This window comes from Carassius auratus, unplaced genomic scaffold (genome assembly GCF_003368295.1).
Source record: "Carassius auratus strain Wakin unplaced genomic scaffold, ASM336829v1 scaf_tig00215410, whole genome shotgun sequence".
Taxonomy (NCBI): domain Eukaryota; kingdom Metazoa; phylum Chordata; class Actinopteri; order Cypriniformes; family Cyprinidae; genus Carassius; species Carassius auratus.
The window spans coordinates 128,117-250,012 of NW_020528076.1; the positions used below are offsets into that span (position 1 = coordinate 128,117).

Consider the following 121,896-nt stretch of genomic DNA (forward strand, 5'->3'; position numbering starts at 1 on the left):
ATTTATCAAGCTGCCCATCCAGATGTTCTCAAGGTCAGGCTGTAGCACACAAAAGGCTACATACTGGCACAGCGCTAGGGGAAATGCTGCATAATATTACAGTTTAAGAAAAACACTCATCTGCGGAAGGGGATTGGAAGCTCATACTGATTTCTTTTTGTGAGACAGAATCTCTTCTTTGTGCAGGAGGAATTGCATTGAAACTTAGGAGACGTCCCTTCAATGAAAAGATTGTCAGGCTGATCACAGAGAAAATGTTTAGAGCAGAGACAAGTGCAGTACTCACTATCTATGATTTACAGTTTCAGTGAAAACTAAATTACAGCTACAATACTGCTGTGTCATCACAGAGCATTTGCTACAGTTAACATATATTTCCATTGTCTTGCCATACATAGCATATATTGTGTACAGAAAATACATACACAAAGTCTAAAGATTGACAAGGGGCAGGATAATCTACACTTAGCACCAATGCTGTAGCTGTGAATGTTTTTTTTCTTTTTTTTTCTGCATTGATAAATACCAATGGTTGGGCAATATAATAATAAAATAAAGTGTAATAAAATGAGAGAAAGAGCAATGTACTAAATTGCAATTAAATTAAATTCAGAACAGGAAATAATTCAATTCAAAATAGGAATGAAAATATAGAAACTCAATCTGAACCATATTCAATACTGTTAAACAAATGCTATCAAAATTTATCACCTGTATAATATAATGAGTAAATCAGAGCATTATAGCAAAGTTAATATATTTAATACTAAATACTAAACTAAATTAAAAGTTCATTTAAATAATATACTGTATTATTGTGTGTAAATTATTGCATGTATTTTAAATAGTTTGGATTATTAAAACTATACTGAACTAAATTGGTTATACATTTATTTCAATAAATTATTCATATTTATTATTAATTAATTAATTAATTTCTAGTAAATATCATAAACAATTGCAAGGAAAAAGCGAGTAAAATTTTTAGAAAATATGAAATGCTGAAGTAGAAAAACTAATATAGTTTAGTGTACAGATTTTAATTGTACAGATACAGCAGTCATATAAATTTGTTCAATTTACTTTATTTAATTCAAACCACAGTTCTGCATCCTGCATGCTTCTTCAGTTTCCTGAAGTAGCAATAAAGATTGTAACACATATTGTACTAGTAATCTCAAAGGACAAAGGCTGCATTCAAGCTTTACATGTGTTTGTACATCTACCTAAGAAATAAATCATGAATAAAGGTGACATACTCTTATAAGCAGACATCACTTGAGGGGACACACGATTGGTAAGTGTTTACAACGTGCTTGAGACTTCTGTCATGGTTTTCTTTCCTACACCGTTCTTCTCATCAGATTGAAATTGTATCTGTACAGGGCATTGAAACACAGGATGAGATCTCTTCAGAGGATTATACAACCTTATCTTCCTAATCAGCTGAAAAAGAGTTGGAGATGGTTTGATCTATGAAAGAATCATCTGGGCGAGCAGCCTGTTTTCAAGTAGTTGTGATCACCTTATAATCCTTTTATATGAATTTAGAACAGCTTGGAGGATTTAATGACTGCATTCATCGCCGCTGGCTGTCAATACTTCATGTGAGATGCACGGCAGAGTGACAAATCCATGCAAATTGGCGTGATTGTTCAAAAATGGTCCAAGAAAATAATACATGTGTAAACATTTTCTCTAAAAGAAAGTGTGAAAGTCCTCTGTGTCATGGTAGAATAAGCAGTCCTCAGTTTGATATGTGACCTGTCATATTAGCTCAGGGAGCCAAGTATGGACACATCAATCAGGTCAAAAGCTCCAAGTAAATCACTTTCTACCCAAGGCCCTGGTTACTGCTAAAGCACAGATTTGTCAGGAGGTTGTGTGAATGCTTTTTAATATGATCACTAGTAGAATCTTACTAGAGTATCGGCAGGTGTTTAATTTAATTTGATGTGTAGCCTAGTACTAGTAAAAAAGGAAATATTTTACTTAAATTGTGACCCTTTACAATCACTGAGTTGTCAGCGTGAGTTTACTTGTTAACACATTGTTGTAACGAGAAAATTTGCGACTATGTAGAACAGTCAGTTAGTGCAAGCTGAATGAAAACTCCAGCGTTTTGAACATAATGAGTGGACGCACCACTGACAACACCTCTGACTGGTCATTGTGTTAAGCAGACAAGTATGTGATTAGCTACAAAGTTCAATGCTGGTAAACACATTGCTATTACTCTTAAAGGGATAGTTCACCCAAAAATTAAATTATGTCATTAACAGTGTTTGGAATAACGGCGTTTAAAAGAATGGCGTTAGGTAACGATGTTATTTTTTCAGTAACGGGGTAATCTAACTAATTACTTTTCCCGTGGTTACAACGCCGTTACCATTACTGAAAGTTAAATGCGGTGCGTTACTATGCATTGATTTAATAAACTATGCAATCCAAACGCACCCCTGGCTCACACAGCGAGTGTGAAGGTGGGTTAATAACGAGATAAGCGATTATGATTGGCTAAGGCAGAGTCATGTGTTTCATGGTAGCCATTCATTGTGGTCAAAGGCAAGAACGTGCATGTAATGTGTACATGTAATGTGTGACACACGAATCTACAAAGCTAGTGGCCAAAAACACTTTTCTTACAAAAGATAATACTTGAAGTGTAGGATAAAACTCTTGCTGTCTTTTGACGTGCAATAAATATCGAAAGTTATGTACGAACACCTGTCTGTTCTACTCATTTCAACTGACTTGTGAAAACTGCTAAAAATATAGCATATAGCAACTTTTTTTTTTTTTTACAGTAACGCAAATAGTTACTTTCCCTGGTACTTTCCCCTCAGTTACTTTTTGTAACAAGTAGTGAGTAACTATAACTAATTACTTTTTTAAAGTAACGTTCCCAACAGTGGTCATTAATGAATCACCCTCATTTCGTTCCAAACCCGTAAGACCTCCGTTCATCTTCGGAACACAGTTTGACTAGAGTATACCGTACATACATTTTCAAAGGAGGGACAGAAAGTTCTCAGACTAAATCTAAAATATCTTAAACTGTGTTCCGAAGATGAATGGAGGTCTTACGGGTTTGGAACGACATGATGGTGAATCATAAATTACATCATTTGTGGGTGGACTAACCCTTTAACAGATATCACACAAATATGCAGGGGAGCATTTGAAACAGTCAGCTGTTATATTCATCATGAGAAGTGAGTAAAACTAACTTACTTTATAAGGTAAGCTTTTAACATTATAGCAATATACACATTATTTCCTATTCCTATTTCCTAATATAGATATTGCTATGCAAATAGTATCTTATTGTCTTTAGAAATGTCCCATGTGGCTAAAATTGCTACATTTAAGAAGCAAATTTTTAAAGCAAATAGGCCTAGACATAATTTGATTTTCAATATAAATGATTGAATTAAGTAAATGATTAATATATTAAATTGAATCTGACATAACCAAAACAGCAAAAGCCAGTTTATTAATCAATATAGCAATTAGCTTTTATAAGTGAAGCAGAATAGCCTCAGCCAATGTAATTAGAGAGCATTGCATGATTTCCCTTCATGTGGCATGATTTCTATTCAATCATTTACTCGTCTGACACAATAATGTCTTGAATTATCTCGGTGGCTTTTTGTAGCAAATATTTGTATGAGATTAAGTGTGATCAATTTGATGTGATTGACAGCTTAATATTTGTGAAACCTTGAAGTCGTAAGTTGATTTAAAAGGTGAATACATTAAACGGAAACTAATACAGTGGGGAGTAGATTAAATGTTGGTCATTATAAGGGTTGTATTTGTCTTTTTCTGCTTTGGAAGTGAGTGCATGACCAAAAAAATAAAATAAAATAAAAAAACAAACAAGACAATAGTGGGTCCAATCTGGATGCACTTGTCCCACTTGACAGGAGTCGGTTTGTTTAGTGTCCACATGCAGGTACGTTGATTTGATGCAGAGTTGAAAGCTCAGGTGTCAAAAGGAACCACCTTGTTTGTTTTGATGTAGTGCTTGAAGTGAAGTCATCCATCAACCCCTCTGACAGAGGATGAAATAGGGTCCATGTCATCAAGATCCCCTGGAGTCTCTCTACTGCCCCTTTGGGCCGAGGCAACAGGTACAGGAATGATAACATCAGTCTCAATGTCCGGCAGATCCAGTTAAAAGATCTAGATAATTTCTGACCATGACTTTAAAGTTTTCATGGTGAAGAAAGTTTATTAAGACAGCCTTGTGCCTCTATATAGTCATACACACTTTGTCAGCTCTCTAGATGAATGTTATAATTGGCAGTTGAAATGTTGCATGCTTCATTATTAATATTGTACCATTGGTTTTTGTGGAAGGCTGTTCGAAGGGAAAACATATTCCCTTAGGACTTCCCATGAACTGGGTGTGTTGCCACATGAGCAATTTGAAAACTCTATTTTTTGTTGACCGTCTACCAGAGGACGAACATCAAATGTGCGATAATGAAACCCCTAGAAAGGGAAAAGCTGCTCTCCGTTTTAATAGGCCCATCCATCGGACTGCTCTTTTTGTGTGTGTGTGTGTGTGTGGCCATTAGCGATGATGAACAGAAAACACAAGCTGGTAAAACAGCATTCGTCTTTTAGCAGTTTTGCTTTATTTGCTCATAGATGCTGTTAATATCTTAAAAATCAATGCCGTTTTCTGTCTGTACTTGGTGCCTTTCATCTATACTGAATCAAAGTGAATCTCAAAGCTTGTAATAGAATTCTTTCAGGGGTTTTTTGTTTGTGTTCCCTTATAGATGGTTCATTTAATATGAGTTACATATTTTTCCCGGTTTTCAGATATTCATAGAGCAGCTCCTCTCTACACAAGGTCATCATTTCAACACTCATTACCTGTTGTTCTCCTTGTGCACACACTATCTACCAGGTTTCACAGACATTTGCTGTAGCCGCATATATTCTTTAAATTAGTTCCCCTTCTTGACTCACTCATGTATGCTGTACTGACTTTGTGGCACTTTTACTTGTTTATTTTTCCAGGAGGGTTGTAAGAGTGTGGCCATTATCCATAAAACTTGAATGTATCAGGGTAAATTCCCCAGGACAGCTGTGGATGATGCTCGACTCGGAGTCAGAGCCGTCATTATAAATAATCTCAAAATTGCCCAGCACCTGTCACAGCTCACTGAATGCAAAACTTCCTAGAGGGATAATGATACCCTTGGAAACAGATAAGTGTGCCATGCGTAATCACAGGCTCATGGGTCCTGTAAGGCTCAAAAGTTTATTCTGGGAGGCATAAGGGAAAAAGAAAAGAAAAATGGAGGTAGGCTGTGACAGAAGCCAGGTATGAAACCAAGAGTGTTTCTTTTCCAACACTGCCAAAGGCTGGAGTCTGAATTCAGCGGTCAGACAGATGTGTGCCGTGCATTTAGAGTGCTAAAGATGCTGTAAAATGCATGAGAGGGGTAAAACACTGAGGTTGAGCTCCCCTGTTTGCACAACATCACAGCTCGGTAATGCCTCTGCTCTGTGGGCAAGAGGGCAATGGCCCTTAACCCTTTCATCGTCTCAATAAATGTGGGGTTGAAAGATCCCTGGGCTGTTTTAACAGCTTTATTCCTGGACCTGGCCTCGATGAGCATGAGAAGAATTATGGCAGTTGGCTGGCTTGATTCACATTAATATTTCATTCCTCACTTTTATCTCATTCCGACAATATGAGAGATACTGTAGGGCTTTGGATCCTGACTTTAGAGAGAAGCTAGTGTACCTTGCTAAGCCTTGAGCTGAGAGCAGAGTTGAAAGACCGGTGTGGAAATGGAAGAAGAGATCGATAATAGCCTCAGTTTGTTGGCGACCCCGCTGAGTATTTTTCATATACATTTGATTCACAGGTTATGCCTCTGTTATGCAGATGTGAGTATTCTGCAAACTGTTTATATTCTGTTTAAAATATAAACTGTTTAAAATGTTTATTTAATGTTTGTGTTTATTTAGTGTTTTAGTGCCTGTTATTTTGATTTTGCATTGAACATCCGAACATGGCACCGAAACTTGCAAGAGCAACAAAGATTTAGATTTATTTACATTGGAATTAATTATATTTGGAGATAATTTAATGTGACATGTACAGATCTCCAAAAGGCTTGTTTTTATAGTTTGAGTGTTTGGGTTTTAGCCATCGCTTTAATTTTGATGGTTTCAACCTCTTGGCAAACAATAACCCGCCACACGAAACACACTGTGGTGGACAAAAACCCACGTTGTTGCAAGTAAATCTGCATTTAAGGTATTCTTGGTCTATTTTTGTGTAAAATTTTTGAGGATGAGAGCATCTACCTAATATGACTCACTCTTTCAAGAGAAAGATGTATTTGCACTAAAAACTACCAACAACAAAAGTGTTTTCTTCTCGGTTTTAATGTTAAGCATATTAAATTTTCTGTCATACTGTACCTATGCATGATTACATTGTTGGTTATTTTTATTGAATTATTTCATTTTCATTTCCATTTAGATCATGACTGATCAGAATAGATATTTCTGGGTCAATAAGAAGAGAACTATAAACTGTCTATAAATGACAGGAATGCTACGAAAATAAATAAATAAATGGGGGCGATTATATCATTGGTGAAATATGTACAGAATTATAGGAAAATGCTGTTATTCAAAATCAAAGTTCAATGCCCCCAGAGATTTCTGAGACCTAATATTTAACTTAATATAGTATACACATTTATCTGTGAAACCCATGTTTATTCTCCAAGGATGGCAGTGATCATAAGAGTAAGACTATAAGAGCTGATTTTCTCTGTGAGTTGTTTGTCTTTCACATAGAAAGGTTTTTTTTTGTTTGTTTGTTTTTGACAGGAAAATCATTTGAACCTTTGAACCTTGTGACCTGCCCGCTCATGATGTTTGGACTGCCAAGTGTGCAGTCAAATCTTGATTTTGGCCACTGTGTAAAATCCAGACTTTGTATGTACATGATATTCTGGTAATACTTTACAATAAGGTCTCCTGGGTTAACAGTAGATTAATGGTGACCGTGATTTCACCAAGTACACCATGTTCCAGACAGGGAGAGCCTCCAAGCAAGACTCAGGAAGCCATGGCAGATCTGAGAGCTCAACACAGGGAACACTATTTAAACACATGACACAATGGCACACACACATCTGGAACCAAATTAACTAAACAGGGAACACCTGGAACTAATATAACTGAGGACAGGAACAGGAAACATGACCAAATAAGGACAAACCGGAACAAACCTGTGACAAGTGTAAAGTGCTACCAATATTCTTTAGAACTGCTAAATTGGCAGCTATGAAAATCAAATGAAATTTTATATATAGTACAAAAAAAAAAAACAGTAGTTGACCACTGTGCCATACAAAACGACAAAGAATACATATCTAAAAAGGAGACCAAAAAAAGAATAAAAAGACTGCAAAGAAAATTACTTTTTGTTTACTTCAAAAACGCCAATCAGTTCACCTAAGTTCTTCAAAGAGTGTTTTATATAAGGGACAAAATCTCACATTTTGCCACCAAAAGTACCTGAAACACATGTGGGGGCCCAATAAAATAACCTCAGTTTTTCTCTCATTAATGAAATTAAAAAAAAATAAATAAATGAAAGAAAAACAAGACCTGATATCAGACAAGCTGATATCATTTTTCTTTAAGGGCAAGTAAATTTGTCTTCAGCGTAAAAGTGAAATGACCTGTACCCAAAGGAAGCATATATGAGAACAAAACAGGGGCCAGAATGGAGTCCTGAGGGACAGAAGAAAACCCATCAAGGCAAACAGAAAAACTTCATCATTCACAACCATTCTTATAAGACTTCACATATACACATACTCTTAAGAACACAACTCTCACAAGTCGTGAGATAAGAATTCAGAAAAATGATTATGCCTTTGTCACTATCAAACATTCACATTGTCCTTTGATTGTGATTCTTGTATTGTCTGCAGTATGTTTTTGCAGATTGATGTCAGATTGGCAGAACTGCTGTCTCAGTTACTATACTTTTGTCCCAACATACAGTACTGTATGTTACACTAGAGTTATGGCATGTTTAATGTACAGATAAGATTGTACTGATTTAAATTTTGGGAATATATCATTAATCAAACTGAAACTAGAATTAAATTGTGGCTTTTTAATGTGTTTTAGTCCATTTTGAAGTCATACAAATATATTTTATTTCTTCAGTTTTTGTTGTTCAAGGAAGTAGCAAAAGTCTATTTTTTGAGTGTTGTTAAACTATTCACCTTTTTAAGATTCAGACACTTGAATCTTTACAAAACCCATGACACATCTTAAGAGGGGAGATTTAACATTGTGACCTAGATATTTTACGAAATCATAGACTTTTCAAGTCAGGTCACAGACGAGAGAGGAAAGTCCATCATGAGGGATTATGGCTGCATAATATATTTACAGATTACTATTCTGTCTCAAATGCTGAAGCAAGGCAGTGCATGGAAATTCTTCAAATGTTATGCCAGTAATGACTTGAACATTTTTCCTAGCTCATCTCTTTACCAGTTCAGCTCAGAGAGATAAATGGAAATATTACTGAATGAAAAATAAAATCACACACAGGGTTTATTAGGGAAGAAAATTACTACATATCTTAATGGAACATTTTAAAGTATAAAATGTGATCAGTTATATAAATTCTGACAAAGACAGCTGGTTAATAGAACGGTTCTCAGACATTTATTTTCAGTATAGTCTAAATGGACTCTTGCAACAGAATTAGAGTTAAATCTCCACCTCCAACATCACCCCCCCCCCCCCCCCCCTTAAAAAAAAAAAAGGTGTGACCAATTGCCTGTCTATTTGATACATGTAGTCCTAGCATCGTAAAACTCTTCACAGAACACAGTGGACAGCAAAGCCACGTGAGAAAGCCTATACTTCAACAGTCCACCTGTAGTAAGGAGGGCCAATGCATCAAAATGGAAAACCAGAAAATAGGTTTGTTTCCTAGCAGCAGGGTTCAATCTCCACCTTTCTTTCTACATTAAAAATAAAGCCCTTGAGCTGCTGTTCTTTGCTTTTGAGTTTACTTTGTGCAAACACTGTGTGGAATAAGAGTAGAAAGCAGAGTATAATAAAACACATAATTTTTTTCAACTTGATCTGTTTTGCCAATTAATTATTTGTCTTTACCAGCAGTATAGAAATATGAATAAAGACAGAAGTACTGGTTATTAGTTTGTTTTCTTGACTGTGGACACTTGAATATTTTAGAGGTTGATATATATGTTATTATTATATTAAAATTAATAACAACGACAATAATAATTCTTGGGGTTGTTTTTGTTATACATTATGAAAGTCAAATTTGTTCAAACAATTATAGGCTACTTTTATAAATGCCTGTTTTAGATAAATGCTATTGTTTTAGCATAGCCTCAGACCTATTTAAAGTATTACAAGTGAAATAATCATAAACTTTCATTATTTATTGTTTCATTTATATACAATATTACCAAAATGATGAAAGTCCCTCAGTTCTGGCATCATTTACATCATGATCAACATTTTCTCATAGATAAAATTTGATTTAAAGGTTATGCAATCTGTCATTGAATAGCATATTCAAGATGGAATACGAGGCATAATCAAGATAATTAAGACTTGTGAATATTTTTATTGTGTTTCATGTTCTGAGTTATTTGGTTTTATAATATTTAAATTGTATTTATGATACATAAAATTCTAGATATAAAATAAGTCTTGTAAGACGAATAAATCTGTTCATTTTATTCTAGAAATGTTTATTCCAGTTATGTCCACCACATCATTCTATTAAACGAAATACATCATTTGGTATGTGATTTAAATTGAGTTTATTTCCATAGTTGAAGAAACACACTTTTGTGATCGCATTTCTGCCTTGCCTCTCAAAACACGATTAGAAGCACATCGAATTTGTTATGCTCTTACAGTGATTAGGTTCAGTCTTGGCTAAATGCTTCATTACACTGGGGATTTTCTGAGCTTGCCTCAATTATGTAGTACATATATTAAGACGCTTAATATATGTGCCACAGTTTTTATTAGATTAGACTGAATGATAATGGAAGTGCTAATGCGGTAACATGAATGTTCTTAAGATGCAAAGGTTAGGTCCAGGACGATTTCTTAATCGTCTTCAAATGTCAAGAGGCAAAGCCTGGGTGCAAATGCAGATCCCAACATTAGCATGCAGCTCTTCAAAACACCAGCACTTAACAGTTCACAGTGAATGCAGTCAAGTCAAGTCAAGCCGTAGAAATCAAACTTTCTTTGAAAACAGTATGCCCATGGCAAGAGCCAAAATGACAACAAAGGGTGAATTATTCAAACTGATATTTATCGTGGCACTCTAAAGCACAACAAAGACAGACGAACTACATATGACAAAGGATGAAAGGATTCCTGTCAATAAACAGAAAGAACGAAGAACGATTCCTGCACAGCCAAAATTTCATTCCTGTGACATTCTGGACTGTTTTTAACCACAATACGTTTTATTATTTGTGTAATAAATGTTTTAAAATAAGTCTCTTTTGCTGCCAAGGTTGCAATTACTTAACTTAATAAGAACAGTAAATATTAATTTTATGAAATATCACTACAATTTAAATTGTTTTCTATTTCAATACATTTTAAAAATGCAATTTATTCCTGTGTTGGCAAATCTGAATTTTCAGCAGCCATCACTCCAGTATTTAGTACCACAGGATCTTTCAGAAATCATTCTAATGTACAGATTTGGGGCTCAAGAAGGATTTGAAATTGTAATGTTTTATTCATCTGTAGCATTATAAATGTCTTAACTGTCACTTCTGATTATTTGAATGTATTATGAATCCGACACCACCTGAAAGTGACACCAGTTTATGGAATCTGAATGTTGTTTGAATGTGGTACAAAAGTGACATTTCAGTGGTGCAGAATTTCTTTATGACAGTGTGTTGGATATATTTAGAATGGTGTGTTTGTTGACGACAAACAGGCAAATGAGTCATACTTTCTCTTAGAATTCCCAAATAAACCTCTGACTGAGTCTGCATCACTCTGTGGGTTGAAGACCATATGGATTATTGTTCATAGCTGAAGCTGCCAGGCACATTTGTATGTGACTTTAATTAAGAATTCCAAGCATGTTACATAATCCATCAGCCCAGAGGTGAGGTGAGGAATGAGTCACTGCCTCCAAGATTGTTTCTATTAATAATTAATTAATCACAAATCTGTGATCGTGTGTCCTCTTGTTGGCATTATGAAACATGCTCATTACTGAACCCTCATTCTTTTGTTCCAACTGTCATGATGACATAATAATTTGTTTGCTCTAAAACAACCCCATCTTCAGCAGGTTTCAAAAGTCCAAATATTTGTGACATTTGTCATGTGACTTATTTTTACAGACAGTCAGAAGCTCTATGGATCACCATCACCTCAAATCATTCGGAAGAACATAATCATCAGGTTTTACAGCATGCATCTCGAGGGCTGTTGTTTTTAGAGCAACAATGAGGAAAAACCAAAAACTAAGACAGTGTGAAATTTATATTCCCTTTTCATTTCAGCTACTTACTCAAATTATGATTAGAATGTGCATTACCATTTAAAACTCTCTATGCTTTCCAAGGCTGTACGTATTTGTTCAACAATACAGAAAAAAAAATAATAATATTGTAAAATGTTATTACAATTTAAAATAACTGTTTTCTATTTTAGTACCATTTATTCCCGTGATGGGAAAGCAGAATTTTCAGCAGCCATTATTCCTGTGTTTAGTGTCACACGATCCTTCAGAATCAATTTAATACTGTATGCTAATTTGGTGTTTTAGAAACATTTGAAACAGTTATACAACTTTTTTTTTTTATTTTATTTTTTTTGTATGAATAGAAAATTCAAAAGAACTGAATTTATTTGAAAAAAATAATTATGTTGTAACATTATAAATGTTTTTAATCTCACATTTGATCAATGTAATGCATCCTTTCTAAATAAAGTTATTATTATTTATTTATTTTTACCCATTTTTTAATGGTTTTGAAATTTCTAAAGAAAAATAGAAGCATTTTCAGGTGGAATCATAATTTTGGACTCACTTTTTGAGGCAGAACCTTATTGGCATGCTCTGCCAGCAATTGTAATCGATTAATATCATCCACTGGCCACTCCCTCAACAGATTTAATGGAATGTTTGTTTATTTATTGAGTACAGTAAGTCCCTTAGTTGCAGTTTCTCTGAGAGGCTGGGAAATGTGAAACACTAGTCCTATCTCTCCTATCTAGTCCTATCTCAGCTTCTGGCACCATATCTATAAGATATGTGAGCTCTTTCAAAATGCAAACCTTGATAAGTCATAATCAGGAGGACCCAGGAGCAGAAAGGATGCCTGATCTACAGTTCTCAATAGTACAATTATTAGACATTAACCTTCCAGACAGTGTTACAGCTCACAAGCTCAATTTCTCTCTGCCTCTTAATGCAAAGTCATCTGACAATCTGAAGTGGTTTATAAAATAAACTCATTTTATGTCAGAGATTAAAACTGCAGTTGTTGATAGTAATGAACAGCTTGTTATTAGCTGTCATGAGTATATGAAGAGAGTTCTGCTGTGAACTGAATTGTTTTTTGATGTCCACTATGCTCTGACACAGTCTCATTAAATCTGACAACAGTATACAGTATGCTACAAATCAAATAAATACATTTGTATAAAATATATATTATAAATAGAAAGTAGCTGTTTATGAGCGTATTTTCACATATAAGCTAAATAAATAAATACAATTCTAAAGGGATATTTTGGAATAATTAAACAATATTAATATATAACAAAACATTTCTGCATGTCAGTAATACAAAACAAGGTGCCATTCAGCTGAAGGTTCATTTGATTTGTAGTTGATGCACTTTCATTCTAGAAAGATTACAAGCTGGGATTCTTTTTGAATCAACATTGAATTGACTCAAGCTTAATAACAATGTTATTGTCTTCTCTAAAGCTGCTTAAAGCTACATTGATCTTTGGTTATTGATGAGCTTTATCGTCATTAAACAGAACTGAACTGAATAATGACACTATTGTCTTTTTTAAGCTACAGGACAAGTTTTCTCACTTATAATCAGTCTTTCCATTGATTGTTATTTTCCTATTTCTTCCGCTTTTAATAAAAAAGTACTAAATAAAGATGACTTGACTTGACAAACCTACCTCACAACAGGTACGCAATATAATAAATATATGAATTATGCAATTTTAAGAATTTCATAGCCAACAAGATTACTAAATATTTACAATTACCAGTATTTCAATGAACAGGACTTATACTTACTTTCAGGGCCCTTGTAGTTGAATTATATTTACAAAAGTTGAGTAAAAAAAAAAAAAAGTTTCCTTTTTGAGTGGAAAAAAAAATATATACATAGGGAAATGCCAGTGATACATGTAAGCCAAGACAAGCACGGCTCAGCAGGCCCACTGTAATAACTCACCTTTGACCGAGAGAAGGAGCACGGCTTGACTAAACAGCCTTTTATCCCTTCCTCTCTTTTAATTCCATCATTTCCTCTGTGCCCTGATAACCTGACAAGTCTTGTAAATCAAAAGTCAGAAGTTCAAATGCCATGTCATTAATTTCCTGACTGAGGAAACTGTATACATCTATAAAGTATGGCTTGATCTCTCTCATTCTTTCTCAGCATGAACATATGCACATCCTTGAATATTTTTGCTGAGTTTATTGCATTTGAACAGGTGGCTTCCAAGCCTGTATGCTTACATTGTAAATGTATACCCATTATCTGTTCAGATCTTGTATACTTGTTATATGTTCTAATGTATTTCAATAATTATTTCATTATTACAGACGGACAGACAGACAGACAGACAGACAGACAGATAGATAGATAGATAGATAGATAGATAGATAGATAGATAGATAGATAGATAGATAGATAGATAGATAGATAGATAGATAGATAGATAGATAGATAGAATTACTTTTTCTGTTATTAACATATTGGGCAAAAAAGGTTGCATAATCTCATTGTATCTCTTTTTGAAAACATCAGTTCATTCCTCTGTCAAGTTGATATGCGAATTATGTTGTATATAACGTACGCTAAAAGTGGGTGGAGTGCACTAACCAATCACTCAGTCATGTTATGAGATTGAAAAAGGCTTTAGTGTTCCTCCACTCACTAGGGTCTCTGGGTTTCTCGAAAGTCCTTGTGTGGGTTTAAAAGCACTTTTGAGCAAATAGACTGTAATGCTTTATCATTTTCAAATGCTGTGATTGGTGGACAGTAATGTTGACCCTAATGCTTCCTTTTTAGATCATCAACACTACAATGTTATTACAATGTGTAACTCTATCACAGAAGAGGATTTTCATCGTGTTCCACATTCGATAAAGTTTCTGCTTCGAAAATAGATTTCAGTCAGTGCCAGTCACGTTTGGCTGGTGCTTTCAAATGCAGTTTATTAATTTGGTCACACTTTATTTTAGGGTCCAATTCTCGCTATTAACTAACCATTAACTATGACCTTTGCCTCAATTAACTCCTTATTTGCTGCTCATTAATAGTTTATAAGGTAGTTGTTAAGTTTATGGTATTGGGTAGGATTAGGGATGTCATGCGTTATTTTTACTTTATAAGCAATAATAAACAGCCAATATGTTAATAATAGACATGCTAATAAGCAGCTAGTTATTGGTGTGAATTGGACCCTATACTAAAGTGTTACCATTAATTTTTTTTAGGATTTTTGGTCATGCTTTCCTGCTCAGCACACTCAGTGACTCCTTTAAATTAAATCATATATCCAGGACCGGTAAAAGTGCTGCGAACATAATTGTGGAACCTCTGAATATATAATTATGTTGATACAGCTTTTTCTGTTGAGTTACTGCGGATCCAGTAGCCACAGGAGTCTGAGTTTTCTTTACAGACCTGACCCACACAGCAACCTTTTTACCGCCCAAGGGGGCTATCAGAGTTCTTACATGGTTTCTTGGCTTTTTAAGGCTACTTCCTCTGAAATCCTTTCATACTGCATTGAAGGTCTGCATATGTAAGTGTTTTCCTTTTAATATTGCCTCTATGCAACTATGGAACCTGATGTCCTAATGAAGCTCATGTCTATAGAGTACAGACTCATTTTTCATGACATTTTGTTATTCACATGCATGTTCGAACTAATGACTTTCACTGAATAATTGTAGATGGTGAAGGGGATTAATCAAAAAGCTTGCCTAAGTTAATAAACAATGACAAATTAACTTATGGGGATTATTTGAGGAAAAGAGATTCCTATGAAAGGGATGGTTCACCCAAAAATAAAAATTACGTCTTGATTTACTCACCCATCCTAGGTGTACATCACTTTCTTCTTTAGATTTAATACAATTGGAGTTAATTTAAAAATATTAAAGTGCATCCATCCATTATAAAAAGTGCTTTAAGGTGGGGACTGTTTAATAAAGGCTTTCTGAAGCAAACAAATGAGTTTGTGTAAAAAAAAAATATCCGTATGAAACACTTTTTTTGGCTTCAAAATTTCGACCTTCATTTACTGCCATAATAAACCTCAGCAGAGCCAGATCATTTTTAATTCAACTCTGATTAGGCCTAGAATGGCTTGAGGGTGAGTACATTATGGGGTAATTTTCATTTTTGGGTGAACTATTCCTTTAAAATACTAGAAATCGCAATAATCATTAATTAAACAAGCATTTATTTTACATATGTAGATTTTCCATATATTAATGACTTAATTCTCTTAACATTGGTGTTGTTATTGCAATTCATTAATTCAGAGGAAAGAGCTGCTATAGAAAGTTTCCTGAAGTGTGATAATACTAAATAAATTTCCACCGGTTCCCAAGGAAAAAATTAAGTGCAGTGTTCTAATTAAAGCAGAATTAGAAACATATTGATAGGATTAATAGTTTTGTCTGAGTAATTTGTAAAAATAGGAAATTGCTTCTTCAGCTTTATATTATATCAGCTTTATATTATATATTAGCATATATTATCATCAGATAGACCAGTGATTCTCAACCATGGTGCTGGGGCCCAGTAGGGGCCTCAGAAATGATTGGAAATATGAACAAATGTTGTAATAACAAAATGTTAACAACAAAAATTTTAGTTCATCGCCTAAACAGCTGTTGCTTTTTTTTCTCTCTTCAAAATCCAGGGGTCCTAGAAATATGAGGTTGCTTAAATTTGCTATTTCTAGACTTTGACATTTTTAGAATGAACATACATATGCATGTATTTACATTTTTAGCCAAACTCTGAAGTATTTTATAGCAAGAAATTCTGTTTGGTAGAAATGATTAGTAAAAAATATTTGTCCAAATCTTTATCCCTATCCATATAATAGCTGGCCTTTAAATATTGTTGTGGACAATGGATCAAACAGTTGAGAACCATTGACATGGACTACATCATGGTCTATTAATATGTGAGAGCCAGGGTTCTTCTTTATCTTCCTCGAGGTACTTTTAGAAGTGGAATTAATTAGTTAGACATAAGCACGCTCTCCCTTACCAAAACATGCTCTTTTAAGTTTTGAGTCAGCAGTTGTGTCTACCTAATAAATAATTCATCACTTTTGCAGGGAAATATGGTCTTTTTTGATTACAAAACACTCTGCTTTGCCTCGTCAGTCTATCATCAATGAGCAGAGAGCACAAAGGCCATTCAAATTGCAAACATGATTTGCAAATAGCCTCAAATAGAAATCCATCAGTTTTGGGTTTTTATGTACGCAAACACACATGCACACAAGCTTAAATAAACATCATACAGCCCTTCAAGGGTATCTGCTTTCACTAATCCATCTGATATAACAGATGCTCCAAAACTAGTGGGGAATCTACCAATTCAATACTTTACAACATCTGATCAGCCTCTAGGCTCAAATGATCACAGATGGGCTGTTTTAGTGACCTAGAATGCTCTTCAACATTTTGGATAATATTCACTGCAATATAGACCTTCAAGATCCAGGTCATTGATTAAAAATCTTCCCCATGAGGACTAAAAAGGCATTCAGTTAGTCACTTAATGCAGAACTGAGTCTGAAAACATTCGTTTTGATTACTCTCCAGAGTTCTGTACAGATGCCAAACGAGATCCGTAACGAATTCATCTCCCCTCTGCAGGGCTCAGTGAGAGTCAGGTCATGACCTCCATCTCATCTCAACAATTAACACATGCAAAGAAGCATTTTGTTTGTGTTTGTCTTGATGCGCTGTAAATGCATTATTCACCCCATCTAAGGTGTAACTGGTTGAACAGATTTGAACGTTACCAAGGTTACACGACTCATTAGGAATTCATGCTGCACCTCTGCAGAATTCAAACTGTTAAATTGATTGTCCACTATGATCACGAACATTGATACAATGATAAACATGCTTTAATAAAGTATCTTAATGCATTATTGCTATGTCATAGTCAGGAAGTGTGATAAAGGTTTATCGATATGCAAATAACACAAACACAAAAATAATTAAATAAACATTTTTGAAGAATCATTGCACAGCTCTTGGCATACAAACAAATGTACATAGTGACCAGTGGCAATCAAGCTCTAGAAGAGGAGAGATTGTTGGTAAATAATGTCCTACTTTTCAGTCTGTTCTTCATACAAAACATTTGTATAGCTTCAGAGAACTTTGGATATTGTCTTTCATTTAAACTATTTTTATGGTGCTTTTTTGGCAACCTCTGGTCACTGTTGTTTAATGGCATCTGCATATCTATTTTTCTTTTAAGAATAATAAATTATTGCTTAAGTTGCTGTAAAATGGAGTGATAATCATTCTACTCACGAAATAGCAAATGTCATAACTCATAATTCATTTCATTTAAAATAATGTATTTTATCGTTGTGATTAGTAGCATCTTTTGTGTCTTGTTATTACAAGTATGTACAGTTATTTGCATCAGTTTGAACAATGTGTTGATTAGTGTGCATTAATGTGGCAAAACCACATAATTTCTGGATTATGTTACCATATAAAAGTCAGAAAGAGCTTTATTGCCAAATACACATGCACACAAAGGATTTGTCTTGGCCAATGGAGCTTCCAGTGTAAAAGAAAGAACAGACATAGTACTTTATGTACTTTCTTCTGTGTTTTAGACTGTGATGTGTTTTTACTAAGTAAATAGTAAATATACAGTAAATATGGATTGTTCAGATGCATTTTAAAAGTGCTGGGTTGGTCTTTGTTCTTGCTCTGCCTTGGTCTTGGTCTTGGCTTGATCTCAAAGCAGTCTGGTCTTGGAGTAGTTGGTCTTGACTAAAACACTAATATATATGTATATGCAAGAGTTTTATTTTTATTTTTTTTAAATAATTTTTTTAGGAAATGTACTTGCATTAATGCATGGTCTGTTGAACTTAAGAAGACTAGCTCAGGAGTACACTATTCAAGTAGAATATGAATAAATGTTCCAGAAAGATCCGCTTGCCAGCACTTGGATCTTGCATTCTTGCAAAGTCATGAGGGTATTATGCTAAGTCTCGGTCCTGGTGCCGTGGAGGCTTGTCTGTGAAACGTAGATGAAAGTTTCCTCCCTCAGATGTTAATAACATCTCAGGATGCGTGTGTCTTACCGACACAAGGTTTTGGTGCATGCCAACTTAAATGTGTATGAAACGTTGGCCAGGATGTCTTAACCTTGGACCCACAGCCTTAGTTAAGTACATGAAGAGGACAGGGAGATCAGTGTCTGCATCTCCTGCATCCCAGGAGATAACACTGGCTTGCTAATACGCTTGGCCAGGAGTGGGGTTTGAGAATTCAATGTATACACCATCCAAAGCTGTGCTGATCTTTTTATGTGTATCTGGGGATACGCTAAAACATCTGCTTTGCAGCTGTTAAGAAAAGCTGGCAGCACCCTTGCGAGTTCCTTGCAAAAAACTCTCTAATCTGCATCCACAGTTAGGAACCCTTAACATTTTAAGGAATGACATCAGCCACAATTTAACACATGCATATTCTAGAACCTCCATCTTTGGTGTAACCCAAATTTTGACTTCTGTCGTGTGTGCATTTGCTACGTGCTCAAAAGTACAGGACAGCCTGTGCTGAAGGCCTCAGCTGAACTTTAGACTTAGAAGACTTCTATACCAATATGGAAATAAGAAAAGTTAAAGATAAAATATTTCCACGAAATGTTTATACTTCTAAAAACAGCATGATTCAGAGACGTTTATATTCCATCACACGTCTGTTATTTGGAGTCATTTGAACCCCCCCCCCCCCCCCCTGTGGGTTCTTAACAAAAGAGAACAAGACGATTAATCTTCTGAGGTAGGACAGTTGGACTTTGAACAAACAATCTGCTGACCTTACGAAATAGGGAACTGAAATTAGGCTACCAGGGCTAGTATGTATTTTCGGAGAAAGATGACGAAGGTTTTGATATCTGTCTGAGACGTGGCTGCAGAGACGTGGCATGAGTTTGATACAGATTTGCAGGACTATAAGAGGAGGCAACTCACCCCCCTTTGTTTAACTCAGACTGAGTTCAGACTAGACCCTTCTAGCTGGACTTAGTCTTTTCTCACCTTTTTCTTCCTATATTCCGGGGCTTACTTGAACTCTTTGATCATTTTACAGGTTTTTATTCATATCAGATACATAGTCTTTATTGTTGCTATTTTGAAATGCAGGTATTTAATATGCTTGTTATGTACTTTGTATTATTTTACTAATATTTTGAATTGCTTTTGCATATTGCAATCAAGGGTATTGCATTAATTTTGAATGAGTAAAATCCACTATATATGGATTGCTTTTAAAACTATATTAATTTTGGATTTGCATTTTCTATATTTGAAATTGATTTTAATACTTAATAATCTGTTTGCAAGGAATGAGTTGTTGTCATACTTCTTATTCTCTTTGAATAAATTTGCATACTAAAAACCACCACACCGTCTGACCAGGATTGAAGTCTCTTTTTTTGCATCAATCTGGGACGTCTGCAAGGCAATTTCTAATATACCTTTATTCTGATTATGGGTTATAAGGATGGAAGACATGGTACAGTATTTTCCTTTATCTGTCTAAAATATCAGTCATCTTTTTGCAGTATTGCAGATAACAGTTATCTGAAGTGCCAGCCTCACATTTGGTCTTGTAGTTTTAAAGGAAAACGCCACCATTTTTTTTTTCATATTCCACTATCTTCTTCCCTCAACTTAGGCGAGTTGATAGGTACCTCTCCCGTCTCATTGTGTGCACTCACTCACTGTATAGTGTGCAGCGCTACTATGCTAGCACTTAGCTTAGCACCATTCATTCCTTAAAATCCGGGAATTAATTTAGAAGCCACCAAACACTTACATATTTTCCCAATTTAAAGAGGGTTACATGAGTAGTTACACGAGTAAGTATGGTGACACAAAATAAAATGTTGCAATTTTCTAAGCGGATAAAAATGAAAACTATAATGTACGGTGGAAGAGAACATTGCAGCACTTATATAAAGAGAGCAAATACAAATCCACTTTTATTTCCTGAAATACAAACTTCCCTGTGACAGTTTTAATGTTATATCCAGCTCATCTTCATTTCCAGATCTAAAGACCATCCAGATCTTACTTTGAAACTTTGATTGAAAACTTTATGGTTAAACTTTTTAAACTCATGAAACTATGTAGCCATGACCTAGATCTTTTTTTTTTCTTTCTTTTTCCCTTTTTTGTGATCTATCTTGTATAATCTTTTCGTTTTAACATTTCCAGAATGACAGAGAGGAGATGACATTTTTGAGACAGAGCAGTAATGTCAGAGTAAGATCAAGATTGGGAAAGCAGCACTGAGTTCAATGCAGCTGGAATTGCTGTATTCTACTTCTGCAGCTCTCTGAACCTACGAGAAATGCAAATGTAAAAGTCACACTCACATAAAGTGATTTAAATCAAAATGTCTTAACTGGTTTAACTTAAGGACACAGTTTTTACTAACTGCAAAATTAGTTATTTTATATAGACTGGATATGAATTGTTAATATTTTTGTTCAGTTCATTTTGCTATGTCCATCTTAATAATAATAAAAAAAAAAAAAAAATATATATATATATATATATATATATATATATATATATATATATATATATATATATATATATATATATATACACAGTATATTGGATTCATAGCTTTTGATGTCAAAAAAAAAAAAATATGAAAAGTGGGTTTTTCTTGTTCTCTCCTCCATTTTACCACATTTTGTTTACATAAAGTTCTTTCTTTATTTCTTTCTTTACAATCATCCATCCATCCAACTAACAGGATGTATTTGCCTGCTCTCTACAACTTTTTTTAGTACAGCCCTGAAACTCAAATTCTTTTATTTCTTGAACCCGTAGTATATTGACATAATACTGGTATCTTGAAAGTTTTGATATCTTCCTTCCTTCTTTTTCTTTTTTTTTTAATCTCAGAATGCATTAAATTAATTGGTTGTAAACAACATTTACTTGCTGAAGCATTAAGAAATGCTGCAGCATTTCTCTTGACAGCTCACATCGAGATCTCTACTGCCAAGCCGATAAAGCCAATGCAGTTTGAAAGACTGAGCTAAAGAGAAATGTGCCAAATTCCTTAAATCCAACATAATATACATACCCTCATACTTGCACATTGAATACATACGTATCCCACTGTGAGCAGACGAGAGATGGTTGGCCATGGTCAGAGCAAGCACATGACAAATATTTTCTCAGTAACACGCTGTTCTCTGAACTACACTGTAGATCAGAACTTGTTTGTTTGTTTAAATGTTAATTTTTGCTTTCTTTACGGATGTATCCTTCCTCTAATTTTTATCCCTGCAGTGCTTTGCTTGGTTCACAGTGTTGACTTTGCAGGGAGAACAGCCGTCTTTGAGCCATAATGCCACGTCTGTCAGACTGATAAACGTGGCGAGCTGCTTAAAGTCCGGCATTGCAAGGAAATGAGACCCCTCAGCGAGACTCTGATCTATATTTCTTCTTTAGAGGCCTTTAATGCCCACAAAGCTCTTTTATCACTCCGTAAGGTTGACCAACTACAAATGACTGGCATTGATTACTCCCTGATTCACACTGGAAATTGTTATGCTTTTAAGCTTGTAAGAATGGATCCCTTGAAGTGAGGTCAATAGAATGGACTGAGAATTCTAATGATGCACATTTCCTATGGTTAAAGTCAGGCCATTTGGAGGGGCAGTGATCATTAATGCTAATGAAATTCTTTGTTTTGATCTCTCATTTTCTAGATGATTTAATTAAGATAGTACACCATAAATAATCACTTTTTAGCATCTAAAACAAGTCTGTTGATTTATCATTAGCATTATAATTTGCAAATGTTATGTGAAACCCTGAATGCCCTATTTTAGCCTGTGACTGAATGTGTTCTGCTGTAATCAATGCTGATTGGCAGTCTCTAGTGGTCATGGGCTAGTGCCCATTTTCTGTCAGTTGCTGCTATGTCTGCTATGTGGCCCCAGAGAAGTAAAATCTAGATAGATATAGCATTGTAATTTCCTAATTTATTCAATAAACAGTCAGACAGAAAACCACTGGAAACTTGACATTGCCTTGTCTCCATTGGGACCCTGTGAGTGAATTGAAACACTTAGTGAATTACAGTTAGAACATGTTGCCAGGTTGGTTGGTGTTATTTTTTTATTATTATTATTTTTATTTTTTAAGAATATGATAGAAAAAAGTTATGTTATGAAATTTATGAAAGAAAAGGTAAGTGCTAGTATTAGTTGGTTAAAGGGTTAGTTCACCCAATAATCAAAATTCTGTAATTAATAACTCACCCTCATGTCGTTCCAAACCCGTGAGACCTCCGTTTATCTTTGGAACACAGTTTAAGATATTTTAGATTTAGTCCGAGAGCTCTCAGTCCCTCCATTGAAGCTGTGTGTACGGTATATTGTCCATGTCCAGAAAGATAAGAAAAACATCATCAAAGTAGTCCATGTGACATCAGAGGGTTAGTTAGAATTTTTTTGAAGCATTTCAAAAATACATTTTGGTCCAAAATTAGCAAAAACTATGACTTTATTCAGCATTGTTTTCTCTTCCGTGTCTGTTGTGAGAGAGAGTTCAAAACAAAGCAGTTTGTGATATCCGGTTCGCGAATGAATCATTTGATGTTACCGGATCTTTTTGAACCAGTTCACCAAATCGAACTGAATCGCTTTAAACGGTTCGTTTACGATATGATACGATATGATATTTTTTTAAATACTGTGTGGTGTTTTTTTTTTTTTTTTTTTTTTTTTTTTACTTGTTGGCAGACACTTGAATTTTGAATATTTCCAACTGATATTCCCTTGATTCTGTATTACTGTTCTCTGTGTATATGCAGTTCATGAATATTTAACATTTGCACCCACTAATCTTCCTTATTAACTAGTGTTGGGAAGTTCTCTGTGCTGTAAATTCAAAGTGTAAAACTGTGTTTTGGGTGATTGTTTCTCAGATTTATTCTGAGTAATAGTGGTTGAACCCATTATAGCCTACAACATTAATGTGCGGGCCCTCATTCCCTACCCTCAATCCTTGTTTCTCTCCTGAAGATGTACTGTAATGTGTGAGAATCCATTAAACAGCTACACTTGATTTTAAACACTTTAAACTCAACTCTGCAGGGAAATGATCTAGAGATGCGGTCAACCCACGGTCAATCTAAATTTCAGATATGCTATATGGTGTCAGATTAATGACTACAGACAGGAATTTACCAGTTACCAGCCACATCAGTAACTTTTCTTAACCGTATTATCTTAATTTAATATTTGAATGTATTATCATGTTCCCACAAGTTAATATGTTATGGCCTCAACATACTGTGACGTTCCCACAACTAACTATGTTACTATGTGACAAAACCAAGTGAACTGAACAGGTCCTTTCCCAGTCTCCGTACATTTTCTCAAAGATCATGCTGTGCTGTCTTTTGGGCAGAGCTGATAATTGGTCGGTGTGGTCGGATTCAAATTTGTAGCCCTGTTTTGCTCTGCTTTTGAGTTGTTTGCCAATTAATGATTTTATACACAATAGAAATGTCAGAGCTTATCCGTTAGTAAAATTGGCACCAGCACTATTGGCACCAGTGTGACCTCTAACAAAACGTAGTTTCCCTAGCAGGAAAAAAGGTTGCAAATGGACCATTTAGTTGCAGTCGGAGCCCTGATAACAGTTTTTTTTTCTTTTTTTTTCAGTCTCAGCATATTTAGTTTTATCTTCACCACAGCTTAACATACTGTATGTGTAGGGTGCAGTTCAGTCTGTTGGTCATTTTTGACTGAGTGTGGGTGCGAAATATCTGAAACAGTTCACAGCAGATCATGGTTTATCATTTTTCACCCACCTCTGTTGTGTGGCAATGAAGGGGCAAAGGTGTGGGCTGTGGCTGCTCTGATGGATGGATCTATCTCTGTCATGTCTCTGGTATAAGTGTGTGCCAAACCGCATGATGATAGAAAACGTGTGATCAGCAAGACGTTAACTGTCTGAAGGGCATAGTCTCTTTGCCCTGTAGGCTGGGTGGTTTCTTCTCAGCTGCAGTGATCAGATTTTCCCTCAGTCTTGATGAGGTTAAATACAGTACATGGTCTGAAGGAACGCTGTGCTACTGGAAGTTTAAGGCAGAGCTTATGTGCCACAGACCCAGTGGGTTTTAAAGTTTCTCACAGCACAGAGTGACTTATGGGAAGAGCAATGTTTCTGTGTCAGGGGAGAGTGGGGTAAGATGTGCCACTTTTTAATTTAAGTTGTCCTGTACAAAAAAAAAAACAATGTAGATAATGCTAAAACTAATAAACATAATTATATGTGAAAATTCCTGCCATCTACTGAAATTAGAATTGTCTATGGCCATGAAAATATAAATACAAATACTAACTAAAATATAGCAAAAAGTTGAATCACGGAGGAATATAAAAATATTTTTTAAGGAAATCAAACACTAATTTATATATTTACAAAATAAATAATAATAATAAAAAAAATGTATATAAACAATACCATTTAAAAGTTTGAAAGAAATTAATAATTTTATTCAGCAAGGTTGCATTGAATGTTGAAGGTTACCCCTCTCTATTCCGTATGATAATTTGAACATTGTGATGATGTCTTGATTTATGTTTACATATAGAAATGTTTGTTTAATGGAGATCTAACATGCTGCTTGTCTTTACTATTTATAAAATGTAAAAGCATGTCTGCATCTATTTGGCATTGCAGGAGTGGACAGTAATGAGTTCTGCTTCACCTCGAGTTCTCGCACACATGCTAAAGAACAGCAGGATCCATCTCTAATGGAACTTTGAAATGAAATTAACTGAAAATAATGCGCATGACATTTTTGCACAGCTGGAGGATTTGAATAATTGAGGCGGTAATAAGACTCCATCAGAGGGCCGGCAGGTGAGGTTCACTTTTTAAGCACTGCCACGGCCTTCAGCAGATGGAGGTTTATTCACTAGAGATGGGCTGGTGCTTTTCAAGAGCAACAGAAGAGCACGATGGGAAAAACTTCAAGGTGCGCACATGTACTCAGAGCCAATAAACTCAATCTGAGAGGTCACTGCATTTGCCTGAGAACTGCTAATAGCCAGGTATAACTTGTCATTATCTGAATGGATTCATGGATAGCTTTTGGTTTCTCAAAGTGTAAGGACTCTGTCTCATTTGAGGAATAAAATGCATTTATTCTTGTTATGACAAAGCTGAATTTTCAGCATCATTACTCCAGGCTTCTGTGTCACATGATCCTTCAGAAATCATTCTACTAGGCTGATTTGGTATGCAAGAAACATTTCTTCTTCTGATCAGTGCTTAAAAAAAGTTCCAAGTTTAAATTTACTTTTCTGTGGCCTAATACATATATGCACACTTACATAATACATGTATATTTCCTGGAATAAGCCCGTTTTATACAGACTGTTGTTCCAGGTTTCATGTGGAAACAATCTATTTCTGAATGTTGTAACATCTTGTCTCTATGGGGGCCGAAAATGGCAAAGACATACGTTCAGACTGGTGATATTTTGCACCGGCAGATGGTTGATGGTGTCTGCTGTGCTTGCTTTCTGTACACCGAACAGCAGGTCACATCTGGCCTAGGCTGTATTCCCAAACTCCAGCAGATGCACATTCACATATACCTGTCAATCACAACAAAGATATACAAGATAAAAGCAGCATTTAGCCACATGGTGGTTTAAATGCTTCTCTGGGTAAAAGAAGGACACTGCAATGTGATTTAAAACATATTGCGGTAGATAAAAAATTACTACAGCTAGTGAAATAGTGGGATTTTGGTGCCTTACATCTGCGCACTGGGTTTTTATACTTTTCCCAAGAGTAAAAAAAATTGAGTTTATGTTGCCAGATTAAAGTAGAAATGGTCATGTTACAGAAGAGACAATACGACTTGTATTTGTAATGTAATACAAAATAGTGCCTTGGCTTATGCTGTTGCTTTGTGTAGTGTGATTTATCATATACACAGTATTTTAATGGTGTGGTTTCTGTGTTAAATGTTAAGGTCCTTGTCCGTCTGAATGGAACAAGTTGTGATATGCTCACTTTACCCTGAAAGTAAGCAGCGCGTCACAGTGCAATGAAGTGGACCCATATTCATTAAATATTATGGGACTGATCTATTTTAATTGCATTTCGCTGCCTGCTTCCAGTATAGACTGGATGAGAAATGTCCAAGTGTCTGAAGTTATGAGATGCTTGCATATTATAGATCATCTAATGGCCCCTCGGGCATGTCGGGACCATCTATAATGTCTATAGGACGAACCAACGCGCAATATAAACTTCACAGTCAATTCTGCTAGCTTTTTTGATCCGATAATTTACAGCTTTCAAATAACCTTTTGTCTGAGAAGTATATCGCAGTTGAGAGACATAAAAAATGTATCCAGGTCATTTTTATTTTTAAATTGTCATTGAGTTGAGTATAGATGCTAAGGGGCTAATTCTGAAGTTGAAAAATTCTCTGACTTGTGTCATCCATGGTATTACAGCTGCTGCTAATCCTACTGAGAGGCGATATAGAGTATGCTGTCTAGCATCTTGTCAGAATGAGAAGTGAGCCACCAGGAGCATTACAGCAGTTAGTCTGTGTGTGTGTGTGTGTGTGTGTGTGTGTGTGTGTGTGTGTGTGTGTGTGTGTGTGTGCATGTGCGTGTGTGTGTGTGTGTGTGTGGAAAGACATTCAGAGTGCCTCTATCTGTCATGCAAGTGATGACGTGTGGAGCTCACACTGGCACACACTATAGTCATTCTGAAGTATGTTGTTCAGTGGCTGTCATTGAGGTAAAGGGGCCAGGACAACATTCATGGTTGAACATTGTATCAAAATAACATTTTACATGAGGTGAAACTGCAGTGACAAATTACAGTTTGGAAAAACATTAGCTTCAAGGTTGTTGTAATCTCATTCTCTTTGTAATTAACTCATGGCAACGCTTTTGGCTATTAGCTGTTGACTCATTGATTGCGACATTCTGCTAAAAAGACATGATTATTCTTTCATGACTGACAATGAAATCAGGTCAAATTTAGTCTTGATCAGATGAGCAATATTTCATATAACTTACAGAAGGGTTCTTCATCACAACAGAGCTTAGTGAATCTATGTTATCAAATACATAAAACATGCACATGTACTGTATTGTTTTCAGAAAAAGTGATGTTTTTTTATAAACTATGCATGTGATTAGTTACAAGTGTATGATGTTTGATAAATAGCTTTCTCTTGCCTGAGTTTTTGTTTATTCTATTCATTGATATGTGGATTGAAATACTTCTGTTATTATGTTCCAACTGTGAGCTAGAATTAATTCATAAATGTATTTTGTGTGTGTGTGTGTATTCTTGGACCATTTACATTTTGTCAACACAGCAACTGATAAGATTGCATACAATCTTACATTCTGCATGATACTAAACAAAGACTAAACAAAGTAGTATTGTATATACATTTTTAATGTGTTGTTTATATGTATTTGCTTTCTACGTGATGTGTATATACCTCAATGCTTTTATTATATTTTATTTTCAAGTTTGGGGTTGGTATGATTGTAAATATTAATGTCATTTATTTAATTAGCATTATTTTGTAATTATTATTTGTGTGTACTGTCACTTTTGATCAATTAAGTCAACAAAAGTGTAAGTGGAGTTTACCAAATATTACCATTGCTTGGTAATATTAAAAACTCTGTTACAAGAGCAACTTTTATTGTACCCAATTAAACTGTAATTTCAGCTTTGCAGTTGTGACATCATCATGGACTATGCCTTCTCATAAGTGTGTCCTTCATTAGATGGAGGTGTCCTCAGTCATTAACAGTAAGGTGTAAGCATGTTGTTGCTATGGTAGTAAACATATAAATTGACAATGACAATATACACAAATTAAGATGCATTTTAAAAAAATTTGGCTCTTGTTCTGTTGGTAGGTAGGCTGCAGAGATGCTCAAGGCCGTGTGTTATTAAAGTATCTTAAATGAAAAGTAAGCCACTTAATAAATAGACTATACTTTACCCCACCTCCACTACAGCTTTCCATCTTTATTCACTCATTTGTGGGAACTCTGCAATTCACCTCAGGTTCAGGAACCTTAATTATGGACAATGAGTCACAACTGTCAACTTTATCCATTTGCTTTATAAACCTATGAATTCATAAAAATCAGCACAGAATACACCAATGGCTTAAGTGAGACAGTATTCAAATCTTGAGGAAGATAATTTTTTTGATAAATAATGTTCCAATGTCAAACAGAAAAGCTTTTACTTGAATGGATTTACTGTGGGGTCAGAAAAATATAATATTTCAAAGACTCTTTCAGCATGAACTATATGTCTGTGGGATAAAATAAAGCTGAATGCTATTTACAGGTTTAGGTACCCTAAAAGTGAAACATTTGTTATCATTTGTACACCCCGATATTGTAAAAAAAAAAAAAAAAAAAAAACCTTACCCCCCTATAGAATACACAAGGAGAAATCAGTCTGAATCAGAAAACTGATTCAGTCAACTCTCAAGGCAAGATGTTCAGGTAATAACAAATTAAATGTAGCTTCTTTTTTCAGTTTAAGTGTTTTTCTCACCTTAATAGTCATTTGGACTGCTTTAATGAACTGTTTAAATAAAATCATAAGGTTTTACAGGAGGGTTAGTAAATGTGTGATTATTTTATGCCACACCATTAATTTAAGTCCTATAACAACTCCAAAAATATTACTGCATTACTTTAACACAAATTAATTTGTGCAACTCTTGGTGTTCTAAAGAATTCAAGGATTGCTTTTCAGTTCAATGATGTAGGACTGCAGTGGTATAAATCCAGTACCCAGAGCTAATTGTGTTGCCAATAGTTGAACTGAGACGAAGGGGTTTCCTTTTGTTTGCACGCCTTACATAATGACCAGTCTTCACCACAAGCAACTCTTGTTCTTTTTAATGACTTCCAAGTTTTCCAGCGATTGTGGGGTTGGTTTCACACCTCATTTTGTTTAACCGTCAAATCTCTAAATTCCACCTTGTTTGGAGGAGTGACGGAGGACAGAGAGATTATGGAGGAGGGTTTTTGTAGGTTGAGCCGCAGCGTTCTGGCCTAGTGTAGGTGCAGAGCTGCTTGTGCCACTCCAATCATACAGGAGCACCTGGTGGATATTTGGCTGTAACTCTTTGTCTGTCTACCCTTTCTTTGTTGGCGTACGTGTGACAAGAATGTAAAAACAAACAAAGTTGTCAAGGAGTGCGGCAAAGTGATATTGAAGGCTGACGTTCACAGAAACTTCGAAAGTGAATAATGGCAAGTGCGTACGTAACTAATGCTCTGAGGCTTGACAGATCACAGCAATAAGAATGATGTTCGGTTTTAACTTACACACTCTCTTTGTTAATGATAATAATCTGATGTGGCAATTTCATAGTCTGAGTTTGGAAAGCTCTTTAAATACTGACACAAATCACAGCTGACAGTCAGAATGTTTCCAGGCAGACAAATAGAGTGTGATGGTCATAGATCTACATCATGTGCATGCTTTCGTATTCTCTTGAATACTCTGTTTTTATGTCTGAATGATTTAGCAAGTCCCGTTATGTGAAAACTAGCAGATTTGAATAATGTCATTTTGATAACATGGCGATGCATTTCTGAGAAGGGAGTCTTCCATGTTGAATAGCGAATGTGGGATGTTTGGCCATTGACAATGGTCTTCTAAATATCTGCTCTCTTTCCGCAGCTTTCCCACTATTCAAGGTTATTTCTTTAGATGGCCTTCAAACACATTTGTTGCCATATGAATATACCATGAAATTTTAACCTCAGGACGTTACCAGGTTGTATAGTGCTGCTTCAAACATATTTTCTGCACTGGTACTTTACAGACGACCCTAGGTGGATGCTTAGGATTTTGTCTGAAAGTTCCCAGAACATTGCTTTGTAGTTTTAGTGTGTTGCTGAGGGGTTGCTTGGACGTGGTTGTTTTGGATGGTTGTTGGATACTAGAGTGTTGTGGAGAATTTGTAAGAGGCTATGGCATTCTTTCAGGTTTTTCTTTTCTTTTCTTTTTTCTTCTTCTTTTTTTTCTTTTTTTTTTTTTTGAGTTTTAGAGTTTTTGAAAAACTGTAAGTAAGAGAAATAGTAATAGCAATGATTTATACCCTCTCTGATATTCATATATGGTTGTCCAGGGTTGTCACATTTCATCCCCAATTGTCTTTCTTTTATTTTTATTGGCAGATGCACATTATCCTCTACTTATTTATGGCAAATGTTTGAAAGAAAAGCATTGAGCATTTGGCTAATTAATTGAAATAATTATGTAATAACTGTAAAATAATAATGTCAGACATAATAATGCATGGCACATTTAGCATAAATAGTGCTTAAATATTAACTTTAAATATTTCAGTGCCTAAAATGGATCTGAAAACTTCACATACGCATATAATCTGAACTCTAAACAGCTTCTCTACTACTCTCTATTAGAAATGTCAGACAGTGAAAAGCTTTATCATAGCAAGCACCACTAATTATTGATTTATCTATCATAAGGAGGAAGTATGCTTCATAAAACCATTTCACACTGTTGATTGCAATTTTCTTTTATTGATTATCAGTCCTAAACTTGAAATTCGGTTTACATACATTTAGCTAACATACGGAAAGATATTATGCTGTGGACATTGTAAATACATACAAGTGATATTTGCTGAAGGGGGAAACTGGTTTGTTAATGATCCATTTTATTGAACTATCCTCGCACTGGCAAGTTTTCCCATTCGCCTTTCGTTCTCTTTCCACCCAGTGAATTTATGGACACTGGCCTGTTTTTAGTAAATGACCCGACGTCGTGGAATAATTTTACTCAGCCCAGAGCGTCATAGTTTTGACTTTAATGTATCTAAGCTGGCTACACTGAGAGAAAGTCTACGCAGTTCCAGTGGTTGATCATGCAACCAGCAGCAAAAAGGCATGACCATATGTCTTCCCCCGGCGTGTGGGAGTGAAGACCAGAGCAGGTGCTTGGCTGCCTTTTCTGGCTGCTGCAGGCCTGAGTGCAAGTCGACGGGAGGGAAAACATGATTACTCAAATAAAGATCCGCTGATAGGGAAGAAAACAAGTCCACTCAAACATCTGCAGCTAGTGCTTAAACCCACAGATTGTCTCAGTACAAATAGGAAAGGAGAAAAATCTAAGCCCTCTTTCTGGGCTGTTATGAGGAAGATTTCATTATAAGGTTTCCAGACCAGTGCTGTGATCAATTTTTAGGAGAAAAACTGATATCAGGAGATTCATTTTGCTCATTACCAGGAAGGAATAAATCAATATGCAGTATGAATTTTACATTATAAATCAATATTCATTATGAATTTTACATTAAGAATTGAATTTAAGTTAGATTTGTGCAACAGTTGAATTGCTGTAAAATGTGTGCTAATTGTTAAATATTAGCTGCCAACATTATTGCAGTCGTGTTAAAAGAAAAAAAAACAGCACTGAAGAAGGCACCACAAAAAAATGCCATTAAAAGGATAGTTAACCACAAAAAAAAAAAAAAAAAAAAAAATATTACATAATTTATTCATCTTCATTTATTTCCAAACCTGTATGACTCAAATGACTTTCATTGCATTTTGTGTTTTTTCTTACTTTTTTTCTACAAAAGAAAGTCATTGAAGTTTGAAACAACATAAGGGTGGATAATGACAACATGTTCATTTTTGGGTGAACTCTCGCTTTATTATAAAGCCATTTTGTAATAAACTGAGACAGTTCTTCATACATCTACATGCAGGCGGAACGTGTGTAAGGCTGAGGAAGACTTTACCTCCCCCTAGCCACGGGGACTTGGGGTAAAAATGCCACTAAATTGGACAAAAATGCCCCTGCACCAACAAATATAATATATATCATCTGTTGCTAACAAACTAAATATAAATAGACAGTGTCGATTGCAGCATTAAATTAAGATCTGCTCACGTTGCACCATTTTCATTTTAGCCGTTTTTACAATATTGCACATTTTAACCAATCACACACAATTCTGGTGAGCTTAGGAATGCAATGGTGAATTTCCTCACCATAAACAACAAAGGGCAGATGTGTGTAGTACAGTACTATGTAGGCCTACAATGTAAGTAAGAGATTCATTTCACAGTGTAAACAGCATCAGTGATTATAACAATAGTTTAGTTTTTTTGAGAGTGCCTAAACACATGATAAATCAATGTTAGTGATAATGTCACTTTAATGTATTTGCTATTTGAATAATCGTAGAAAGGACACGTTATATAATTATAGATTTCCAACATTTTTATTCAATTGTAATCACATTAAATACAAATTCAGTCCCATTAAACATTTTCTTTAGGCTATACAACACTCATGTCTGGTTCTTGCCTAAAAAAGACGGGTTTATGATGTTTAATACATTTGACTGTTTTTAGCCCTACCCTGGAGCTGGTTCACCCTCGGCCTATGTCTACATGTATCCAAAAGGATAAAAGCAACTAAACTTGTGCTATAGAGACACCTTAAATTTACTTGCATTGCCAGTTCTTGCTGCATATGCTTTGTACTGATGTGACATTCTCGTCCAAGTATTAAATCAGGCTAATAGTCTCTCTTTTCCATTTATATGATCTTTTAGAGACGTGACTCAGAGGTCTGACACACCGAGATTTCATTTCCTTGCAACACTTAATGCTACTACAAGTGAAACCCAATTATAATGGATTCTAAAAGAATTGCTGTTATGCAATGAAAATTCATAAACACATTTCTGAAGATTTTTACCCATTTCTGCTTGACACTTTTGTACAGACAGAGCACCATAATGCTTCTTTTGTGAGGTTGAAAGTTTTTCACGTTTTCTAAAGTTTTGCCTGTTGTGTCATTCTGTTAAATATGTATTCATTGTTTTGAAGTTATAACAATTTATAATTTTGACGTATACATATATAGGCTGATGTGTTACGTGGACTGTTGTTTTTTTAAAGGTTTTTTTTATATATATATATATATAGAACAAACTAATTACTTATATATATATATATATTAGTAATTAGTTTGTTCTGAAGTACTGATTCCACAAGTAATATGTAAAAAACCTAGTCTTTTAATTTAAATCTGTGTTTTATTTGTTATGTTGAAATTATATAAACTGGTTTCTCACATACAAATATTCTTTAAAGAAAAAAAAATCTAACATATAATGTATTGAGTGTGTGTTGCTGCTGTAGCTGAATGGTGTTTACTTTTGTTAGATTTGCTGTTTACTGCACCCTGTCACTCCGTCTGTAGTCTAAAGAAGTATGAATGGACGTTAAGAGGTGAGGTCAGAGACAGACATTGGTTAAAGCTCTGTCAGTCCTAAGAGATCTGCATTTGTTTCCTCTGGTAGAGCGAGAGAGGAACTTGAGCCCTCTGTGTTTTCTTGTAACACAGCTCTTTGTTGTTTTCCCTGCTGGAAGAAAGCTCATCTTCTTTTATCAGCTTTGCAAATCATAAGGTCCCCATCCCTTCACCAGCCTCAGATGTGTGAAATCTTTCTCCATTCAGAGCGCAAAAGGGCACCATTAGCTTCTCTTGAAGGTGATGTTATGAGAGTCCAGTAAAATGTCATTATCTAATCAGAAGAACATGCAATAGGCAGCTTTCTGGCGGTTTATATTCCCAAATTACACCATTTTTGTCTTTGTGTTTATAGCTTTGTAGTCTGTTATCAACTTGAAATTGGCATGTGGACACTCAAGAGTGTGCATACTATTTGAGAGAACTTCAACACTATTCAGAAAACACTAGTTTATTAATAATAAACCATTAAAATATCCCCTTGTTATTTTTTTACAGACACATTCCTAGTCATTCATCTTGCCAGTGCTTTGCGGCAAGCTCCATGCTTGATTGTGTACAAAATTAAATAAGAGGTTTCTAAGATGTTTATGTTCGGAGGACAATTGGCAGCAACAGCCATTTTAGGATGAATTTTGATTTGGTAGTTGCTCAAAATTGTTGCCATTCTTTTGATGCCAACTGCCATTAAGATAAATGGGAATTCTAACTGAAAGCTTAATCCAAGCATTAGACATGCTTGGTCTTGATGTTCAAACAGAGCGATGTTTTTAATAGCACCACAGAGTCACACTTTTCACCAGAATATTCATAGGTGGCTCACTGAGTTGTCTTATACTATCACTTTTATCACTTTTAAATTAAACTCCCTATTTAGCTACTCTGTGCTGAAAATCACAGGGGGATTCTTTTTTTCTTTTTGAAACCGTGGATGGAAGTAATTAGCAATGGCTAAGCTTCTTTGAGAGGTGCAGAGCTCCATTACGTTAACCAGCATTTTTCAGTATGTCAGAAAGGACGTATATGAAAGAGAGCCATCTGGTGGGGGCTAAAGATGGACGGTGATTTAAGACATCACATCTACTCGTCATTAAACACCCTCACGGCAAATGTCAAGAGGCATTAGTGTGGGAGCTGGTCATGGTGTATAATGATGAGACCTTTGTGAAATGTATGGAAAGCAGGCTCCGACAGTACAGTGTGGGCTACCTTAATTTACTCCAGGAAGGGGATGGAAAGGTAGAGAGATAGTCGTTGTGTTATAATGACTCCTCATCCATCTTCAGGCAGATCTGAAAATGAGATCATTCGCACTCTAAGTGGGAGTCTACCGCCGCTGCTCTGCTAGTGTGCGGGGTGAAGATCATGGGGATAATCGTTATTTTAGGGCGTTCTGAAGAGAATGAGGGGCTTCTGATATATTGATATCACTCTATCACAACAAAGTAGGAAATGTTTTTCAACCCGTGCTTGAGGACTTTGGATGCTTTGACTGCATCCGGATCAGTGATGCTGTAAATTGCATTCTTATCTCTGATCTGTGTGGCTCGGGCATTCCCTTGATTTTTATTCCCTGAATGAACGGCCGAGTGCTGCTTTTAATCGTAATATAAATGTTATCGTATAAATCGGCGTGCTTTTGGATAATTGGGGAAACTTGATTAATTCATTTGACATTGATGAGCCAGACTTTTAAATGCTGTTGAGCTCAGTTGCTAATATATGGGTCCACTGAGCCACAAAAAATAGGAGACGAATGATAATTATCTTCTGGAGCAATGAAAGCAATAAATCCTACAATGCTTGTTTTTTCTTTTAGGCCACTGCAAGGTGGCTTTGTTTCCTCTCTCTCTCTCTCTTTATTTATTTATTTATTGGCAAATACAAAGTATCAGAAGCTATTCAAGTAAGCATAGAGAAGTAAGACGTTAAGGTCAGTCAGTTTTTACTTTTTATTTTTATTGATTGTCAGGTTTAAGTGAAAGGACACATTCATTTTCATTAAAATTTTAAATGTTCTTTTCAAAAATTATGTACTATATATATTAGGGTCAGATATGGATGGATAGAAATGCATGTATTCAAATACATGCTGTTCCTTTAATCACAATAGCCTGAAAACGTTAATAATTATATATATATATATATATATATATATATATATATATATATATATATATATATATATATATATATATATATATTATTTATTTTTATTTTTTTTACAGTGAACCAACATATTAGATTAATTAAACTTTGATATCACAGAAATACATTACATTTTAAATCATATTTTAATTAAAAAGAGTTTACATAAAAAAAAATACATTGTTCTGACCTTTGGATGGTGGTGTATATATAGATTTCAAAAAATATATATATTTTAATTATAATTAATATATTATAGTATTATAATGAATGTTATTATGAAATATTAGACATTTGCCACACCATGCTGTCAGACTTTTAAATGTAATTTGTGGAAATAGCCTTCAGTTTGCTTTCTGATTTAGTTTATTTCCTGTTGCATATCATTTCATAAATCTCAAGTCAAGTTCTTGCATTTACAAACATTGATGACGTTCATCTGTATTCTCTGGTGGCACTTAATGATGCTTGTGAGGGCACAGTGCTTCTGACCTTTAGGACGGGGGAGCAGATGCTTCCTCCCTTTTGTGAAAAAGGTCACAAATGCTTTGAGGTGAACACCACTGACAAAAGGGTTTAAAAAGTTTAATAGGACCCGCTTTACACATACCTGTATAAGATAGCAGTATCTCGCTATCATTCTGTCTAGCTAGCTAACAATTTGCATCTAATCCCAGGCAATACAAGATTTGTCCACTTCTGAGCTGATGAAGATTTTTTATTTTTTATTTCTGTCATGTGCCACCGTGAGTAATCTCCAAAAGCCTAAACATTACAAAGTCTCATTCAAAAACCTGCCTCAACCTCAAACACAAGATTACAGCTGCATTAATGTTTCTTTAAGCTCCAGGCTGGAACTGATTTATGTAGGATGCCGTGTGCCATATTTCCATGACAGCGTCGGCTCACCAGAAAATTTCACCGACTGGTTGTGTGAACAGGCGTAATGGGAGAGGGAGAAATTGAGTGCTCTATAGATCGCTGATCAGCCTTGTTTCACACACTTCCTGTTTTATTGATTACAATGATTTGTGTGGTTCAAAATGGATATTAAAATCTTTCAAAAAGATTTTATCCAGTTACTGAATTGTTACCCAAGACAGTCAAGATTTTAAGTATTCTCTATCATGATTCACACTGCATAAATAGCATGTATCCAGTGTGTATTTATTTCTGGGCCTATATTATCAAGTTGCTGTAATTATATTAAACTAAAAATTAACATAAAAACCAATAAAACTCACACACACCAAAATTACTAAAACTTTCAAATGAAACAGATACAAATTAATTCAGAATATTTGCAAAAACAATATTAGTATCTCAGATAACACTGACTTGTATTGAACCCATAACATTCTCTCTAAAATTCCAGTAGATCCCCACTGTGAAAAAAATAAAGCCAGTGTCTTCATCGCAATAGCTGGAGCCCTTACCACTTTGATTCTATCTAAATGAGACAAGATGTCCTTTCATGTTGGGATCCTCTCTGGTGGTCAAAACAACCCAATTAAGCCTTTGATTAAAACTAGCATGGACACTAAAGAGAAATTGTTTTTTACAAAAGAAAAACCTTCAGCATATCTCTGCATTTTCCTTTCGTGGAAACCCTAATGAGCAGAGCCAGTCTTGCATACCCACAAGCACTAATTGGCTGAAGAACTGAAAGAAACACCTGTTGGTCATGGGAGGTCATGGCCATCAGAGGCCAAACTCCCGCACAGTCACTCAAACAGTCACAACTCCACACGAGGTCTCATGTGCTTCTGCACTTTTGCCCTTTTCTGGTTGGGTTCTGCAGTGAAGGTAATCACAAAATAAAGGTGTTACCCGATAACTATTTATATATGGCATTTTTGTAAGAAAGGCATCATATGCTTTGATCTAACACGAATGTACTTTATAATTCCCTCTTTCTGAAGAACTTGACAAACAATGTGTGAGTGAGCTGGCAAATCAATTTGAATTTCAAGCGCAGAACTGTATTCAGATTCAATCTCATAAATCTCTGAGATCACGTTTCAGAAAACTTTAAAGTCTTGCCAATGAAGCATCCTTATTGGATGTCTTTACTGAGGAGCCAGCACTACTGCTGTCTGTGTGATGCTTTGATGTTTTTGCCACATGGGGTATGTAGAACAGGGTGGAAATGAAAGCCCTTCGCATCACTGAATTCGCCCCTCAGTCTTCGGATTTAATCCCAATTGCTTCCCAACAATATAGTATCTGCTGGAGTTAAAAGAGAGGATTTTTTTTTTCCCAGCATGGAAAGCCACTGCAAAAACTGTTTCATTTTCCAGCTTATTATACACACACAATCACACTTTTAATTTATTAATTTATTTTTTGTTAATATTTAAGTGTAGCATGTTTTAATTGGGCTGCCTGCATTTAATATTTAAAGAGGTCATATGATGTGATTTCATTTTTTCTTTCTCTTTGTAGTGTTACAAGCTCTTGGTGCATAAAGAAGATCTGTAAACTTGCAAAGACTAAGTCTCAAATCCAAAGAGATATTCTTTATCAAAGTTAAGACTCTGCCACGCCCCCCTAAAACGGCTCATTCAAACGCGCCCTCACATGTCTACGTCACTATGTGGAAAAATTTGCAGAATGCCACTCAAATGTTCATGCAAAGAAAGAAGGCATGGTTTCAGTAACTGCAGTTGGTGTTAAAGCAGCCAAGTCAGGGAGATTCATCTAGGCAAAAGCAAAAGCATTGTATTTGTCTTTCCAAAAGTAGATGCATTTAGGAAACTTTATGATTACTTACAACAGTACAGCAACGCATTTTATGGACGACCGTTTCGAGGTCTATCTGACTTTGATACGACAATCTAGCCCTTCTGAATCAGCTACTGTAAGTACTGTATGTTTTGTTATTAGTTTAAGTATTTGCTCCTGTATGTGATCATCATTAGTTTAAAAACTGTTAGAACAGGTTTTGGGGGAAAATATTTATATGCATTACATTGCATTAATTGCAGTTATTAGTTATTATTAGTAGTAGTAAGGCAAGGCAAGTTTATTTATATAGCACATTTCATACACAATGGAAATGTAAAGTGCAAACAGTGCTCATTCAATAAATGCACAGCTATAATAAATGTTATTATTTTATTTAATCAAAATATTATAATATCACTATAATACAAATGAACTGTGAATTATTATTATTATTATTATTATTATTATTATTATTATTATTATTTTATATAATAACAGTAGAGTTACACTGCTAATATTTATATTTTGATGGAAAAATTGCAAGTCAGCCTTGCAATTTGAATATAAAACATATCACACTAAACCATTTTGCCTTCTTAGACCTTCTTAGAATTTACAAAAAAGACCACTGGCCAACTGGCAGGTCACAATGTTTTATATGCTCACCTACAATTATTTTTACAGTTATTTGGGCATGGTGAGTGTTAATTTGAGGCCCTGTGTGCAGTTGATTGTGATTCAATAATATGAAATCCATTCAAATGTTGAATTGTTTGAGAATCATACTTCTTTTTAATTGGCAGAGGAACTTTACTAAGGTGGTTCATTTCAGATGCTTGATCACTTCTGAAGATGGTATGTGGTTACCTGCCGGGTGTGTGTTGCATCTACACACTTTTATTTGGGTGTCTGAGGGTATTGTTTCTCATTGTGTCGCAGTTCTAATGTTATTGACTGACATGTTTCCATGATCTGGTCAAGATCCAACAGACTTCTGCAAGAAATTCAGGAAAAAAAAAACAGGCTTTCATAATTTCCCCTTGCTAATGGCTAATTCAGGAAAGAAGAATTAGCATCTTTCTGCTATGTGTTTCCCTTAGCTGAGAGTGAGTGGGGTGTGCTGGGAAACAACAGAGAGAACCTTTTCCACTGCAGTAATTCATTATTACTTGTTAGATTACCATCATAAAAACAGTTGTAAACAACTTTGTGAACTTAAAATTTTAATGAAAAAAGAAAAAATGGAAAACATTTAACAAAGGTACAATTTCCCCGTTGCTCATAAAAATAATATTTACCTTATCAGATTCATGCTTGAGATTTCCATGCACTTACACCACCAGATATTAAACATTTTTAACTTCAGAGCCTTAAAGTTGCTTTTAGAATTCAGATTATAGCTATTTGAATATCAGTTATTGTTGTTGTCTTTCTTTTTCATGCACCCTGCATGTCTCTGCCTTTCCCAGAATTCCTTGTTATTCTCAAAAGATCTGAATATGGAAACTTGTGATTTGTTTCGGGTGTGTTTGCCCGCTGAGGGCAAACAAAAGATATATAAATAAGCAGCAGTGTAAGGCTTGCCCCAACCAACCAGTTTAATTGGAACTAAGTAACAAAGCTACCTTTGCTGAAGGTGAATGCTGAATCTTAATTAAATCTCCTGGCTGCAACTGGGCTTTAATTTATCATAATATAAGGAGATCCCATCCACTGGACAAGGCCATTGCCTATGAAATTATAATGCAATGCATAACAGTGTGTGCATTTTACATACAAAATTATTTATATATTTGTTTTCATCACTGAATGTAATTAAAAGAATTCAATACAGCAGGTTTATTATTAGCACAATGTGTGCAGGGAAGAGAAAGATGAGATATTTGCTCCATAGAGGTCAAAACCAAATATGTTTTTGTGAGCTCTAATTTAAATGCTTGGCCACATATCATAAACACGTTAAATGGCTTTCTGGAATACTTAACTCTGATTAGTCAATTGCATCACTGAGCGGTAAATTTTATAATGACTACTAAAATACATGTTTCCAAAAGAATGTATGTGTGTAAAATGTATGTGTATGTGTTATATAATAAACTATTACATGTTCAGAAATAAAGATAAATATTAAATAAATATAAATACATAAATATAGTGTTGTCATGGAATTCAAATTTCAATATTAGATACCAATACCTGTGGAAATCCACGGATCTCTGTACTAATTTTGGTACCAACTAATCAGGACCCACTTTATATTAAGTGGCCTTAACTACTATGTACTTACATTTCAATTAATAATTTAGTACAATGTACTTATTGTGTACATACATGTTTTTACATTTTACTTATATTTAAAAAAAACTACATACATACTACATACTACATACTAAATATATACATAGTATTGTAATAAGCAATTGTCATAATATTCAAAATACATTTACACGCTTGCTGTGCATTATTCCTTTGTGTATCCTATAGAATTAGCAAGCTTTGATACATTATACCCAGCAGATTATTTAATATTGCTGATCACATATTGTTTCCAATGAAATATATCCCGAGGGGCAGATAAAGTAACTGTTTGGGCCATTAATTATCAGTATTGTTTAGTGATTTGAGTCATTTCATTAGTCTTAACACACTTAAGACTGCACAAGATACCTCTCAACCCTGTTCCAAAGGCATCATGGTTTGTTAGATAATTATGTGGGCCCTCAGCACACACATCTGTATTCTGTCTGAGACGCTGTCCTTTTGATTGTATTTCACTTGCTGCAGGTAGAACTGCATCTCCAAGTCCCTTGACAAGAGCACAGACAGGCATCAATGATTCGTATCAAGCCCCCATGGAATATGAGGAGACTATGTCTCTTAATCTCTTTTTGGTTCATTTGGAGAGTTTGCTGCACTCTTCTGTAGAGGTCTTCATGCAACTCTGTAGTGCGATGATCCCCATTAAGAGAAAAAGTACAGGAGGCACTCAAGGATAAGAGGGTGCTTCAGAATTTGATGCCACTTCTCTTTGGTAAGTGACCACACAGCTGAGATTCAGCATTTAAATGAGACCAAAGTCTTGATAGCACAGCTCTATTTTGCTCCCACCATACAAAATATATTAGAATGCAGAGAGTTATGTTGTTTGATAAGGTTTACTCTGTGCAAATGTATTGTCAAGGCTTTAATGTATCACACTGTCAAAATGTATCACACTGTCCATCCCCTTTATTAGGACAGCGATCATCCAACCATCTGTCCAAACCCTGCCGTACGAATTCGGTGCTCGCCGGGCGTGCTTATTCATCGGTGGGGCAAGCAGCCTAGTCTGGCCCGGACATCGCTAAGTTTTCCTCTCATACCACTCACGAGTGCTATGTGCTATTTGGCATCCGCACCCAGAGATGTGGTCTCTGCTCCTTTGGTCGCTCGACGGGAACCCACGGGACTCTCTGAGTGTGTGTTAAACACAATTTCACTGGCTAGAGCTCTATCTACACGACACCTCTATGCCTCCAAATGGTCTGTGTTCTCCACATGGTGCTCAGACCATGGCGTAAACCCGACCTCAGTGATACTGTCATTTTTACAAGAGCTCTTGGAGAAGAGACGATCCCCCTCCACGCACAAGGAATATGTAGTGATTATAGCAATGTCAATTTGTGCGGCAGCTGGTTGGAACTCGTTGTCCACATTTGCTAGATTTTATAATCTAGACGTCCCGGCACCTCATGCTAGGGTACTTTCTGTCGAAAGGTCACCTTTTCGTTCCTCATTCGCATGCTCTTGGCCATTCTTTGCCCAAGACTCAAACTCTGCTCGTATGCACTCGGTCCCCTTGACGTACTGAGGCGATATGAAAACGGGCGACCAAGCTTGGCCAGATGTAACCTCATTAAGTTTATTCTGCTCGTACTTGCTATTGTCATATCTTGGTATCACAGATCAAGTATGATTGTGTTAGTCATCCACCCTTCTTAGCACGGCGTGATTGAACTGGATTCCCATAGCGTCTTTTACGCAGTACGAGTGGAGTATCGAAAGGGAACGTATACTCGGTTATTAACGTAACCTGAAATACGGGAACGAGTACTGCGTTCCTTGCCGCCCTAAAAGGCTGCATCGCTGCAGTCAAAGTAACATGAATATAGCCAGATCCACCGCCCATTTTGGCGGGTTTAGGTGGGCTTCGCTGCCATAGGTTCATGCAGCACCACTGCCAAGCCATTTGTTTGTTTTAATAACACTGCACAAACCAATGGCTGTGCAGTTTCACTGCGTGATTGAATAAGGCTTCAGTTCAGGAGAAGCAGTACTCGTTCCCGTATTTCAGGGAACTGAGGTTACGTTAGTAACCGAGTACATTTTGGTTATTTCAGCCATACACAGACTTGTTGGGATAAATTGAGGCTCCTCACTGATGTTGTGAATCATAGAAAATCTCAGCAGACAAGTTCCCACATCTAGTGGAAAACCTTGCAGGAAGAATAAAAACACTTCTAGCATCAAAAGGACGGCAAGTTCTGTTATTTATGCATTATTTTGGTCATCTAGTTTGGACATGTGCAGTGTTTATAGGTTTTACTAATTGTTGATTTTAAAATATATATAACATTTTTGAGAAAAAAAAATGCTAAAAAGCACTAACTTCATGTTTCATAGTGATTAATGGTAATGTGTATGAAGCCACTTTTTTGTTTTAACAATGTTAAAATTAACAATTACAGAATGGGTTAAGATAATCTCAAATTAGCCTAATTTCACATGAATTTCACTTCAACTCTAATATTAAGGCATGATATTAAGGCATTCACAAAATATTTATTTTAAACTGTAAAAGTATTTAACAATTTATTACCGTTTTGACTGTAATTTTATTAAGTAAATGCAGCATAAGAGACTTCTTTCAAAACATTAAAAAACATAATTATATATGTATTGTTACGGTTTCCTCGATAAGGAACACAGGTGCAACACTACGTCATCCAATCTGCTAATCACATGTAGCTCAGATAGAAACAGTGAATTGCTGAGACATATGTGAAGTGAAACTGGTCCCTCTATAATTTTTTTGCAAGGTCCAACGGTATAATCGTGTTTTAAGTCCACTTCTGGTTTCTCAGGCTCCTGTACATTATGTATGAAATGCTCTGAGTGCAAGGCCCGTATAACATCCATATTTTACATAGGCATGAAGAACCTGTGGAGCAGCTAACTTTAATGGACTGCCGATACGAGGACAGTCTAACAATGGAAGATGGTTGTAGATGTGGGTTAATCTAAGCTCTGAGCTGGTAGTCACCTGCTATTTACTCTGGCAAGACACTTCCATCCATTTCTTGCCATTTGCAACAAATCAAGTTCAGTCGTCAGAGCAGAACCTTCTCCAGCAATGGTCTGTACCCCATTACATTACAGAAAGACATAGTACAATCTATTACTTGAGATGGTGCTATTGTTCAGATGGAATATAGGGTATGGCATGTCTTAAACCATGACAGATCCGCTCAGCCATTAGTGCAGAGTTGCATAATGTACATAGTTTTTTTTTTTTGAATTACATGCATTAAACTCACATCATGCCGGGCTAGTATTTATATTGGATGTTTGTTTGGTAAATCTTCTACAGGATCTCCTTCTCCTACTAATCATCTGAATTGACTTTGAGAAACACTGCCATTGCAGTATCAAAGACTACGTGTCTAAAATGAATGAGCAACTCATCCTGCCTCCACAAGGTGTGTTATGATATATCAGCATTTGGAAGTTATCAACTTAGGGCTGGCCCCTACATCTTGTTTATCGATTCTCCAGCTGCTGAATTAAGTGCTCCATAAATCTGAGAGCCTCTCCCCTACAGTTTCATCTAAGAGGGATCTAGAGAAATAGCCAGGTTATGTGCTGTTATAACTCACCCTAAAAATCCTTCTTTGTGGATGTATTATATGTTTATTTCCTAATTATAAGTGTGAAGACCCAGGAGACAAAGGGAATGTGTCATTAATGATAGGTGATGACCAACTCCTGTTAAAAATAAAAAAATAAATCCCTCCTTACATGTGAATGTTTTAGCTTAAAAATTGTAGGTGTTTGAGATTGCCTCCTACTGTAGATCCGAAACCTTTTACAAAGTGACCCTTAATTACACGTTAGCTTTTGAATTTGAACTTTGAAATTTTTGCCTAATGTAATTTTTATCAAGGTCGAACTTAACAGTATCAGTCTGGATACATTTTGAGCAAGTAATATGATATAAATACAGTTAATAATTGTGTTGAAGGTGGAGAGAGAACAGTACATGCACTCCCCCACCCACAATTCCCACCGGCCTGGGACTCGAACTCACAACCTTTCAATTGGGAGTCCGACTCCATTAGGCCACGACTTCCCACGACTTAACATATTTCTATGTAAATATACATATAGTGTATATACTTTAACCTTCTTGTTGTGTAATGGTCATTATGACATTTTTGACATCTTTTTCCCAAAAATGCTAGTTATTGTTATTACAATAGACTTAAACTTAGTGACCTTGATGAATAAGACCAATATGTTTCTAAGAGAAATACAGAACCTGTGCTGATTGATTGAATGAATGATGACAAAAAGTGAGTCGACAAAAAATATAATGTCATGCTGTACAAAATTCACAACAATCTAATGCAAGATTTGATTATTTATAGGATGTGAAATGATTGTCTGTACAGACATAAATGTTATAGGATCATTACAAAATCTCCTGCAGCTATTCAAAATTTGTAAACATAAGTCATTTTAAAGTCACTGCAATACCTGGTTATAGACTGTAAAAGGATGAGCATCTCGCTCAAGGGCTTGACAGTGTTGACCCTGTGGGCATCTGAATGGACAATGCCCTACCGGATTACTTGCCAATTGTGTCTATTTTTTGCAGTGTGGCACTTCCAAAGCTGTTTAAAAAATGTATGCCTGATTATGGGATAGGATATGTCATTTCATTTCACAGATTAGATGTGATTCCTTGCAAAGTCCTCTGGCAGAAAAAAAGATCAAGTAATTTGCCAAATAACACATTTGAAAAAATGAATTGTATGGAAACCTACATCAATGCACCAGTATATGTGGGTGTGCTCAGTGTGAATGAAGCAATGCAAACAGCAAACTTAACCAAATGAAGGCTGCATGTAAAGATAACAGTGGACAGCAGCTGTTTATTTTCAGCTGTCCAGTCAGGGTGAGAGCAGTTAATCTATTTTGCCAAACATCAATAAACCACATGTTCAGCTAAAATGAGCATTCCCCAGAATGTGGCTTTGAAAAACAGTGGCTATGTTGCCAGACAGCAAATGTAAGTTGGGAGTTACATTATATATTTCAGTGAGTCTCAGGAAAGCAAGCATAACTTTTCTTGGTTGATTTTTCCAGAGATCAGTTTGCCATGCACTATAGTGTCTGAGTATATTAGTGCTGGGGTTCAATTGATAGTGCTTGAAGATAATGTCGGTCCACAACGACATTTGTGTAAGCGTGACATTATACGGGGAAAGAAAATGTATAGTGGTTTCAACAATTTATTCTATGAGCTCTGGTCTGATGATGCACGGTTTGCATGGCATATGCACGGCATATTTTAGATTTTTTCCAAGATAGATTTTTGTACTCATATCATACAACTCCTTGTACAAACAAGTACGATCTGTCTACCGGCAATCTTCTCCAATTTTTATTGATTTTGTTTCTCGTTTTTGTTGTTATGGAAACGACTCACCGCTCGCTTGTCATTGGTCAGCTGTCAAAAAGGCACTTGACATCGGGGTTCCATCACTGTTTTCAGAAAAGTTCAACTTGAAAAGACGCTCTGAGCTGCAGAAAAAGAAGTCGGGTGCTGGCGTTTTAAAAAGTGCTAAGGAATTTTTGGAAAACATGGTTTACTCCATATGATTGTAATATAAAACAGATGCTGACAGCTAAAAAAAAAAAAAAAAACACCCAGTGTGTGTGTATAGCCTAAGTGAGTATATATGTCATTAAAACATAGATTTCAAATAGAGAAAGTGGAGTAATTGCATCTCATTACGTAGAGGCAAATGCATTTAATGCTCAAAAGCAAATCCAGCACATTTATTGAAATTTCATAGCAGTTAAAGACTGTTAAAAATCCATATTTGTCAGCTATACGTGTTATAATATATTATAGTAGTTATAAGTAATATATTATGTGTTATAAATATTCAGTAGGTGGGGTCTTTCTGTACTGACTCACCTACTCACTGCAGAGGAACATTATGTTCCATAAATTATTGCTCTTTGGGACTTTGAATGTTTGACAGTGTTCTTTTTCCCCAGTTTAATTTTTTTTTATAATGTCTAATTAATCTTTTCACAAAGATTTGTCTGTTCCAACCCTGGTTCTTTACATCATTAAATTCATAATATCTATTCATGCAAAGATTATTCAAATTCAGAATTTTTCATACATTCCCTCTGTATTGTATTGCCAGCCAAGGAACATATGCAGCAGTCTGGCAGAATGCAAAAGAGGAGGTTTCAGAAATCGTCTCCTTTGCCGATTTAATTATGCAAATAAATGGGCTTTTCATGTTCAATTTGGTAATGTAATATAAAACTTCAAAGGATCTGATTACACTTTTCACAGCAAAACACCTGTGACTGCTGTTAATTCCAAAATGGATGTTCATTCACATCAATGGCATCTCATTATCCATGCTTATCAGTGGCTTCAAAAGCTAAATTTATTGTACTTAGTCTTTTAAACAGAGTTGTGCATTCATGGCTTTGGCAAAAAGAAAACATATCAGCTATGATAAAATTCTCAGAGGATGATTTCAAATTCAAAAAGGTCTTTAAACAGTGTGTTTAGAGATGACTGAGTCCCTTTTAAATTGATTAGAAAATTTATGATGTGATTCCAAGCATGTAATGCTTTTTAGTGGTTAGATTGGCATGTGTTCTTCCATTATGCTTCGTTCCAAGTCTTTGTGTACTGTTATTTAATTTGTTCTATTGTATACATAGTATATTTCTGCAAATAAAAATAAACTTGTGTATAATCATGGCTGTGACCTCGACTGTTTCAGACTCATTTAAACTCGTCACATCATCCTAATGCAGAATCTGTGTTGTGGCATTTTAATAAAAGACATGCTTGTACAGCATGACATTAAAACCGCACTGACATTTTGGATATTAAACGCTGTGCATGCTGTTTCACATCATATCATACAATTCAAATGTTTTGTTTTGATTTCATAGCTAAATTTCACAGCTGTTCCCGCAGGGAGTCACTGTATTCACAAACCAGTGGTTTGGACTCAGTCATCATTGTAAAAAAACGTTGAACGCTGTTTTTTTGTACCACAAATATCTGATTAATCAGCCTCATATGTTCCTCAATTTATTCCTCAATGCACTGCTGGTGTGCAGTTTATGAAATAAGAATGGTATGAAAAAATCACCTATTTTTATTGCATTCAATTTGGCCTGTTTTCATATTTGTCCATTTGTTAGCTTCTGGAACTGGGCATTATTTGTATCATACTGAAACAATAGAGTTGTTTTAATCTAAAATTTTGTCAATCTAATTTTGAAACTGGTCCAGTTTTCTATTATGATCCATGCGAACCTTCATAACTGAAACTGAGAAGGACCTGTTCTCAGGTCTTCCCGCCAAATTCATTAGATGCCAGGAGGCTGAGTGGACTGACTGAACACAAGCAGACCAGAACCTTGCGGGACTATTAGGCCATGGATTGGAATGATCAGTATGTGATGAGCAGTTGGAAGGGGGTTAGGATTGGGCTGCAGGGAGCCGCTGGCTTCATTACACCGGTTCATCTTCTGTTGTGCGCTCATGTCAGCTCTTTTCCCAGAAGTCCACTCTGCTGTCCGCCCCGTTCCAGCTCCAGCCTCTCTAATCATTTTGCGGGCTGGAACGAGTCTTTCCACTACCATGCATCGGGCACAGTATCTGACAGTTCTGCCTACGTGCGGTTCAGGCCAGGTGCTCCTAGGGTAGTTGAATGTCCCGGCTGATATCAGTTTGAATCATTGGTAGAATGGCCTGGTTACTGGTTACAGAATGAGCAGTTTGGAGAGAGATTGGTTCTCAGATGTGATATTATGAATGATTTTCAGCTATGATCTTTTAGCCTTTGTGGATTGGGTTCAACTCAGGTAAGCACATTATCAGTCACCTGGGAATCTGTGCTCTTTGAGAAGAAGCAAGGAGTTGCTTAAATGTGTTGTGAGGGATTACGCACTCAATGAACACAAAAAGTTCCAATCTAGTTCTGTTTTTCTGGGTGTCAGCTCTCTGTCCCCGACTGAAACCAACTATTTTTAAAGCTGAAGAGTGTCATTTCTGTAGGTATATAGATGCTGGATGGATGGATGCATAGATACAGTAGGTGAGGTTTAGTGTGTAATCGATTTCCATAGAAATAAGACTCTGCTACCTCACTGGCTTGTTTTTCTTTTTCATGTTATGAGTTCTGAGTCACTGTACTCATATGATTTACTCTCTTCTATCCCCAGAGAAAATATGAAAAGGGCATTGAATGTTACCAGAGAGTTCTGGATTCCTTGTGACTGACTTATGGCCATCGTATGGAATATGAATGCAATTGTGTACATCATGCTTGAAACACATTTTTTCACTGTTAATTTATTCTTTATATTTACTTCATATTCATATTACTTCATATTCAGTGCTTTGGAGTGACAAACTAAAAGTAGAGTGCTTCTACCTTAATGACATTTTTATCGTATTTACAAAAAAATAATAACAATAATAAATTAAGTTGTGCGACAGTAGCTCAGCTATTTTCAATAATTTTTCAGCAACTTTTCCGATGTGTTGCGGAGTACCATGAAGAAAAGCTACATTTTTTGTTTAATGCCACATTGCTCAGAATAACTGGGGTAACTATCAAACTTACTCTCCAAGAAAATCTTCTCTTCCTTTCATGTGTCACATTTGGAAGTATGATTCATTTTAGAGAATCAGTTTCTTATATATGAAGCAGTTAGAAAACATGTTGGTAACATGCTGTGAAACAAAATGCTGTTTGAAAACGTTTGTTTGTTAGGTTGTGATACCTAATATATGAGAAGATGATAATAAACAAAACCAGACTGTAAAGTGTTCCCAATCATTCACAGATTCTTTTGAGTAAAGTCACTTTTTATAGCATACTATTTAGTAGAAAAAGTACTGTTCATCATCAATTTTTTGATTATATGGCATGCTGATTTTGTACCAGATGAACAATGCTTTGATTGAAGAATTAAATATAGTTTGATAGTTATATATTAAAAAATATATATTGGTCCACGAAACTGTTCCTTTTAGTAGTTCATTTAAATGACTACTTCTTTGTTCTACTTCAAGCTACAGTTTTTAAGTTGCTTGCCCAGCACTGTTCATAGTACATTTTGCCATTTTCTATTTGCTCAATCTCCTTCTCCCAACTTACTTATTTTTTCAACTCTTTCTCTCTTTATCTCTCTCTGTTATTCTCTCTCTTCATGGAGTTACTGAATCAAGGTTTTTTATTTTGTTATTTTTTTTTTGGGGTGAGCTGGTGAACTCTGAAGTGCTTGTTCTGGTTTGCAACCCCAATGTGAAAAATGTTCCCTGGCTTGGCCTCTCCATGTTGAAGGCCATAGGTAATTGAAAAAATAATTTATTAATATATTTTGATACAAATCAAAACTAACGACCTACCCTTTTAGGAAATTACAGCAGTTGGATGTGGGTGTGCATTAAAGGTCTGGGGCGCACTGCTGAGTGGCATTGCTCAAATAGCAGCTGGTCTGGTGCAGGCTAGCAAGGGCTGTTAATAAAGGCTTGCTGACATGCTTTCCATCACTCCTAATAGAGATATTGTCATAGGCTGCCATTTCCCAGCCCAGCAGCCCCACGAGTGAATGGATGAGGCCTGGCCAATGCCACTATCTATCCTCATCCCAGGTCATGACGCGAACCAGGCACGTGCACAGGTAGGGCTCAACCTGTGCAGAGCACATGCCCTTTTTGCCCTTACACTCTGAAGTGCCCTTTTTTTGGTGGTGTTTTTTTTTTTTTTTTTTAATCAATGCTATTGGTCACCCTTTACGCCTGTCTGTCTGTTTTACCAAATTAAAGTTCTTAAAACAAGCTTGTGTAAATCTTATTCGATCCTCAAGCTGTCAGTAAGCTGATAACTCCGCCCCCTCTATATTCATTGAATCAACTGAAGTTCCACAGCAGCCGCACAGTAGACAACAACTGAGCTGAACAAAGTTTTGCGAAGGGTAAATAAATATCTTGTTGTTTGAATAAGTACTACTAAACACTCTATAAAGGCTCATATTTTATTTATTTGATGTCTGACTGACTGACTGAGAAATGTGGGACGTCGCCTGAGAGAGAGGGCTAGCATTTGCCATCTAGTCATAGCCAATACATAGCCAACACTTAAATAGCCTGTGCATACAGTAGCATTTCATCTTTTATAAAATGCTAATTTGGCCAAATGCATTTTACCACAGGAAAAACTGAGCGCTCCGTCTATATAGCTAAAAAAAACTAGTTTGTAACCTGTAGATAAAAATGTAATGTAATCCCGGCAGCGGCAGGCGCCGTCGCCGTTTTAATGACGGACAGAAAAAAAAATCACATTTGCACACATTCGCTGGTCAAAAAAATATATTGATAAGTAATACAACAACATATAATTTGTTTTTACCATCGGGAAATCATAACAGGTGCGCCCCCGCGCTGTTTCGTACTGGAACTTACACAAAGCGACGAGAGATCCTCGTCACCTAGATAACATATTTCTAAGAAATTTCTTCTTTGATTTATGATTGCTGATACACTTAATTTATTAACATTTAGCCTAATCATGTTATGGTATACTCTCTGTATACTCTCTGTATAAAATGTTATAAAACATGGTTTTACTACAGTAATGTAGTAGTAACTAAAAAAAAAATTTCAGAAGATCACTTAAATCTTTATATTTTATCATGCAGAATGTAATTCATGATTCATGCCAAGGCTTCATTTATTTGATCCAAAATACAGCAAAATCAGTAATATTGTGTTTTACAATTTTAAATAACTGTTTTCTATTTGAATATTTTAAAATGTATTTTATTTTTGTGATCAAAGCTGAATGTTCAGCATCATTACTCCAGTTCAGTACTCTTCAGTGTCACATGATCCTTCAGAAATGCTTTTCACTGCAACTGTACATTTCACACTATTTTTATTTATTTTTTCATTGCTGGCTTATTTTAGGGAAAGTGTAGTGAATAAGAGACATTCAAGAGACCAACATCCCTGGTCCACCACAGTATAACATTTTTGCCAGATACATGGCTCACAGAAGGTTGCTGTTGTATTAGGTTTAAAGAAGCCCTTAAAACCCTGTTTATCTATATTATCTAATATTATTATTATGGATGTTATTAATCGTGAATAAATCTAAAGCTTTTGAGACTATTATTTTGTGTTACTGAATTTGTCATGAAGATGTGACCATTTCTTCCTTTTATGCAGGCTTACTAAATAATCTTAATATAAAAAAAGGGGGGGGGGGTGCCCTTTTTCAGTTTCAGCACATGCCCCTCAAAAGGTCTGTGCACGGCCCTGACGCGAACACTGCGCTGAATATCCACTACAATGTTTCAGTTCCATATCTTTGTGTATCACAGCACAGATCAGATACTAGAACCCGTACTGATTTCTGGTCATTAGCGGTTTCTTTTTGTATTTTCTACCACAGAAATCCGGCCCGATATGACTCCACAGTGAGACCTAGGTGTTGTGTCCTGTGAATCCTGCCTGGAATTGCTGTTTTATGGAGGCAATATTCTCTCTAAATAATAATCAGACTTTTATTGCGTCGTTTATGCTAGGAGCTGGGGGAGTTTCTTGCTCCTTTTCTTTATTGTGCCCCAGTTGCTCCTTTCAACTCTGTTCTCTATAGTCTGAGTAAAATATGTAAGAAAAAAAGCATATATATATGAGCATGTATTTATCATTAGTTACAATTTTACATTATCGCCACACTTTTCTGAATTGTTTCATGACAAAAAAAAAAATAATAATAACAAAAAATAAATAAATAAAAGAAACAATCCCAAATTGGAATAAGGGGTAAAATTGGCTGATTTTTTTTATTTATTTTTTTTTATTTTTTTTATAACATAGCATTTATCTAAGTCTGTATTAATCGTTATTTACCATTTGATCAGTTGAAGCAATATGACAATATACAAGCACTTCCATCCGTTGTGTTTCATGCTAAGAATTTAGAGCTTTACTTTCACCACATCTACAAAAATTAAAAAAAAAAAAAAAAAAAATCTATCTTTGTTGTTTTCTGAAGACATCATCCCAGAAGGGTCCAATTTCGCTCCCTTAAAGAGCAAAATTGGCCACTTCTAAAGTTGTTTGATGTAGACATGCAAAACAATTAGCATTTTTCTGATAATCACTGCCAGGTGCATAAATTCAGCTTTCTTTCAAATTCTGATTATTGCTGTAAGATTGAAATTGCAAAATGTATTTTTAGTTACCCATGTAATTATGTAATGATATGGTTGGTGTATTATTTTTGTTTGTTCCAATTGCTATTCCTAATCCAACTGCAAAATATAAGCTGGGGGTCTTTCATGCACTATTGCTTTATTGTGCCCCAGTTGCTCTTTTCAACTGGGGCTAAAGTTTCTCTTTATCATTGTTTACCATTTGATCAGTTGAAGCAACATGACTCTGTCCCTGCACTTCCTTCCTTTATGTTTCAACAGCCTAGCAGTAAAATCACTAATAATGAGGTGCACACTAAAAAGTTGATGTGGTGAACACATTAACCGAACACTGTTGTGAAAGTCAACACTTTGAAGAACTGCTTCTATTCTGGGATCCCGCTATACAATGTGAAAACTCCATCTCTGTTTTGGAAGCGGTTTACTGACATTCTCGCCTGGCTCGATGTGACATCTGACGGAATAATGAGTTGCTGTTTTCTTGGGAGGTCCAGCTGAGTTCAAGGGCACACGCAATGGTCAGCTATGACTGAGACTGCATCTCTGGCAGAGCCTGTTCCATCTCATTATCTGAAATGACAAGAACCAGCTGTAAGGAATGTGAGCAAATGACTAACGATTAATGTTGAACTTTATTTTCATTTTGTGGACTTCTGTGGAAAGGTCAAGGTTGCTACTTCCTGTCCTTTGCTTATGAAGGCATGGGCTATGAATGCAGAGTGACAAATATTTTACATTTATGTATGTATTAGGAATAACCCCTTGAGATGTAACATCTTGTTTTCGAGGGGGTCCCAAAATACATGGTGTCACATATTAACATAGAACACTAAACCAAACACAAAAAAAGGCACCACAAAAATTGAATTAACTAGCAAATATACAACACGAACAAGCCGACTTAAAACACCTAGCGACGAAAGCTGATGGTGTTGTGCATACATGCACATTTCCAAAAATCAAGCAACTTACATGTGCACAAAGACAAATTAAATAACTCAGCAAGTGGAGACATTAGAATATAAGAAGATTAAATATCCTTGTGGAATAGGCCAGAGAAATTTTCCTGCACTACTAGAATACATACACGTACAGTACATAGAGCAGCTACAAAGAGAGACAAGTTTTGTGACAACTTCCACAATTGATTTATACATCTTCATTTCGCAAAGCCCCGTTTCAGGTTGTCTAGGAAGCAGTGCCATTTATATTCACTTCCTCTTGTCACAAGGTGCTTTATTACTGTTCTTATTTGCATAAATGTATACCATATTTACTCAAACATTTCAACATGGCTAACAAATGGTGGCTGGCCTGCAAGGTTGCCATTCCGCTGCTTTTTGCCCTCTATAGTAATTTAGCAATTCCGCTGCTGTTTGCTGAACTGTCACGGTAAACTTTCTACTGTCCCTGTTTTTTTGTCTTTCTTTCCGATGTCCTCTATGCTCAGGACATGCATATTCAAATAAAACCAAGACTGATTTGTTAATTAAGATTCAGTCAGAATGAATTTGTGCTGCTGGGACAAGAGAGACGGTCGTGCTTACCAATGTGAGCTTGTTTGACTAACAAGCAGTCAGATCTCCATTTTCATCACATTTGCAAAACTGTACTATCATAAGCTGTTGTTTCCAGAAGACACTACCCGTAAAAGGCCAATAAGGGCAAATATACTGGCTGCTTCAAAATGTGTTAGATGAAGACATGCAAAGCAATAAACATTTTCTGCTAATGTATCAGTGCCAGTTGAAAATTATGCTTACTTTCATATTCTAATTTTGATTGTAAAATTTTTATTGCAAAATGTATTTTTAGTAACCCATAAAGATACAAGTTATGTAATTTTTGTTGTTGTTTGCCTGTTTGTTCCCATTAAAATTATATGATAGCAATATATTTATTTGTATTATCTATTTTCCTGCCAGTATGTGTGTGTGTGTGTGTGTGTGTGTGTGTGTGTGTGTGTGTGTGTGTGTGTGTGTGTGTGTGTGTGTGTATCAATCGATATCCATCGACATAATATGTAATAGGAAAGATGTTTTTTTCAAAATATCTACTTTTATGTTCAACAGAAAGAAATTATTACAGGTTTGAAACAATTTAAGGGTGAATAAATGAATTTCATTTTTTGGATGAACTTACCCTTTTAAGTTGTTGAATGTTTTGGTATTAATATTATTGTATAGAATGTTCCACTCTGAATATCTATGTATAACACGTCTTTATATGGCCAGCTGGAGAGCATTATTACAAAGCACATGAATACCACTCAGTTTATTTTAGAAAGTAGAAAACAATGAATCAGAAGAATGAGAGCTCATTATTTGTGAAATGCTGGTCTGGCGTTGCATCAGACACACCCCTGGTGTCTTACTAATTTCACTGTCGACTGACCTGGCTAACCAGATTTTCTGTTTCTCCCCACTGCAACATTCAGCCGAGACAAATATCAGCTGACTGATCAGCCCATTTTCTCGTCCTTAAGATCATTCACAGAGATTTCACAGACAAAGCACATGTGTTTGTCAATATCTACACAAAGCCCTGCACATCATTGGCTAAATGTTCGCTGAGCTTTGAAAATGTCTCTGTTTTCTGAATTCTGCAGATATATGCATCTTAATCATGCCTCATTGCTTTTTGGTGGCTAACGGAGCTGGGCTGGCCGTGGCTGACTGCTATTACATTATCTCAGTAGAAGCGGGTAGGCTGGCCGTGTAGGCAGCGAGGGCAGGGCTTGGCGCTTTGCCAGGCGCATGATAAGGGTGGTTGAATCGACTGGCACAGTTTGGAATCATCAGTTGCCAAAGCTGGTGTTTCCAGGCAGCGCATCCCAACAGGATGCCTCGGAGTAGAGCTGAAACAATCTATTAATATTCAAGAAAGCGAAATGTCAGGGAAATGTACTCCCCCTCCTTACATGCTAACACACATGTACTGTAGGGGTGAACCTGAATTCACTTTTTTAATAGACATTTTCTAATGATACAAAATGAATAAAATAGAATATAAAATGTCATTATATGTTCATTATATGTATGTATGCACACATACATACGTATAATGACCAGATAATGTTTGTATTTTATTATTTATTATGTGTGTTTGCGTATGATATTTTTAAATAATATTTTAATTATTTTGTATCAATTATTGTATAAATATTTTGATCTAATTAACGGCATAGTTTGTCAAAAAAAAAAAAAAATTACTCACTCTTCATGTTGTTACATGTGTAATGTGTAAATTGTTCCATATTGAAATGCTTCACCCGGATATTTCAGCTGACCTCATGTCCTGGACACTGTGAATCTCTTTAGGAATAGAATCACGTTTGTATCTTTGCACTGCCTGATCACTCCATGTATACAAAAAAGCAAAGACAAAAGCTCTGCAATAAATTACACAGTGACAAGGAATCAGCAAATAAATCACCTTGGGGTGGTCTGTGCACAGAAAGTGTGATTCGTTTTACTCTCTAGAGGCAAGAACATTTAAGCAGAAACCTTCAGCACAGTAGGATGAATTGTATCTGTAAAAACATTGTGTGCTGGATTAAAATGTAATGTTTGCATTATCAATAAAGCACAAACAGGGTTTGTGTTATATGTTTCTGATGGCCTTTGCATGACAACATTTATAATCTATAAATGCTCATGATCTCTAAAAAAAAAAAAAAAGTCAGTGCTAATTCAAGTAAGAAATTGCAGAGGGCGTTTCACTCTATAAAGTTTAAGCATATGATTTGATTTAATGGAACGTGACCGTGATGAACATTATGTTCTCCTACATTCAGAATAAAATTTTAGTATACAGTAAACTTCTTACTATATGTACACAATATGCACTGCATAGTGCCTACTATTTATTAAAAAATCCTACATAAATATAGTGCAAATTAACAAATAATTCATATTGTATTAAGAATGCAGCAGAAAACATTCTAAATGTTTGCATGTTACATCTTATATTTATTTTTGTTCTCCCAACAACAGATAACCACACATACTTAAAAAGTAATAAAAAGATAATACATTTATAAATATAATGTAAAATAAATACAAATTTAATTAATATGTGTGTGTGTGTGTGTGTGTGTGTGTGTGTGTGTGTGTGTGTGTGTGTGTGTGTGTGTGTGTGTGTGTGTGTGTGTAAAATCTATTTAATATAGATCATATATAGATGCATTCAGTATTCCATGCAGGTACTGTGGTTATACTGCACATTTCCGCAAATATAATAGGTCATCTGTGTTTCCATGCATACAGAAATGCTTTCTTTAAAAAATAATGTGTAATGCTTTCTTTAAAAAATAATGTCTAGTAGGCCATTCTGAATAGTCCGTGTCTCATAGTTGCACATTTGTTGCACCAATTTTTTGAATGATGATGCACATGTATGTTTCATGTATGTATGCTTTCAGTGTCAAGTTCATGCCCTGGCACTGTGGTACATTCACCGTCTCATATCAGGACTTTTCCTCACTGATACACCATCAGGAAGTGCATTAGACAAACTTTTTCACCTGAGTCTCTTTGTGATGTGCGGTGATCTAATAGCATCTGAATGCAGTTTCGCTGTACTAACTTGGCTGAGGAAGAAGCCTTTTAGACATCAAGTCTAAGACTGAGAGCTCCATGGGCGAGAGAGGTGGATTGGGCCAGAAACATGGGAGCCTGTGATCTCTCAGATGTCTCAAACACTTCAAATTGCTTTGCCCACTTCAGGAGGCCTCTGCTTTCATATATCCCCCCTAGAGTGCAGCGAACAGCTGTTCCTTCCCACTGATATGTTGCTGATAGGTTATTTCACTCCCAGGGACCGTGTTCCGATGAATACGTCTGATTTCTTACATCAGAAAGAAATGCATTGGCCCTCCAGTAGTTTGGTTATGTCGCAGTGATGTTTGTTGTTTATGGTCTAGCTGGAATTAATCAAGCTTAATTAATTGGATTGGCCAGTTGAATAAAGATGAATAATTATGAGCTGCATGGCAAAGAGCAATGAGACCAGACACAAGACAAATTGCTCTGTTATTAACTTTACTCTCATCGCTTGTTATGATCCACATCCACTTGTGTCTCTGAAGGTGTTCTTACATCTCTCTTTTTTTAATTTCAAATAAAACACTTGACTGTAACGCTATATGACTACATAATAGGCTAGTGTTTGTGATGTTTCCAAGGAACTGATTGGGTTACTCTAATTCCTTAACACTCCTATGTTTTTGTAATACGGCAAACAACATGCCTTCATGAATATTAACGCATTTTAAATTTGCTCAAAGCAAAGATGCTGAGTACACAATGACAATATATTCTCAGTAAGCTGAGAATATAGTCATTCAGAAGTTAGAAGTGCATGATTCACATAAAGATTCTTCAAATAAACTAAAGTATTTTTATTGTATTTTGTTTATTTTGTTATTATATATCCTAATTTGTTTATTATTTATTTATAAATTAAAAAAAAATCAGAATTTCCAAGCTTTTGTTTTTCATACAACTTCCAGACTCTAAAAGGACAAAAATACATGCCAAATACCATAGAATATGACATGTGTAGCTAAAGGTGAATTTCTTTTAATTGGTGAGGAAGTTTAGCAAATAATATCTAAAATTTCAGTCTTTTCTTCACTCAAAATTGTTTTTTGTTTTCATAAAACTTTAAGCACAAATCATACTACACTGAGAAAAAAAAAAAAAAAAATTCCCATTAGAAATTGCTAGTACATTTCACAAATATTTACAAGGAAATGACAAGTTGCACCAAATTAAAACGTGAACATTTTTAAGATGAAAGACAATCTAATTTTCTTATAATGTATACTCAGACAATTTTTGTATTATTTACAAGTTAAAAAAATATAATTTTTTATGTTATTTGTGTTTTTCTTTCTCTCCTTTTTTTTTTTTTTTTTTTTTTTGGAGCATGACAGTATAAATCATGATCCACATTTGTTTTATGGACAAAAACAGCTTGTACACTCAACTAAACATTTCGTTTTGTGTTTCACAGTATAAAGAAAACAATACTGGGTCAGAAAGACTGATTTAACAGCACATTAATTCAGCTTACCTTGTTCCCTGATAGCCATGGCCTTACCTGCCCAATGCCAACACCAGTCCTAATATGTACACACTCTCACAAAGGCAGAGAGAATACTGAATAAATAACTCTGAAAAATAAACTGTCTATCTCTCCTGGCTCAGCTGTGTGCTGCCTGGGGGCAGATGATAAATGGAAGCACAAGGCTAAAACATCATCTGGAACCAGAAGTATCAGTGATAAACCAGTCGGGCTGGACCCCAAACAAGATACCTGGAACACCTACCTTGCATGACACCAGAACAACATCTGGGAGGAAGGACGCTTGTGTGTATGACAGAGGGTGATATAAAGAAGGAAACTGCTGATCACGAAAATCTACAATTTACAGAGATCATTTTCATGTAGCCAATCTTTTTTATGCTGTATTCTTACCACATGTTTATTCTTCTTTGCTTTTTCAAATCTGAATTTAAAAAGGGTGCATTATTTTATGAATAATGCATGCATAATTTACTGAGCTAAGTACAGAGTCATATGCTTCAAGGAGGATGAGCTGGCCAAATCTTGCGCTTAGATTTCATGAATCTCAACAGCATATCTGGCAAGACAAAATGATACCTAGACAATCCTTCCGTGCGCAAACATAAATACCCACTCTCTACATTTGCATACTCCCACCCTTAGGCTTTTATTGGCAGTTTTTTTCATTTTATTTTATTCAGTTAACCATGGTGATGTACAAAAAGCCACAATGAGCAAACAATATGCTATTATTAATAAAAGAAAACGTAGTCTTGTATAATGCATATATATATATATATATATATATATATATATATATATATTTTTTTTTTTTTTTTTTTTTTTTTTTTTTCAAGTATCACATTTTATTTGTTTTATAATATTAGTTTTAGTTTTAATAACCCTGTTATGACCAGCTGAAATTGATTTAGTATCTCTGTAAAAAAAATATATACTGTATATATGCATGTGTGCCCAATGGATATACAATTAGTGTCAAGCAGTTTGATTAATTCTGTTTATCTAGGTCAAGATGTTATTCTGAGTGTCTATCACTCTTGTTTCTGTGCACATCATATCAAAATTTTGCCCTTTAACGGATTCATGCATCACATGCCCTGTCAATAGTCTTTCACAATGGCTTGCAATCCATCACCAAAAGAGGTTAAATAATGCACATTTGAATGAGATCAGGTAAGGAGGATGCTCACTATGTGCAAAAACATTTAAATTTGACAATCTCTTAACTCGTTAAGTGTACAGTATATGCCAAATGTTATGAAATTCATTAAACCTTCATGATCTCTTTGGGGTCTGAGATGCTTGACTTTGTCTAATCGATTTAACGTTTCTGAGAAGTGCTGAAGACCTGCTTTGTGATAAAACGGTTAAAGCTTCAGTAAAGTCTGTCTGTTGGGTTTTGATTAGATCAGACGAACTTACTGAATGATTTAATTTTTTTCTTAAATTGATGCGTTCAAGGGCATCCATAAATCCTACTTTTCAGATAATACATATCCCGTAAAAACAGTAAAAAATATATTTATATTTAGACATGGAATGAAAATTATATGTGGTAGAATTGAGTTGAAATCCTCAGCGATGGACTGGATCAAGAAAATGAAGTCACAGTAATGACTTTACTCAGAGTGATGGATGTTGTATCCTTCGATAAGTGACCTTTTCTGAAGAGAATTAGGTTACCCCTTTGCAGTAATGGGAAAAAAAGGAAATGTGACTTTGCCAAAAGATGGACTGACACTATCAAAAAATGCCTGAAAGCTGTGTCTATCTCTCTTTTCTCTTTTGTCAGATCCCCAGTGTGAGCAATCGAGGAGGAAAAGAGGGAACCAAAGAGAACGAAAATGTGCGATTCTTGGCGCTGTCAGTCTTGTGAGATTATCAGGTCTGTGGCTGAGGTCTGTGTTTGCTTGCTGCGGAGTACTTTGTCATGGATTTTCTGTCTTTATCTAAGGGGTGACTGATAAACTGAGTCCTTTTCTCACACCCCATGATGCATTGCCCCGTCACCAATCAGAACTCTCGAAGAGCACTGAAAATACTGACAGATAAAGTCACAATGAAAGACGATAGTACTCAATCTGACATGCTACATTTTTGCTGTTACACTGGATAAAGGTACTGTACGTGAATGTGTGCAATGAGTGCACTGAATGTGATCCCATAAAGAGGTAAGGGTGGTATTTTTTTTATTTATAAGAGAGAGAGAGAACAAGCAGAGCTTAAAAGCTATTTAACCGACATTTATCTATTTGTTATGTATATATAATTTAGTCATTATAGAATTTATTATATTTTGTATTATTATTGTGTTCTCCAATATTAGTTATAATTCACCCTAAAATTTGTATTTTCTCAGCCTCCTGTATTTATTGATTGATTGATTGACCAAAAAAAAAAAAAATTGGGGAAAAACTTTATGCTTCTCTTTACATTACAACAGTGGTTAATAGTGATATATATTCAATGAAGTCCAATATAATTCAAGTTCTTTTTTAGAGATTAACATTTGTAGTGATATTCATTTTCAAATTCAATTTACCCCCAGGCTGACCAAAGTGCTTTACGGAAGAGCAAAAGTATTACACAAATATAGAAAATATACCTGACACAAATTTAAAACCACCCATTTAAAAATGTAACATATCACAGTAGTCAATACGCTAAAGAAAAGAAAAAGGTTTTTAGCAAGGACTTAAAAATAGACACGGAGGGGGCCAGTCTAATCTCTAAAAATGCACGCCGCAAATGCACGCTCCCCTCTATGCTTTAGTCTAACATGAGGGACCACCAGCAAAGCCTAGTCACAGGATCGTAGGCTTCTAGATGGAGTATACAGATGAAGAAGTTCACATAAAAAGACAGGAGCTTTGTTATGAAGGGATCTATAAACAAAGAGGAGAATTTTAAAGTTTATTATCTGACAAATCGGCAACCAGTGAAGGGATCTAAGAATTGGAGTGATGTGTTCATGCTTCCGACAATTTAAAGGGGGGGGTGAAATGCTATTTCATGCATACTGAGTTTTTTACACTGTTAAAGAGTTGGATTCCCATGCTAAACATGGCCAAAGTTTCAAAAATTAAGTTGTACGTTTGAAGTAGTATTTTTGTTCCAAAAAAACCTCTTCTGGAATGTCACAAGTTTCGGAAAGTTTTTTTCGAGTATGGCTCTGTGTGACGTTAGATGGAGCGGAATTTCCTTATATGGGTCCTAAGTGCGCGCTCTTCTGCCGGAAAAGCGCGCGCTCCAGTATAGCAGAGCAGAGAGAGGCTGAGCACAGCCTGATCAGAGCGAGAGCGTCGCGAAAAGTCACAAAAGAAGTGTGTTTTTGGTTGCCAGGGCAAGACAACCCTGCACAGATTACCAAAAGAGAAACAGCATTAAGGGACCAGTGGATGGAGTTTATTTTTACAGAGCATCAACGGAGTTGTGCAAGTGTTTTTGTTTGTTCCCTGCATTTTGGATTGCACGTCGTTTATTTCTTAAGGATAATGCAGTCCCAACGGAAAAGGGTCACGATTGTGTGTTGGAACCACATGCGTTGAGTAAAACTGCTTCAAAAATCTCTGTGTTGTTAACTTAGCTATCAGCGCATAAGCACATCAAGTAAACAACATGCGATGTTGTCATCAAACTGCACTTTCCACATGTACAGCTTAAAAAAAAAAAAAAAAAAAAAAAAACACAACATAAAGTGGAACTTAGTCATTTTCCAAAACCGCTAAGCAAATATATACAGTTTCAGTACATACCACATAGCATACCGCCTTTGCTGATGCTGCTCTTGTTAAATTTCAGCCTCTGGATCTGTGTCACAGCTTCCACATGCTCTCAACTCAAAAGCCTACTGGCGCTCGTGATTCTTTAGCTCCGCCCACACGTCACGCCTCTAGGCGCTCGTGTTTTTCCGGGAAAAATTGGTACAGACTATCTTTCTCTTATAAATATAATAAAAATAAAGACTTTTTGGAGTTATGAAGGATGCAGTACTACTCTATAGGTACTCAAGATTAACAGGATATTGAGTGAAAACGAGCATTTCACCCCCCCTTTAAAAGAAGTCTGGCATTTTGGACAAGCTGAAGTCGCGCAATTTGAGATTTAGATATACCGCAATATATAACGCCATGTTGTGGAGACGCTGTTTCATGGTAAAAATACTTTAGAGGACACTACTAGAAATCAGTTGTTAAGCTGCTACAACACTGTTCCAGAATAGTTCGAGGTGTGCAGCACATTTTCTGTCTCACAGTCTGTAAGTACATTTACATATTTAAAGGATTTGCCACTGATGATTCAAACGTGAGTTTTGAGCAGTGTAGAGTAGAAGTTGTTGTTTGTCGTTTTTCCGATCACAAATGCAGACATGGTTTTATGTTTACATGGCGCAGTGCAATGCAATGCATAAAAAATACAGTATATGTCATTATAATCAGTACTTATGTCCCCCTGGATGCAACAAATGGTTCGTTTGTAATGTATTTTATTGTTTTTGTCTTGTCGCGCTGGGTTTCTGACTGGGACATGAATCACAGTATGGCAAGGGGGGTAACATTTCTGTCACACGCTTGAGGGATTCGGCCAATCACAGTGCACTGGATAGCTGGCCAATCAGAGCACACCTCGCTTTTCAGACGATGAGCTTTGTAAAAAAATGAAGCGTTTCAGAAAGGCGTGGCATAGGGGAGAAACAACAATGTACATTATTACACGTGCAAGTGTTTTTTTTTTTTTTTTTTTTGTAACCATAAACTGCATAAACACATTTAATTACAACAAATTCACAAAATAATGTTCTTTTTAGTGATATCATATTACCCCTTTAAAGTAAATATGTGAATTTAATTGCAAACTAAGTAAATGAAGAGATTAATGTTCCTCCCATATGCTAATTATAGCACTCGTGTATCAAAGGACTGTAAAGATGACAAGTGACCTTCATTCAAAGATCAGAAGATTGGACCTTTCTGGAAGTAAAGCACGGCATTGTGAACAAACAAATAGCAAACTTACAAAACCACTGGCTGGAAAAGCTAATGTAAGGCTTGTTATTTTAGCCATGTGCAGTGACTTGTATTTTTAATGTATAAGACTTGCTCTGGCTTACTTTGCCTTGTGGGTTTCATGAGCTCATGGTGGTAAACATGACTCAAATATTACTTTCATAAATTTCTCACTATTTAATTTTTTTTTTAACAATTTTCAGCTTGCCAGACCTATTTGGGCTTTCCTTTCCTGTACACTCTTTTTGAACATGAACTGCTGTACACAATACTCTATTAAACTCTGAGCCTTTACAGTAAAACGATTTAGGGTCAGGAGTAGGTTCATCTGTATGAAACTTGAACTGCAGCCAGTATCGCTGAGGTATAAAATTACCTGTGTGGTACGATATCAAACATGAAACAGCCCAGTCAGGAGCAATAACAGCTTCTATGTGAATGTCAGTAGTTTAATTCGAAAGCCCCCCCACGGTAAAGCAATGGCAGGTTGTCCAAGCAAGGAAGTCAGGATCCCAGCCAAAACCTCTAATTGCTCAGCTCTCCTGGCTTCGCAGGCTATTTTTGTTGATGTTCTAAAAAATGTATTGACCCCCTTGACAGTGGCCTTTACTCTGAGAAAGGAGGGACACGTGGTATTTAAAATAAATAAATAAAATGAACCAGTGAAAGAAGGGATCAAATCGAGAAAAAAAAAACTAAAAAACATGCTGTTCTCTCATGTGGTATTTTAACATCAGCGTGTCTCCAGTAATGAAAGTGTGGTAACTGCGTGATTACTTCCTTGGCATTTTAAATCTATGCTTAATTGTTCCCTTAGTTGTACATGTATTGTCCCATTAGCATTTGCAGGCGGTGTCCTTGTGCATTCATTCTCACTTAACTTAACGTTTATAGAGATTTGCTTGCTCCTCGTCTCTGTTTAATAGTAGTCAAGTAGTCAAAATTCACATCTCTGAATTCTCAAAGTTTGGTAGATTTAAATGTTTTTGTCACATTTGACGCACTGAAAATCATGAAAAACAAATCAGGATTACAACATTTGAGTGAAATCAGTTAAATATATTAAATCAACATAAAAATTATGATATATTAATATGTAATGATATGTAATATTGAGTTTTTTTAAGAAATTAAAAACTTTATTCAGCAAAGACACATTAAACTGGAAAAAAAAGTTTTAAAATAAATAAATAAATACATCTATTTCAAATAAATGAATCCATCCATCGAAAAATGTTTCAAAAAAATTATTATGCAGCACAACTGTTGCTAACATTGGTAATATTCATAATAATAAAATTCTAATAATAAGAAATGTTTGTTGAGCAACAAATCTCAAGCATATTAGACTGTTTTCCGAAGGATCATGTGATGCTGATGACCACTTCTATAATCCATCCACCTCACAGGTGTGGCATATCAAGATGCTGATTAGACAGCATGATTATTGCACAGGTGTGCCTTTGGCTGGCCACAATAAAAGGCCACTCTAAAATGTGCAGTTTTATCACACAGCACAATGTCACAGATGCTGCAGATTTTGAGAGAGTGTGCAATTGGCATGCTGAGTTCAGGAATGTCCAACAGAGCTATTGCCCGTGAATTGAATCTTCATTTCTCTACCATAAGCAGTCTTCAAAGGTGAGAATTTGGCAGTACATCCAACCAGCCTCACAACCACAGACCACATGTAACCATACCAGCCCAAGACCTCCACATCCAGCATCTTCACCTCCAAGATCATATGAGACCAGCCACCCGAACAGCGGCTGCAACAATCGGTTTGCATAACCAAAGAATTTCTACACAAACTGTAAGAAACCGTCTCAGGGAAGCTCATCTGCATGCTCATCGGGGTCTCGACCTGACTGCAGCTCATATCGTCACCAACTTGAGTGGGCAAATGCTCACATTCGATGGCTTCTGGCACTTTGGAGAGGTGTTCTCTTCACGGTTGAATCATGGTTTTCATTGTACAGGGCAGATGGCAGACAGCGTGTGTGGCGTTGGGTGTTAGGTTTGCTGATGTCAATGTTGTCGATCGAGTGGCCCATGGTGGTGGTGGGGTTATGGTAAGGGCAGGCGTATGTTATGGACAACGAACACAGGTGCATTTTATTGATGGCATTTTGAATGCACAGAGATACCATGACAAGATCCTGAGGTCCACTGTTGTGCCATTCATCACCTCATGTTGCAGCATGATAATGCATGGCCCCATGTTGCAAGGATCTGTACACAGTTGCTGGAAGCTGAAAACATGTGGCTGGCATACTCACCGGCCATGTCACCCATTGAGCCTTTTTTGGATGCTCTGGATCGTCATATACAACAGCATGTTTCAGTTCCTGCCAATATCAAGCAACTTGACACAGCCATTGAAGAGGAGTGGACCAACATTCCATAAGCCATAATCAACAGCCTGATCAACTCTATGCAAAGGAGAAGTGTTGCACTGCATGAGGCAAATGGTGGTAACACCAAATACTGAGTACCAAATACACATTTTAGAGTAGCCTTTTATTGTAGCCAGCCTAAGGCACATTTGAGCAATAATCATGCTGTCTAATCAGCATTTTGATATGCCACACCTGTGAGGTGGATGGATTATAGAAGTGCTCACTAACACAGATTTAGACAGATTTGTGAACAATATTTGAGAGTAATATGACTTTTTTGTACATAGAAAAAGTCTTAGATCTTTAAGTTCAGCTCATGAAAAATGGAGGCAAAAATAAAACGTTTTGCGTTTATAATTTTGTTCAGTGTATATAACATAATATAATATAAAGAAAAATCAGGTCAAAAGAAAGTCATTATAAAGTCCAAACTACTCATTCACTGTTACAAGCTAGATACAAACAGCAAGTGCAAGTTACTTGGGCACCAGTGATCTGGTCTGTCTTGTTTTGAGGAAGTAAGTTTTGGAGGTCTTCCAAACATCCATTCACAAGCCATTCTCAGTGGAAGCCAAGCAAGATGCATCATCTCCTCTGCCGCACACTTTCTGTCCATCAGCACTAGATGGCCAGTACAATTGCCCTGATTGACACACACTGCATGGAGCTTCAATCTTCAGTCTGGCCGACAGGGTCAGGGCCAATGGCATCTCTGTGTCTGTGAGCCGGTCCACTCATATGCTTTAACCTGCCAGATGGACATTAAGGGGCACAGAGAGATTTCTCACTCTGTTTTCAGCTCTGGGTTTACCTGGAGTTTATTAGTCTGTGTCTGCAGGATGTTCTGAGATTGCTTTGTGCCATTCAGTAACCTGAGCACTTTTGCTGATAAAAATCATTCAAAATGTTGATACGAGTAGACTGTTTCCTCTGAAACAAGTCTCATATGTGCTTCCAGTAATGCATTAATTGGGAAACTTTTTTGGATAAATTAATTTTAATGTTATATTTTGTATAGCTTATTGTTTAAAAAAATCCAGATTTTTGAATGCAAAGGACCATTAAATATGACATTTTTTAACTGGTGGTGGTGTTGGTGCAGTGGATAAGACACATGCCTTTGGTGTGAGAGACCCGGGTTTGAATCCACTGTGAGACACCAATGTGTCCCTGAGCAAGACACCTAACCCCTAGTTGCTCCAGAGGCGTGTGACCTCTGACATATATAGCAATTGTAAGTCACTTTGGATAAAATGAATAAATGTAACTGCCGTATACAGTAATTCAAATACTTGGTCAGTGTTTGCTGTAGCAGTTGCAGCGCACTTTAGAAACCCTCCACTATAGATCTGCTACAGGGTAATTTTGTATGTGTTGGATAATTTAATATATGTTATATGTGCAGCAACATGTCTGTGGATATGTTAGCAGTAGCAAGTCTCAGTACTTGCTCTGCCACAGCAGCATAGCAGATCTAGTCCACCAAGACCAACATTAACATTGCCATGTACATTATTACCATCATAAACTCTCAGAGAGTTGTCATGACAGAAAAACTGTAATATTGTGAAATATTACAACAATTTAAAATAGCTGTTTTATATTTGTATATGTTTTACAATGAAATTATTATTGTAAAGGCCATTACAGTGTCACATGATCCTTGATTTGCACCCCTAATTTGTTGCTTAAGAAACATTTTTACATAGCATTATTTTTCATATTATAAATGATGAACACTGATTTAAGTTGAGCTGATTTATATTTGGAGACCATTATACTTTAAAAAAATATTTCTATATTATTATTGATGTATGCTTTAACTTTTTTCAATAGTATTTTCAATGCAAAATTAAAAAATGTAAAAATCTAGTTGTTTATGGCTTGTTCAAGTTGTCATGTGTGGGTGGGCTGAACTTCAAATCTTTCATGTTGGCTAGTCTATTCTCTAATGTATAGCATCGGAACAATATTGGGAGATTTCAGTACAAGACGCTCTGTGGGATGAAATGTTGGATCTCCCCGGGGTTTAACCTTGCAATGTTCTTATTCTTACAGGAATCCTCTAACACCCCACGGCTTCCTAAAATTAGACAGATCATTAATTCACTCTGAGATCACTTCCTCAGAGCCACGCAAGACCAAAAGGCACACTGTTTGGTAAATATTTCAATAACACTTCCACTCAAATCTAATACACCCTATCTCAAATGAATATGCACTATGTAAAATTATGACCGTCTCCTCACAGACCTTAAAGCATCACACGCATTTCGCTTGTCTTTGCAAGGAACAGAAAAGGGGAAAGGGGGTTATCACACTCAAACCTGCACTAAGACACCTTCATTGATTCCTGTTTAAACACCTCTCTAAAGAATCATTACAATTCTGCCCAGCTGACTCTTTTTTAGAGAACTCAATCCAAAGTGAATTATGCGCCGTCTGGAGTACCTGAACCACATTCAGATCAACTGCTATTCTGTGAATACTCCCAAGAAGCCTCCATCAAATCCGCCCTCCAGATATGAAATTAGTAACAGAACCCTACAGCTCATGATTGATCACTCTTATCTACTGTGTTAAAGTGAGTATAAATTGATCCTGTCGTTTTGTGGTAAATATAACGAAGAAAGAAATTCTTAGTGGCTATGTACGGTCATTGATTTTGACCCCTCAAATCAGTTCATCCATCTCATGTTTAAATTATGCCACAGCTGAGAGGAAATGGACAATCTTTGCTGAGTAGACCTCTGTCTGATTTTCTCAATCTAATTACCAGCATGCACCTGAGAAAAAAAAAAAAATCCTTCTGCCACATCAGTTTTTAATAACCAAGAACTGCACAAGCATTAAACTGCCTTGATTAAAATCTCTCCGTTTTAAGAATTGTTGGGAGTTAAAAATCAGCCTGTCAAGATTTATAATGAGTTTAGCTTCTTGCTTTTCTTGCAATCTACTTATTTACTGACTTTGAGAAAAGGAAACTATGTCACAAAGGTTAGTAATTCAGTTGCATATGCTTCTGGCTTTTGAAATGAGCTGGTATATAGGCTTGTCAGGGCAGCTGTAGATCAAATTGAAGTAAGTTATGGTTTGAAGCATTTAGGAATTAAAAGTATGCATTTGGCACTGTACACATGGCGTGGTGTGAATGTGTATGTGTGTGACGATTCTCAACTGAAATAAAATCGAAGCTGTGGAAAGAGTCTCATTTCCGTAAAGGCGACATGGACATCTCTGAAAGTATCAATCCTGAGGGCATTGCCCGGCCCCTGGGCTCCGTCTCAAATCTCTGCACCCCCAACCAATTCATCAGCTCTCCTTTCCCTTCCATTCTAAGATGTCAGTAAGATTTCAGGCCAATACGGGCCTCGAATACAGACCCCCATATTAATTTGCAATAGAGCAGAACCATGCAAAGATCTGTTCTCCAGAAATAACACACATCTCATAGGGCTCTATTAGTTTATTTAGAAGACAAGATGGCTTCCGAAGGGAGGACCTCGGAGCAGGATGTGTACATTCCGTGGGGGATTGCTGGGACAATCTGGGTGAATCATTTCATTTAGAGATGTTGAGGCCATGTCCCAAATGACAGACTGATTCCCTAATACAAAGATCCACACTCTTCTGTGCATCATGGATGACTTTTTATTTTCACGGTGCTGAGACTGTGTGGAAGATAGATAGATAGATAGATAGATAGATAGATAGATAGATAGATAGATAGATAGATAGATAGATAGATAGATAGATAGATAGATAGATAGATAGATAGATAGATAGATAGATAGATAGATAGATAGATAGATAGATAGATTTTATGTTTCTTCTTAGCTTTCTCTCATCAATTGTGTACATTACAGATTTGTCTTGCATCTGATGTTGTCAATGTTAATTGCATTATTTCGGTATCATGTTGTTACCATGATGGTGTGTAGTATTTGTGTGAATGACATTGTGCACCTTCTACAGTATTAGAAATTCCCTCCTCAGCTTGTGGAAAAGCTGCTTGTGATAGGCTTCGATCCATCAAGTGACATTCTTACTGCCTGATTTTGGTGGTTTTCAGTGTAATAAAATGGCAAAAAAAAAAAAGAGATTAGTCTTTCAATAGGTGTATTAACAATATATCAGTTAAAGGAGCATTGCATAGGTTCTGAAATTTCTAACCGTTACTGACACCATTGGCCGTTAGAGGAACTGCAGCCAGTCTCATGCTCGTTCTCAGTGCGCTTTTTATTCAGAATTAATTAATTTATGTTCATTTATTACATTTTCATTTATTTCTGGCCATTAATAAAGGTTTAATGTTTTGAAGAAACATTTACAATATTACCGTGTGGTATGGAAATGTTCAGTGTCCGAGCTGTTTGCTGTCCGTGTTCATTTTCATTCTGATTCAGCCATCCTGTCCTTTGACATTGTAATATGCATTAACTATGCAGTACTAATTATAAAGAATAATTACAAGACAACCACCCCAGTTAATCACACTGGACAATTTTAATTTGTTGTGCTGCTCAATGACAGTATGAAGTGAGCAATTAACTCATTGTTTTGTTCAAGATGGAACATGCAAATTCTTTCATTTGGTACACAGCATCAGGTTTTTTATGCCTTTTGAAGTACTGATTGACAAATCTAAGCTTTGCACTATAAATATTCACCTGAATTATTATCATTATATTTAAAAGTGTCTAAAATCATCTTCTCTCTGGAGAGCTTAACATGACAACCCAGATCATCCCTGCATGTATGTACTTGTCTCTAGGTGTGAGAGTAATTTCAGAAGTGCTAAATACACCTGAATGCATTAGGGAAACCATTGGTAGCTTTTGATTAACTGCTTAGGATGTCTGATGAGAGAGATATTTGTGAAATACCTGTGGATCTGGGGTGTTATTCTATTAATAGCATAAACTCTGTTATTTGTGCCCTCAACAAAGTCTGGCTAGTAGCCGATCAACCTGGGCCTTGAAAGCAGAGGAATCGAATTGACCCAAATAACAGTAAATCCTCTAAGTGGCACAGTTAACTCCTATCAGATGATTAATGGCACTGTGTATTGTTCTTTTCTCAAATGTGAATGTTTGTGAAGTTATCTTTGGAGTAAAATGGGTTTTTAAAAGATTACAACTGATTATGAAAGTAAAATGCAGTACTGCCCCAAATATAAAAAAAATGAATGAAATTATTTGAATCTGAATGTAACTGACTTGAATCTGTTACATTCAAAAATCTTGAATCTTGAACAGACGTGCATTGAGTTTAGGCTGGTAAAACTCAATGTGGATGACATCCTATAGCCAGGCCAACCCGATCTCACAGCAATTCGTGCATTTTTCACAATGTGGCTTATTCGTACGAATACGTACGACCACACTAGAAAAAAATTCATACGATTGTTGCCAAATCTAACCGTCACTGGGGTTTAGACAAATCGTATAAAATCGTACGAGTGAGGTCATACAAATTCGTACGAATAAGCCACCTCGTAAAATACGTACGAATTGGCCGTGAGATAGCGGCCAGGCAGGTACTGTCAGTTCATGGGGCAAAAATGATAACAAAATTATTTCTTGACTTACATGCACGAAAAAAAAAAAAAAATACCAGCAACAACAATTGGCACAATGTCACAAGCTCAATTAAGGCTTAAATTTAAGACTTATGTATTATCATTAATCAATCCAATTATATTCAATCTCTTACATTTAACTATTTAAATATTGTTAATATGTGGAGTCACTGGACTACATTATTGCCAAAAATCATTAGAATATTAAGTAAGATATTTTGTAAATTTCCTATTGTTTATATATCAAAACGTAATTTTTGATAAGTAATATGCATTTCTAAGAACAATTTTAAAGACGCTTTTCTCAATATTTAGATTTTTTTGCTCCCTCAGATTCCAGATATTCAAATGGTTGTATCTCGGCCAAATATTGTCCGATCTTAATAAACCATACATCAATGGAAAGCTTATTTATTCAGCTTAAATAGGATGTATAAATCACACTTAAAACATTTTTGTGATCCAGGGTCACATATTATATTATATTAGCAATATTCTACAACTAGCCATATTTTAACTGTTCATACACTTTTAACAGAATAAATTTAATTTTAACAAATTTAATCTGATTCCAAGCAATGTTAATGAATGCATTCTTTAAAATATAATTATTTTAAAAAGTATTTAAAAAATCACATATGCAAATAATTAATAAACTATGTCATGATTTTTTTTTATATCATCTGTTATGTGTGACTAACAAAACGGTGTCATCCAAATGGGTGGACATTTTAGATGCAAATTGAAATACATAAATCTTAATTATATATATATATATATATATATATATATATATATATATATATATATTGCCATTTGAAAGCGATATACTCATCAATATTAGGTATAGTTCATCTTCGATTATGTGTGCACCCCACAGGCCTATGCAATAAGGCGCACACAAATGGTAATATTACATGAAACTATTAAACATTCACTTTATGTGTTCTATTCTTCCTCCACGTTTCCAAAGAGAGCAAATTGAGGTTTGAAGCAATTCTGGAGGCAAATGAAAAATGAAAAGGTAATTAACTCTGAGATGGAAGTAGCAAGACTGTCACAAGAAAGAAATTGAGGAAGTGAAGGAATCGGGTTTCCAAGCTATTTAAACAAATCCTGCAGCTAGTGCTCAAGAGATCTCTGGGCACAGGGAGCCATTGTCTGGCCCATGACAGGTCTCAATAAAGCCCCCCTAATTTATTTCAAGAGGGCCATTATTCCCCTGCCCTTATAGGTGTTGCTCTATTAAAATGTAGCACATTGCTCCGTGCAGGAAATTTCCAGCATTTCTCATTGCCTGGCTAAATTGAAGACACCCGTTTGAATGACACTGCTGTAAGGAATTACACTGTAAAAATAAATAAATAAATAAAAGTAAACACAGCTGGTGCCTCAACTAAATGATAATGCATGACCCCCTTTATTTACCTTCTTGGTGTTTGCAGAAGAGTTCTCTCTCAGGATATATATTTTCACCAGACGTAGATTGGTAATGCATTTAAATATCTTCCCTTTTGCTCTGTAGGACCATTTTTAATCCGTTCTTGCTCAGACACTAACATTTCCTATTCTGGCCCTTATGTGAACCCACTCAAGCAAAGCGGGGAACTCTGGAACAACATGTCCCTTTGGGATATTAGTTAACAGAACATTTAAATCAGCCTGCTTTTATTCCCCTGTAACTCACGCCATGTCTATAGTCTCCAAATAACCGTGTCACTATCCAGAAGTGGTTTCATTCACAGCATCTGTGTTCAGTACGACAGAGAAAGACACAAACGTCAACTAAAGGTTTCATTTTGGATAGAAAGGGAGATATGGACACCACATCAACTCTCATAACACATTTACAGCACACTATGTGCTGACAGTGCTATTTTTTTTTTTTTTTAAGTTTTATACCTAAAGATATTTATACTACTTTCAAATCTGTTTTAAATGATGTGAACTCACTTGCAATGAAGACTTCAGTCATATCAGTGGCCTAGAAAACACTATGTTATTCTGTTATTTTATTCTACTTAAGGCAGGCTGTCTGCATGGTCACCGAGTTAATAAAAACAAAGTTCAGACAAACTTAACTCAAGCTCTCACAAGTCAACTTGTTTTATTGTGAACTGGTCAACCTTAAAAAAATTAAAAAGACCAGCCGAGCTCAAAGTCTTAATATCTATCAAATGCAATTAATAAATAAATTAAAAAAAAAAAAAAAAAAAAAAAACACTCATTCTGATTCTTAATTCTTGCATTTTAACTAAACGTGATAACTATATGCTAGTTCATATGACAAATAATTGCAAAGGAATGGCAAGTAACATTGAGTTAATAGTAAAATAGTTAATAGTGTAGTTAATAGTAAAATAAATACTAATGTTTATCTATCCATTCATCCACCCATCTATCAAATGCCATTAATAACAGTAAAGTATGAGTAAAACTCATGTTATTTCTTTAATATATCAAGTTTCAAATTCAGTATAATAAAATAATTGCAATATATGTGTTGCTTGCAACATACTCGCATACATTCTTGCAAAAACATTATTATTAAATAATAGTAAAGTTTGCCAGTAATGCCAGCAAACCACCCATTACACCAGAAAATCAGTACTTTCTTCAAAAACAATGATTAGATTCTGGTAATAAATCATGTTCAGCCAGACTTTGGCTATTGCCTATGTCAGATATTATATTTCAGTTTAATGAACTCATATGTACTGTACACTAAGTGCAACACATAAAATACAAGCATCCCCACGCCATAAATTTTAAATTCAGACCCTGCATCAGATCAACTGATTTTGCTGCAGGGCTGGTCGCAATGGTTCAAATATGGAGATAAATAGGAAGGACTGACTCTGTGGTGTGCAATGGAGGCTTATTTGTGAGTGCTCAGTAACCCAGCGTGGAGTGCAGACCCGGCTCGGCTGTGTGATTTCTGAGCTCTGACAGAGCTCTGGAGGAAATTGCACGGGTGGATGGTTCTGTAATTGCACAGGCCCTTCTGCACGTCTTACTCTGTCACAACAGCATGACAGTCTTACTACCGATCTTTCCAACGACTCCGCACTCGGCTCCTCCTGCACTCACGCTGTAATATTCGAAAGATGAAATTAGATCATTTGGGAAAAGTCGTTTGTTTCCACTGTCAGTGTGCTTTTTGTATTTGTTCATGGATTGAATTACTATTGATGCGCAATAATGAATATATGAACAGTGCTCCTTGTGATCCATCATAAAAAATGTCAGTCATGGAAAAAGTGTTATGGATATAACACAGAAACTTTTTTTTTCTTTGAAAAAGCAGGGTAATTGAATGTAATTGTACTGCTAATATGCAGTTTTCACAGTAAGATCTTTTGTTATTTGGCCTGTAATTGTGACGCTTCTAACACTTATCAAATCCTTGAGAGAATACAACATGGTGAACAATATATTAGAGCAAACCCCTAAACAACATCACATGCTTTATATATTATATAGATTGTATATAGAGGGGTGACTGTGTCTTTATCTCAATAACTAGATGATTTGGTCAACAGTCCAATTACACAGATGTGCATAAAAATTACAATCAGTTTTATTACTTTTATCCTCCAAACTAAAAGTTCAATATCATCATATTTTTGCTAGCCTATAGCTGTTGTGTAAATATACACAAACACACACACACACAGCCATAATAATACTCAGTTAAATAAGTATTTTAACATACATTTTAACTTATATTTTAACCAAAAAGTTTTTTGTTTTTTTTTTCTCAGTTATTTCATAAATATTTGGTCAGGGCAAGCTGTAACATATTTTAATCATATAAATGTGACCTTACTTTTAGCAGGTTCATGAATCTATTTGTGTTTCATAATTGTTTAAATTGAAATTAAAAGCCTATCCAACTTATTTTGCAACATAAAAGTAAGTTATTAAAAAGTAAGTTAAGTTCTACATGTGTGAGATTTAAGATTAATAATAGTTAAATAACTACAAGAATAACAACAAGTGCAGTGCATGGTAAGACTATTTGCATTACAAACCAGTGTGTTTACAATTAGTATGAAAAACATCTTTTATAACATGATAACAAAATACCAGTTTGCGATATAAAGCAGCAAATGTCACCGGAAGCTTCACACATTCAAGTTGGCCACATCTCCTCTTACGTTAAAAATAAGGTGGATAATAAGCTGTTTAATGGCGAGTTCCCTTGTGACAATTTACCCCATATAGTTTAGTGCTAATGTTGCATGATGTCACTAAATGTCAACATGCATTGGATAAACTGTATCATTTCTTCATGGGCAATAAAGGTTGAAATTTAAGGTATAAGCATAATGAAAAAATTTACTCAAATAAAACTGCACAGGATTTCTGCTGGAGGCTTATTTGATCATTTGATAGAAGACTATGATGCCTATTCCAATAGCTGTTTAAAGCTTGCTTGTCTTACTCCTAACATCCACTTTTTAATGAAAGGATGGTATTACTCTCACCATTTTAAGTTCTTACAGTGAGTGAGTAAAGATAATTCTTAATAGACCAATGGTGGACCTGTCCTTATTGTGAAGATTGCTTCCCTTTGTAGCGGACCCCTCTGCTGTCGGTCTGTCTCAGAAGTGATGATGAGCTGGAAGGAACTGAAAAAAAAAAAATTTGACTGTGAAGTCAAAATATTGAAGTGAAAAGAAAAAAGACGAGATGTGGCAAGCGTTAAAGTGGAGAAGCACATATCCGTTTTCAATTTTGATGAAGGCACCCACTGCTTAAATTCCCTTTTCTCATTGTCACTGGATCCTTTCAGTTCATGGCACATCAAATCTGCATTTGGAAAGACGGAGCTAATCAATGTGCATTCAACATCTAAGCTTCTGACAAAATAAAATTTCAGCTCAGCAACTTTTTAAAAGAGTCGCTGCTGACATTTTTGCTTTCGTGTGAATTGGACGAATCTTTGAAAGCCGTAGACAGCATGTCTGTTTGTATATTTCGAGTTTCTCTCAGACGTTAAATAAAATGACTACATGGATAATAATAACATCCATCACCGTGCCTGAGAAGCACAGGAGGAGCATTATATAGACAGATCGTCTCATGAGTAAGCTTGCTTGATTAAGATGCCCAAATCAGTTTTCAACACATCCTTCATGCAAATCATTTAAATGGATCCAGGAGACAAGATGTACTCCTTGAGGCTAGACAGAGAGATGAAATAAAATGATTGTTTATTAAATCATGCTGCTCCCCGACAGACATTGTAATAGAAAGAAACAGCCTTACATCAAGAGAGCAGGAAATGTAATTCTTTGTGGACTGACCTCTGCAAAAAGCTCACTGCTTGCCAAAACTAAATCTATGTCATTTTACCATCCCTAATATTTCAATGACTTTAATCATATTTTTTTTCTGAGTGGGGGGGGGGGGTAATTTTAAAATATTTAGTTTTCTGATGGCTGCTTTTAGCTGAATACTAGAAATCAATACTGTTATTCGGCAAAGATCTTACATTTAAAATGTAAGCAAAAGCAACAGTAACAATATTTATAATGTTAAGAATGATTTCTATTTCAAATTAATTCTTTTGAACTTTACCGTATATTCATTAATGAGTCCTGAAAAAAATGTACGTTTCCACAAAAAGTTTTGCAGAACAATGTTTCTTAAGCAGCATATCAGCACATTATAATGGTTTCTTGTTTTACTGTACTTTTGATCAAAAATATGTAGCCTTAGTCAGCTTAAGAGGTTTCTTATGTATTCACAGTGTATATGAACTGTGTGTGTGTTTGTTTGTGTGTGTGTGTGTTTATGTCCTTAATGGTTCCCCTTATAATGCTATTTTATATGTTTAATGGACAGGAAAGTGAAGTAATACAAGAAAATAGTGGGGTAATAGCATCTGCATTTAACATGTTTTTAGCTTTCTATTCTTTGGTTTCCATTCCATTAGAGCACTGCCTTAGAGATAGTCTTCTTACTTGGATCATGTTACTACATATGTTTTTATGATCTTATACAGTGATACATGTTTGAACATCATTAGCATCATACATGACAGGGACTGCCAGAGGGCAACAGTAGAAACATTTACACTCATGTCAGTCGGGTCTAGTTAATGACAGAAACTCAGATAACTGCACAATTTCAATCAAGCAATGAATCCTTTTTTCCTTCTCGTATCAAACAAAATGAAATCACAAAGCTGTTTGGCCCCCGTAAGGACCCTGTTAACACAGCTTTGAGTGTCAGACTGATTTGTTGTCATTTAACATTTTATTCACAGAGACTACAAAGATATCAGTTCAACAAGACTGTCAGAAGGAATACTGTTTTTGTACTCGTGAATGCTAATGCTGAATTCAAACAATTAGCAGCTGTTCACTGTACAGTGTTCAACCTCTTTGTTAACTAAGCTGCCCTGTGGGTAATTAGAACAAACATAACTTCTCTTTATGCCGAGCTGCTCACTGTTTACATCACTGATGTCTGCAGAGTTTACATTATCAGCTCATTAGCCCTGATCACATAGAAGCCAATGTTAAATGCAAATCAAAGATCACACAAAAACAGGTATAATGCTGAACTAACATTTACAGTGGTGGAAAGTTGTAAAGGGAACAACTGGTTGGAGAAATGTTTATGTATTTATTGTAAAGTATGGACGTAGGTCTTATTTTGCATTTAGTATTGAAACATAATCATAACCTTTTCATACTTCAAATTGATTGTTATTATTATTATAAATGTTTCATAAAATAATGCATACATTATACTTTAAGTGGGAATACTATATGAACACTACCATTTAAAACTAATGTTTTTGAAGCATTGTATGCTTACCAAGGCTATTTATGTATTTGATCAAAAATACATTAAAGACAGTAATGATGTGAAATATAATTGCAATACAAAATATTTTATTTTATTCTATTTTATGTTTTCATTCAAAATCTATTTTATTCCTGTGGTGGTAAAGCCAGATTTTTGTTTTTTAAATCATTACTCCGGTCTTTATTGTCACATAACCCTTTAAAAATCATTTTTAATATGCTGATTTTTTTTTTATTATTATTATTATTATTATTATTATTATTGTTATGTTAGGCTATAAATGTCACTTTTAATCGATTAACTGCATCCATCATGTCTCCATAAAAAAAATAATAATAATAATAATAATAATTATAATAATTACTGACGCCAAGTTTTTGAAGAGTATAGTGTTTAATTATGTAATTAAATCATAATCGGCAGTTAGTTGGGTCAGACGTGCTGAACTAGACTCCTTCAAAGTTTCAAGGAGTTTGTAATTCTACCATATGGCAGCAATACGTGCTCTAGAGTGACTTTCATTTTCTCATTTCCACAATATCCTCACCTACCAGAAGCAGATTTGCTAATGACCACAGCCAGCATGTTTGTAGCAGGTAAGAGCTGCTTCCCTCCGTCTCATTTCCTTGTGAAGGTGTAATGTTCACTTGTAAGCTAGCTCAGCATTTACTACGGATGCACATGCCCATCATCATTAACTTTGGCCAACAAGCAGCTGCTTCTTGACATTAGAAACCCCATCTGTTATCCTCCCGATGCATCAGCACAGCAACTCTCCTCACCAGCAGCAGAAACAGTGACAAAAACCCGGGCGGTCGGCAGCCGCAGGAAATCGAAACTCCTCGACCATCTCCCAATAGCTCCTCATTTGCGCTGATGGGGATGCAAGCATTTGACTTAATTGAAGAAAATTGATATAGCTTTCCTACAGGCAAGGCGCGATATTGCTCTGTCGACCATATCTCCTCGGCTCTGTAGGCATCATGCATCACATCAAGACACCAAATGAGCACATTAAACTATAAAAGGTATGACAGTGGATCTCCCAGCAGCCTTTTGTTGCCTTAAATGAATTACTTTTCTATTCTGAGTGAATTTAAGTCTGGCTACTTGTTAAAAAATAGGGCTGCCCTCTTGTTCTTCACACTTTCGGTGTGAAAGATCCTTTACAGTTGACAAAAATATAACGTTTGGGTTTTTTGATATTTAAAAAATAATTAAGCAAGCCCTGCCCATGTGACAAAAAGTAACGCAAAATGTATGTAATGCATTACTTTCCATAAAAAGTGGCACAATGAGTTACTTTTTTTCAAGGAGTAAGACAATATTGTAATGGTCTACTTTAGCCAGTAATTTAGAAAAACATAGCATAAAGCATGTCTTACTTTATTGATGACTGAAATGATTCAACTAAACAATGTCAGAAGGACAGAAATAGCCACATCTACACTTAATGGTTAGCTATTATTCTGTAAGCTATTATTCAGTAAGGTTGGGGAACAAGATAAGCAAGAAAATGAAATTTTCTTTTGAATTCAGGCAAGTGATTAGATGCTTCTGCTTTTTAATGGTTATTTTCTACTCAGGTTAAGTGCATTCCCTCCCTTGAAAAGCAGAATTCAGGGTTGACTCCACATGACATGACAATTTGGTCTTAAAGTGCTTGTTGTCTGTTTGAGTGGATATTATTTCACAGTTGAGGCGATGCAATGTCTCTAATGCAACGCTGATAAAGGCCCTAATAACCAGAATTGAGGAAATAAAAGTGGAGCACTTAAAGCTAAGCTGTCATATAAGCTTCTGCGATTATAATATCCAAGCAGTTTAAAAGAATCTGTGCTTACAATTTTCCAGTGACCTTAAAGCACCTTTAAAATGCATGGCTTATGCAGGTGATGAGCAATAGCATTCTACACATCTAATACCATAATACAGCCATAACTGATATTTACAGGAAATGTTTTGTAATACTTATTTGAATTTGATTTATTTTTATTATTGTAATAATTATTGCATGGAATATATGCATGGAAAGCTGATTTCATAAGAAGAGCTTGCTACAAAGAAAAGTTATGTTTAATTCATCATGCACCCCCATATGTTCTGGTTGTGAGAAAATTAGTGGATGAAGTCAATTATGAACTCCATCCATCAAACTGCCATCTTCTCCTGAGCACCAGAAATCCGGAGGTGAACAGTTGCTTGAAGCATCCACATAAACATCCCCAGTTAATAATATCATCTTTCTAATGCATAAATCAAAATAAAATCTGCCAGATGATCTTCTGGTATTATTTAATTCAGATCTGCTGATGGACAGTATCTGAACAAGGCTATGGCTCTCAAAAGACCCTGGGACTATGTAATTTTGGGAAGATGCAGTCATTCAGAACTATGATAATGATATCAGAAAATACCTTACTCATTACAGTTAAACTATGAAATTAAAGATGCACTGTGCTTAATCACACATGAAAAGGTGAACATTATTTTTCTTACAGCGCATGTGAACAAATGATGTCAGAGCTCCAGTTCTGCTGTGCTATAGCTGTAGTGAGTAGGAGTCATTAGCTTATCTGGAATGGAGGCAGGTGTGATACCACCGAAAACAAGCAAGCCCACAATCTTCATGGCTGTGGGCAGAGACTTTGTGTAAACAAGAATGAAAAGCAGACCTGAGGTGGATTTGGAAGAGTCAACAGATGTTGAAATCTACTGGTGCTGATTATAAACTATGCTTTCCAAAAAGGACATGTGCATGTGAAATATTGTACTATTAATACAGCTGGACGAGAAAGCATTTACTAAAGAGATTGTGTCAAACAAATGTAAAGCCGATAATGCACAATAAAGTAATTTTCTCACGAAAGAGAGAATCGACTCTGAACAGCCTAAACGAGTCTTTAATAATAAGAATCTCACTACACGTCACTGGGTAACACATTTGCATAATGCCCACCTACAGTATTTTCTACATGGCCGGCCTTGAACAACTTGACCCACCCTCAAACAAGTAATTTAAATTGTCACTGCTTCACAAAAAAACGTATACCGGTACTTGAAAAATGTCTCAGTACCCAGTTTATTTGGACCAGCTTGGACCCTAAAAATGGCATAAATCTCTTGAATGTTTAAATGGGTAAGCTTGAAAACACATGCAAATAATAGGCTTTTGGGACGACATGCAGCAGTGGCCCGTCAACTCTCCTGAGCATCTTTTATGCTGGCCTTGGGTAGTAGGTTAAAATCCCCACCCCACCCCCAAACAGCCGTAGGCCCTTATAATCGTCACCACCTTTCTCCCCAGTTTTATTAGTATTGGTGTAAGGTGGGTGTCAGTTCTGAAACTTTCAGAGCTCAGTAAACTTTGTTAAAATGGTTCCACTCTAGAATTAGAAACAAGTCCGTACAATCATTAGACATCTCTGATTGCCTCCATTGTCAAAATTTTGGTATCTTTATCATGGTTTGAAAATATATAGGATGGGGATTATGTGTGTATCTTTTCCTTTGAAATGCTTCTGCTCTCCTCTTCTGACTGAGATTTGTCAAACCAAGACAAGGGTCTATCTGCAACATGACCATCAAAAACATGATGAGCAAGGATAATTGTTACTAAAGAAGAGCTGCGAATGCAGACGTCAGTGGAATTTGCACAAATGGAGAAAATCTTTGCTAGTATGCATTTGCAATATCGGAGGTCTCTGTAGAGGGTTGTGCAAGCATGGCTGTTGTATAAAGGTATTTTCAATTGTTGTGCAACTAACAGCCTGTCAGTTGTAGCAATTATGGATTGCTCTTTAAAAAGGGCCAAAGGGCACCAATGCTGTTTCTTAGCATCTGCATTTCCATGAACCAGCAGATGCTCTGTGCAGCCAACTCCTAAATTAGAGCTCTATTTAGCAGCATCAAGAGGCTCCACATGGTGGTCAATTCCTTCTTCCAATTTGGAAAATCGGACAAATTGAGTTTATGCTGGGTTGGCTGGATTTAGCCAGTCTTCTCGCCTGGTCATATCCAGTTTAGCAGACTGTATCAGATGTTACTTGTTGCATAAAAACGTAACCTAAGAGTCAGGCATAACTTTAAAGCAAAAATAAATAATTGTTAAAGCATTATATTTAAATTGAATAATAATGAAAATGTCTGTCAATGATTACCATGACTTAACAGTGACAAAACTCCAATCCTAAAAAGGATATATGAATAAATCAGATGTTGTTACACTGCATTTATTTATTTTGATGACATAGCATTAAAAAGTTTAGGCAATAACCTAATCCTCAGTAATAAAAAGTATATTTGATGCTCACATGCTTCATAAAACAAACCAGCGTTTGTTCATCATCAAGGTCAGGAAACATTCTGAGTAACCACGGCTTTGAAATTGAGTGCTGTAAGAAACTGTTTATGTGTGAAGAGAAAGGTGTGACAGATAATATTGGAAATTAGCAAGAACCCTCTAAAAACAATTGAATTCGCAGATGCCTCACAATTCGGTGCCAAACAAACACCCTTCATGGACATCCAGTCTGAGTTGTAATTTGGGGATCTATCGTTCCATCTGTTGGAGTCTGGTTAGAGTTTACTGTCAGAAGCTATGTTGTTTTCAAAGATCAGTGTGTTTATTATAAAACAATCTGAACTGTCTGAGCCAACTTTTTCCTCCCACTCAAACTGCACTTAAGAGAGAAGTTTTTTTGTTTTCTGTTTTTATGGGTATATATAGTTTACAGCTTCACAAGTGCCAACAGTAATGGGAGCTACAAAGACACTGATGCCCATTTGACCTTTTCCAGGTTAAATGAGCCACGGCTTTCAAATGAGATTCAGAAACAAAGTCGATATTTCAGGTTTGTTTGATCTTGAACTAGTAAAAGTTGTCATGCCATAATTGAAATTTACAAGAAACGATTACTTTTTTAGAAGGCATGTTTTCACGACTGAAATAATAGCATGTTGGTTGACAATCTGAAATGCTGCAATATAACTGGTGTTTTAAAAGTGGGAAAGTTTTGGAGTGGTTCATACAGTATTGTTCAAAATAATAGCAGTACAATTTGACTAACCAGAATAATCAAGGTTTTTCGTATATTTTTTTATTGCTACGTGGCAAACAAGTTACCAGTAGGTTCAGTAGATTCTCAGAAAACAAATGAGACCCAGCATTCATGATATGCACGCTCTTAAGGCTGTGCAATTGGGCAATTAGTTGAATTAGTTGAAAGGGGTGTGTTCAAAAAAATAGCAGTGTGGCATTCAATCACTGAGGTCATGAATTTTGTGAAGAAACAGGTGTGAATCAGGTGGCCCCTATTTAAGGATGAAGCCAACACTTGTTGAACATGCATTTGAAAGCTGAGGAAAATGGGTCGTTCAAGACATTGTTCAGAAGAACAGCGTACTTTGATTAAAAAGTTGATTAGAGAGGGGAAAACCTATAAAGAGGTGCAAAAAATGATAGGCTGTTCAGCTAAAATGATCTCCAATGCCTTTAAATGGAGAGCAAAACCAGAGAGACGTGGAAGAAAACGGAAGACAACCATCAAAATGGACAGAAGAATAACCAGAATGGCAAAGGCTCAGCCAATGATCACCTCCAGGATGATCAAAGACAGTCTGGAGTTACCTGTAAGTACTGTGACAGTTAGAAGACGTCTGTGTGAAGCTAATCTATTTTCAAGAATCCCCCGCAAAGTCCCTCTGTAAAAAAAAAAGGCATGTGCAGAAGAGGTTACAATTTGCCAAAGAACACATCAACTGGCCTAAAGAGAAATGGAGGAACATTTTGTGGACTGATGAGAGTAAAATTGTTCTTTTTGGGTCCAAGGGCCACAGGCAGTTTGTGAGACGACCCCCAAACTCTGAATTCAAGCCACAGTACACAGTGAAGACAGTGAAGCATGGAGGTGCAAGCATCATGATATGGGCATGTTTCTCCTGCTATGGTGTTGGGCCTATTTATCGCATACCAGGGATCATGGATCAGTTTGCATATGTTAAAATACTTGAAGAGGTCATGTTGCCCTATGCTGAAGAGGACATGCCCTTGAAATGGTTGTTTCAACAAGACAATGACCCAAAACACACTAGTAAACGGGCAAAGTCTTGGTTCCAAACCAACAAAATTAATGTTATGGAGTGGCCAGCCCAATCTCCAGACCTTAATCCAATTGAGAACTTGTGGGGTGATATCAAAAATGCTGTTTCTGAAGCAAAACCAAGAAATGTGAATGAATTGTGGAATGTTGTAAAAGAATCATGGAGTGGAATAACAGCTGAGAGGTGCCACAAGTTGGTTGACTCCATGCCACACAGATGTCAAGCAGTTTTAAAAAACTGTGGTCATACAACTAAATATTAGTTTAGTGATTCACAGGATTGCTAAATCCCAGAAAAAAAAATGTTTGTACAAAATAGTTTTGAGTTTGTACAGTCAAAGGTAGACACTGCTATTTTTTTGAACACAGCCCTTTCAACTAATTGCCCAATTGCACAGCCTTAAGAGCGTGCATATCATGAATGCTGGGTCTTGTTTGTTTTCTGACAACCTACTGAACCTACTGGTAACTTGTTTGCCACGTAGCAATAAAAAATATACTAAAAACCTTGATTATTCTGGTTAGTCACATTGTACTGCTATTATTTTGAACAATACTGTATGTTCTGCATAATTGATGACCTAACCATTTTAAATAGGTTTCACATTGTGTGAATTCAGAGGAAACTGTAGCCATAAGCCCTCTAATTAAAATGTTTTAATTATGTCTTGGAGCTATTCTGCACATGCAAACAGTACAGAAAAAAAAATCCAAGATTTTTCGGGTCATTTACTTTATTCTCTCGGAAACTAAGAACATTCAGCTTCCTACCAACTAACCAAAAAAGAAAAATATCAAGTGATTGTTACTTTAGAAAACTGACCACTTAGTGAGCTAAATCAGAAATGGACATAAAGATCAAAACAGGCAACAGGAGTGATCCCAGAAAAGGCTGCAGCCTTTTGTTATTTTCTTCTGCTCTTCGCCAGATTCTCTTTTATTTTTTCCTTTGCGCTTTTCTGTGCTGTATCTTTTGTCTTATCAGAGTACGACTCCCCACTGCCAATTCCTCTCATCAGAGCTAGTTTAAGCCCTGTTGGCCACCTCCTGTGGAGAGAGTTTCTCTGATCTGGGTTAAGCAGGAAGCTGAGGGCTTGTGGACACTGACATAGCCTTGACCACCCCAAGGAGAGGGATCCATGATATGTCACACTCTTGTTTTCTGACACTCACTCACTGAGATCCTCATATAAGTCACAGTTTCAGAAAATGAGGGAAGATGGTGACGGGTATCTAAATGCAATGTAGATTGTCTGACTAACTTTAATTGGCACAGACAGGAACAGCTCAGGCATTTTAAAAAAATGAATATACAGGGCGTTTTACATTGTAGAACTGATCTGATATTAATATTGTTTAATTTTTTGGAGGGTTAAGTAAATTAATAAATTAATAAATATAAACGCTACAATATGTAACAATTGTCTAGTGTTCGAAGCATAAAAGTATGTTACTTGCATAGAAACATAGTTTTTTGTTAATTACAAGTTTTGCTTCGACTCTACTGCTATTCTGCACAGATGAATCTGAATGCTTGAAGTGGCGCTTTCAAACATGTCTGAAGAGCAGTAAGTAGTTTATATGATTTTAGTTTATATTATATTTTAGTTTTGACTCAGAAATAACATTACAAAAGTTTGGCAATGCTGACATAAAGATTGCTTTTTAGGCCTATATATAATGGTGGAAGCTAAGTTTAGCTTTGCATGGCTGTTTATAGGCAAATAAATCAAAGTAGATTAGCATTTTTAGCAACAAAAACCTTGTTTTGTGAACCTAGTAATTAGCTATCTTGATTTGTGTTTTATTATGGGTGGTGTTGCTTTTCTTTTTGCTTGAAAACTATTTTCAGCTCAAGGTTCATTTTCTGTGGCTTCAAGCTACTTCAGTAGTGCCCTCAACTTCTTTTCATATTTACAGATGTGATGTAAACAGGCACAGACTATTGATCAATTGAAAAAGTATACAGTTTCCTGGGAAATCAGGTTGGACAAAATGTAAATAATAATTGGGCTTACCATAGTGATGTGTTAAAGAATAATAATTAAAAATGTATTGCAAGATGGTATTATCATGTATTTTCACATTATTTAAATGCTGTTAATTTCAAACAAAAAAAAAAGTGACAGTAAAAAAATGTCTAATTAATTCTAATCTAATAATATCATACTAGCATCCCTAGTAGGAGCATGTGCTCTAACTGCTGGGCTCTGATTAGTACAGTGATTAGATTCTCAATCTGAAGACAATAAAATGTATTACACTTACAGAGATGTCGCTCTTAATTTGGGGTTAAGGGCCTTCTTTTTTCTGAATGAAAATATTTAAAAGCACACTGAATGAGTAGAGCTCTTCTCTAGCTTCCATTGGTTCAAAGTAATTTTTGTTTTTAAAACTTTGAATCTTAAAGAGTCAAATTGCATGATGTTTATTTTAAAGCCATTAGCCATTAGAGTTTTATTAAGGACACCTTTGCTTTTTCATTTTGTAAATGCATTTTTAATGTCAAACATATTTAGCTGTCCATTAAACACTTCACAAAGTAGCTTTCCCTTTAAATAACATGAAAAGTCATCTACACAATCGTCAGATTTACAAATAAACAATGGCAGTGTCATTAGTTGGACGTTAATAGGGAGAAGACGGGAAAGCGCTGAGTGGCCTTGCATATAAAATTTATCTGCCATCAAATTAGCCTCTCGCCATGTCCTCCATTATTAATCCAATAAATTTAGAAAGGACTGCGGTGTGTTTGTGGTTTCTCTCAGGTCGTTCATGAGGGTTGATTTATTATCTCAATGAGCTAAATGGAGCAGGAGTGGGACTGTGACTCATCTGTTGATATTTGTGTAATGAGTAACTCTGTAACATCTAATGCATTCAATCTTTGATTCTGATCTTTCTCATACTTAAAAAATAATAATAATAATAATCAATTATTGACAAGTATCAATTATGTAACAGAACGTTCAGGAAGAAGTTTAGCATATGATTCCTTAATATATAGTGCTTTGAATATTCTAACACACATTTTTTTTTTTTTTTTTTTTTTTTTTTGAGTGAGTAAGTAGAAGTGTTGATTTAAAATTTGAGTTATTATACAAGTACAATTTAAGTACTTAACTTGTATAACTAAATCCAAAGCCTAAAACCTTACCTAAAGCTTACCTAAATCTTTTTTGCTGCCTTGCAAGCACTGATATTTCCTTCAGAAGATGCAAATCTAGTTTCTACCATGCAGCTGTGTTTCCCTTCAATGGCTATGCATGTATAGCTCTCCTTATAAGACATTTTAATCAATTTATATCAGTTACAGAGACAAAAAAAAAATTATCATCTCCTTTATGAGTAAATGAATGCTTTAAAGACATTTGCATGTTCTCTTTTCGAAGAGCTCATACCGAAACAACCTTTTTCAGTCAGTAGATACATGTGGAATAATGGATTACTGTACATGATTATTCCACATGCTTGTCAGAGGAACTGATAATGAATCGGAGGGGCTGGCACTGGCAGGCTGGCATGACAGCACATTGAGAAGAAATGAGGCCAAAACTTAAAGGGGGTGCACAGGATCTTTCTCTATTTGCTGTGTGTTCCAGCTCAGGGATACAGCCTCTGCCTTATACCTCTCACATTCTCTGTAAAGAAACGTCCTCCATAATGCATGCTGCCTCGGTGGACACCCAGTCATTGCCATTCAGCTCTTCTGTTGTCTGATGAATGCGAGGGGCAACTTTAAATGTGTGTGAGTACATGCGTGTGCACATAAGGTGGAGGCGACTGAAAGAGAATGCTGTGAAAATGGGGAAAGAACCAGATTTGAGAGAATGAGAGTGTGACACAGAGGCAGTGAAGTGACAGCTTGAACACAACAACAGACAGACCATATAACCCAGCCTCTCTCATATGTGATTTATTTTGTTTATTTTACCCTATTAGTATTATTTCTATATTTGCTCAGTGACCAAACCATGCATGCATGAAGGCTCCGAGGGCTAATTGCATATTGTGTGATTTTGGGATTGATGAGATATATGGTTGCTTGGCAACTACTGGTTAAATTTGCAATATTCAAAGCATCAACCCCTACCTTGTTTGAGTCAAAAAGACTAAAATTTCACATGAGAGCACCTCTCCTCATGCAGAACATTTTTTTTTGTTTTCTATATGAAACAAGATTTAGTGGTACCTATTTATTTATTTATTTATTTAACTTTAGGTAAAGTTTTTAAAAGCAAACGTTTTAGTTACTACAAGACTAGTCTCTCACAGTCATACCTTCAGACTCATGGCAGAAGGTCAGATTTTTTATTTATATTCTATATTATTTTTATCTCAGGGCTCACAAAATCACTAAGTGTCTTAGGTCAATAAACAGTGGAGAAACAAATCTCATGTGCATCATTATATTGGATACAGAGAGTGACATGTGCATCTCATTCCAAGGACCTCCCAAGAGGACATCTGACCAACGAGTCATAGATTGATTTGTTCAGTGTCATGAAATATAAGTGTCAATGTCATGAAATGAAATGTAAAGTCAGTGTCCCTACAATAACAGACCAGCATGCAACCAATAAACCATTTATTGAAGAATTTCATACAAGTTTACTGCAACAATGGTATAGAGTCGTGAACTTCACATTTTGAATATCCAGTGTTTAGTTTATCCCGGTAAGCGGTCATTGTCACAGTAAACACAACGGCTTTCTTCTTCCGTGAAGGGGTTTGTCACCACAATGGCTTAGTTTCCACGTGGCCCGTTATAGAACATGACATACATGTCTACCCAGAAATGTTGTAGAATTCAACCAATCAGATGATGACTTCGAAACCGTTGAAGTGTTTCCCGGTTTGTGTGACTCAGTTCTATTGTTTTAAATTCACTCTGTTCTCGAAGACAGACAGAATATGATCTAAAAGGATAATGATATACTGGCAACTTTTTTTGCGCAATGTTGCTTGGGTACTTTCCCATTGAGAATGGGTAATACATTTCTCTATGGATACTTAAGATCGGTCGTGGGCCTTGTGTCTCACCTGGTTGCTCTTTGATGGCAACATTAGCCAAAGTTGCCTGGCAAATTTGCCTCAAAAAGTTGCCCCGTGTATCATCAGCCTAAGAGGTGTAAACGTCAAAAGTCAACCAGGTAAAGGAGTAAAAATTGTGCAATACTGAAATGTCAGAGAGAACAATGAACAACTCTGAACTTTGGATTGATTCCTGTATGCACTGGATCCTGCTAATTGCTGCTTGCAGTTATATTTCTTAAAACTGAAAGCTCATTTAGTGAGCAGCATTCTCACAACTTTTAAAATGTCTCAGAGGTCATATTCAGTAAACCACATCTAGAACACATCAAGGCAAGCAAAACCACTTCACCATAGTCTCTTCAACTTCTGTTTGTCTTAAAGTTACTCTCTCACTGCCCTCTGCTGATGGATATGTGCTTGGCTGCAATATAAGCAGGACCTCTGGCAGTGTGACTTTCTTTATGAAATATTATCTTTCATGTATGATGAATTGTAAATGAAGTACCTGGGGGCAGTGTAAACACACATGGTGTACCGATGCTGATGAAACCCCTATTTATTAGTGTTCCTCTCTATGCATTTAATGAGTAAGTGTGTTGGTAATTGTGTTCATGCTCCTCATATCTGAACCTTCTTTTTCTGCGGGTTCATTAAAATTAGCTCCATTAGATAGAGATGCATTGACAGCTAGTGAGATGCGGCTGGCAACAATTAATTGGACATCACTACTGAGCCTCCAAACCTGAGAGAATTGTTTGGCGGAGTGTTGAGTTGCTTTGGAGGACTGTTTAATTATATGTGCATTAACAGCTCGCTTGTTTTCTTGCCCATGTGTGAATTTGGTTCGCTCGTGTCCCCTGCTCATAACTCTTCGTCAAATATGGATGGGCATTCTGAAATATCAATGTGATGGTGTGCAGCGTTCTGAATGAATAAACAGGGCAGCACATGTGCATGCTCCTGGAGGTTTGGTAAAGGTCATTGTTGGATAGAGTGTACCAGTTCAGTGTGCATGGGTTTATTGCTCTTTGGAAGGGGAGGCTAGGTGTCTTATATAGATGAAAAAATCTTTGCCATGCACATTTCTCCATCAGTTAATGACTTCCTAAGAGAAAGGAAATATATATATATATATATATATATATATATATATATATATATGTGTGTGTGTGTGTGTGTGTGTGTGTGTGTGTGTGTGTGTGTGTGTGTGTGTGTGTGTGTGTGTGACATATCAGGACACAACTCTGTATAATGACATGGGTATGACACAGGTATTACAAGGAGTGGGTCACTTATGACTTATGAGGACATAACCCATGTCCCCATTTTTCAAAACACTTATAAACCATACAGAATTTTTTTTTTTTTTTTAAGAAAGTAAAAATGCACAAAGTTTCCTGTGAGGGTTACAGGAGACACATGATTTAACAAAATGGACTGATTTCTCAGTCATTCTTATATAAATAAAAAAAAATCATAAGGATGGACAAATATTTGTGAAATAAGGTGTATGAATTCTTTTTTTTTCTAAGGTTAGGGGATAGTGTGCCATGTTGTCACATGTTTTACTCCAGTGAATAACAACTTATAGTAGGTGTATTTTTAATGGTAGGGTAGGTTAATTTCTACTATACCCAGATATATCTACAAGAACCCTTGAATATTTCAAAGGCTTCTGGAAGTTTAAGAATAGTTCACCCAAAATTTAAAATCTGCTGAAAATGTACTCCCTCCGGACATGCAAAATGTAGATGAGTTTGTTTATTCATTCGGAACAGATTTGGAACCAATAATATCACTAATAATCCATAATAATGCTTCAGTGAAAAAAAAAAGTAAATAAAAAAACACATCTACATCACGGATGGCAAATTTTCATTTTTGGGCAAACTATTCCTTAAATTTTGACTGAGTGAATTGTCACGATGGAAACATTAATTAGCCTATTACATTTGGCAGACCGTTTTATCCAAAGCAACTTATTTTGCATTTAATGTGTACATTTTATGTGTTCATGCATTACCTGGGAATTGAATCCATGTATTTGGTTTTGCCAGCACCATGTTCTAAGCATATGCACATGAGAAATATCTGCTTTAATAGTGAGAGTGCTGGAATCACTGGCTCACCAGACTGAGCTGCTGTAATGCTCTTCATGAAGCGCAGTGGGACTTCGGCCCACATGCTTTCCAAATCCCAAACTATTTAATGACAAACCACCACATTAGAGTAAATTCAGATCCATAAATTCCTAATTCAGAAAGACAGACATAGTGCTTTTTTGGCATCCATGCAGTGTCACACATCACTGCGTTCCCACGATATTTCTACATTGGGGAATCTGAAGTGCATGAAGAAGTAGGCAGTTAAACAGCTGCGACAAAATATTAACACTTGCCAAGCATGTGAATAAAACGTAAGTAGCATGGCAGTGACTGATCCTTTTATTAAGAACAACAACATAATACAAGGTTTAACTCAAACTGTAAGTATGAGACATCATCAAGTGGTTCCACAGAACTTTGTAAAGTTAACCAGCTATGGTCAGTTATATAGTTAATTTAAGATGTGGAAATTATCTTTACACAACGTTTTGAAAAGTTTTTTTTTTTTTTATTTTTTTTTTGAGAAAACGCTTATTAATATTAACATTATTATAAATTGTATTGTATTGCAACAGCTTTCCTTCAACAGCCAGGTGGGAAGGTCTACATATACTAGATGGTTGAGTAAATAGTGTTTAGTACGTAATTTGGGACACATTCACAGTTCTGTGTTGGTAGCACCATGCCTTACCAAGCTGGAGCTCTAGGAACGCAACTTGGCCTGAGCTGTTTGTCACTTAATAAGTGACAGCAAATACAATACACTATAGGATTTTTTCAAATGCAGATTCATGTTCATGGCATATAAACTGACGTTTTGCTGCTCAAATGTGTAGTAAAAAGGATATTTATAACATTTCAATAGTTGCATGGTTAGGCCAAAACAGGGGGTTTGATATCACATATCTGACATTCTGGTAAACTATGCTCAACATTCACTTTCTCCAGAAAACCACCGCTGGCTAATGAGGTGGAAAATTAACTCACTTATTAAACATCTCGAACATCTGCCAAGTATCCCATCTGGTTCTTTGAAGTACAATATTAAGGATTTTGCCAGTGTGAACATACACAGTGACAATAAAATCACAATATGAGGCTCAAGTGCATTCTTCAACATTGTGTGTGGCTGTTCCTCCTTTTTGTATTTTAAGCATATGCATGATTGTATTTTTCAAGCAGACCCTGAGTAATACAATTAAAATTCAATTAGACCACTGTAATTAAACTAACTCTTAAAACCACAGTGCCAGAACTCTTTGGATTCTCACAGGAGCATCACCCAAAGACCACAACAACTGGGATTTTCAGGTTCCAATTTTGCCAAGGAGACATCTGCTTGGCGCTGATATTAAATCATATGCCGTGTTGATCGCCTTCTCTTTTCCAGACAATGAACAGTATCAGGAGAAAATTTACTTGCAAAAAGAGCAAGCACCTATTTTAAAATGTATATGTATAAATTAGTTTTTCAAAACATTTAATAAACATATCACTCAATCTCCATACTGTATAAGCTCTATATTTATACAGGAGAAACAGTGCCATACAACTGGCTTCTCTCTGAATGTGAGCCATATATATTTCATTTGCTGGTGAAGATGACACATATTTGAAAGAAGACCCTCATCTTGCCTGAAATAGGTTCAATATGCTGTAACACGGCAGTTCTCATTCTTACAATATTAGATGTAAAACTGTGTGATATACTTGGAGACTCGCCGCTCTGTCAGAATTTTTATAGCTGGTGGGTTAATTGTTAAGGTGTTCTGCACAATGCCTCTTTAAAGATCAATCATTTATAGATGTAATAATGACTTTGTAATGGTTCACTGGGTGTGCCAACTTGCCCTGCAGAGAGAGCCTTAATTCACCCGTCATAAGCGACCACAGAATGTTTTCCTGTCCTTTCTGCAAGATGAAGGACACATTCAATTTCCGACAGGAAATCTGTATGATTAATCAGTATTTAAAATGGCAATTTAAAACAGGCTGTGTTGTTACAAATGTCCAAATGCTGAACTCAGATGCTCTTAAACATAACGTTTTAGACAGCATTATTTTCACATTACTCTGATTTATGTTTCAGGGAGATGGCTTGTAGTGATTATTTTTCCTTGGTGGAAAATGCATGGTCTGTTATGAGTGGGATAGGGTGTCGTAAAGTGAGCGACTAGTGAGGAATTAACCTAGCGTAGTCTCATAAAGATGAACTCTCTTCACAGAAAACTGATTATACCTACACAATGCAATTTTAATGATTTTCCACAGACACATGCTGTCTGAGAGTCCTGTTTTTTGCCTTTGTAAAACAGGAATTTAGCCTCTACAAAAACGGTTGTGTTATGATCCGCCGTTCCTCTGAGAAGCGCACTCTGCCTCATTAAGCTAATGCTTGCTTTAACTCTCGTTTAACTCTCGCTCTTATGGGGTCCTTTGTACAAAAAAAAAAAAAAAGATTTGGATCTTCCTCACATTCATAACAGTGCAGTATTACGGAGAAGAAGAAATGTGTTTTTGAAAGCAAGTAAAAGAACTGTTAAAAAGGATGCTCATTAAACTTAAAAGATAAACCTGAAAGTTAGCATTTTTGCATAGCTGTTTTGCACACATACATAGACAGTAAGAAAAATTTACCATTTTCGTTTTGGTTTCACTCTTTCATTTGAATCATAAAACCATTTTCTCAGTTTAGACAGTCAAACACAATAATAATAATAATAATAATAATAATAATAATAATAATAATAATAATAATAATTAATCCAGCTCACCTACTACACTTTATGCTTTGACTTCATAATATATTGTTATAGAGAAGCTGCACTGAGCTGCATGGCATACTGTACCTGCAAGTTATCAGCATTGTTTACTTGATCTATAAATCAAATTTTAGGCCCCAAGCCTCACCAAAAATTCCTACTGAAGCCCCATAGATGTTCTGATGTTTTTCACCATGCAGGAGCAGCTCTCCCTTTACTCTCAGGCTCATTCTTTTAATCCAGTGAATTATGTAGACTTGACAGCAGCATCGCTCCAGTTTTCCGGAGCTCAGATCCACTGACTGAGATCTGGGCTCCATCTGTGCCCCTCAGCCGCACGGATTCAAGAGCTTGTGTGCCGAGCTGACCAGCCCACTGTGTAGAAACATATAATAAGCCTCTCTGCATGGCTGCATGTGTCCAAAAGAGCAGTTGGGAAATAGATGCTGTGCACCATCAGAGAGAGAGACAGCGTGTTTCACATTAGAGTCAGACCTATGAGTTACCCTCCATGCCTCGTAACAGCACTTTTGAGGACTTTAAAGCGAAAGCTGTTTCATGAGTGCCATCTCTATAATATCACTTATAGGTTTGGAGCCGGGGGAGGTGTATTTTTAAATGGCTCTTTCCTCTTCCAGATGAGCGTACGATTGTTGGAAAGCCTGGCTAAAATGCATCAGAGAGATCTCAACCTTAGCTGGGAGCAGTTTAATCCTATGCTGAGAGCACATTAAGAGCACACATTTTTATGTATCTCTTTAAAACCAATGTAGAAGCACTGATATTCTCCCTCCTGTATGCTATTTTTTTTCATTTATGATTAATTGCAACAATCCTATTCCTATGATAACAACGCATTCTGCGTTTTGATGTCTGCTTGGGCTGGAAGCCTTCAGTACAGATACGGTTCATGGCTCTGAGGCTTCTGTCCCAGATGTGACAGTCGCATTGCCCCTGACACAGCCTTGAGGCTCATTCTCCAGGGTCATTACTCCTTTCACACCCTCTCTCTCACACACACACACACAAATACAAAGAATCACCCAGCGACACCATCATGACAAACCCGGATCCATACTAATTATAAGAAACAGGAGTCCTGCATACTTGAGTCAGCTGGGGAGAAGTCTACCAAAATTTGTTTGACACCTTATCATAAATCAGGGGAACTAGGCCAGAGAAGGTCCCTCGGCCTGCTTCTGAACCAAGTGAGGTTGGGTTTTAGTAAAGCGAGATGGTATCATTGGAGCTTTGAATAATAATCTCTTTTGGTTTGATCTGTATCCGATCGTAGACGTTTCCCGCCATGAGACTTTGGTCCAATTTCTGTCCAGCTTTGGAAGAACTTCTTAAAAAGTTTCTTTGGGCCTATATATCTATGCTTGTCAAATTAATTTGTTGTTTTTGGTTGGATGCTATAATATGCATCCTTCTGTTCTTAATCAGATAATGCCGTAATGTGGTTCAAGTGCAAACGGTAATTGAAAAGATGTCGTATAGACAACATTTCTTAATGATGTGTCTAGTTTCTGACTCCGTGTGAATCACTCTATTCCCCAGATCCTAATAATATAACATTCTGCCATATATAGAGAAAACACAAGCTCATTTGGAGCAATAGGTGCTGGGTGTTTGGTGAGTAATTATGTCCTATGGGGAGCTGTGTTTCAATGAAAGAGAATTTAAAATGAAGACAGAAACATCGGAGCTAGCAAGTCTTGTTATCAAACATTAAATTCTGAATAAATATATGAAAGTATAGAATAATGCATGGTTTATTTATTTTTTTACATCAATTAAAACTCAGCATTTTATTGATAGTATGTGATTGTACAGTAGTACTGTACAAGACCATCTCATGTTTCATTAATTCAGAACTGCAGTGAGACAGATTACTCATATGGGAGCATTATTAAAAATAGATAATCTCAATGTTTCGAAAACAATAAGAGATAGGCATTCAAACAGTGTATCAATAATTCAAGGTACTTTCTATAAGGATTTTTTTTTTTTCCATGCTGTGAGAATAAGAAACTGTGTGCATGTTTGTGATTGTGCACATTAAGTTTTCCTTGGCAATTAAGGTGAAAAACATTAGCCTGGGGTCAGCCTTTGAGCAACATATTGCTATAACACCTCAGGCTTTATGTGTAAATGTTTTATACCCATGGTAAAACAAATTAGCGAACGTTTTCTCCTGCAGTAGGGTCATAGATACTGGTTTACTTGTGCATTGCTATTTATTCTTTTGTTTGATGGTTTGTTTAATTATGACTGATAACCTACAGAATCTGAGCATCTCAGTGAATAAAGCCAGAGATCATGATTTTTACAACAAGACTATTATGTGGTTTCTAGGACATTGCTTTTTGATTGTTAACCCTGCTGAAGAATGAAAGAAAGAAAGAAAGAAAGAAAGAAAGAAGGAAAGAAAGAAAGAAAGAAAGAAAGAAAGAAAGAAAGAAAAGAAAAAAAGAAAGTTGAAAAAAAAACAACTAAAACCAGTCTAAGCTGGTTGTAGCTGGTCTCCCAGCCTGAACATGTAAAGAAGTGCTTAAAAGCAGCCTGCAGACCTGCTATGACGAGGCTGGATTTAGCTCTTTTTTTGTTTGTGTGTCAGCAGAGAAGATGTTGCAAGAGATTGTTAGCATGTTGGTATGAGGTTTCTAGAATGTTTTAAGTGGTTGCTGGAGCATTGAATATTTGATAGCGTGTTGGTATTAGCTTGTTGGTGTTCTGTGTGGTAGTAAGCACATTTAGTTGCTAAGATGTTGTAGGATGTTATTAGCTCACTGGTATGAGGGTGCTATAAGGTATTCTGATTCCAAATGGCTATTTTGCGCCCTCGAAGGGCACTTGGGGAAGGGGACGTTCCAGACGAAAGTGAACAGCTGAATCCCTTTATGAAGGAAAATAATAATAATAAGAGGAAATATTTATTTGCAACAACCGATGGAGTGCTGAATGATGCACTCACCCGCAACATTGTCAAGGTGAGATTTGGTCAGTCACTTCCTTCATCAAGGGACTTCCAAACGCTTATATGAGACAGTAATGCTCTGCACCCTTCAAAGAACACACTCAGCTCTTTGAAGGGAGTAGGGCATAGGGATGCTCACTTCTGTTTTCCCAGTGTTGTTATACGGTTGCTAAGGTGTTCCAGGTGGTTGTTAGGTGTTGTGTGCAGTTACAATGGTTATCTGAGTGTTTTTTTTTTTGCTATGGCAAGGGTGGTTTCAGTGGTTGTGTATCAGGTCCCATAGATCCAAAGTCTTTATGAATTGTTTTATTTATTTATTTATTTATTGCACATTTTATTTTCAACCAAGCAACAATTATATGTCTGAATGTTAAAAAAATAGCTCAACAAGACAATAGTAAATAGTAGCATCTAATTTAATTGTTTACTTTTGATGTTTTTTTGAAGTTCAAAAATATGATTTAATATGACTGAATCAACAGGACTACATACCTTTGATGCCTTTGTTACTTTTATCACACTAGCTAAATTAATTATACTTTAAAGTATAAGGTAGAACCTTTTTTAACTGTAGCACCAGCACTCAGAGTCCTCTGAAACATCTGACAAGAGTGTGGATTGCACGTTGTTTGACTGTTGGTGTGAATGATGAAGGAAATAATCCAGCGATGCTCATTATTTGTCCTCTGTTTTCTATCTCCTCTCATCCTGTCCTCTCTGGCTGCAGCTATTCAACCCTCGTCTTCCTGATTACCTGCTACCTGCTTGAACGGCCTGTCTACCCCCCCCCCCACCCCAGTCTGTTGACGACAGTGAGACATCACTGCTTCTGGAATGGGTGCTGACACCATGCCAGAGTGAGACTGGAGTACTCCTGGCAGTACGCTGTCCACTCCCCAAACCTCGCTCAGTTGTCTCATCCATACAGCTGGCAATGCATGGCCAGTTTAATGGTCATTTTTCTTGAAGTCAGGTAACATGTTCCCTAGCTGTGTATATATGCATGTGTTCCTGTGTGTATATCGCCACGTTCCAGCCATGTCTTGTGGGTATGTGCTTGTCTAGTGTTTGTGGTAGAGGATGAAAATGCAAGCCTATTGAACGCTGCTAACACCCACCTGCCTCAGTGTGCATATAACACACAGACACAATCAGCCATTTGTCTGACTGGTTATCAACCACCACCAGCAGTCTGCCCAACGGCATTATATTAGTCCCCCCACACACACAGTACAGGGATCCAGTGTGTGACAAGCTCTCTATTTGAATGCAGAGTCACAGCGCCTGATTTAAAGCCACCATTCCCAACCAAGTGCCTGAGCCACCCTGGACTGAACCACCGACAAGTGAATGTGAGATAACGTCAGAGGCCAGGTCTGTTGTGCTGACAATTATTCTGAGCCTCCCAAAATGACACTGCATTGCCCATGAGAATGTTAAGCTTTGTAAATATATATATATATATATATATATATATATATATATATATATATATATATATATATATATATATATATATATATATATATATATATATATCCATATATATATATATATATATATATATATATATATATATATATATATATATATATATATATATATATCCAATACATTTACTTATTTTTGGAGACTCGCCACGATTTTAAAACTGATCGATTTTCAAAAAGGCTTTGTTGAATAAACATGAGTAACGTTAGGTAGTGCACGTTTAATAATAATAATTACCTACATTTATATGTTTAAATATCAAAACGAGGCACGGATGTTTCTATATCACTATTTCTGAAGGAAGACTTGCATGTTATATGCCTGATAACGCAGCGTTTGTGAGCGTATCTGCTTTGTTTACAGCTGTTACTGGGGAAACCTCTATTTCTCGTGCTTTATGCATCTCCTGCTCTGAAATAACTAATTTGCATTTTCATTAAATCCAACTGATTTACGCAGCAAACATATTTTGTTTGTTATCAAAAAAAAAAATATATATATATATATTGCAAAAGCCTCTAAGTGCCATCTGAAATTTTCATCTAAAATTAGGATTTTTATCAGGCTCCTATATTTATGTTCAGTTATATCATTGTAATAGCCTGGAAAAGGACCTGCACATTGCAATTCAAGTAAAATGGATGATGTGAAAGAAAATTAAAGAAGTGTATAAATAGGATAAATGCCAGAACATGCAAAGAAAGCAAACACATTGCAAGAATCGTTGAGATCAACTACTTCTGTCTACTGTATCCATTGGAAAATACATCAATGGATGTGTGTACTTTGAGATGCGTGTCTTTCTGAGTGTGCCTGTAACAATAAATCTGGCCTTTAGTTCGATTACTGCTGACATGCATTGAATTTAGCACAGTAAAACATAATGAGCTTTTTTTTATTTTTATTTTTAAATTTTTTGTGTGAAGTATCTATGGTCCTACTACAGATTTGAAAGAATTTGAATTGTACATTATGGTGATATTACCAGTTGTTTACAGGATTTTACAGTCTAAAATGTGATTTTGAGCTTAGTCATCCATTTTGAGATTGGGTTTTTTCCCAAGCCATTATTCTTTTAGCAGTACCTAACGAAGTGGAATGTTGAATTATTATGCAGAGGCATGATTTGATCAGAGCCCCGAATAAGGAATATTTTTGAGGGAGCATCTGTACTGTAGATCCTTCCATCCTCTGGAAAGTGGTATAAAAACAATAAATAACTTATTTTTTTTTTTTTTTTTTTTTGTAGTATAAAGCAAGAGGATCTTAACCGGCAAGAGACTATGACCAAAACTGGACCCGCAAGAAACATTCATCTTGATTACATTCAATTTGAACCAATAAGGATTGGGTAAGTACTGGCCATTCATCAAAGTCAGATTGGAGGGACTTAGTAAATGGGAACTAATCTTTTTCTACCTGTGTCATCAGATGAAATATATGGACTAGCAAGTACACAACGGCACAACTAGGCAAAACACAGATATTAAATAGAAAGATAGAAAGAAAGAACAAAAGATGGGCATGTGAAATATTATATTTATACTAGCTGCTGAAAGTCAGTGCCATTGCCCAGGTTTAATGTCCTGACATACTGAGCTTCCAAAAATAACTGCATTGCTCATAATTACATGCACTATGTTTCTAATATTGTTATTTAATGTAAAATAAATTATAAATTGTTTATTTAGTTTTGTATTTATTTTTTATTTTTTTTATGTAGTGCTGTCATTCTAGTGATCCTAATTGTATTTTTTTCATATAAATATCATTCTGTTTTGAAATGAAATCTCTCATTCTTTGAAAAAAAATACAATAAAATGTTTTATATTTTATTGTTCTAATATGTCATATTTTACAGTAGAGCAAAATTCCGGCTTCATTGTGAATTGAACACAACCAAAAACATCTCACACCACAACAAAAGACAATAGAACCCATAAGAATGTCCCAATTCAGAGTCTGTATTCTTTTGAAGACTGCATTCGGTGACTGAATGTGTCACAGCAGCGTGACGAAGACTGTCACGTTTAAAAGGCTCCTTAGATGCAACCTCAAAATGTGCCCTTCGTTTCCTGGGCCTTGAAGGATACAACAAATGGATGGACTATCACAAGGTTCATTGCGCACTGGTGAGAGAAAATGCTGGATTACAAAAGTTTCAAAAGTATGTAAAATATACAAAATTTGCGGCATAGAATCTTTAAAATACAGCCGAGAGTTTTACACACCAGTCTGTCATTGTGGCGACATTTCCACGCCACAAAACGTGATGCTTAACGAAACGAACTGTGGTTGGTTGTTGGCCTCATGGGCTGGCCTTGGCCAATGAAAGCTGCCATGAATTCCAGACCTTCAGCTGTGAACGAGACTAAATAAGTACTAATAAACAGCTAATATGCTAGTGATATGAATGCCAATAAGCTGATAGTGAAAAATAGTACTTAAAATAAAGTGTTACAAACAATTTAAAGCAATTTCAATATGTTGACTAATATCTTTTGTATAGATAGTTGATACTTTTTATTATGCACATAAATGGACCAAGCAGAACATATTTAGACAGCTTGTGAACACTGTTTTGTTTTCAGACAGTGATTATAACACTATTTTTGTCAATTGCTTTATTGCATATTGAAAGTTTATATATAGTGTTTCATCAGGCACAAATCTGGTCTTATACTTACTTACATCTTTTATCTTTTGGATATAGATACAAATGCATTCCATTATATTCAGTAAATGGATTTATGTCTTGTCTTGTATACTTTGGGCTCGAGAGGCATGCTTCGGGAAGACTCTGGGAAGGATTTGAGACTTATCGAATAGTGGCATGAATCCCAAATAAACAATTAATAGCAATAGATCAGGAGCAGAGCCATGAAGTTGAGCAGAATCTGCCAACTTAACTCTGGGTTAGCTCTACTCAGAAGAAAAAACTACATTGTTGTTTGAGCAGAGATTAATGAGTCTTCATTTAGCAAATGCTCATTAGAGAGAAGGCAGTTCTGCCCTAGAAACTCGTGCAAGCAAATTTGCAAGAATCCATCAGAAGATATCAGACATTTGGCACGCTCTGCTTTTGCATTCACACAGAGTTCTGCGCTCGAATCCGCTTAAAGTCTGAACTATGACCAGTGTCAGGCTTACTCTATTGTTTCTCACCAGCCAAGTGTATTCGGTCTATCTAAATTCGAGACTAGCTGCTGAGAGGAGACAGGCGATGTGCCCTTTCTATGATAAATTCTCTGCTTCAGTAGCTTTACCCTGAGCATATGTTGTGTCAGACTTCTTTTGAATTGATAAACAGCATTGTGTGCATGGACAACAGTCTTTGAACCTGCAATGACTTTGCCCCTACGGATCTGGAATAAAAGATCTCCATAAACAATAGTTTGACCGCTCAGTAAGGCTATGGGCATCTCACGGAACAGTTTGACACCATTATTGCCCCTTAATTACATTCAAACAGCAGTAAGAGCAAGTAAATGCACCGATGAGAACTCTATTTGTCTCTTTTCAAGGCTGACAGCCCAGAAGGCATAAAGCATTTATGTGCCTTTTTGTTTACAAGTCATTTCTCCAGCACTGAAGTGCTCGCATTCAACGAGAGATAATCCAAAAACCCTTTTGTGAACAGCCCTATGTTCTGTTCTGGCATCCGTAGATATCTCAAACCCTTAAATATACATTGTAGTACATACGCAGCACCGTACTTCCAAGACAGCCATATCTTAAAACAGTGTAACCCCTGAAGGAGGAAATGTCTGCATGTAGGTCTGCTTCCTTTAAGCTTCTGTATCCACCCTCACAGCCATATAAATCAACACAGGGAAAAGGTTGATGTGGAGCATCGTTTAAACTTATGGTGTGTGGTTTACTACAGTGAAGGAACATCTTTAAATTGGGCCAAGCTAAAGCGCTCATAACACCCACAATGTTCTTATATTCTCTCTAATTCATTTTTGACATGTTTTTAAATGCTCTCCATGCTTCTGGCACAGACGTAATAAGCAAACATTTTATCTGATGAGCCTGTGTGAATAATTCTGTTAGCTGTTTCTTTCTTTCCTCTTCTTTTTTTTCTTTAGTCTTTCATGAAGCATCCAATATGATCAGAGCCCTTTTGAAGTTACAAAATATCTTTTTTGGTTACTCATAGTGTTGCATCATTTCTTGTTTACTCTGTGCATTGCAGTGGGCTGTAATTAAAGCTGAAACATCAGAGCTATGTCCACCAATTTTACAACGTTTTCTTAGGTGAGGTCAGGGTTTGCTTAAAAGGTGCACTACCCTTTTATCGATGATCCCATGTCCAACAAATGATCATTGAAAATGAAAACAGTAATGAGGACATGTCTAAAAACATCTGTGTGCCTGTAAGCTCCAAAGGAGAGATGGAAAGATGCTCTGAGTTTAATTAAATAATGAAATGTCTGTAGGCAAGACACTTTACGGAGTAATCACTTTCTTATTTTCTGATTTCTTGATGATTAGCTACACTTCAAGCCATGCTTCTGGTTAGAATGTCAAATCTTGGTTAATCATAACTGCAGTTATATCTAACACAGTACATTCTTTATATCTAAAATAAAGGTTTTGCAGCCTAACCCCCTGAAGCTTAAAGAAAAGAACTAAACATGGTGCTTTGTTCACCATTTGCAGAATCTGTATATTTTAGCTAATATATTAGCTACCTTTAGATTTATCCTGTCAATAATTTATATAAAATAAAGGCATGGTAAGTGTGAAGTATTTGGTTTGTCATGTGATCTCAACTTGACAATGAGTATAATATTTAACAACATAAAAATGTATAATAAAATGAATTTGTTATAGCAGGTGTGACATGTTGTGTTTTGTTGGGATGATCATGTGATCTCTACATGTATGTACATAAAATCTTTTTTATTAATGAATGTTAATTTTAATATTAAATCAACTAATATACAATTTGTTGTGGTGCTTTTGAATATATTATGTGTATAATTTGTGTAAATGCATTAAATAGGTTTCACAATTTTTTACAAGGAGTGTTTTGGGAAATTGTGTTCTGTTTGGCTGGTCATATAGGGTCAACATGGCAATGACTATAAATATTTTATCAATAAATCTGATATGTATATAATTTCATTTGATTTTAATATTTACAGATTGATAGAGAGATAATGCAGTAAGCGCATACAAATAATTAAAAAAAATATATATTGTTTTTATTTGGATCTCACGTGATGTAAACCTACCTAGCACATTTTTTTAAAGTGAGTGCATCTTAAACTGAATCAGGCCGTTTCACGTACTTTTACATTTTCAGGATTCATGTTTGGCATGTCCTACTATTACCATGAACTCCACGAATATATTACTTTATAACTAAATGTAGCTATATCTTTACAAAACACTTATTTTGCTTTGCCCAGCATCCACCACTGTCAATGTCCCATTGTGTGACTGATGTCTCATGGGCATCTCCTTCACATGTCACTGCATTTCCGCGCTTACTCATTAGCTAGCCGGCTACTTGTTAGTGCTCTTGCCTCTTCTCCATGCTATGAAAGGCAGGCCACTAATTGAAAGTGTGTTGTGTGGGAAATGAGCAGAGCGCGCTGTGCAGCAACTCAGTGACAGGGCTAAACAAGAGTGGCTCTCCCGTCCCACCCGGAGACAGTACCAATTAAAACAGAATGAAAGTTGAATGTGAAGAAAGCTTCTATCAGAGAGAAAGAGCACTGCTGTGTCATTCTAACGTTCCTGAATGTGGGGGTGGAAAGTATGTGCTTGTTGTTTGTTGGCTAGCTGGGTTGCCTGTATATCTTTTTGCCCTTGGACAGACTTCACTATTACACTGAACATCAGGTCACAGCAAATGTACAATAAAAAGTATGAATGAACCACTATACCTCTGTGATGACCTTACTGGGTACTGAAATAAACAGGTCGAGATATAGTCACAGAACGACTCCACAGTGCCACCTAGGGTAAAGAGAAACCCAAGTATCCACAGTGCTATAGCTTTGCTGTAATTAGTTAACCCCAATAATTTTTTTCACACTATGCTACTTTAATAAAATTCAAAGTCATAAGCAAACAAGCAGGCTACTAGATAAAACTGCATTTATACATAGAGATTAAGTAATAGCTATTTATTTCTTTTTTTTTTCTTTCGGAAATGGGCCAATTATGAAAAAATTAAATCTAACAAAATCACTAATGCACTTACAATTAAAAAAAATTATTTGAATATATACCGATAGCACTATTTTAGCTCTGTTAGTTTGTATGTTTAATGATGAAATAAATTTACACTCCTACCAGATGTCATTCATACAGAATACATAAAAACACTAATTCTAATAAAATTAATTACTGACTATTTCTAAATTAAAACAGTTTTATTACTAAAAGTACAAAAAGTAATAAAACAAAATTGTTTTAGAGAATAACAGTTGTATCTAGACTGTCTGGAAGTAGTTTGAATTCTGGATAAAGCACATGAGAAGGGCCCCGAGTCATTTTCCTTGCTTGTTTAAAGAATGGTTTTGTTAAATATAGACTGAAGATTGGGGTAAACTCCCAGACCAACCACTTTCATTGCCATACACACCAAAAGGATTAGCTAAGTTCAACTGTCAAATTACAGAATCAGACCGCTATACCATACAGAAAGATGGATTCAATACAAGCATGATAAAACATGACCCTCTGAGCAATTCCAAAAAAACGAAGCCTTTGTAAAAAGTTTTTTTTTTTCACCTTTCAACACATATTATCATGCATTTCCCATGAAGGTTTATTATCAATAAGCAAACCTAAGGATTTGTAGGAAGCAACCTGTCTAATGGGCTCGTTTTTAATCATTATGGGTGAGAGTGGATGCCTACTAATTTGAGATCAAAAATAATTTCCTCTGTTTTTCTAACATTAATTACAAGACTGTTTTCATTACTCCATGTAACAAAGTTAGCAATCTCTGTAGTGCAATGCTGAATGTCTTCATCCTTATACAGAAGACCAAGAATGGCAGTATCATCTGAGAATTTTAAAATTTTCTCAGGATGGTAACTCCTATATTTATTGATGTATACTGTAAATAAGAGTGGTGAGCATACACACCCCTGGGGCACACAAATACTAATGGACCTAGAAAGAGTCTGCTTGATTTTGACTTGAGTTTTACCGGTAAGAAATGCATGGAACCATTTGATGTGAAATTCTTATGAGCAATATATCTCTGAACTTAATGATCAAACATATTTCCATTTTGGGTACACCAGGGTGACTAGGAGCATGAAATTGTCCAGCCATGACTTCCTGTTTCACAGGATTATAAATATGAAGAACAAAAAGGCCGAATTGCCTTAAACATCTATCACAAGAAGTAAAACCAAAGAATATATCATGTATTCGTAGAAACAACTGCCACCTGTTTGGGACAGTACACTACACCAGAGTTGAAGAGGTTTGCTACAGCTACTCTGAAGCCAATCAGCACTTCACAAACCACACCAGATGTTCCTGAGGCATAAATATTCTGGAGGTTTCGTTCATTGTGCACTTGGCCTGTATGTTACCTAGCAACCCAACAACTCAATATTCTTCCATTCAGTGTCCATTGCTTTATCTGTCTTCTAATGCAGAACAGAGGCACATATGCAACACATCAATGTTGTCAAATGTGAACAACCAGTCCAACAATTAATTTCTGTGTAAACATGACATTTATTGCTTACTCAAATAACACCAATTATATGAAAACCAGAAAGCCAAACCCATTGCATAACACATAACAGGTCCACAGATACAAGGTACGATATACGTTTTATCCAGTGACACGTTTGTTTATATCAAGTATTAGCCAGCAGACAGATGTTGGTGAGTAGCCTAACCCCCAGTACCAGGGGTTCTTGTAATGCTTAATGTAAGAGTTGTAATTACAAACACTGCAACATGATACAAGTTGTGACCCAAGCTTAATGCGTAAGTGATATTGTTTCAATACAATTACGAGTAATTAGTGACAATCTAACACCGCATAGAGCTTCATTAAAGCTGTAGACCTGGCTCAATCCTTAAAGGTTTTCACTCACTTTTCACTTCTGCCATCTTGTGGTCAACAGATGTATTCAGTTTAAGTTTGTTTGTTTTTTTGGCAGAATCAGATTTTATTCAAAAATGCATTTAAACGATAATATATATATATATATATATACATATATATAATGCTCTTATATGTTTTTTTTTTTTTTTTTCCCTACGTAACTATTTATGAACATAAAAGGTAACGGAAAGTGAACAAAGTCTATCTTCAGGTCAACTGAAACTAGTTTTATTGACTACTGAGATTAAAAGAGTGATTGGGTGATTACATGAGAGATTTCAGTAAGATGTATTGTATTTTATTTTTATTTTTTGTTAGGTTAGTGACCTATCATATCACATTAAGAGATTAAAAAAAAAAAAAATTGTTGTTTGAATTTTGTATTACAGTTGGCATTCTATTACTACATTTTGAAAGTTGGTATTAGGTTTATTAAATTGACATAAAACACAAATCAATTTTTTTTTTTCTCCACAAACGTGTCATTGCAATTTAAGACTAGCCTACATTACACACACATTATGCTATTTGTGAATATATTCTTTTGGTGAATGGCTCAATGGCTAAGACAAGTGATTGAATAATATCTTAAGACTGTTTGTATTGCTTGCAGCTGCAGCCATTATTCAGATGGAATGAAAATGCCAGTTAATAAGTGTTGGTAGTTTGGGTTTAAAGACTGTGGATTACCTTTGGTTTACTGAGGGCCCGCTGACAGAGATTGCTCGAGGGTGTACCTGAACTCTGTGAAACAGACAGATTTGATTATGAATTAATTTGCATGTTCTCTGGGCAGGCCCCTTCTTACATTTCAGTGAAGAAAATATGGGGGACCACAAGGGAATCCAGCCTTTCTCTGTCAGTGGACTGTGAAAACCACAGGGCTACTTGTTCCAAAACGGAGATCCCATCTAATGTTATCTAATGTGTGACTGGGCAGTGTCCCATCCGAAATGAAGCATATCGGCTGATGAATAAAGAAACAGGTCATGTGTATCTCAAGTATAACTGCCAAAATAAATAAAACATCTGTTTTACATACAATTGTGTCTCAAGACTAAGACTACAAAGCGAGTAATTCGTTGAAGTTTCTAGGCCAACTGTTTTTGTTTCTTGCCACAGAGCTCATTTCTAATACACTTTTTTTTTCTCCCCAGTCATTTGTATATGTGAGTTTTCATACTGAATATATATCATCGGCGCTGAAGCCCCTTCGCCACACCTCCTCTCTCTGTTTATTTAAATATGTTTTTATGAGAGCTCAGTCCTTCTGTGTCTCCCGAAGACCGTGACCCTTTGACCTGCATCTGTGCGTTGCAGTGCCATTTTTAATACTCTGACTGTTGATCAGAGCTGAAGGCCGGCCGGCCCGTGTGACGTGTGCTGGTTCATGTCATAATTTATCACATGCTATTTTTCTTAAACAGCCAAGTTTACTGCAGCTGCCAGAGTGGTAACTGGCAAAGCTTAAGAGTACTATCTAGAGGATTGTTTTGCATATATTACAGGGTTAAGTGCAAACCAATCTGGTTTATACAAACACAGCAATCCAAACAACGAATACATTGAAGCTGATGAGTACCACACCACTCAGGCCGTCTCCCTCGCTCGCAGATCGTTTGAGGCTGATTAGTTGTATAAAACACAGCGCTGACTTTGATTACATTACATATCGTTATGTGTGGACGATTCGTGCACTGCAGATAGACGGAAAGAGTCCCAGGGAAATGCTTCGAGACACAAGGTCAGTTCAACAATATGCATTTGATTGCATTTATCCAGGAAAAAAATATCAGTGTCCACTCAGTAACCTATATATTTTTCTTTTTCGTTAGGTTCCTGTAATGAATATCCCCTGTATGTGCAACTGAGTAGTTAGTGTCCATCCTTGCACCGGATAATGCAAGTTCTTCTGTCATATGTTTGGAATTTGTTATGGGTAAAGTAGTTCAAAAGGGTTCAAAATACAATCTCAAAAGTCGGAATGAAATTGTCTTGGCATTTTAAATGGAACACCTCCGTATGTCACTGAAAATAATCTTCCATATGCTCCTATATCCTCCGGTGAACAATGAAAGGGGAAGTATTTGTGGCTAAAGGCTCGCTCAAAGTGAGAGCACCAGATAGCCTTTGAATGCAAAGCTCCATGGTCTGTGCTGATTTCCCACAAACCCGTCAGCTAAAGTTACAGATGCAAAAGACAGAATCCAGCTTAGAAAATGTGTGTTTTCACTCAAAGATTCCGTCAAAGTATCCGTTAATCCCACAAGCAATACACTTTCTTATTGCTGTCAGTGAAATATGTGTGCTCTCTCTCCTTCAACAGGGTACAACAGGGCTTAAATGCCTCCTAAAGGGACTTTAGGTTTTATTTTCACACACAACACTAAATAACAACAAACAACAGCTCTGTGCTGGTGTTTGCTGTTATATAGTATTATGGGAGAACTTGCCACTTTTGCCTTTTTGTAACTATGCACTGCAAAATTGTGATGCATGAAGTTGCATTCATTCAAATAAATAAATAAATATGGTAAGATGATTAAATGTGTTCATTTTTTAAATGCTGCAGATCTTAGAGCCCTTAAATTATCAATCCAAATCTCATAAGAAAACATAACTTTAAATAACTTTAAATAAAATAATTTTACATTTAGGTGAATTGGTGGTAAATTTGTGCATTTTAAATTCGCAAAAAAATCTAAAATTTTAAGACAAAAAAGTAAGCATGAACACATACAAATAATATAATACAAATTCATACAAATTTGCTTCCAGTGCATCATGAGTCATGAAAGTTTGTTGAAGTTTTATTATGTTTTGTGACAAAAACATTTTTTTATGATTTCCAGTTTTGTTAAATGTAATTAACTCAATGGTTTTGTGCAAACTTTTAAATAAGAGTACACTTTCGTGTTGTTGTGGTTAAGGGCCTAAAAACACAAAACTGTTACTTTGTCAAAGGGGTAAATGCAGAATACCTTTCCTTTATAAATAGTTTTTTACAAAGTAAATTATTTATTAAGGATTTGCAAAAATGTTCTTATATTTAGATCTCAGTGGAGATTAATTTGTGAAAAATACCTGTTCTAACCTTATAGATCAAACATGTTCATTGTTACTTTACTCAAATCAGAATACAGGTGTTCTCATAAAATATTTAGTTAGTTAGTTCTAAATTTGATTAAACAAGCATTTTCTACCATTTGCTTATTTTGAGTATGCACTTAAATGTTTCTTAAAAATATATATTAAAAAGATTTTGTACATAGTGACAAATTAACCCTTGTGTGGTGTTCATATTTTTGTTGCTTTTGTTGTTCATGGGTCTGGTGGAAATTTGGAAATTTGAACTTTGTTATATCACATTTATGAATTAAAGAGCTACAACCTTGTTTGGCAACGATGGACAGAAACACTAAACTCACACTTGTACAGACTCTCTCTATCTCACACACACACACGCACACACACACACACTAATAGAAGGCCCAGACAATAGGAGACCAGAGTGAAGGTACACAGGACCTAAAATTTCCGCTCTTTTACTAGCTCCAGGTCAGAACATCCTGTATGTAATATAAATGTGTGAGTGAGTATGTGTGTGTGCATGTTCACAGAAAATGAGCCAAGGCCAATGAGTCTGAGTTTTAAAAAATTATTAATAGGCTAGTATCATTTTTAAAGTGAAAATGGGTCCTACAGACCCAAACACCATACAAGGGTTAAAAGCCCCTTCTAACTGCCTTTATAGTTTCACGGTTTTTGATCTATGTTGTATCTCTTATAATTTTAATATACACCACAGTCATGGTGCTTTATCAATATTCAGTGCATGAGTTGGTTATTTGATTGTATTCTGAGACCAGAAAAAAATCCCATTGTGCCTTATGTTGGTGTCACACAACAACAACCCCCTATGTGCTCCACTCAGAAATTAAGACAAACTATTCATTTTTGTCGCGAGAAAAATACTGTGCACTGACATTGATTCTATGCCAAGGGTCCACGCTCTGCACGGGAACAGACGAGTCTCTCACGGCCGACATCTGCGAGGAGTCGCTTTGTCATGTTGTTGGTGCGGCGCTGTCACTCTGAGAGAAACTTGGAGAAACCGCGTGACCATGTTGATTAGGGTAACCTTTTGGGCAGAGAGTGGAAAAATACTGTCAGCTCATTACAAAAATACATAAACTCTCACATTCAATTACTCACTTAGCAATGGAAGATTAGTTTGCGGGAGCTGCCAACACTGTTGCCTTCGCGGGGTCAAGAGAGTGAGACTGTAATCAGAGCGGTTTGAGAACAGCTAGTGTATGGTTTCTCTTGCACTCCCTCTCTCGTACCCTCGGATTCCTCCTGCAGCCCGCTCTCCTGACCCTCCTGCTCGAGTCAGCCCTGAACACTGATAAATATTTACTCTAGTGCAGTTTTTTTCCCCCTTGGGTCTTAAGCGAATTTCATAGTTCATAAAACATCACACCGGTTCTTTAACGAGGGCTTCCCGCTTCTCCTACAGGGCCCGCGCGAGTCTCAGATTATGTGTGTTAAATTCAGAGCAGAGAAGTGTAAAGTCATCCGCATAGAATCCCACCCACTATATACACCAACTCGCTTTGACTCGTAGTTAAACACAAAACTACATTTTGTTATTATTATTATTATTATTATTATTATTATTATTATTATTATTATTATTATTATTATTATTATTTTAATTGGGTTCTAAAGCTGCAGTCAAATAAAACTCGGCGAAATTTCAACAGGAATACGCGCGTTCAGGTATTTCGCGTGAGGATGAAAAAGTCCACCATGGTCATGTTCAAGATGGTCACTCGAAATTGTTTGGTTTGAATGTGAGTGTCAGAAGTGCTTAATACATCTCTTGACAATAGACCTTAGACATGGTAGACACATATTTATTTTTGACTGTAAGGGATAAGTACAGCGTTCTAAGGATTGAAAAAAAAAAAAAAAAAAAAAAAAAAAAACATGTAGCCTAGTAGCCTACACAAAAACACCATAAGAAGTTGAAATCTTTGAAAGTTGTGAAAATTATGAGAACTAGTTCCTTTGTAACTTACCTACAGTTCGGCCATGTACAGACTGTGAGTCTATCTCTCACAGCTTTGTTTATGTGTATAAATTTCAATATGTCATCTAACCTGACTAAGTTAATGGACATTTCATTAATGTGACCGCACCTTTATATAAGTGAATATCCTCCTGCTTCACTCCTTGCATTTGCATGTTCATGTGTGTGTATTTACAGCATAATGTTTACTGATGCTAATGTTTATTGATACATTAATGCTAAAGAGAAAAAATAATAATAAAGCAAGTTCACTAAATCAGTGGATGTGAGTGGAAACCCTCTCTGGGCCATGAATCATGCAGAGGCCCTGGCGTGAGACGCCTGCCACCCACCACTCCTCTGCTGCTCCCAGGCGTCCTTTTTCGAATACGGATCAAATCTGTTAATGCCTGACATTGGCTGTAAACCAGCTGTCCATCAGCGGCCACGGGGCAGATTTGTTATGACTGAAGGGAGTCTGGGTAGGGCTAAAACAAGAGGTCTTTCCTTCTCTGGTGGCGCTGGTGCTTTGATTGCATGTTTAACCTAAGATGTGTTTTGTGGAAACTACGGTGCGTGGTGGATATCGTCTGTCAGGGAATTAATTGGGGAAAATAGCAGGACTTGGGGAAGGGAGCCCGGCCACTATCTCTACCTCCTGGTGTTTTGTTTTATTGTAGTCATTCACTGTAAATTCAGTATCTATAATTGGCATCAGATGACCATCATCACTGGGCTTCTTTAATCATAGACTATTTACGGTGCACAGAATACCTGGGTAGTTTTTGTTTAAAAAATTATGATTTTTTTATTAAATAAAGCTGCTGTTGTGCAGCTAACACATCACAGCTGGATTTTGTAATAAAATACATTGTAAAAAAAAACAATAAGTAAAATGTACTTAATTATTCATTTGCAAAGTTCTGCACAAATTTTTAACTGACATTTAAGTATGGAATTAAGTAAAAGCTCCTTAACTAAAAAAGAAATAAGCAAATTTGACTTGTAGCCAGAGTTTGATGAGTAATTTCTACTTAATTATTATAGGCCATTTTGAGTGGAAAATGAACTCCTGATGTCACAAAACAGCGAATTACCAAACCTAAAAAGCAACCATAAAACAGTGCAAATAGAACTCGAAAACAGTTAAAACTTTAACCTTATTAATTCATGCACCAATGCATGATGGGAACAAAGGGAACGTGACTTTGATCCATTTTGACACATTTAATATTATTACACTGATTCCACTTTCGAGTGATTGGCCAAGGTCATGAGATTATTTCTATTTTTTTATTTTTTATTTTACAGTTCTTAAATATGCATTCTTTTTTCACCCATGTAGGCTACATGAAAGGCAGCTAGAGGGCAGCTCGGGACTCTTGAGCATGTTGAATCAGAAAAGTCCAGTTTTAATGTGTTCATAATTATCCTAGGCCTTTGAGATGTGTTGATTGAATGTTTTGAATCTTACCCCACTGAACTAAATCGTTGCTTTCTTATACTGAAACAGTGATTCATGATCTATGATATTAGGTATAAGTTTCATTGCACACTGTGGAACTAATCTTCTGGTTTTTAATAACCTCCGCATGATAGATAACTGATTGCTTTTAATAGATAACATATTGCTTTTCTTTTTTTCTTCTTCTTCTTTTTTTTTTTTTTTTTTTGTTACAGGACCGTCTCTGGGAAAAGCACTCGGGGCTCGAAAAGTTACCAAACGCTCGCAGGACAGTTCATTTGTCAAGGTAATGTAAATCTGTCATTGTGATTTATTGATAATTCATTTGTTGTGAAAATGCTTTGCTTTAAATCTTTGTTTGCGCTTCATCTATCAGAGTGTCGTACATCATTGTGCCTTTGGGTTTTCTGCTAAATTCATGTTTCCTCATGTTATTTCAAACAGTTCTTGATATACTTGTTTAAATTCCTTGCGGTTTGAAAACTAAAGATAGAAAATTATACATCCCTTGTATTCAAGGCACATATTCTTATGTTTTATTATATACAGGAATTGTCCTCTGAAACGGCCATTCGTTTCAGATGTAAAATGATATGCGCTATGTAATTTTCTGGCCAGAGAGAACGACTTTAAGAAATAATTTCTTCAATCATTTGTCCTTGACGTGTTCAATATGTTTATACTGTACTGGGACAGACCTCTTTAATGATTTAATATCCCAAACAGCATGTTCAGTTTTGCCTTATTTTATTTTGTCACGTCACTGAAAATGACATTTTAAGCCCAAGCTTAGCCAGTAATTTTCAGTTATGATCTATCATCCAGAATCCAAGCTGCCTTTGTTGTTGATACAGCAAATAATTCTGATTTATCTGTTGTAAACGCCTGTGATTTCCCCTGTCATGGACGAGCAGAGCGCTTCAGTCATTCCGCCATTAATCCCCACATTGTTTTATTTACTTTCAGCTCTCACCAACTGGAAGGCAAAAGGCGCATTATGAGGTCACAAAACAACGACTTCGCTGTTGGGTCTCAGCAACAGCCTGTGATTTGTGGCGTGCTTTTGAGGGAGTGAGGTGCCCTGAAGGTTGCGGAATAACACTCATGCTAATCTGAGCGTCCTTGCAAGTGCATTAAAGGTCTTAAACTATCTGGAGAGTGTCTTAGGCCGAGTGTTCCCAGTTTGCTGTGAACCTGCTCTATGCCTGTTCAGTGTGGACTTGCACTCCTGCCATTCCCCAGGGGCCGTTTTGAAACAGTGCCAAAATTTCAAAGCGGGTCAAAAGTGTGCACTCCTCCTCTCACTAACCCACAAGAGGCTGCCCTGTTCACCCCACACCAGAGGCAAACCCTGCTGGAGGACTGAGGTTAGCGCACACCGCTAATCAGCACTGAAACCAGGGCAGTGCCATATGATGGGCCCTTCCTGATTTCCAAGCAAACGAGCACGGTTCCCCAGTGCACGACTGTACAAGTGAAAGTACACACACATATGCATACATTCTCCATAGATACAGCTCATTCATATTGCTCGTGTTGTTTGCTTTGGCAGGATGCGTTGGGGAAAACATCATGCCTTCTCTAAAGAGCTGAACCTTAAGGGCCCCAAGAACATAAAGATGTGATCTGATCTCTGTAAAACTGAAAAAAAAAAAAAATTGGCTTAAGTGTACAATTACCTTATTTACCTCAGAGAGATAAGTGTGTGCTGCTAGTTGGCGGTCCTGACCTGTGGTCCCCCTTGCTTTTCAGTGGCTGTGTGGTTTTGGTCAGAAGGGACGCTAACCGAACGCAGTTGGTAGCTAGTGTGCTGGAATGAAAGTGGTGACAGGACTAGTAATTACCCACAGAATGAAGGGCAGCTATTGCTAAAGCCTATTCAGGTGCTAAGCTTACTATATAAAAAATACACACAAAGTGTGCTTGTTTCTTTAACTTGTAATTTTGAAATCATGATGTCGCATTGTAGGCCTAAAAAGGGTTTTGCAGAGGACAAACCACATGCCATCCCACTGAAATATGGTAATGATACAGGAAAATGTTTATGATGGTAAAAAAAAAAAAAAAGTATTATTTGTCTTTCTGTCATTCAGAGTTCCTTCCTGCGTTAGGAGGCCATTTTATATGTTTCTCGAAATGTACCACAGATGGCCAACACCCATTTCTATCTTTAGAAGGGGGAATCCACCCAAAGCTGTCACTCATGTGGTCTAATCTCGCAGGGGGGAAAAAAGGTAAGTCAGAGCACGCAGCCTAATACAGTTAATACCTACATTTATACAGAAATATAAATTGAAAACATCAGCCATTTTCTCAATGAAGTCATCACCATTTATTAGATCAAGAAGCATAACGATTGTGATTATGTACGGAAAATGTACACCTGAAAATATGCTGCATTTCTAAGAAAACAAGCACAGCGCTAAAGATTTATCTGCTTCTGGACTTTACTCACTGCTTTAATTTTTCTTGGACTACAGCTATGTTTTTCCAAGAGCCGGGAACTATGCATAAAAAGGTCAAAGAAATAATGATTTGAAAAAAAAAAAAAAAAAAAAAAAAGTGTGTATTACATTTTTGTACTAAATTACAGCCTTATGAAAAGCAGAGATTAATGGACTGCTTTGTATATCTCACTGGCACTCAGTGAAGAAACACTTTATAAATCACACTAGACATGTGAAGGATTATTAGTGCAACATGCTTTGTTTCTTGGTTTGTTTTATTGCCAAATATTTAAGTACATGGACTACCCTACTTTAATCTGTGTTTAAAAAGTCACCGAAGACGTTTAATAGTATTATTTTTTCAGTGTGGTTTTAGAATGGTGTGCTGTTTAAAAAATAGAGAGGGGGGGGGACTAAAGACTCAAGGTATACAGAGAGGTGGACTGTAATTTTAAAATCACTTACTATACACACTAACTATTTACTGTGAAGGAATAACAAATTGTTAAGAAACCACCAATGTCTTCCATGGCTGGAGTTTTTAGTAAAAAGCATCTAACTTCATGTATGGAAAAACATGCTGTCCTGAGTCAATATACTCACAGACTGGGTATGGCTGTTTATTTTCGAGGATAAATGGCCCAAATGGATAAGCGCATAAACACAAATAAATATTTAGCTCACACTGTTGCTCTTCAAGGCTCAAGATCTGCATTTCATCAAGAGAACATTTTCAATATAACCAAAAAAGACTGCTCTTACTGGCAAGACACTGGCATGTTTCCAGCCCCACAAATTATATTTAAGTAGCTTATACCTTTAAAAGAGACTAAGCTGTGATTATTCATTTATAAATGTATGCATTATCCCTGTCCATTCCTCACACACAGGAAAACACACACTTCTACATTTGTAGTTTTCATATAATTCCTCTTGCGCACCATCATGTGGATAAATGTTATGGACCATTAGCATGAGAGAGCAAAGAAACTGAAATGCTTGTTTGGTTAATGAATTTTGACTTCTGGAAATCGTTAGCTTGTTTTGGGGCAGAAAAATACATTTTAATAGTAATAAAATAATAATAACATATTATTATTATTATTATTATTATTATTATGAAAACATAAAAAGGCAATGACAACATTTTGAACATTATTGGTTGATTTGAATGTTATCTCGACATAGAAATGTAAAAAGCAAGTGCCATTGGACAGAAGCGAGAGACATTTCGGTAAAATAATGGAACCTAATGCCGCCACTTGTTCGTCAAAACTTGCCTAAAAATCATCTATTAGGCTATCGTAAACATTTTTTTTGTTGTTGTTGTTGTTTGGCGTGAAACAAATTTATTTTTTAATCATCCATATTTTAAATATAAAACAAACTATTATGCTAGCTTAATTCATTCATTTAAATCACAACAGTTTATTATGGGATAATACTCATCGTTGAACACCAGGGACAATAACTGACTATAGAGGATATTGGCTATGCCTATGTGTATGTAGGCTATTTCTTTCTTTTTCTCAGTTGTGTCGCGAATAAATGTCACTTTACAACTTTTTTTTTTTATCGTGTGAATTATTTATGTAATATAAATATCCAAGAGGGAAATTCTTAAAATAAAAAAGTAGTTCTGTTTGGTTCATTTAAAAGAACAGTTTGATTTCGTGCTTTGCACAAGGAAACTACTTCGTGTCTTTCCTGTAGTGGTTATTAGATCAGCATGGCCTTATGTGGCCTAATTGTAGAAATATAACAATCCATCAAGGCTATTTATCTGGCGTAATGATTTGGATTTTGAACTTATCTAGAGATAAAAAAATTAGACATCCTGTCATGTGAAAGAACATTTTCTAATAAACTTGTTCCCAATCAGTGTGTTATTTATTATTTACCTAGGCTAGTGCCAAATTACAGCGGGGTAATATAGAATAAAGAGAGAATTCTCGAGTTCACAAATTATGGGATCTCTACATTTAATGAAAATGTATTCACGGTAAATTATAACACCTAAATTACAAATTTCCTCGGTTCAAAAATGCTGATAATCATCAAATCCTAAAAGGACTAAATTAATTTAAGTGCAGAATATATGCAACATTTTAAATAAAGACGAAAAATCAAACATTTTCAGATATTACTTTAATATTTGCTTGTTTTTTGTTTTTTTTCAAGCGACATTAAACGTTGATTTTATCAATGTCCAAATTAATCGTCCTGCCATTGTATAATTCTCTTTAGTTACAGTCCATTCCAAAAGATCTTATTTAGGTATATCTTATGACAAGACTTAAAAAATAAAAATTAAAAATAGGTTTCAGTATATATCAGATAATATTACTATGGCCAGAATCCACCTTGTTTTGTCTGTGTAAATTTAAATTAATATAAATAACAATATAATTGTTAAAGGTAACATTTACTATACATCTGTGCAACAGCATGACAACACATTTACACTCCTACTCACATGCCACTTTACAATATGTACATAAAGTCCGACTCATATTTGTGCAAGATTTCCCCGTCTCATGTTCTGTCTATCAGCTGTCAGAATCCACGTCACTTTTGCCCTCCTCGATTTTCTCTGTGGTTGTTTTCGTGGTTTTGTTCCATTTCTGTGAGTTTTCTGATTCCTCTGATGACGACCTTTTCTGTCTTCTCCATTTTGCTCGTCTGTTTTTGAACCAAACCTAAGCGAAGAAACATAATAAAATGCTTAATTTCATAGTATATATTAATAATAGTAATAATAACAAGGCGAGTAGGGTTTATGCAGTGTGCTAATTCTTTTTTTTTTTTCAGTAGGCCTAATTTTCAGTTGAGTTTCGTCTCAAGTAGCTCAAATTGTACGCCACCGTGATCTGTAGTCGTCAAATATTAAACAGCGCTACGTTACAGACAACACACTAAACGATTTTGTAATGTGTAGCCTACATCTAGAATGAAGTGATAATGACAGTGCTAACACTGATTTAATAGAATCCGAGCTGTTGCTATTACCTCCAAGCGAAAACAACGTCTATTAAGCCTATGCTGACTAAGGTTAAATGTAAATTTTGCAGTTGCTAAAACGTTTTTGGTGTATCTATTCTACTATTACGCAAAGTCAACATATTAAAAAAGAAATGCTCCAATTAAAATTGTATTGGATTTATTATTTTTAACAGTGTACTCTGTCTTTATAAAATTATATCTGTATTTAGGCTACTGTGTGGCTTTCGATAAATGACTTGTGAAATTACAGGCATTCAAAAAAAATTATAGGTTAAGTATGCCTACGCGTAGTGGATTAGTATATATATATATATATATATATATATATATATATATATATATATATATATATATATATATATATATATATATATATATATATATATATATATATATATATAGGAACTGAGTCCATACTTTTGTAAGTGTAAAATAGTGATTTCACTCACCTCTACTTTCTCTTCGCGTAGGTGCACCTTTCGTGCCAGTTGCTCTCGCGTGCCAACATCAGGGTATTTGGTTTCTTGAAAAAGGTTCTCCAGTGCCTCCAGTTGCTCGTCGGTGAAAATGGTTCGGTGTCGTCTCTTGCGCCGACAGTGTAACTGGTTGAGGAGCTGTAGTTCGGTTCTGGACAAGGTGCCCACGTTCATGTACGACATCATCTGATGTGGGACTGGAGAAATAAGTACTGAACCGGTGCTGTCGTAGCCTGAAAATCAAATCAATGTATTTGAGCACACTGCATAAATATAATATTTCAAACGCAATGGTCTTAAAAATAAATAAATAAATAAATAAATAAACAGTTCTTAAGTTGTTCAAAAAGTCCTCCTCTTTATCAAGAACCATTTTGGGGTGTAGCCTATGGTATTGGTATTTATTTAAATTTTTGTGGAGACTAAATGTAACATTATAGGTTCGTTTGTTGTTTTCTAATATATATAATTCTTAAAAATTGCATCAGACAGTAATTCTTTTTTTTTTTTTTTTTTTTTTTTATGGAAAATGGAACTTTTATTTTTAAGATGATATCCAAAATAAAGGGGAGTGAATTTCAACATGAAGTGCATTAACAGAATACAGAAAAATTCGCTGCAATAAACACAATTTTAAAATGTACATATACGCACCAACCAAATAAAAGTAATAAAATAAAAGTAACATAGGCTACCTGTAGGAATACACGGGTACTGTTGCGAGCCGAGAGTTGGTATTGCGCCACAGCAAGCGGGTCCAGTCGGCCCCTGGACATGAAGTTGTCCATAGTAGTAGTTGTTGTAGCCTATCCTGGTTCCATTTACCGACTGTAAGTTAGGAGCTGGAGGTCCGGTGTGTGAATACAGTCCGTTAAAATCGCCGGCTGCTGTGTACAAGGATTCCGTCAAGTTGGAGAACACAACCGGAGCATTCCGATGGAGCAGAACCGAGTCCTTGCAGCTGGGTCTCCCTGCCAAGATGCTGTCGATACTAAACATCCCAGCGGGCATCACAAGCGAAACGATATTTGAGATTTAGTGCCAACAGTACTTTAATATTCTTATAGTCCTTTTAAAGAGCACAGGATTCCCTCATAGTAGCCAAAAAAAGCGAATTCTCAGTGTGTTTTTCTCCTTTGGAAAGAGTGACCGAGCGCAACAGATTCAGTGACTCGTTTGTGTCCGAGCTGAACCTCCTGCTCACTTTTATACCCCGCTGACGTCATTGAAGGATTTGTGAATGACTTCTCCAATAAGAGATTGGCTGGGCTTAAGGTTAGCACACAATGGCGTGAAAACCACCGATCTGTGTATTGAGATTTAATTTGATTAAGTTATTTGCTGACTTTTGAAACAAATAATTTAGTTCCTGCCTGCATGTTTAAAGACCTGCCCGCGTGAGTCAATCTGATTATTTCGGTCAACAAAGACACTAATAATTTGGTTGTAAGTTAATGTCTTATTTTTATTTCCTCTTTTTAAAAGGAAAATATGTTTTTTTACGTATAGGCTATAATACAGATGTAAAATATTTTACGCGTAAAATAGGTCTGTGATGATTA

At 35.9% G+C, this 121,896-nt stretch overlaps 1 protein-coding gene across 4 annotated transcripts; it reads right to left on the reverse strand.

The window, feature by feature from the left end:
• Positions 1-53,346: 53,346 nt before the first annotated feature.
• LOC113094591 (homeobox protein goosecoid-like) lies at positions 53,347-121,496 on the reverse strand. Of its 4 annotated transcripts, none has more exons than XR_003288131.1 (4): positions 121,030-121,496; positions 120,308-120,567; positions 111,856-112,010; positions 53,347-53,961 (listed from the first exon to the last, which is right to left on the reverse strand). XR_003288131.1 is itself a non-coding variant. In XM_026260185.1 (3 exons), the coding sequence occupies exons 1-3, from the start codon at positions 121,343-121,345 to the stop codon at positions 111,906-111,908; spliced, it is 681 nt and encodes a 226-aa protein (XP_026115970.1). In that variant the 5' UTR covers positions 121,346-121,496; the 3' UTR covers positions 111,813-111,905. The 4 variants fall into 4 exon arrangements, 2 of the variants coding, with proteins under 2 accessions (XP_026115970.1, XP_026115969.1); XR_003288130.1 differs by lacking the exon at positions 53,347-53,961 and adding an exon at positions 119,332-119,554 and having other exon boundaries at positions 111,907-112,010; XM_026260185.1 differs by lacking the exon at positions 53,347-53,961 and having other exon boundaries at positions 111,813-112,010.
• Positions 121,497-121,896: the final 400 nt, after the last annotated feature.

Coding starts and splice junctions, on each gene's coding strand:
- LOC113094591 (XM_026260184.1), bottom strand. CDS start 121,345: ATGCCCGCTGGGATGTTTAGTATCGACAGCATCTTGGCAGGGAGACCC. Junction 120,568..121,029: donor GTACCCGTGTATTCCTACAG/GTAGCCTATGTT, acceptor TTTGATTTTCAG/GCTACGACAGCACCGGTTCA. Junction 119,555..120,307: donor TACGCGAAGAGAAAGTAGAG/GTGAGTGAAATC, acceptor TTCTTCGCTTAG/GTTTGGTTCAAAAACAGACG.